General features: G+C 37.1%; 13 protein-coding genes, 1 long non-coding RNA gene, 1 other non-coding gene and 1 pseudogene across 23 annotated transcripts; 10 read left to right on the top strand and 6 right to left on the bottom strand.

Annotated features, from left to right (window-relative positions):
- The first annotated feature begins 5,269 nt into the window (after positions 1-5,269).
- LOC137744083 (non-specific lipid-transfer protein 1) lies at positions 5,270-6,009 on the top strand. The gene is made up of 2 exons (XM_068483945.2): positions 5,270-5,708; positions 5,834-6,009. The coding sequence occupies exons 1-2, from the start codon at positions 5,359-5,361 to the stop codon at positions 5,841-5,843; spliced, it is 360 nt and encodes a 119-aa protein (XP_068340046.2). The 5' UTR covers positions 5,270-5,358; the 3' UTR covers positions 5,844-6,009.
- A 3,999-nt stretch (positions 6,010-10,008) lies between these two features.
- LOC137745729 (non-specific lipid-transfer protein 3-like) lies at positions 10,009-10,930 on the top strand. Its single transcript, XM_068485731.2, has 2 exons — positions 10,009-10,451; positions 10,680-10,930. Exons 1-2 carry the CDS (start codon positions 10,090-10,092, stop codon positions 10,687-10,689), a joined length of 372 nt encoding a protein of 123 aa, XP_068341832.1. The 5' UTR covers positions 10,009-10,089; the 3' UTR covers positions 10,690-10,930.
- Positions 10,931-23,787: 12,857 nt separating this feature from the next.
- LOC137745092 (RING-H2 finger protein ATL74) lies at positions 23,788-26,728 on the top strand. The gene is made up of 2 exons (XM_088680797.1): positions 23,788-23,838; positions 24,465-26,728. The coding sequence occupies exon 2, from the start codon at positions 25,857-25,859 to the stop codon at positions 26,463-26,465; it is 609 nt and encodes a 202-aa protein (XP_088536923.1). The 5' UTR covers positions 23,788-23,838; positions 24,465-25,856; the 3' UTR covers positions 26,466-26,728.
- Positions 26,729-31,046: 4,318 nt separating this feature from the next.
- Positions 31,047-31,906, top strand: LOC148692212 (uncharacterized). Its single transcript, XR_015954523.1, has 2 exons — positions 31,047-31,477; positions 31,671-31,906. It is a non-coding gene; the product is annotated as an uncharacterized LOC148692212 (long non-coding RNA).
- A 4,063-nt stretch (positions 31,907-35,969) lies between these two features.
- LOC137745115 (putative serine/threonine-protein kinase PBL1) lies at positions 35,970-39,908 on the top strand. Its single transcript, XM_068484997.2, has 5 exons — positions 35,970-36,253; positions 37,083-37,777; positions 38,260-38,517; positions 38,768-38,887; positions 39,044-39,908. Exons 2-5 carry the CDS (start codon positions 37,127-37,129, stop codon positions 39,671-39,673), a joined length of 1,659 nt encoding a protein of 552 aa, XP_068341098.2. The 5' UTR covers positions 35,970-36,253; positions 37,083-37,126; the 3' UTR covers positions 39,674-39,908.
- Positions 39,909-40,076: 168 nt separating this feature from the next.
- Positions 40,077-45,582, bottom strand: LOC137745113 (B3 domain-containing transcription repressor VAL2). Of its 3 annotated transcripts, none has more exons than XM_068484994.2 (13): positions 45,227-45,582; positions 44,944-45,071; positions 44,297-44,378; positions 44,084-44,185; positions 43,120-43,772; positions 42,894-42,990; positions 42,590-42,764; positions 42,240-42,316; positions 41,741-42,163; positions 41,551-41,600; positions 41,345-41,458; positions 41,196-41,263; positions 40,077-41,012 (listed from the first exon to the last, which is right to left on the bottom strand). In XM_068484994.2, the coding sequence occupies exons 2-13, from the start codon at positions 45,054-45,056 to the stop codon at positions 40,252-40,254; spliced, it is 2,715 nt and encodes a 904-aa protein (XP_068341095.2). In that variant the 5' UTR covers positions 45,057-45,071; positions 45,227-45,582; the 3' UTR covers positions 40,077-40,251. The 3 variants fall into 3 exon arrangements, with proteins under 3 accessions (XP_068341095.2, XP_088537444.1, XP_068341097.2); XM_088681318.1 differs by having other exon boundaries at positions 41,741-42,139; positions 45,227-45,504; XM_068484996.2 differs by having other exon boundaries at positions 41,741-42,055; positions 45,227-45,504.
- Positions 45,583-48,147: 2,565 nt separating this feature from the next.
- Positions 48,148-51,266, top strand: LOC137745859 (elongation factor P (EF-P) family protein). The gene is made up of 7 exons (XM_068485890.2): positions 48,148-48,362; positions 48,472-48,549; positions 49,203-49,309; positions 49,679-49,756; positions 50,058-50,159; positions 50,451-50,532; positions 50,920-51,266. Exons 1-7 carry the CDS (start codon positions 48,212-48,214, stop codon positions 51,048-51,050), a joined length of 729 nt encoding a protein of 242 aa, XP_068341991.2. The 5' UTR covers positions 48,148-48,211; the 3' UTR covers positions 51,051-51,266.
- LOC137744234 (pentatricopeptide repeat-containing protein At2g18520, mitochondrial-like) lies at positions 51,188-52,817 on the bottom strand (annotated as a pseudogene).
- Positions 52,818-57,391: 4,574 nt separating this feature from the next.
- LOC137745669 (uncharacterized) lies at positions 57,392-61,441 on the top strand. 2 transcript variants are annotated; one of them, XM_088681964.1, is made up of 5 exons: positions 57,554-57,818; positions 57,903-58,451; positions 58,536-58,620; positions 59,745-59,860; positions 60,739-61,376. In XM_088681964.1, exons 1-5 carry the CDS (start codon positions 57,696-57,698, stop codon positions 61,162-61,164), a joined length of 1,299 nt encoding a protein of 432 aa, XP_088538090.1. In that variant the 5' UTR covers positions 57,554-57,695; the 3' UTR covers positions 61,165-61,376. The 2 variants fall into 2 exon arrangements, with proteins under 2 accessions (XP_068341766.2, XP_088538090.1); XM_068485665.2 differs by having other exon boundaries at positions 57,392-57,818; positions 57,903-58,620; positions 60,739-61,441.
- Positions 61,442-64,874: 3,433 nt separating this feature from the next.
- On the bottom strand, positions 64,875-68,933 carry LOC137746173 (leucine-rich repeat receptor-like protein kinase PXC2). The gene is made up of 2 exons (XM_068486253.2): positions 66,876-68,933; positions 64,875-66,549 (listed from the first exon to the last, which is right to left on the bottom strand). Exons 1-2 carry the CDS (start codon positions 68,327-68,329, stop codon positions 65,106-65,108), a joined length of 2,898 nt encoding a protein of 965 aa, XP_068342354.2. The 5' UTR covers positions 68,330-68,933; the 3' UTR covers positions 64,875-65,105.
- Positions 68,934-75,277: 6,344 nt separating this feature from the next.
- LOC137745124 (Transmembrane proteins 14C) lies at positions 75,278-78,646 on the top strand. 2 transcript variants are annotated; one of them, XM_068485009.2, is made up of 7 exons: positions 75,278-75,743; positions 76,513-76,906; positions 77,002-77,163; positions 77,287-77,333; positions 77,448-77,485; positions 78,067-78,167; positions 78,321-78,646. In XM_068485009.2, exons 1-6 carry the CDS (start codon positions 75,507-75,509, stop codon positions 78,149-78,151), a joined length of 963 nt encoding a protein of 320 aa, XP_068341110.1. In that variant the 5' UTR covers positions 75,278-75,506; the 3' UTR covers positions 78,152-78,167; positions 78,321-78,646. The 2 variants fall into 2 exon arrangements, with proteins under 2 accessions (XP_068341110.1, XP_068341113.1); XM_068485012.2 differs by having other exon boundaries at positions 75,279-75,743; positions 78,318-78,646.
- A 1,418-nt stretch (positions 78,647-80,064) lies between these two features.
- LOC137745317 (vacuolar-sorting receptor 1) lies at positions 80,065-85,706 on the bottom strand. Of its 4 annotated transcripts, none has more exons than XM_068485258.2 (12): positions 85,077-85,706; positions 83,897-84,589; positions 83,233-83,321; positions 83,043-83,112; positions 82,872-82,955; positions 82,352-82,428; positions 82,148-82,229; positions 81,752-81,834; positions 81,598-81,664; positions 80,998-81,126; positions 80,603-80,712; positions 80,065-80,484 (listed from the first exon to the last, which is right to left on the bottom strand). In XM_068485258.2, the coding sequence occupies exons 1-12, from the start codon at positions 85,369-85,371 to the stop codon at positions 80,386-80,388; spliced, it is 1,878 nt and encodes a 625-aa protein (XP_068341359.2). In that variant the 5' UTR covers positions 85,372-85,706; the 3' UTR covers positions 80,065-80,385. The 4 variants fall into 4 exon arrangements, with proteins under 4 accessions (XP_068341359.2, XP_088537525.1, XP_088537523.1 ...); XM_088681399.1 differs by having other exon boundaries at positions 80,603-80,715; positions 85,077-85,704; XM_088681397.1 differs by having other exon boundaries at positions 80,603-80,715; positions 80,998-81,204; positions 81,568-81,664; positions 85,077-85,682.
- Positions 85,707-90,041: 4,335 nt separating this feature from the next.
- TRNAH-GUG (transfer RNA histidin (anticodon GUG)) lies at positions 90,042-90,113 on the top strand. The gene has a single exon. It is a non-coding gene; the product is annotated as a tRNA-His (tRNA).
- A 461-nt stretch (positions 90,114-90,574) lies between these two features.
- On the bottom strand, positions 90,575-93,589 carry LOC137745083 (uncharacterized). Its single transcript, XM_068484957.2, has 5 exons — positions 93,217-93,589; positions 91,993-92,926; positions 91,591-91,686; positions 91,325-91,461; positions 90,575-90,997 (listed from the first exon to the last, which is right to left on the bottom strand). The coding sequence occupies exons 1-5, from the start codon at positions 93,468-93,470 to the stop codon at positions 90,847-90,849; spliced, it is 1,572 nt and encodes a 523-aa protein (XP_068341058.2). The 5' UTR covers positions 93,471-93,589; the 3' UTR covers positions 90,575-90,846.
- A 6,659-nt stretch (positions 93,590-100,248) lies between these two features.
- Positions 100,249-103,690, bottom strand: LOC137744182 (putative WRKY transcription factor 70). 2 transcript variants are annotated; one of them, XM_088681823.1, is made up of 3 exons: positions 103,088-103,690; positions 101,062-101,166; positions 100,249-100,973 (listed from the first exon to the last, which is right to left on the bottom strand). In XM_088681823.1, the coding sequence occupies exons 1-3, from the start codon at positions 103,531-103,533 to the stop codon at positions 100,460-100,462; spliced, it is 1,065 nt and encodes a 354-aa protein (XP_088537949.1). In that variant the 5' UTR covers positions 103,534-103,690; the 3' UTR covers positions 100,249-100,459. The 2 variants fall into 2 exon arrangements, with proteins under 2 accessions (XP_088537949.1, XP_068340148.2); XM_068484047.2 differs by having other exon boundaries at positions 100,249-100,928.
- A 33,358-nt stretch (positions 103,691-137,048) lies between these two features.
- LOC148692211 (uncharacterized) lies at positions 137,049-137,882 on the top strand. The gene has a single exon (XM_088681145.1). It carries the CDS (start codon positions 137,049-137,051, stop codon positions 137,880-137,882), a length of 834 nt encoding a protein of 277 aa, XP_088537271.1.
- Positions 137,883-142,786: the final 4,904 nt, after the last annotated feature.

The following is a 142,786-nucleotide window of genomic DNA, read 5'->3' as shown; positions in this document are numbered from 1 at the left end:
AAATTGACACTTACAAATAATTATACTTGTATGACATCCATGGATAAGATAATAAAAGAATGATAAAATGCAAAAAGAGTACAAGTCCAAATTTTAAAAACACATTAAGCATATATGTCATATAACCATAGTGAGGAGTATTGTAGGATGACACATGTACAACAAATTCACAATTTAAAACAACATAAAATGGAAAATAGGAGGAAAATAAGGAAATTTAGTAATGTAAGATACTTATTTTTATTATCCTAGAATTTAAGTTGATACACAACACACCTATTCTATAAAATTAACAAAATTTCAAGGTATAATTAGAACAAATTTCACAAAATATATATATATATATATAATTAAAAAAAAATTAAAAACCACCCAACCGCCTAGCCCGCCAAGCCTGCCTAGAGCCACCCTGATTTTTCTAGCTGTTTTGCCCAAAATCGCCTCGGTTCCAAGGCGCCTAACGCCTAGGCAGCCGCCTAGGGCGTTTTTTAGAACACTGATAGAAAATAGCTCGTCATAATTTTCTTGTATGATTGGTTCATATGGTCAATGGAAATGGTCCTTGTGAACAAGACTAACTAGTCCACATGGTAAATTTGTCAAAAATTAAGAAACACAAATGTGACAGAAGTTGCATACAATTTCTTAGAAAACTTCAGTAACTTGTAAGATGTATACACTACTACAAAAGGGTCTTATAGTGTCAGTAGGTAGTGTCGTTTTAATATAATATAGTGTCGGACTAGACAATTGCGACATTTATTGAACATGACGTCGGATTTACTGTCGCTTATAAGCGTCATAAACATTTAATGTCGCTTTTAAACCGACGTAAACATTTAATGTCGCTTAAAACCGACATACATTTTAATAGTTTTAAAATACTAGTGTCGCTTTAAATAAAACAGTGTCGCTTTAAATAATACAGTGTCACTTTAAATAAAACAGTGTCGCTTTTAACAATATTAAATATAACATGAACTTATAATATTTAGTAATATAAGAATATATTATGTTAAATTAATAATTAGAATTTATTTATACTTTCATTAAGTATAACATAAGATTTTGTGGTATACACTAGTGTAAATATTTTAAATTGAAGATCGAGTTCATTCATTGTATTCATATAAGGTCAAGGAGTGTAGCTGTAAAAAATCATCAAAATCAGAGTTCAAATCACCGTTAAATCGTGATTTTTTGTTTATAACCGTCGAAAAGTTTTGTCCCGTTACTTGATCTCTGAATGTTTGTTTTTTGCCATTTTTGGCGTATACGATCTTGAAGCATGCATAAACAAGTTTGATGGTTGGATCGTTGAAATTAGTTTCGTAGAATACGTATCCCATCAAAACAATAGATTTACTAACACTTAGAATTTATTTATACTTTTTATTAAGTATAATATAAGATTTTGCGGTATACACTAGTGTAAATTATTTTAAATTGAAGATCGAATTCATTCATTGTATTCATATAGGGTCAAGGAGTGTAGCCATAAAAAATCATCTAAATCGAAGTTAAAATAACCGTTAAATTGTGATTTTTCGTTTATAACCGTCGAAACGTTTTGTCTCGTTACTTGATCTCTGAATGTTTGTTTTTTTACCATTTTTGGTGTATCCGATCTCGAAGCATGTATAAACAAGTTTGATGGTTGGATCGTTGAAATTAGTTTCGTAGAATGCGTATCCCATAAAAACGATAGATTCACTAACACTTAGAATTTATTTATACTTTTATTAAATATAACATAAGATTTTGTGGTATCCATTAGTGTAAATATTTTAAATTGAAGATTGAATTCATATAGGGTCAATGAGTGTAGCTGTAAATAATCATCTAAATCGGAGTTAAAATAATCATTAAATTGTGATTTTTCACTTATAACCGTCGAAAGGTTTTGTCTCGTTACTTGATCTCTGAATATTTGTTTTTTGCCATTTTTGGCGTATGCAATTTCAAAGCATGTATAAACAAGTTTGTTAGTTGGATCGTTGAAATTAGTTTCGTTGAATGCGTTTCCCATCAAAACAATAGATTCACTAACACTTAGAATTTATTTATACTTTCATTAAGTATAACATAAGATTTTGTGGTATCCACTAGTGTAAATATTTTAAATTGAAGATCGATTTCATTCATTGTATTCATATAGGGTCAAGGAGTGTAGCTGTAAAAAATCATCAAAATCGGAGTTCAAATCACCGTTAAATCGTGATTTTTTGTTAATAACCATCAAAAAATTTTGTTCCGTTACTTGATATCTAAATGTTTGTTTTTTTTTCCATTTTTGGCGTATGCGATCTCGAAGCATGTATAAACAAATTTGATGGTTGGATCATTGAAATTAGTTTCGTAGAATGCGTATTCCATCAAAACAATAGATTCACTAACACTTAGAATTTATTTATACTTTTATTAAATATAACATAAGATTTGTGGTATCCACTAGTGTAAATATTTTAAATTGAAGATCGAATTCATTCATTGTATTCATATAGGGTCAAGGAGTGTAGCTATAAAAAATAATCAAAATCGGAGTTAAAATCACCGTTAAATCGTGATTTTTTTTGTTTATAACCATTGAAAAGTTGTCCCGTTATTTAATCTTTGAATGTTTTTTTTTTGCGATTTTTTGGAGTATGCGATCTCAAAACATATATAAACAAGTTTGACGGTTGGATCATTGAAATTAGTTTCGAAGGATGCGTATCCCATCAAAACGATAGATTCACTAACACTTAGAGTTTATTTATACTTCCATTAAGTATAACATAAGATTTTGTGGTATCCACTAGTGTAATATATTTTAAATTGAAGATTGAATTCATTCATTGTATTCATATAGGATCAAGGAGTGTGGTTATAAAAAAATAATCAAAATCGGAGTTAAAATAACTGTTAAATCATGATTTTTTGTTTTATAACCGTCGAAAAGTTTTGTCCCGTTACTTGATTATGTATTTTAAATATCAATTAGACTATATTTTTAAATATATTAATTATTTTATGTATTTTAAATATCAATTAGACTATGTTTCAATTCATGTGTGATGATATTTTATCATAAAATTATATTATTATTTTTTATTATGTATTAAATATTATTTATTAAAATATTATATAACATAACTTGAAATATTTAGGCGGGAATCAATGTTTGAAATGTTTTAGGCGGGAATCAATGTTTGAAATATTTTAATGTGTCAGACCTTGCGTCGGTTTTAACCGACACAACCTCTACTTATTTCGACGCAAGCTTTGAAATATTTTAGCGTGTCAGACCTTGCGTCGGTTTTAACCGACATAACCTGTTTTTACTTCGACGCAATCTTTTCTTATTTCGACGCCAGTTGCACTGTCAAGTCTGTCACACTCACGTCGGTTTTAACTGACGCAATATGTTATTATTTCGACGCCACTTGCTTTTCAGTCAATTGTGTCAGAGTGGTGTCGGTTTCAGCCGACGCAAAGTCCAAATATTTCGACCATATTTATACCTCTTTCTTCCCCATTACTTCCATGCTTTCGTTTCCCTCTCTCGGTTACTTCTTTGGTTTTGCCCCGTCTCCTTCTCCCATTTCAGCCTTACTCCTTCTCCTTTCCACTAACTTTTGCTATGGATTAACAAAGTGAAGATAAACGTTCTGAGGAACTTCATTTCGAGGAGGAAAAGTTCGAAGGTGGTTCATTTGTGAATTATTATTATTAATTTTTTTGTTTTGTGTTTAAACTAGTATTAGGCTTAAACTAAAAATTTACTTTTGTTTCTTGGTTGTTAATTGTTTTTTTGTGCTAATAAGGAACATCTCAACGGAGGCGCGGACCCTCAGTTCCTAAATGGACAAAACAACTTTGCTCGTTTGATTCGTCTGGAAAATGCGTTAGTGATAACTCTAGTGCTTTTTCAAGATATGTAGCAGGGGAGGTTAGAGAGTATAGAAATATCCCGTTGACGACTGATTGCGTAAGATTAAGGAAGAAAAAAAATGAAGTTTTCTGGAATAGAATGAAGGAATAAGATTAATCGGCTGTTGAAAGCAATGAACCATGCAACTGGTTCAAAATTTTTTGCAAGAGTGTGGCAAGAATTTGTATGAGTTGTACATATTTAAGATATTTGTATATTTTGTATGAGTTTTTGTATATTATGTGGAATGTTGGATATAAAATATTTGTATATTTTGGCACTATTTTTATTGTTAATAATTTTTATTAAGGTTTGTTTTGGCCTTTACATGAAACTTATTAATTTGGTTATATAATTTTTTTAGTACCAATTAATTGAAAACGATGGAGATTCTCGTAGTTTTTATTATTATTAATAAAGATGATGTCGTACTAGTTTGAATATTTTATTTATTTAATTGTTATCTGACGTCGGTTTAGGTATATTTTATTTATTTAATTTTATCACAATGTCGGTTAAAACCGACAGTAGGGTGGATATATTATAATTAAATTACTAATGAACGTCGCTTTAAACCGACGTAATGTTCAAGTATACGTCACTTTAAATCGACGTTAATGTCAGTGTCGCTTTTAACCGACGCTGTGTAGTGGCGGATTAAGCGAACAAACCAACACTGAAGGCCTTTCGTGACGCTAGCATTAGTGTCGCAATTCTAATCCGACATTACATTGTTTTATGTTGGATTTTTGCCAAATTTCCGACAGAAATTGGGTTTCTTGTCGGTTTTTGCTTCGCCAGTGATAGCCTATATTGTAGTAGTGTATAGCTCCAATGCAATAACTCAAATTTCAATATTTGGGTCTAAATAGGTGTGGGCTTATATATATATATATATATATATATATATATATATATATTTATGCACTTGATTAAAAAGTTAGAGCAGTAATGTCGCTTGTAATAATTAAAAATAAATAAATTTTCGTTGTTGGTGCATTGGAGAAACCATAAACTGTAAATTTAGATCCAAATCTCCTATAAATGGAGATGGCCTAATGAAACTACCGATTCCGAAGCAGTCTCTGTGCCATCCTCCTTGGAAGATTACCGTACTATTAGACACCTGCAACACGAGCCTCAGCTCAAGGCAGATTACAAGTTCAAATTTTCATGGCTTTCTACATGAAGCTTCAAGAGCATTCAAATTAATGACGTCGCATAAAAACAAGTACAAATAAAAAGCTTTGAATACAGAGCTGCCAACTAATACCATGCATCCATATTCGTAGCACAGTACGTACGTGTCTTTGTTCCGCACTCCCACATTTTCTTATATAAACCCACCGAAAGCCTACTTCCCATACCACACAATCAATCAAACCATCACAAATCAACGCAGAAGCATTCATCAAGCTCTTTAGTTTCCTTGAATTCCATTATCAATGGCGAACTCTGTGGCATTCAAGCTTGCCTTCGTTGCCCTCGTGTGCATGGTGGTGGGTGCACCATTCGCCCAAGCTACCATATCATCATGCGGCCAAGTGTCAAACTACGCGGCACCCTGCATTCCGTACCTGAAGACTGGTGGGAAAGTTCCACCAGCATGTTGCCAAGGGATCAGGAAACTGAACGGCGCCGCTCAGACCGCACCTGATCGCCGAACCGCTTGCACCTGCTTGGTCAACACTGCTACAAAAGTCCAAGGAATAAAACCTAACCTCATCTCTGGACTCCCTGGGGCCTGTGGCATCCGCCTTCCTTACCCAATTGGACCGAACACTAAATGCAACAGGTAAGTTTTTTCGCTATAGAAATTTTTTTAGTTTTATTATGCATCAATATAAGTTTGTATTATGTGACGGAGATTTTATGCCTCTAACCTTAATTACTCGTTCGTTGCAATTTATTGTGATGCAGTATTCAGTGAAGCTGATGGAGTAGGAGCCCGTATTAAGTTGAATATTAAAATAAAGTGGGTGCTGAAGAATTATCTATCAGCTCTCTTGTAGTACATGGTCGTTGTTTGTGAAATTCTCTTAACAAGATCTGTATTACCTTTATCTTCATGAATAAAAATGCAATGAGAAGTAATATATGTTCTAGTTTTTTATCCGCAAACTTTTTTCTTTCTTTTACAGTCCTTTGCTTTTATTTGTTATTTGATTGTTTTTAAAGTTCAGTTATTTGATTCTCTTTTAATTTGAAACTGCACCATTTGTGTTTGTTTTTGTCATTTGATTTTATTTTAATTATTTGATTAAAATACTAAATAAATCAAAAGATAAATAAAATAAAATTTCAAGGGAAAAAAATGGGTTGAATTCACTTCCCTAAAAATATCAAAATTTTTAGGTATTTTTCTGTGAAAGAATGAGAATAAAAATATTATTACCAGCATGTACAATGAATTTACATAATGATGTAAGGAAAACAAGTTGGTATCAAACTCGTCACTCATAAGATTCAAACCTAAAATATTTCAGTTAAAAATTTAAACCTAAAACATCTCATTTAAAAATGAAGACGAATATTAGTAATCGTAATACCAAAATGGGATCATCATGATTCCTTTAAGAATACATAATTTATAAAAGAAAAAAAATGAAACTCGTTTCAACTCAAATAATTAATGTACTGTATATCCCATCAGTTCTTCAATCATCATGATTCCTTTAAGACTCAAATTCACAACCAAACTTGAGGCAATAGTGCAACAGTACTATAATAACATCATTACGCGAAGGTCTCATTTATGCATGCATGGATGGATGTACATCTATGTAGCCATTACTTGGACGAAATTCGATTCCTTTTTTTTTTTTTTTTTTTTTTTTTTTTTTGTCTTGACTACAAAAGAAAAGCTTTTGACAAAGAATTCTGACAAAAATAGATAAAGTTGAGCGTTTCTGGAAAATCTTTCCTCTATATAAATAGTGTCCAGTTTAACAAATACTAGAAACATGTTCCAGTCCAAGTTCTAGATCTGACATGGTTTTTACGGTGTGTATAATTTGCTTTGTTTTGTTTCTTTTAGGTTTGCTGGCCCTTTCTGCCGCTTGGTTTTTATGAAGTCATATATATATTAAGAACCAACCGGAAAATATCTTTCAAAACCGAAGAATAATTCTTGGATAAGTAACTCATTCTTGGTCAGTCCTTAATTAACATCAAAAACGAAATAAGATCAGATGAAAGTATCGAATTATACAATATATAGTAAATAATATAGCATGCACCAACAACAACAGCCACCTGTCCAGGTCTGTTTTAGAAAACATGAGTTTTCCCCAGTAACTAAGCGACCACCTAGCTAGGTGTCCATAAGGTCTCATTTACTTGCACCGTTGGATTTCAGCTACCTTGTACAAAAGAAAGCAAACAAAAGACTAGATATTTTTTATTATGCGAGATATTCTACACTAAGCTACATGAAAAAAAATAATAATTAAATTGAATTCAGAACACGGTGTATTTGAAATGAATATCTTAAACACTAAGACTATCCACCACTTACAAACAACTATAAATAGACTGTAAGACAAAGACCACTCAAGACCTGTACTCCCAAATTTTCTTGCACTCCTTTTGAATTAGCCACTTGAGATCATGAGTAGTCTTGACCTTAATTGTAGAGGATGAAAATTTCTTAGACAATTGACGGACTAATTACTCCCAGCAAAGTCCTGTAGAAGTAGGCCCGGTAAATCCATAGGCAAACAATCGTGAAAATGCACTGATGATATATGGTCCGGCATTGATGAGACGGTTTGAACATATACATGAGGGCTTTTGTATTTGGTCTTTGTAATAAAAAAAATCTCTCACTCACTCGATTATTACGGTTGATTTCTTGTTTGTTCAAAACTAGGTCTTTACAAATACTAGTGACTCAACAAAAGAAAATCAAGTCCGGCAAAATACTATAGTGGCGCAACGGTAACATTTTCAAATTTTTTTACCGTCGGATTTCCAATTGTCCTGATTATTTGGCCGTTAGAAATCCAACGAATTTAAAAGCACCATGTGTCCTTGCCATTGCAAAAGCACTGAGTGTTCTGCTGCAGCAGACCCACCGCTGTAGTTTTGTTGGCCAATTGCCTTTTGCTGCACGTGTGTTACACGTGCCTGACAGAAAAAATAATAAATAGTGGCTGATGTCAGCCTTTTGCTGGTTACATGCATGAGCTTGAGAAGCACGGGCTTTTGGCGGGGCAAGTGTTGGCCCACCACTTGCCCTGGTTTAATGGATTGCTTGAGGTGTTTTTTGGGCTATAGGGCAACATTGTTGCCTTCAGCTTTACTTTCTACCAACTGGTGTAACTGCTCTTATAGATTGTGTAACTAAGGATAGCGTTTAATTTGGACTAGCTGCTTATCAGTTTATGGTTTTGTTTTTGAGAAATGCTAAGGAGATTCTCTCAAAAGTGGGACTTTTTATGGATTCTTTGTCACCTCATTTTTTTGTACAATATTTTATAATGTTGTTACGGGAATTGATATTAAACTGTGCGGTATCAAAAAGTCCATCAAAAGTCACTTTAAGAAAGTACCATTAACATTTCTCTTTGTTTTTTGGTATTAGCATTGAAAGATGGCGTTGGCATTGATATAGGAAGTTTGTAATGGCAGGCTGTTTGGACTAGTATTGGCATTGGAATATATACTAACGTGCATTAACATTAGCATTGGGACTGGAATCATTATTGGTATTCGCATTGAATTTTGCATCAATAATTAGCATTAATTTTGCTCTTAGCAAACTCTTATAAGTTACTGTTATAAGTTTGACGGGAGGGGTTGATGAGAAATTTAGCGAGTTAGAAATTTAGTTTTTTAATTATTTTATGTTAGGGTATATTTTGGTATTTTACGTATTAAGGTTTTCCAATAAGTATGATTTCTTTCCAATTTTCTACTAGGGTTCAAGATTGCTTTTATGTTTGTTTATTATTTCATATTTGTTTTAAATTAGTTTTTATAAATACTTTGTAATTCAGTAGAAAAACAAGCTCTTGACAAAGTGTAGTATTTTCGCTTTGTAACCATCTAATTTGTAGTGTATTTTACAATTGGTTATTCTTTTATTATCATCCCGATATGGTACTTAATATCAAGACGAAATAAAATCACAGTGTACATAAATCTCTTCAGAAAATTAAAGATTGAATTATACAATATATATGCTTAGCAAATAGTATGGCATAAACCAACAGATCCTGTTCTAGAAAAGATAATGAGCTTTTCTCCTATACTAGCTAGCTAGGTGACCATAAGGTTTCTTTACTTGCAGCTTTGGATTTCAGCTACCACGTACAAAAGAAGAAGACAAAGACCAAAGATTAAGACATTTCTGTGAAATTACGAAGACTGTAAGACAGATCAGACCATTCCTCCTGCATCCTAAGTTTAAGAACGTAAAACTTCCCTGTTGGCTCACATGTCTTTTTCATTAGAATATAACGGTGAAGTTACACTCGTTAACACATTTTACAATGTGAATATGTTGTCAATATTTTCAATATGCATTGGAACATGAATGTTTAAACAAACATATGATAAATTGTTGGACTAATTCCTCTATGCTAATGGGAGTAGAACCCTAATCTCTTCCTCCGGAAAGCCACTTGAGAATTGTGAACAGTCTTGACCTAGATTGTAGAGGAATGAAACAAACTGTTGGACATTTTTCCCTGCAAAACGTTTTGGAAGTAGGGTAACTCCACGGATCATGTAGTTTGTTTGGTCGGTTAAGCGATTGAAGTGAGTTATGGTTCGTCACTTCATACGTACGTACGTGCTCACAGAGAGCAATTTAATTTATAGACGCATGACGTCTATAATCTTCTTCTGGATATCCAAGTTCTAGCATTTAACCTACTCAACTAAACTCCACTGAAGTTTTCAATACTTCCAACTACCAATTTTATACTATATTAACAACACACCTTCAGCAATTTAATTTATAGACGCATGACGTCTATAATCTTCTTCTGGATCCAAGTTCTAGCATTTAACCTACTCAACTAAACTCCACCGAAGTTTTCAATACTTCCAACTACCAATTTTATACTATATTAACAACACACCCTCAGCCCTTCTAGCACTCACCAGTGTATCCAAACACTTCCTCAACAGTTTCAAGAGATTAGTGTACTTTTATTTACGAAGTTGTTATGGCTAGCTCCGGACAGCTCCTTAAGCTTGCATGTTTGGTGGTGGTGATGTTCTGCATGGTGGCTTGTGTCCCCAAGGCCGATGCAGCTATGACATGCGGTCAGGTAGTGAGTGACCTGACTCCATGCATTTCCTACGTGAGGGCCGGCGGGGCATTGGCCCCCGCTTGTTGCAACGGGGTCAGGACCCTCTTCACCCTGGCTCAAACCACCCCTGACCGCCAAAGTGTCTGCAACTGCTTGAAGCAAGCAATCAATGGCATCCCTTACACCAATACCAACGCTGGCCTTGCTGCTGGCCTTCCTGCCAAGTGTGGTGTCAACATTCCGTACAAGATCAGCCCCTCTACTGACTGCAAAAGGTCTTATAAATTAATTATACTCATTTTAACAAAAATTTTAGTTTTCAGTGTTTAGTAAATCAAACGAAATTTAAAATTTTCACAAAAGTACTTAGCTTTCCTTGGTTTTTAGTTTTCACCTTTCTGAAAAATATTGCCAAAAAAACCGTTATAATTATCAAACAGTTCTTAAATTAACTTTTCTTTTCTTAAATCGTAATTAACTGAACTTCTGTTTTCTTGTTGCAGTGTGAAGTGATCAGAGCTTTGTGAAGAATATGTAGTGACGTAAGAATAAAGTAACCTGGTGCTTTAAGGATTTTCTGTGCTGTGTTGGTTTCAGTAGCCTTTATTTCTAGTTGTTAAGTCATCTGCTTGGTCTTAATAACTTTCTAGATTGTTATTTATTTTAATATGTGTTCTAAATGGTGGTTGATTGGGCCTGTGTTTAGTCAGCTTCCCAGTTGGGTTATGTAATGTTAATGTTTAATTTTGAGAAATTTTTTATTGTGACAGGAACATGGGTGGTACATCACGTGTTTTTATATAAGTGGTGGAAAACTGTGTTTTTTAATTTATTAACTTTTTAGCACACATATTTCACCATTGATATAATGACACGTGGTATATCAATTTGTATCCCAATCACACTGAAAAATTTATCTTTAATTATTTTTTTTTATCAAATCTCTTTAATTATTAATTATGTATCTTACTTCTAGGCATCTATGCCAGTTCAGTATTCTTCTTTTAACTTAAATTATATTTTTTTTTATTTTTTCTGTTACAACTTAAGTTAAATTTCAACGCAAAATCCTAAGACCATTTCCAATCCTTTGAGAATAAAGCTTCAAAATTTAAGCCAGAAAATTTTAAGCCATAACTCAGAAATTACTTTTCTCCTCCAACCCTTATGACTTAAAATTTTAGCCTGAAATTATTGAATAATGATTTTAACCTTTTTTTTTCGGTAACTTTTTTGAAAATAAAATTTATGTAGATTATCTTAATTTATTTTTATGAACATTTTAATCTAAAAATATTTAAATTGCGATAGGTAATTAAAAATCATACAAATACATAGGTATTTATAAAGTTCTAAGTTAAATTTGATTTAAATAATTTTCATAAATTATTTTAGACGTTAGATTTAATTTTTGACCGTCAAATCTTTTTTTTACCATTAGACTTGATCTCATTTGATCACAACCGTTAGACTATAAGTAATAAACAAAAAAAGTTTCAAATTTAGCAGTTTGTTGGATCCAAAATAATTTAAGTCAAACTTAAATCATGACGGAAATCTAGCCCAGAAATATATTTTCTTCCTAGGGCTTATTTTAGCTCAATGATTGGAGATGGTTTGGGAGAGGTTTAAAGCTTATATTTTAAGTTGGAGATTGTCTAAATATAACAATTAAAATGGCTACGTTCCTAGTCCGTAAGGAAAATATGCCACTTCAGTTATATGACACTAACTAACAAACTTTTTTTCTTCTTCTTCTAAGTTCTTTATGTAACAATTAATAATGTGGAAGTAGCTTATAGTATTAGTTCATAACTATAAGTACATAATTCGCTACTCATTAATTTGTAGACAAAGTTTTGAAAACTAAATTTAGTCTCTCTAGCATTATTCTTTGTTAGAAGCATTTGTTGTATTTGAATTCTGACATTAATGTTGGATTTCAGTTCAAACATATATTAATCTTAAAATGATCCTACAAATTTACAAAACAATAGGAATGTCATTAGGGTCTAATACCATGATCGCATGAAATCACATATAATTAGCTTGGTAACAGTTGTGCCTTAAAGGGCAAGTAAATGCATTAACGTCTTGATATTATTCACCAAAACTGATAACATATCGTATGGCTATGATTGAGGGATTTGATTCTCTTTAATGGACAGAAGTCAAAACCCTAACAGATATATAATCCTAGTAGTCCCCGCAAACCCCAGATTAATAACATGTAGACTTCCCATTGAGTGAGTTGATACGGGTGGGTGCTTTGTAGAATACTACAGTAATAACTGAAATGTAACATAATCCAAGTGGCATTTATGGATTGGTTATCTTAGAGATGAGGTGGTTAGGTTGGAATCTGGATCCTTGCCGGATTCTCTTTGTAAAGGTCCCAAGGATCCGTGAATCATATATATTCATTGTACATCGTACGGTTAGAAATTATTTTAAATATTTTTATTTAAAATTAAATACAAATAGTACCTAATAAAAACTGATCATATGATATAAGATGAATATATACGATTTACGGATCCTCAAAATCCTCACCAAAATGATCCGGAGATGATCATGTTGGGTTAGGTTGTAATAAGGAGAGCCGTAGAAGATTGCCACATAAGCAAGTTAACACTATGATTGGGTCAAGGAATTTAAAATTATTAAGGAATTTAAAAATGACGGAAATTGAAATGACGAGATCTTATTTTCTAGAATTTGTAAATTTTCTTGTTTGGTTAACCTAAAAGAACAATGGAATTAAATACGGAATTTGTTATTTTTAAACTATCAATCATAGAAATTGAGAAATGACACCTATTTACATGGAATTTGAACTTGGGATTTGGAGGTCCCAAATTCCAAGTTTTTTTTCCACGCGGAAATTCTAAATTTCTATGTTTATGAATCCAAACAAGAGAATTGGTGCCTATCAATTTATAAATTCTAACTTTTACCAAAATTCTATGTTTATTTCCCTCATCCAAACATAGTGTTAGTGATATATACTGTAGTAATTGTCCAAAACTTATTCATTCAATACTATCAGACTTTTCTTCTTCCGCTGCCAAGTTCAACATTTTCTGAGTGTTCTTGATTCTTCGATCTTCATTTTCTGAGATTTCAATCTTTCATTCCAATTTAGTTAACATATAGGTGTTCTAAGTTGCTTCTCGCAGACTTTGAATTCTTCACATCGACTTCAATGGCTACTGGAAGGTCAGGTCAGTGAATATTCACCAGGTTTTGTGTTTTGGTCAATCAACCATCTGAGGCCATCAACATTCACACCTAGACTCGAGGTTTCCAGTTTGATTTCTCTACTTCCACCATCGCTTGTATCATAAAGTGATCCTAGTAATTCAGATTGCAAAAATTTTACAATTCTAACACTATTCGACTAGTAAATATAGAGAAACTGACAGCTCCTTTATGTTATGTATATATCTAGCTGTGTGTCTGGTCCACCGTTACCATAATGGCTATATAAAGGAGAAAGACAAGAAATTCAATGCTATATGGAATCTTAAAGTAAAGAGTACTAAATGAACCTGCCAGATAAAGAAGAGACTTACCTTATTACCTACTTTCAAAATGTCATTGTGTCAGTATTTTAAAGTATTAACTCACTGCCATGTGTTATGTGTTTTAACGTTGCATTATTAGTTTGGAACAGAAATACCGTAACAATAGCACCCAATGTAACCGTGTAAGTCATTTCCCAGATTAGACACTTTCCCAATCAATTTACTTGTATACTATGCATAAATAGAATCTTGATCGACCAAAGTCAAGAGAAAGTTCATGTAAACCCCATCCTCACCCAGATGCATTGATTAAATTGAATACATCTTTCTTAGTTTATCTGTGCAAAATCTACATCTCAAAACACCAAAACAGAAATGCAGCACAAGATAGCAGTAATTAGTTCAATCTCTAAATTATGTACCCCAACTTAGGATTAATCTTGTCTGATAGAAAGACTAATCCATGCCATTCATGTGAATGTAAATTTTTGTCTTCTTCTCCTTTGACGAAAATGCACATGCAAAATAATAACACCTAAGATTAAAACCAAAAGCCTCACGCGTTCACGATGATTTTGGGGGGGGGGGGGGGGGGGGCTTTGGCTGAAGAATCTCTGATGCCAAAGTTAGAATTTGAGAGAGAAAGTATTTAGGAATTTTTGGGGAGAGAATGGCCTAGCAATTTAGTGGGAAAACACTCTATAGGGGAGTGACCTGCCCTATTTGGAGAATAGGGGTTGGCAACATATGGTCAAATTGTGAGTGTAATTGCAAGATATTATGTGAAATAATATCTTGCAGTTAACTTAGCAATTAATCCCAAATTGAATAGGAAAATTGGAAGTTACCTTTTGAGTGAAGATTTGATGAGGAGTGATGAGAGGGTTTTGAATAAATACCATTTTGATCACCTTTGACTCTTCCTTGATTGAGCCGTTATTGTTCGTTGCATGCACGTGGGAATCCTGGTGTGCTTCAAGGGTAATTTTGTCCTTTTTACCCAAAAGTACACAGGTCGCCTCCATAATTTTCTTGATTATTTTTTTGCTCCATAAATGCCCACACACCTGTTGGGATGCTTGTAGGAAAGGGCAGCAGGTGCAGAGATCTCAAACAGGGCAGCACCTGTTGGGATGCTTGTGTGGTCTTCTCGCACTTAAAAGCAATTAGTTTATCCTCTTGCACTGGAGAGCAGATCCAGATGGGTGTTGAGGAATTAGTTTACCCTCTCGCACTCTAGAGCAATTAGTTTATCATCTCGTACTGGAGAGCAGACTTAGATGGGTGTCAGGGAATTAGTTTACCCTCTCGCACTAGAGAGCAATTAGTTTATCTTCTCACACTGGAAAGCAGATTTAGATGGGTGTCAAGGAATTAGTTTACCCTCTCGCACTAGAGAGCAATTAGTTTATCTTCTCGCACTGAAAATCAAACCCATATGGGTGTCCGGAAATTGGTTTACCCTCTCACACTAGAGAGCAATTAGTTTACCCTCTCGCACTAGAGAGTTTACCCAGATGGGTGTTAGGGAATTAATTTACCCTCTCGCATTGAAGAGCATGGAAATTGTTGTTGTGAGCGCAACTGAAGAAAACTAGACTACTAGAAAACTGAAATAATCCTCAGCCTGTGACGTCTTGTTCGGCGATCTGCTTTAGACTTCGAACTGCTTGTGGAGCTCGCATAAAAGTGTACGTGGGAAACGCAGTGAGCTGGTCCCAGACTTTCTTCAAGTATTGTGTCATCGTTAGATGTTTCGTCATGTGCCCTTTTGAGGCTTGGTTGGTGATCAACTGAGAATCTGAATGGATTGTAAGCTTCTTCACTGCTAAGTCTTTCGCTAGCAGGGGTGCTAATAAAGGCTTGTCTTCTGCTCCGTCATTGGATGCTTTGAAGTTTAGAGTGTCATGGGTTTGGTTGGCATGATTTGGAGCCGTGGTGCAAGATCGGCACAGTTAGGAGCCATGGTGACAGATCAAAAGTTGCCGAGAGCCATGGAGCAAGTAGTCACTATTGTGAGTGTAGAGATGTGGCTGGGTTCCCCAGTTTTTGGTAGTTGGGTTGGTGTGTCTTTCTGGTACTCGTTTTCCCCCGACGTGTCATTAGGCTGAGTTACTGCGTTTGTCAAAACATAAGTAATTTTTTTATTTGACAATCTATATAGAATAGTCCCGTCTGCTCGATCCTATCAATGAAAATTCACCCGCTTATGTTGGTCATGTCTCGTTAGAGTGCCTCGTCAGTAGCTTCATTGCACTAGAAATAACGCAATTGTTCGATCAGAAGCCTCTTAATTTTTTCTTGAATTTTCCTCTAGTAAGGCAGCAAAGCTTCCGACTACCCTCGGTCGTGACCTGTTGGTCTAGGCTTCTCTTTCATATGCTTGGCTCGTCTATGTCGCGGCTACAGTGCATGTGGTACGTTTCTAGCAGACGAGTGAATTACTCACAGGCTGCCAGTTGAACTTAAGCCGGATTAAGTGATTGATTCTCTTCATCCATCGTGTTGCCTACTCTCATGTGAGGTGGATGATGCTCTTTGCGGGCCTAGCCACGAATGAACACTTCGCCTGGAAGGTTATTCATGTTGATTATCGGAGTGTGGCCCCAACCGTGAATGTATGCTCTTCCGTGGACCTAACAGAGAGTGTACACTCTTCTGCGCACTAAGATGAGAGTATACATTATCTCAAGGGCCCAATCGGAGGTGTACACTGCCAGAACGCTCGGTTAGTGACTGGTCTAGTGACTGCTTGCTAGGATGCTGCTAGAGAGGTTTGTAGTCTGCCCTTGTCCTATTTCAGGACACCTCGTCTAGTGCACGCTGCATCTCAGTATGCTACAAGAGCTGATTCACCAAGGTAATCTACTGCGCGATGACACTTGTCAACTCTATGACTTGTCGAGACAAGTGTTCTTCAGCATTTGGGGTGTAAGAGCTTGGACGATATACATCTTCTTGAGTAGTGGAAGTGTAATAGACTCCAGTCGCAACATTTGAGTTGGGATATAATCTACAGAGAAATGGGGTGAAAATACCCTCGGTTCAATAGTCGATCCAGAATCTGAAGACGAGACGGTTGAACCAGTATTAGACCGATTGGGATTGCTTGGTAGGCCATAAGAGTGGGTTCGCGAAAACTGGTCGGGTCGCAGGAGCGGGTCGACCGTTATCGTAGGTTGGGCCACGGAAGCTCGCATGCGCTGGGCTTCATCTCTCCTCAATGCAGCTGGGGCCGGCTGCTGTGTGGCGCGTGCTTGAGCTTGGCACTGCTCTATAACGTGGGCCTGGGCTTGCTCCTAGGCCTGGGTTGCCGAAGTGGCAGCAAATTGGGCTGCCTCCAGGGCTTGGCCCTCTTGGGCCGTGGCCTGATGGTTTCATTGCCATGGAGCTGGCCCATTCCCCACTACCACGGTGGTCCCCATGGCAGCCATGGTGGTGGTGTTCCGTGGTGGCAAAGTTGTTCCTCTTGCCATCGTGTTGAGCCTTGTGGATCATCGTGGTAGGGCTATGTCTCATCCTTCATCATTTGATCCGGATCTTTGAGCGTAGAAAGTTCTGTTGGTCGTGGTTTTCAAATTTTTTGTCATTGTATTTTTCCCTTACCTCTATTCAAAGAATTAAAAAAAAAAAATTCTAAGAGTAAGAAAGTATGAAAAATTTACAAACGAACAAGAAATAAGAAACTTTGAATGCGAAAGTCTTCTTCAAGCGTGTGAATCAAACTCTTAATGAAAGCACCAATTTGTGGATCTAAATTTTCATCATCTTCTCCTTTGAAGAAAATGCACCTGCAAAATAATAACACCTAAGATTAAAGCCAAAAGCCTCACGCGCCCACGATGAACCCGGGGGGGGGGGGGGGGGGGGGTGGGGGTTGAAGAATCTCTAATGCTAAAGTTAGAATTTGAGAGAGAGTGTTTATGAATTTTTTGGGAGAGAATGGCCTAGCATTTTAGTGGGAAAACATGACTATTTATAGGGGAGTGATTGGCCCTATTTGGAGAGTAAGGGTTGGCCACATATGGTCAAATTGTGAGTGTAATTGCAAGATATTATGTGAAATAATATCTTGCAATTAACTTGACAATTAATCCTAATTTGAATAGAAAAATTGGGAGTTACCTTTTGAGTGAGGATTTGATGAGGAGTGATGAGAAGGTTTTGAATAAATACCATTTTGATCACCTTTGAGTCTTCCTTGATTGAGTCGTAATTGTCCATTGCATGCATGTGGGAATCCCGGTGTTCCTCGAGGGTAACTTTGTCCTTTTTACCCAAAAGTACACATGTCGCCTCCATAATTTTCATGATTATTTTTTGTTCCACAATCCAAACATAATATACAAACAGATACTGAAATTTTGACAAGTAGTATACAGTTAATATATTCAACTGTGACCAATATTTGGCATATGATACACATCAATCACAAATGATTATGAATTCCCTCTCATTTTATATAGCTCTTGAAAGAACATGAGAATTTGGTTCCTAAAATGCTCATTTTGCGACCAAACAAAATCATAATTGCGTTTTTTCTTTTACATGACAAAAAAGAAATTTAAACTTGAATGGAATGAAGTGTATATAGTGAAGAAGTCAGGATTCTACTATAAAACCAATTGGCAATATAGAAACTAGTCTGACTTACTTATAAATCCATGCAAGTTTCTTACTCTCATCAATGTCTGATTCATTCTTAATGCGCCCCCATACTTGTGCCGAATTCTCAAGTCTAACGTGTTGACAACACAACGGTGACGTGGAGCACGTGTGGCCGTTTGGCTTCACACATAGGACAACCTGCTTTGATACCATCAAGAAAGTTGGGGTTCCACTTTAAAATCAATTGGCAATAAAGGGAGTAACCCAACTTAATTATAAGCTCATACAAGGTTCCTTTTCCTATCAATATGGAATTCATTTTCAACATACAATGTTCTAGCTAACTGACCTAACATATGTTTGTGGAACATGAGATTAGGGCCCAACTATCATTACCTAAGCCCAAGATCTACAGTGGTGGGCCCAAATCAGTTACAATGTTAGTTAGGCTAAGGTGGAGATGAGTAGGGTTTTTGTCAAATTTGGTTCCTGGTTTGCTGAGTGGTGAGGTTCCCATAACTTGAGCTTTACTGCTTTTCTACTTTAGTTGTTTCAACTGCCAACTACTTCTCATTCCCTTCCCCACCTAACCCTAACAAACAAGATTAAATGATGGATGGTAATGAAGTGGTTCAAATCTTCATTTTACATCAACCCATCAAATGCACTTTCAAATCTCACCACTCATTAACCTAATGAAAGAGAGAGAGACGCGCACAAATTTCCCATAGGGCCCACCATGAGAGACAGAAGCTACACCTGACATAACAAGGCCCATCAAATGTGTCCCTGTTCATCACGGGCTAGGCCCCACCCCCACTCTGCCCTTGCATCCATATTTGTTAGGTGTTAGTCGAGCGAACGATTAGGCCAGGCCCCACCCCCACTCTGCCCCTTCTTCACTAACCTACAATACATCGTATGACACAAGGACCTCACAAAATACAACGATAAATAAATTTTTTTTTTTTTTACATGACGTTATATTAATGATCAAGGTTCTAAAAGATGTTAGGTGTTAGTTGGGTGAGCGATTGGAGTTTAACACCTAGGCAAATAGGTAGGGGACTAGGCCGACTAGACGGATTTAAATAAATTTGTTATATATCATATAAATAAGTGTCTATTTATATTTAAAAATACATAATTTCATTGCAATACATAAATTGCAAATAGAATAATATATAGATTAGAACAGATTAGAACATAATAAAAACATGAGAACAATCATATAATGTGTGGTCATCTAAGTATTTCATAAGTCTCTTTTAATTTATTAAAAAAAATAAAATGTAAAATAAAAATTATCTATTTTATGTATAAGTGAGAGTAGCAACATCGGCGGGTCTAGGTGATCTAGGTGGGCGCCAAGCAGGTCTATGAGCCCTGTCTTAATTGTTAAACACCTAAAGATTAACTGGGGCGGTAACCAACCACCAAATGCCTAGACAGAACCTAAACGGCACTAGGCATAAATTTTTAAAACTATGTTAATGATACATAATGCCTCAATAGTGGTCTACTCATTTTGTATAAATTTTTATCTTTATAATACGTACTCGTAGTCATATAATATAACAGTGCGGTCTGTCACATCTGTGAATTATTTACATGCAGAAAACAAAAAAAGAAAAACTAGTTATATATACAAGGGAGCATGTTACCGACAAACGATTCAAATACAGCACGCAATGGTTGAGTGTAATCTTGTAGTTAAGGTTTGAATATAGAGGTTATGAATTCTTGTGGTTAAGAGACCCTTTTGTTATGTACAATTAACAATTCTAAACTTTTACCATTGTGGACGAAACTTGTTTTAAGTCTTATAAATTGTTGCAGACATGTTGGTGAAGTGTAGGGTATAGAGAAAATGTAGCCAAATCACATGGAGGTGTTGAGTGTTGATTGGGTATCGAACAGTGTTACAATACCAACTTTACGTCTTCGCAATTGCACAGTAAGTAACTTGTTTTTACTAAAGGAATATTACATCAACAACCTCACCAATATTACAGCTGCTACTATATATAGTAACTATCTAGCTTACTCTTTAAGCTTCCCTGTAACAATCTTCTAACCACCTTAACAACTCAATCTGATCTAGTGATTTCATCATCACAACCCTACATCTGTCACACTAAGATGCTGCATTTGGCATTCTAATAGTACTCTAACAATACTCCTCCCTTGAAAACCTATTAATACAAAAGACAAGAACAAGTACAATTGTGGTAATAGCCATCAGAAATTGACAACTTCTGGGAATTTGGTCTTCAAGTCTGCATAAGACTCCCAAGTAGCATCCTTTGGTGAATGGTTTTGCCAATGCACCAGCATTTCAGTGACAGCCCCTTGACCCTTTTTAACCATTCTCATCTCCAAAATTGCAACCGGAACATCCTGCAGAATTCCAGCTTCAGTGATGACAGGTAAGGGCATCGTGGGAAGGACTTGGTTACCCAAACGCTTTTTCAAGCAAGATACATGAAAAACTGGATACAATTTAGAACTGTCAGGTAACTTCAATTTGTATGTTATTGTCCCAATTTTTGCCAAATTCTCAAAGGGTCCATAGAAGCGAGGCTACAACTTATGGAATGAATGAGAAGCTACAGAGTTGTGCAAATAAGGCACTAGTCGCAAATAAACCCAATCACCTACCTCAAAACTCCTTTCTTTTCTCTTTTTATTATATTGGACCTTCATTCGACACTGAGCTGCTTCCAAATTAGATTTGAGTAGGGACAACATCTTGTTTCTCTCCACCAAACATTGCTTTACAGATTCCACCTTTGTAGTACCAGGTTCATAAGAGGGAATAATTGGAGGGGGTTGACCATACACAATCTCATAAGGTGTCAGCTTAGTAGTAGTAAGATAACTAGTATTAAAACTCCATTCAACCCAAGATAGCCACATAACCCATTTCTTTGGTTGCAAACTGCAAAAGTACCTGAGATATGTTTCTAGACATTGATTCATCACTTTGGTTTGGCCATCTGTTTCAGGGTGATACCCTGAACTGTAACATAATGCAGATCCTTGTAATGTGAAGAACTCTTTCCAGAACTTACTCAAGATAATAGGATCTCGATCACTAATTATAGAAGTAGGCATGCCATGTAGCTTGAAAATGTTGTCAACAAAGAGTTAAGCAATCATTGAAGCTAAGAAGGGATAAGCTAAAGCCAACAAATGTGCATATTTCGACAATTGATCCACTACTACCCAAATCACTGTTTTGCCTCTACAAGGAGGGAGACCGACTATGAAATCCATAGAAATATTTGTCCATACTTTCGATGGAATTGGTAATGGTTGTAAAAACCCAGAAGGAGAGAGTGTCTCATATTTGTGTTGTTGACAGATCGTACAAGTAGCAACCATATCTTTCACATCCTTTTTTCATACCTTCCCGAAAAATGTTCTTGAAATCCTTTTGTAAGTTTTGAGAAAACCTTCATGGGCTACAGTAGGGGTGGCGTAAAAGGTGTTGCCGTTAAGAGTGAAAGTTATCAGAGTAAAGGTCGTCGTGGGCGTCAGCTTCCGAAGGGTGGTGTAATGTTATGATTCCACATCGGCTACACAATAAATTGTGTAGTGGTACTTAAGTACAAGGGGTCCTCCCACTTATCAAGCTAATCTTTTGGGTTGGGCTCTTCTCTTGGGCTTAAGTCCTAACATTGGTATCAAAGCTTAGGTTCCCGATGCTGCAGAATGGGTGACCTGGAAAGGGCTACCTTAACAAGGTAGCGCAGAAGGTGTCACCGTTAAGAGTGAAAGCCACTAGAGTAAAGGACGCCATGGGCATCGGCTTCCAAAGGGTGGTGTAATGTTATGATCCCACATCGGCTACACAAGAAATTGTGTAGTGGTACTTTAAGTACAAGGGTCATCCCACCTATCAGGCTAGTCTTTTGGGTTGGGCTCTTCCTTTGGGCTTGAGTCTTAACAAACAGGATTCTCTTCTCTCTTAATTTCTCTCCAGTTCTATACCCTCCTATTTAAACGGTAATGATTAAGTCACATCAACATTTTGTTTTGAATTTTTCTTATAAAGAGAAGAACAAAAAGAAAAGTGTGAGGAAAGAGAAGGAAAGAGGATGGTAATAAAACAGGAGAAAACTCTACTCCGTTGAACTCAAATGCGTATTTGACACAACCATAACAATTCTGAAGTGATATATAGAACAAGAGGAATCGAACTAAGAACTTCAGGTGCATGAAATAAATTCTCTTAACTAATTAGTTACAAAATCTTGCAAAAGAGACATTTTATCAATAATGCGAAAATTGGCTCACTATGATGTCTTTAAAAAAAAAAAAAAAAAAAAATCCAAAAGAATCGAAGATAAGGTGAAACAACGTGAAACGTAATTGCTCAAGTGGATAGATTTTTCATGATTTTCTTAGTATTTTGGTATGCATACTTAAACGTAACCCTATCTACTATAAGTAGGATTTTAGAGGGTTGTGGGAGAAGAGCTAATTAAGTTGAGAGATATTAAGGCATCAAAGGGTTTGATTTAGAGTTATAGGGTGTGAAGGAGATTAATTACCAAGGTTTTTATGGTAGTTTTGTTGTAAACTCAGGTTATTCCTATTTTGCCATTTTCGGGTATGGCAAAATTTTAATGTTATAATTTCTTTTATTGGCTTCGGGTATATCTTTAAAGGACTGCATAATAATTTAATTATTCCGAAGGGTCTTGTCCTTGATCAATATGAATGGCTTCTTGTGTCTCGTGTCACCTGCTGGTTCATTTAGCATTGGCGTAGCAAAAACAATTTTTAGCGTGATTTTGTCTTCCCTAGTGATCCTAAAGTTATTATTCTTTCTTATTGTTGTGAATGGTTGCAAGCTAATATTATTACCTCTTATAGCTACTTAGACGGTTTAGTGATATTTTTCTTTATTTATAAATGAGAGGTCTTAGATTCGATTATTGACAAAGGCGAATTTAAACCACATGATTGTTAACCCATTGTGAGACTAAGCCCATTTCCCTCCCCTTACTGTAGATAATATCGTTTGTTAAAAAAAATATTATTACCTCTCATAAGACATCCATAGCCCTTGCTTTTATTCATAAAGAACTATCTCCAAAATGGTGGTTTAAACTCTTTGTGGATGGTAGAAGAAAGGCCCTCTTAAATTTATTAGAGCATGTGGTGTTATTAAGAACTTATTTTGAGCTTGGCATGTTGGGTTTTGTATTAATATTGGCGTGGAGATTCTCAACGCTGAAATTTGGGGCTGAGCGTCTTTGTTGGAGTCTAATTTCATAATTGATGTCCAACAGATATCACATAGTGCCACTTATAATAATTCTCTTAGTGATTCAAGCTTGTCGTGAGATGTTACATTGTGATTAGGAATTCGACATATTTATTGTGAGACAAATTTTGTACTGATGAGTTGGCCAACCTGAGCCTCTCTCATATTTTGAGCAAACTTCGTCTTCTTATAAGCAATTATGATTATTTGATATTTCTGAAATCTCTTGCCCTTGCAACGTTATTAGGGGTGGTTCGGTATGGGATACCATACCGAAACCAGTATCCCGAATCCCAAACCAAAATTTTTCGGGACGGGAATTTGAAGACCAATCCCAAACCAAATTTTCGGGAATCCCGAAATATTTTCGGGATTTTGGGACAAATCGGGAATCCCAAATTGAAATATGAAATTATGAATTGTTCTTCAAATATATAATTCAAGAACACATTCATGAACTAGGAATTTCATTTCATTCACACTACCATTTAATTGAACACTGGCATGCCTGACTGTTTTTATCATAGTCAAAATTCAAATTAATTAAGCCCTTTTTGCAATATGTTGAGAGACAAAAGAATCAAGCCTTCTAAAATCATCAGCCATGGCAGCATCAATAATAAAATCCACATGAATATCAAACAAAACATGAAAAATATGCAAGGTGTAGGCATTCCAGGTTGCAGAGCATGAATTTGAAACTACTAGCATCAATTATAAAAGAATAATATATATATAATAATTAATATTATATATTTTCGGTTCGGTATGGGATTCCCGAAATATCGAGAAGCCAATCCCGAATCTCATACCGAAATTTTGGGATCGGTTCGGGATTTTCCGGAATTTTTTCCACCCCTAAACGTTATTGGTAGCTTTTTTGTTGTCGAGCTATTAGCCCCCTTGTTTAGCCAAACAAAAAAATTGTTCCTATTTTACTAATTAATGAAATTCTTGTGTATTGGTTACTTTTGGCTGTGGTTATTTTTTTCTTTAAAAAGAAAAACAAGTTAAAAAAAGAGAAGCGGAGAATCTAATACCATGGACCTAAGAGGATATGCTTGTGTCCAAAAGAATTATATATGATAACATTTCAAGCATACATATCTAGGTGATGGTGGAAATTCCACATTAGATATTTGCAGAAACTAGGTGATGCAAGTAATCACCATCTTTTAGGTTAAAGTAACCTTTGAAAAATAGGCTGAAACGAATAGTGGTTCATATATCCTTCCAAAACGATAACAACATCAGTTCAAATGCGTGAGCAGAAGTATCCTTTGCAGGCAGAAAAGGAGGGAAAAGGCAGACAGATTTTTTTTTTTTATGATTTTCTTTTCTTTTTCCTTCCCTTTTTTTCTATAAATATATATCAGTACTTATCCATCTGTACCCTATGATGTCAAAAGTAACGTAAAACCGAATGGGATTTTAGCAACAAAATTTTCCACCATGCCTGAATCTGCATCTAAGAACAAGATCATGCATCCAACAGTTCGTCATTGGCTGAAGCCACATAGGAATTACTTGGCTCTATTTACAGCTGCACAACATGTGACTAAGATCAGATTAGGTAAAGTAATCCAGGGTTTATTAAATCCTTAATCATGATTACGTAGCCAAAGATGTGATAAAGTTCCTCACTTTTCGCCCAACTTTATACCCTTCCATTAGTATTAAACGCGCATCTCCATACACCACTTGACTTGACCCCCTTGAAACCCTACAAACTGCTGGATAGGCATTTTGCACATCCCCATACCCATACCCTCTATTTTCCATACAAAAAGAAGGGAATGCAAACCCAACAGCTTCCCAACAGGTCTTCATACTATTCTCGCTCAAAATCACTTAACTGCATAGTTCTGATGGGATCCGGTGAGTTGGTGTGATTGCTTCCGTTCCTGTACTCTGAGCTGGGTGTGTCACCTTTCTTATGTGCATAATTGGGAGAAGAATTCTGGTCCTTTTTTACTCTTCTCTGGGCTCTGGACAAGTATGAGTTTTAGTGACGAATCCGTAAGTCCGTCAAGCTGTTCTTCGATCCACTCAGCCAGGAGGCCCAGGACCAGCTAAAAAAGGGTTCTCTGATTCGGATAACATCCACTCACATAAACAAAAGAAAAATATGCTCTTTCCATGTCCTTTTCTAGCTGGAATCTTCACAACAGTTCTGTGACTTAAACAACAACAAAAACCCTTTCCTGTTCTTCCCAAAAATCCCTCCACTTCCTCTGGTCTTTTTACTTTCTTCCATTTCTTCAACCATGCATCGACATCTCCTCGGAACAGCGCTGAACACGGCGGTGCGGTCGTCCAATGGGAACAGAACCGCCGATTCTTACATTAACGAGGCCAACTTCGACACCAACATGGTGATCATATTGGCGGCCTTGCTGTGTGCTCTGATATGCGCACTTGGTCTCAACTCGATCGTCCGCTGCGCCCTCCGCTGCAGCCATAGGTTCTCTCTCGAGACGCCGGAGCAGGCGGCAGCGCGGTTGGCCGCCACCGGCTTGAAGAAGAGCCATTTGAGGCAAATCCCAATTGCGGTGTACGGTTCCGGCGTGAATATTCCGGCCACCGAATGCCCAATCTGTCTTACGGAGTTCGAAGACGGAGAAAAAGTTCGAGTCTTGCCGAAATGCAATCACGGATTCCATGTGAGGTGCATAGACACGTGGTTTCTGTCGCACTCCTCGTGTCCGAATTGTCGGCACTCGCTGCTGAGTACGAGTTCCACTGCCGCCACCGCTGCAGCAGCTGCCGTTGCTGCAGATTCAAGTGGAGAAGCTACGGCGGCGGAGGAGTCACCGGCCAATGAGTCCAGCCAGCAAGGTGGCAGAGTAGTGGTAGTGGTCGAGCAGGGTAGTTAATTTTGCCAATTGGCCGAAAGTCACAAAATTTTATTGTTTTATGAAATTCTTGATCTAATTTTGTGGAGGCCAATTAGCAATTAGGGAATGATGGGAGTTTTTACTTTTATTTATTTTGTAGATTATATATTATATGGAGCAGTATGAGATCAGATCACTACGATGAACAATGTCTTCTGGTGTACTTCGCTGGTCAGATGTATATTTCAGTAGATAATTAATCAAAAATCAAATGAAAACCAAGGTCTACTAAGATTTGCAAATTCACAGCCATCTAAAACTTTGAAAAATATGTATTGGCACTGAATTTTTAATCAAAGTTTGTGAAGAGAAACTTCGATAGGTAGGGCAGCTTTCATACACGGGCCACCAGCTCAAGGTCTGGTGAGACCAAATTACAAGGGCATGTGAACCATTGATTATCAAGTCTATGAGATTAAAATATAGGAGGTTCACATTCCTTTGTGATTGATTTACAGATGACGTGATAGGAGCGTCTTTATGCCAACTTTTTCTTGAATTGGAGGAACATTGAACAAATAACGAAATGACATTATATTATATGATTATTATTTAGTGTCATGCAATTCTCTTCTTGATGAAAAATTTGTAACACATACTTTATACGAAGGAAATGATTTTAGTGCGCCATTTTTTTTTTTTTTGGCATACTCTGGTTTATTTATGTTCTTTAATTTTTATTTATTTTGGGCGATCCAAATGCTAAAAAGTACTACTCTGCACTAAAAAAAATATGTAAACATTATTTTCCTTTTTCGAAATTATTTTGAACTAATTGGGTTTAGTTCAAATATTTTTTAATCTTTGTGGACAAATGAAGTTTAAGTTTTAGTTAAATGGTCCAATTTTTTTTTTTTTTTTTCTGAGAGTAAAATGAATTTCATTCAATACAACGATTACATCAACGACATGTAAATGGGAAGGTCTCTAAAAAAATCTTAACCGAGTAAAATCCAATGGGAAAACCCCAATTAAGGAAAAAGGTACTATACATGCACGTTACAATTAAAAGAAAACTAATAAAAAGAGTTTGAAAACTTTAAGTTTTAACGATAAGAACAAAACAAAGGGTCAAGTGAATAGTACAATTATTGATTTTTTTGTGTAAAAATATGATTTTTCATTAAAGTAAACAGTACTAGGAAATTTTCGTTAAAATTCTCTACAATTAAACCTCATCTGCGGACTCAGTCAGAATACACTGCATAAGCCGAGGTGGTCCTGACTCAACCCAAAACGATAAATTCCGACATTGTAAACCATACCCGGCTAATCGGTGAGTCACATAATTTGCATCCCGCGGTGCGTAGGACACCGTTACCTGGTTCTCTTGTATTAGAGACCGTATCCCATCAACGTAAATGGTCCAATTATACAGCTATGGGATGGTGAGTTGGAACGGACTTTATTCCCATCACTGCCTATCTCAAAGCCAATCGATCCTCCATCTTTGTACTTAAACCAAAACTTCTATCCGTACGAACTGGTCCTATATGGACAAGAGGTTCTCCCCCTTTCTTTAGGTCCCTTCTCTCTAATGAAAAATATCAAGACAAGTAGAGAATTCATTCCCTAAAAATTTCTTTCTTTCGATCTAATCTTTTACACCTTGGCAATAATAAGTGATGGATTAAGCATATAAGATTCGCTACCGCTACGTTTCTTCTCGATGTTGGAAGAGATTTCAATTATGAATTAAATTTCTTATTTATCATTGATAAAGAGAGAAGATTTAAGACCTATGAAGAACTTACATGCTGGAATTATGAATTAAATTTTTTGGCTAATTAGGATCTTTATATTATTCTAAGAAGAACTTACATGCTGGAACGCAGGGTGATAATATTTCAAACTAATCGTGTGTTGTCATATGAATATGTTAAAACACATGACGAAGTATTATGAGCATAGAATATCATTCCAATTTGGCATCACTCCCCAAATTAGGGTTTTATGAGCTTTTGTCCTCTACTCTGGATCTTCATCTTCTGTTTGAGAATAACTTACATGCAACTAAATCGCTAAAGTGAAATATCCATGAAATTATCGATATTTATGAAATATCCAAAAAATCAAAGATCGATACGGAAAGGGGAGGTGAAATGCAAACTTAACCCTATATTGACGATAAATAGGAAAATCAATGAACATCGACGATATTTACCGATTAACTACAAAAATTATGCCATAATCCATTTTAGATTTTGAACTTTTACATTTTTTTGAAAAAAAATTCTCTAATTTCGACTAAATCTAAATGAGTTGATATTTCCACCCCATTGCAAATTTCCGTTGAAGATATTTCTCTAAATTTACATATCGATATCTCCACCATATATCGATATTTTAAACACGAGCTATAACATGTGAGTAAAACCAACACAAATAGGAGTGTTATAGACTTCGAATATCTTCTCAACTAGAATGCCAAAGTCACAGTATCACAAATCAATTATCACCCTCATAGAACCTAGGGTTTATTGTGATCTTAATCCTCTAATCGCGGATTTATTTGAGCCGTGAATCAATGGTCCATGCACTTAAGAAAGTTGCATGCATGACTCAGTTACTGCTGTAAAACAGTGGAGCCTAGTCCTCTATGATTGCAAGTTATGCCAAAGACCAAGTGAGAGAAATATCGACATTTTCCAAGGTGTCGTTGTATCAACAATAAGTGAACCCTGGACCACCCACTATTTGTGCCTCTTGGTCGAGTACCACTACTTAGCAGTTGGCAGGTACTTGCATTGAATTGAAGGGAAACCTTTCATCAATTGGACAGGTGCATGGCTATGGATCTGATGTGAAAAGTCGGGGCTAAGGGGGAAGAAATGGACGATTTATTCGTTTCTTCTTGTTTTGGGGTGGATGTAACGTAAAATCATGCGACATATACGGATCATATAATAGAGTGTACTGTGTGAGCAAAAAAAAAAGTTGGTAGATTCATACCGATCACAATAAATATGAGTAAAATATGATCCGCAATAATATAGTTCTTTTATGTTGCGACTCACCGTATTTGCTTAAAAGTGCAGTAAATTTTTTGACCGCATATCTTTAATTGTAAGGTTGAAGTATCACCAATAATAATATCAAATACATATCCACACATTAAAAATAGTGAAATTAATCACATCATAGAAAAATTCATTATATATGTATGACTGAGAATAAAACCACATATTGTAATTTTACGACGAAAAATTCGTCAAATACTGTGACACACCCCGACCTAAATCGAGGCATGCTGGCCGTCACGTGATGGCGACGTAGCTATGTGTGCAGTGCGGAACTGACAGTGATATGAAGATGTGAGAAATCGAAAACCAATTAACCAATGCACACAAGACAAGTAAAGAAGTGTGGGAAGAAGTGTTAGAGTGTAGATACACATAATTAGAGCGTAGGTACCAAGGTGCAGTCCAACAGGCTAAGTACTAATTATACATGGTATAAAAGAAAACCCTACTTTGATGGATGTCTGTCAGAAACGCCGTAGAGTCCTCGTGAGCCACCAACACACACTTCTATCTAGAACCTGGAGGGGCGCAAACAGAAAATGTGAGTGGGCAGAAACAAAGCTTTTCAAAACCATTTCTCTTTCCAAAAGTAATAACCCCTCACCGTAAAACTCGTATAGTTTGCCAAAAAATAAAAATACATACGTGTATAAAAATCACGCTCGAGAGTAGTGAAAATCAAATATATGCCATGTCAAGTGTCCCAATATGGAAATAAGTAAGTCAGGTGATATAAATCAATGTAAAATGATATGCCAACCAGAGTCACCTAACGTGACCTGTACGGCTGAACCTATATCTCATCAGATATGCCTGCACACGAGTCAGAACCACCTATTATGGTCTGTACGACAGGGCTGGGTGCAAATAAGTACGCTCAAGTGCTACGATCACGTGAAGGCTGTGCGAATAATCGCAAGTCACCTACGAGTCGGAACCACCTAATGTGGTCTGGATTTGGCATAGATTAAAGGGATCTTAAGCCCTAATTGGGCTGCATGTTTAGGGCTAACAATTGACCCCAAAACAAACCTAAAATTCCAAGAAAGTAAGAGGTGTGGTGATTGGTCCATTTCCTTAGCCCAATTACACAATCATTTATTCGTAACATTTTCGTTACGAGCCCAACTCGAGGGTATAATCATCATTTCTACACATTCGAGGATAAAATATATATTAATTCAAGACGGGTTGTCACATACTGTCACTCTGATACAATTTGTTTGTTGTTAAACGAGTTTTAGGAGAAACAATGAATTCTTAGGGTTTCCTTAGTGATTTCGGATAAGTAAAAATAGCCTTTTGGAGTTGTGATCGTCATTTCATCATTATCACGAAAATTTTCTCGTCCCAAGTGAATTTCAAATTGTGTTCCAAAACGTAACACTTGTTAACCAATAAAAGAAGTGGACAAGACAAACCCTAGCGCGTTCTCAAGGCCCAGGTTTATGAAACCCACAACACTTGGCCCAAACCAAAATAACTTCTTCCTCTAAAATAGTGGCTTTTTGAAGAATTCAAATGAAGGGACAACGGCTAGTAAAATCCACAAGATGTCGCCGAGCAGATCCACCTCTTCAGCGCCGCTCGTATTTCATCATCATGCAAGCGGAGGAGCAGCAAGAATTCAAAATCAACGTTCAAGTCAAAGCCAAGAACTTCGATTTCAAATTCAAATCGATACAAATCGTGCCCGCTTGGAAGCTCCAACGTCTCTCGATTTCCCTCAAGCTTCGCAATTTTTTCCTGAGAGTGAATTCAGAATCCACAGTTCATCAAAGAACAAAACAGAATTCAGAATCAACAGCGTTAGTATCTAGGCGGCATCCGCAGCAGCGGAAACAACCCCTGAAATCCAGGACCAGATTCCTTAAAATCATCAACAAACTACGCATTTGGCACACTAGGAAACCTCGGTATCCAGAAGCTGAATCCTCTCTAAATCGACTGAAACAGTTTGCTTATGAGGTATATGTGAATCACAGTTTGACACGTACACATTATTTTTTATTTATTATTTTGCATGTTTATGAGTTACTTTTGCACGTATGTAAAATCTCAAACTATTATTGCAGGAAACAGTAAAAACAGTGTTGCTGTGGTATATAAAGATCCAATATTTTTGTCAAGTTTTAAATTTAAAATTTTTTTTTCTAGGCAGGAAATAATTTCTGCGGGTACTTTGTTGACTAGAGCTGTCGCATTTCTACTTGAATCAATTACCAGCAGACCTAGAAAAGGAGTAACTGTGTGTAGTTTGGTCATCGTCTTTCTGCTTCTAGTGGCTTGGAACTATGCCACTTATGGATGGTCGAAGTTCTTAATTTGATTCACTTGTTGTATAACAAGAAGTTATGAGGATTTTGGGGTTTAATTTGAATTAGTTTTGAGTGCTTAGATCTTGGTGTTTATTGGTGAGATGTGATTTGGTATCTTGTATCTCAAGAGCATAATTAACTGACTTAACACACTGTTCTAATACGAAGAGTGTAAGGAGACAAACACTTTGTTCTTATCAACTGACTTAACACATTGTCTTAAAACAAAAGGTAGTCTTGAAACAAAAGTGGGAGCATAATGGCTAAATATCACTCTCCTAACTCTCGACATCTCCCATGATTAAAATACCTCTCGTCTCTAAAAATTAGTCCAATTTCTCTAAAATGAGAAGTTGGGTTTTTAAATTTGTTTGGGCTCCATCTTCTTTCTTATTCTAAATATTTGGTAAACACATAAATACTCTATAATTGAAATCTAACATTTTATTTCAATTTGAATTACGGATTAATAAACACATCATTTGCTTAGGATGACGTTGTTGGAGGCATGCGTACTTTCGGTCAATAAGACTGAACCTTAAGTAAATGAGTTATCTTAATAGGCCCATGTGAGTAATCGTTGGACTCACTTAAATCAGCCCACATTGGATCTTTCTTTTAGTCCAAGCCCACATTGGATTTTGAGTTAAGCTTGTGCCATTTGAAAACAAACCTAGATTCAGCTTCCCAGTCGCAAAAGAACTTTTCAAAAGCTCTCATGAATTTCATCACTACACGTGCAAGAGAAAGTTTTTGGGTTTACTTTTCGCTTTGGTCAATAAAATTCTACTAATCCTCCATTTTAGAGATCAAATTTTCCGCACTCAAAATGGATGTGATCTTTCTATGACCTTAATTTTTGACATGTGTTTATAAATTTAACTTTTTTTAACTTTGTTGTTAGAAAGTTAACATGTGTCAGATATTAATTAGGGCCACAGAAAGGAGATTGTATCGTTTTGGATGCAGAAGATTTAATCTCTCCATATTGTACCTATGTATCTTGTTGCAATGTGTTAATTTCTTTTCGCATATGTATTAATTAGAGAATGAAGCAAATTTAGAAAGAAAGAAAAAACATCAACTAGTAGGGGGTGGGCCCTTAGAACCGAAAATTGAAACCGAAACACGAACCAAATCGAATCGCACCGAACGGTTTGGTTTTGCGATTTTGAAACAGTTTCGGCTTTGAAACCGAACCGCAACATAGAAAACAGTTTGGTTTCGGTTTTGGCTTTTGAAAACCGCACCAAAACCAAACCGCATCGCAAATATTAATAAATATTTAATTAAATGTCCATATTAGATTTCATGTTTTAAATGGTTGTTTATTAGAATCCATACACTTAGTATGGACTTAACCACACTAGAATACCATCATTCATCACTTTCTTTCGTTCGTTAACTTGAAGGACCTTTGTTATTTTATACCATCACATACATATATGTACAAGGGTAGACTAATCTTGTTATCAAGAGTTGAACAATGATCTAATAAAGTCCATTCATTTGAAACATGATATCACATATTCTAGTATGAAAGTGTCACATCTCACCCTGGGACGGATCACTTCCCCGGCCCGCTCCACCACGGTAGCACCATATTGTCCGTTTTGGGCTTACCCATTCCCTCACAGTTTTATTTTTGGGAACTCACGAGGAACTTCCCAGTGGGTCACTCATCATGGGATTGCTCTAGCCCCCTTTTCGCTTAACTTCGGAGTTCCTACGAAACCTGAAGCTAGTGAGCTCTCAAAAGGCCTCGTGCTAGGTAGGGATGAGAATAAACATATAAGGATCACTCCCTTGGGCGATGTGGGATCTTATAGAAAGTTTCACTCACGTTTAATGAATTCAAATTTATTCAACTTGTTTTATGATAAACATTGTAAGGTACACCCTTTTGTTGCACTAACATGTTTTAACATCACAATTGCATGTAACATGCTAATTGTTTACATAACAAATGTCTTTTTCCTATTGTTATTGGGAAATGCTTATTAATATGTTAAATTGCAAATTGTACATTTTTTCTTAAAAACCAAACCGAAACCGTTTGAAACCGCACCAAACCGAACCAAACGGTTTGATTTCATTTCGGTTTTGACTTCAAAACCGCACCGAATCAAACCGCAAAAAATTTCAATTTCGATTTCACTCAAAACCACACCAAACCAAACCGTGCCCACCCCTAACAACGAGCGCTCTTCTTTGATTTCTGCCCCCTTTAATAAAGATTCAAATATCAGGAGCTGATCTGTTACAACTAATCATAAACCGTCCATTCAAAGATTCATTGTATTCAAGTCAATTTAGATACTTTACATTACATTTTATCTAATCATTTCAATTTCAGTTATTGTAACAGAAATCACCAAGACAAGTGTAAAGTGGGAAACGGCCGAACGGGGGTGCACACGGACCACGAATGGGGTTGATGATAGGGAATTAGTCCTCCATGCGTAACACAAAATACTCCCCCTTGCTTATTAAAACGACAAACTACAAGAAAGTGAGTTGATGTCAGTGGGACCCAGGTGCTCTTTTTTGTAGGCCACATGTCGGCCGTCGATCTGCCGGCACGCGCACATCGAACGGGGGAGGTCGGGAGTCAAAGACCTATCCCGATAGGTTTCTTTGACCACACTGGACACATGCCCTTTTAAATACAAATTAAAATTTCAAAAACTTTGACTGGGATGTCACTTCAATCGAGGCGTTCTTCGTTGAAAATCGTGCTCAATCTTCGAATTTACCATTTTGGTCCTCTATCTCTCTCTCTCATATTTTGTGGCTGCAAGACACTTTTTAATTGCTACTTATGTAACTGTTTAGTAGTGTGAGATGTTTTAAGTTTGATTTTCGTTAAAAATGAATTTTAATTAAATTATTATAGCTAATTCATTTTAAATTTATTCTCTCAAATTTTAACAGCTGAATTGAATGAAATGACGAAATTAATCGACAAAAACTAATTAGAAGGTGTGAGAGACAACAACCAACATGTAATATCACTACCCTTATACAATTCAAGCATTTCTAAGCGATGCTTTGAAAATCATGGTCGGTCACTTTCATCGCCATTAGACCAACTAAGGCTTGAAAAACAATAATTTAAGAGATTTTACTATTCATAGAAGTAAGCTCGTTTCAAACTGTTTTTGTTTAAAAACACTTATGGTCGTAAGCGTTTAAATTGAACTAATTTGATTAGACTTATTTTGCAATTTTAATTAAAGTACAAATGCTTTTTAGTATTAGGTGATTTTGCTGAAACTACTTCTATGACCTAAAACCATTTCTGAGTTTCGATGTCAGGATATTATCAGAAGTGATTTTTATTAGCAAAAAGCAACTTCAACCCCTGTATTAATATTCCTACGTAAACATTAAAAATCAGTCAAGAATTTGTAGTAAGTCTTCATTGATATGAGCATGAGTTGAATCTAAAGACAAACTGAGCTTTGATTGTACCACAAATCATTAATTTCTTTGGTGTGATAATTGAAGAGTTCAAAAACCAAGAATAATTTGTTCAAAACCTATAACAATAAGAGAGATGATAAGGGGGCTGTTTATAGATTCTCTGCTGCCTCATGCTTTTAACACCATATTTTATAATATCTACACATAAATTAACGTTAAATAGTGAGATGACAGAAAATTCGTGGAGAATCCCTTTTTGATGATGATGATGATTCATTATTGTTAGCATTTCTTACACCTCCAATACACAACCATGCAATAGAAAACGAGTTTATTGATACAAATAAAACTCATTTTTCCTCAAGGCTTGTATTTACTCAAATATGAGCACAAAAGTTTATGGTCATTTTCCCAACTTCAAAGCACAAGGGCAGCCTAAATGATCCTCTAGGTCCAATCTCTGTATAAAGAAAAACTATACAATGTAAAAGAAATACATTTGATACATCAAGTATCGTGATACAATTTATTGAAATTTTTCTTTGAAAGTTTCAACTTATTATATTATTATACTTGCTGTATCGAGCATGTTCTCGGCACACTGAAAAATCTCGTCTACATAAGATCATTGCTTCAAGGGCAAAATCGTGAAAATGGAGAAAGCAAATTCTGCTGTTTTAGGATAATAATAATAATGATACTTTTTAATGTTAATTAAATAATGGTTTTTGGTAGGTTTGACCATTGCTCATTGGGCTCCCTTCCTCTTTCAGGCTCCTCTCTCTCTCCTCTCTCTCTCTCTCCTCTCTCTCTCCCAATTCCAATATTCCCAAATCATCTTTTGTCTACTTTTCTCTCCCTCTCTAAAATCTTTCTCAGTTCCCTCGCCTTTCCCAATCTGCTTTCTTTGACTTGTTTCAGGCTCTTTCTCCTCCAAAATATAACCCATATATTCCAATTTTTCATTTCTCTCAATCCATTTGAAGCTGCATGAAAGCTGGTAATTTTTTCTTCTTTTTGTCTGTTGAATTGTATTATTTAATTGCTTTATGTATTTTCATTTCACTGTTCTGTTTTGCTCTTTGAAAGCTTGTAAAGGTGAATTTTTGTCGGTTTTTTTCTTCCTGGCTGAGATTTTCTCGAGAAAATTCTGGGCACGCGTGTTGTGGGATTCATTTGTCTGTCACTTTTTTTTGGGTATGCTGCCGATTCGATTATATTGTACAAATGGGTAATTTTGTTTCAGCTCCTTGGTGATTATCCAATTGCGATTTATTGGTTGTTGTCTAATTTTTGGGGTAGAATTTTGGGGTTTTATGGATCTGGGCTGGGAATGTTTATGAAGTTGAATGGATGCTGATTGATGGGTAATTTTTTAATTTTTGAAAGGAGCAAGAATCGATTAATGGGTTCATAGTTTGATTCCTTGAAATTTAGTAGAAAAATTGTTCACTGGTGGAGAATATTATGTAATTTGCAAGTTGGCATTTGGGAGATTTAGGTATTTAAGTGATGTGATTTGGATTTCCACTCATGATCTTCGTTTTCCAGATTTCTGCAGTAGAATGCATCTGTTTCAGAACCTCACTGTTTAATTGGATGCCCAGAATTACTGTTGTTTTTATCATTTTTTGGAGAAGATGCATATTCCATCTATCAGTCAATTAAATCGGGTTCTTTTGTTTTGAATTCGTTATCTGATTATCCAGTTTAACATTATTCCTGGACATAACTTTTTGATGTTCTTTTCGTAGAGTTTCGATTGGTTCGTTGATTTCGTTTTCGCGCACATAAGCTAACATCATGTCCGCTTTGTTTCTCTGTCGCAGAAAGTTAAGGCCGTCTACACGCAGGAAAAAGTTTTGAACATAATATGGGGTGCTTCACAGGTTTGAAGTGCAAAAAGAAGAAGTCTGAGCAGACTATTTATAATAAGCGTGTCCCGAAGGAGCAAAAACCAGCTGCATTGCCTGAACCCCAAATCCAGACCCGATCGCTACAGTCTGCACCCCCGAGTTTTAGGAACAGAGTGAAACCTATTCAACCAGTTAATAGAGTCATCAGCAATAGAGCACGAGCATTATCAGCTCCATCGACCCTTGATGCAGCAGACCAAGACGATCTCTCTGAATACGAAGAACCAGAAGACTCAAAGTACCGGCCTGGAATAGTGAAAGAACAATTGTCACCGGTTCCCCAACCTCTTCCTCTCCCATCGCCCCAGGTTGGCGCTGCACTGAGAACTACGGGAAGTTTTAAGTCAGTGACTAATAGTGGCCCTCTCTATGCTTCTGGACCATTGCCACTCCCTCCTACGGCAGCACTACCTACTGGAACAATACCTACTGGAACACTACGGAACTTTTTATATGAAGAAATAGCATCAGCTTGCCACAACTTTTCTTCAGACCGATGCATGTCGGAAGGCCTTTCTTCTATTATATATAAGGCTTCCTTTGGAGATGATTCATTGAGTTCAAAAAAGTTTGAAGCTACTGTTACTCGCCTTCACCCATCCACTCAGGTAGCTTATAAAATATTCAGTTGATTAGGATGAAGATTGCAGATTTCTCATGTTTTTTGGCCCCTGGTTGAATTTTAGACTAACTTTGAAGGTTGATAATTGAATCTTATAGAATTACTTCTACTTGTGGGTGAATTTTTAGAGTTTTATCTATTTAGGGATTTACAAATAGACCCATTAGTATGTAAGTGTTCCAAGAAATAAATCATGTTTGCCATAATATAGGAGGTAATTGAGAATATAAGTAGCATCTCATGTTTTTTACAGTTTACACGATGCGGTGGACTCACCTGTTTTGGGCCCAAGTTCTGCATTCCTCATCTTAAAACATGTTTTCACATTTATCTTCTTTGATATCCAAGCGCGTATTAAATGCCTTGTGCTATGGAACAATGTTCCAAACATGTGTTTAGGAATTGCTTCTGCTTGTATACTTCAGATTGTTCGCGAAATAATCCCACTTTCTTTTTTCTTCTTTTTAGGGTTTAAGGGAGTTCATAAATGAGATAAACACCCTTGCAACTTTGCAACATCCAAACCTCTGTAAATTGCTTGGCTTCCATGCACGTGAGGGTTCGGAACAGAAAATGCTGGTGTATGAGAGGCTCTATCATGGAAGTTTAGACCGGCTTTTGTATGGAAGATCAGAGAAGCCTCCGATAGACTGGAATACAAGAATGAAAATTGCTTTATGCGCTGCACAAGGTCTTACTTTCTTGCATGAAGAAGGGCCTTTCCAGGTAATTAGAACATTTGCTTGAATCTGTTTTTCAAAGACAGTTGAAATAAACGAAGCATGTATAATGCATTATGTAGCTGATATTGCTAGTTGCTCGTTAATTTAGTAAATGCAACTCTTTTTACACTTTCACCTTAGTGTCAAAATGTTCGTAGTGTTTAGATGTTTTAAGTAACTGTCTTGTAAAAGATAATGTCATGGCATGTATCCCTACATCTCTGTGATGACTGAATTACCTCACATATCTGCAGGCGATGTACAATGAATTTTCAACCGCCAACATACAGATTGATAAAGATTTTAGTGCAAAGCTTTCAGGATATGGTTGTGTCGGCCAAATTCCCGAGGCAGAGATCTCCAATAGTTCCGTTGTAAGTTTGTTGATTCTGTTTACACTTCAGAGTAGTTATTACCTATTAGTCTTCAAACCTTGTCTGTAGGGCACTAATTTCCCACACAAACTTACAATTTCAACATGATCTGATACATCTCTAAAATGAGTAACCTTTCTTCTTATCATTATCCAGGCAGTGGCAAATCTATCAGTGGAGACACTCGAGAGAGGAATGCTTACTCCAAAAAGCAATGTCTGGAGTTTCGGAATTGTTCTTCTGGAACTACTCACTGGCCGGAGGAATCTAGACAGCCGTCACCCCAAGGAAGAGAGGAATTTAGTTAAGTGGAGCCGGCCTTTCTTAGCCGATGACTGCCGACTTTCACTAATCATGGATCCTCAGCTGAAAGGTCGCTTCCCATCCCAAGCAGCCAGAAGGGTGTCAGACATTGCACAGAAATGCCTTCAGAAGGACCCATCAGAAAGGCCTACCATGAGAACCGTAGTTCAGCATCTCAAGATCATACAAGACATGAAGCACTCGTGCAGGTTTCCATTGCAAGAGCCAGCATTTGCCGGAAAGCACATGTCAAGATCACCCAGCCTTAATGGAATTCTTACCCCTGCGCCTCGGTTAAGTTTCTCTCCTTCACCACCATCAGCCGCCCGTCCATCCATTTCACCTACAAGACGACCTGCCCTACTTACGGCTCTACCTCCACGTGCTTGCTCCTCCACTCTCACCTTTGAGGGGCTAGACCGGCAGGAAAGCCAAAAATCATCATCATCGACTGTTCCTAGGGCTAGTGTTGAGGGATTTTGATTGTTTATAATGTGCCTTTTTTTCATTTTATTTTTTCATTTGTTGTTCGTCGTGATTCGACACAATATATAGAAGATAAAAATGTGATTCCACCTTACTGTTGCCTCGTCTTGCAGACGACGAAACAGTGAGGAAGTCCTCTTGTAGATATAATGCATCACTGGTTGGTACTGGTAAACATCTAGTTTCCCTCTCGTCTACTCGAAATCCAATCAATTCAGTTTCTGTTTTTCAAGCCGTCTCATCGATTTATGTTTAAGTACGCGTTTTTTGTTTAATACAAGCGATATTGTTACTTTAATTTAAACTAGGTGAAAGATCGAAAGGGAAGGATTTGAATTCAGGATGCATTTATGTACGTTGAATATGTATAGATATAAAATATGAAATATTGAGACGAGAATTTGAATTTGAGACTTATTTTTGGCACATTAATTTACAAGTTAATTTTAATGTAACGTACATTCACACTCAGCTAAAATCATTTAGCAAACAAAAGAAAACAAGCACAAAATGTCTGTAATTATACAAGAAACAAGTCGACAAAAATTTCGAAAAGAAAAACACCTGGAACTTCATCATAGAGGGTCATCTTGGCTTTTATCCGGCCTTTCTTCACCCCCGCTTTCCTGCTCTGGACAGCGATTCTCATCGAGTTGTTCCTCAGTCTCATTAGCGGCTTGTGGGGGAACATGTGATGTCGAACTTTCCTGTTGCTCAGATATCAAGCTGGTAATACCATTGTGTTTCATATACGTCTCAAGAGGAAGAGTTGCTACTTGTACAAGAGATATCATACTCACATGGTCTGGCCCTGCTTGTACGTCTCCTTCTCGGCCTGGATGGGAATTCAGGTCTAGTATTCCCTTCCCAGTTTCAGCCAGTTTGCTTTGGCTCTTGGTTTCTGATTCATTTGCAGACTTGGCCTTGTTGTCTGAAGGATCAACGTGTGATGATACAAGCCTAGAAGTGCTGTCTACTTCTGCTTCATCCCTAGGGTTCCATGTGTGCTGGCTTCTGTACGCAATCTCTGCTTCCCGCTCTGATTGGCGTTTCTTCTTGTTGATCATCATGGTTTTAAAACGGCGTTTGACGGTCATGCACACGTTGCATGTGCATGTAGGCTTATGTTTGCCCTTTCCACTTGGGGGCTGGATGCACACAATGCATGAGCAGCCAGGACGATGCCTGGGATGTTTTGTTGTTGTAGCAACTGATGCAGCTTCTGGATTGGCCACACTGTCTCCGAGTATTGCAGCATTGGCCAAAGCATCAAGGCCAGAAGCTTCGTGCTCTGGGGTTGGCCTAGGGTCTGCCACTATTCTCCTTTTCTTGGATTCTGTAAAACAATACATTAATTCAAACATTTTCTAGATATATTTTGATGAGAAATTTGAACTTTTAATTTTCGCATGAAGAGTGTAATTCTACAAGAGTTGGGAGACTCGGGACCATAAATGTAGAAGTAAACGGATGATATCTGATCCTTAAAAATTAAGAGAGAATTAAGATGGCATCATACCCTTACACATTCTGAGAAAATTTTCCAGTTCCCTTGGGCTCAATTCATCTGGTATAGAGCACAAAGACCTGACGAGACAAAGTTAGAGACATGTTAAGCACTTCTGTTACTGCAAGAAATCTTGTAGAATAAAAGAAAAAATTGCTAACCTGCTTCGATCCCAAGCATTGTCTGCGCATATCCACTTAGATGAAAGTAATGCATCAGCTGGCAATCTTCGCCATTTAGAGCAACTATCACACTGCACCCATTGCTCTTGTTCCCTAAAGAATCAGAAATTTTCAATTGAATTGGTACAGAACAAATTGTGTAACGAGTCTAATGACAGGAGAATTTTCTCTTTGTACGTTCTTACCCAGTTGACCGGACCGTGAAAATACTCCTCTTTCCAAACACTGGAGGTTCCTAAATAACACAAATTTATAGTTATTAATAGCCGCGCGATCTATGACCATCAAAGTAGCATCTATCATTAGAAATAACTGCTTACATATATCAACAGTATGTTCTCTAGTGACCTGGAAAATCTCAATGACAGCACTTACTTCATATTCTTCGAACTCCAGATCCTCAATCACAACAGTGCTTGGCTTGGAAGCTGGAGGTGGACGAAGCAAATCCTGAGCCTCTTCCCAAGTAAGCTTCAGCTCTAGAGCATCTTGGCTATCAATGAGCAACCTCTTACTCTTGGACCCTATATTTCTAGTTCTTTTCCTCTCAGGAACTAATGATGGCATCAGCAATCCTTCCCTTGTCCTCCCTTCCTGCTTCTCGGTTTTATTCCAGCTAATATCACCACTAGCAGTAGTCAAGTGTTTCGACAGTGCATTTAGATGGGGATCCATGCTTCCCTTAAGTGACTGAAGAAGGCCAGGGTAACCACTTATTACAGGAAGGTTCTCAAAAACACCCGAAAACAAGGTTTCACTTGAGTGAGGGCCATTCTGAATGGCAGTAAGATGGGTATCCTGTTTATTTAAATAACTTGCATATCAATAATATATTATCCATTTTGTTAATGTGACAATTGAAAGAGGCTTTTACCTGCATTGAAACAGTATTTGATGCTTTTCGAAACCCCATAATTAGTTTTCCTTCAGGATCCATACGACTGAAAGTCACTGTACAAAAATTAATAAAAAAATTATCGCATAAGTAGTGTAAAACATTTCTCCACCGCAAGTGGTTTTCGCTAATTACCCTGGAAAATCATTTAGAAAGACAATAGGGCCCAACAAACGAACTTTTTTTTCTTTTTTCATAATGCACCATAATCAAAGGTCCAAGGTCCCAAAAGGCCTTCCAGTGGAGTGAAAGAAAATCCCAAATCTACAAACACACACACGCACTTGCAAAAACATATAAACTAAACAAATGCAGTCACCAAGAATTACCAGTATCTCCAGCCTGCAACTGCATGGACTGTATGCAGGGAGTCACACCCTCCAAAACATACATCCTACTGTTGTTATTCGGCCAGAATCTGAACTGAAACACCCATTCTTTTCCCTTCACATCTTGAATCCTTAAAGGAAGGCCCTCCGGTTGAGAGATGGGAGGAAAATATGCCTGCACAGTGGTTTATACTTGACTGTAACAAGAGCTTGTAGAGAAAAATATGGTAATGAAACAATAAAGATGACGGGTATGACCACAAATATCAGAGAAACGTTGGGGATTATAAACTAGAAAACTTACTTCAGCACAAGCTTTAGGGAGCACCAAACGACCAATTCGACCAGCATCACTGGCACTTAGCATTTTTTCAAACAAAGGAACAATTGTGGAATTTGAACTTGATCGAAGTTAAGGAAGTCACAGGCTGAGTTAGAGGGATAATCATGAAAATTTTCCTTATTTTACTTATAGTTTTGATGAGGTAGTAATTAACTTATGAATAAAGCAAGAAATGAAATATGGATACTCTCCAGATATTTGCTGTAATTCCTGGTCAGTAATCCTGGGCCAATAGCGGGGAAGTAGCTGATTCCGTCCCCGTCCTTCGGCAGGTGGCCTTGCCACACGTGCATGTGAAACCATTGTAGAATTTTCCTCCAAACCTGTGGAAAGGGCCAATTTGGGAGGCTTTGGAAAAAGATGTCGAGACCTAGCTCCTGGTGGGCGTGGAGAGGATGTCATGCTGTGTTCCCTTTCATCAACAATGGCACTAGGAAAAGGATTTTCTTTTCCCAAAGGTGAACCGAGGGTCATACTCAAATTTGTACGTGGAAGTGATTCATATAAATTATTTATCCCCAAGTTTGCCTTGAAAGCTTCTACTGTGGAAGCTTCAGCTGATCCATTGGATGCCTGATTGAAATTTGAAAAACATGTGCCTCCAATTTCACCCCCAGGAGGTGGAACCTCATCATGTTTCCATTTGAGCATTAACCCTTTTGTGTCGTTGTTCCGAAGTTGAAGCAAGTTCATAAGTCCATTACAATCTTTATTATTTCCCAACTGCACAAGCTTCAACTTTTCAACACTATGTCCATCCAATTGATTGTTTGTAATATTTGACTGCAGCTCACTCATTTTGGGCGTGCCAAGACCATCAGGCTTTTCATCACTTGAAATCTGTGTGAATGCATTTCAAAAATCATCACAGAGTACTAAGCTATATGAGTACACTTAAGCATGCAGCACGATACCGCTATAGTCCTAAATGCAGGAAATAACCGAAGTTTTGTGACGGTGGAGAACATCACAAGACTTTGGTGTTGTTCACCGAAATCAGACCATGGACACTTTGTCTTCCATACCAAGAAAGACATATGAATCCTTTTTGAGGCTAGGACTGTCACACCCCAAGGATCACTATAAATATCACAAAATTTACCACCATAACTGTATGTTAAGGTTGACATGGTTATAGAAATTGATCTTACAGGGTGAGGTCCCGAATCTTTTGCACATTTTATGCACTTCACACCACCACCGTCAAGAAGATCAAGAAGTAACGTGGAAGCAATGCATCCGCAATGTAGACGCTGCAGCAAACAAATTTATTGAGTGCAAATGGTTGAATGGAAGAGCCAAAGTAAGGGGAAGAAGTCAAGAAACCAAACACGAAGTTATTTCTTTGTTGGATACACGCTCACCATGCCACATACTCCGCACTCCCTCCAACCGGATTCATTTGAGTGGAAAACATCACAATAAATTGATTGCTCATATGCAGACCTAGTGTCGACGCCAATTTCATATCACAATACCAGTCATAAATCTCTCATGTCATATTGCTATTTCAAATTTATATATAGAATGATAGCAGCAAGTAAGTTAGAAACAAACAACCATAAATGATCCACGCGAAAGCATTTAGAATACATGTTATCATAGCTTCTAAAATGCAATAGTATTCTACATTCTCTCCGTCGGAATAGGTGTTACCATAGCTTTACATAATTCAGTGGTACTGAAGAATTAAATGTATCTTAGATTTTAATTATCAACGTTTATTATTACATCAAATCGAATATTACGGGTTAAATTGTATTATTCATGTAGTTTGAATAAATACGGATGTAAGAGGTACAACAAATAACAAATAAAATGCCAAAATAAACCAGCAAAATCGTGGAAAAATAAAAATAAAAATCCAAACAACAGCTACAATTTATCATGTAGCCGTAAAAAATAAAAATCCAATAAGTACATGAATTAAAAAATAAATAAAAAATCCAAATCCAGAGGTGTAAAATTCATAAAGTTGAATAATTTAAGCAAAATCTAATGAACTAATTACCAGCACTTGAGACAGAGATTGGCGAATCCGCCAGATCGCAAAGCCCAACCTCTCTTCCACTCGATCGACGTCGAGGTCCCGCAGGCAGCGTTCATGCAAGTCCGCCGCTCCATTTCCGCACTTAAATTCTGTAAATTTTCAACAAATTTCAATCCACTCAGAAATTAATCCAAAAAAATCCCCAAATCTAATCCTCACGATTTCGGAGAAAGCAAAAAACCGAAAATTGACCAATCAAACAGCAAAGCTACGAACAGAGAAGCACAACGGAGAAGAAATCAACCTCAAGCTTGCAGCTTTCAGCTGAACAGAATCAGAACTGCTTCAGTTGAGCAGATAGGAGTGGAAGGCGGCGGGGGCGAGTCTGCTACCACTCTGGTTTTTCGGCGGCGGGGGGATTGGTGTTGGATCGGCGATTTTGCCGTGAAGGAAGCGGCGGAATGGTCGAAGACTTGGAGTTGAAATTGGATTCCGGCGAGCTGAGAGATGGATCGGCGGTTGTTGGGTAGGGAGAAGGGGAGCGTGTGCATGCAGAGTTGAAAATTGAAATGAAAAATGTACAAAATGCATGCACGATGATGATTATGCTTCAAGACTCGGCCAACTCGCCCACCTTCTCTCCTTTTTCACTTTCACTGTGTTTGGACGTGGAAAATAAGTTTAGAATTTCAACAAAAGTTGAAATTCATAAATCTACATGCATCAATCTTCTTATTTAGATTTGTAAATATGGAAATTTATTCATCCAAACCACCCATCACCGTCACCACCGCAATCATAATCATCGCCACCACATAATTATCATGTTGGAATTTCTTAATAATATTAAATTATTCATCTAAATGTAGTATTACTAATCATTTTTGCATGAAATTTAAACCAACAAGAAAAGAGAAAATATTGACTTAAATAGATTTATTATCTAAGATTGATATGTCGAAGCAAGAGAAACTTACATGCAACTAGAAAATAGACTTACATGTAGTTGATATGACACCGCACTTTGACAAAACCATGAATTAAATAGATTTGTTTTGTGAGATAAATTAGCTGAAGAAGCGAGAGAAACTTACCTTTAACTAGTAGATCTATTTTGTGAGACTGGAAAAGCGATAAAAATTTACCTATCGAGCTTCCACCTTGATTTGCAACATTTTGAATTAAATACATTAGCCTTGTGAGATATAGTTGAAGAATCAAGAGAAATTTAGGTAGATCTGCTCTATGAAACTTAGTTCACGATGTGAGAAAACCTTACCTATCACATGAATTCCCTCATGAGCTGAAGAAAGTCTTCAAATTTTGAACTATACAGATTCACTTTGTGAGAGTTAGTCGATGAAGCGAAAAAATTTTATTTACACTTGACATATCCACTTTTTGAGAAATTGAGTTCTCAAAGCTCTAAGTGACAAAATATTACGTGCCACATGACTGACAATGTGATTCGAAGAGAACATTAAATTTGATTTATTTTACAAAAGTGAGTTGATGAAGCGAGAGAAACGTGTTGCAGCAGTAACGTAAATTCCAACTAATTAAAATATTGTCAAAATAGACGAAGATGTAGCCAAAGTTAGTTAAAGTAATATTTTCCTCTCCGCATGTAAGTTCGAATCATCTTTCGAATAGTCTAGGTTAGCTTCAAATGAAGATGTATAAATAAAGCACGATTATATGTTTTCATTTTCAAATATGACATTATGTGATGTACGAAGAATATCACGTTGGTGATATAAGTAAAAAAAGTTAGCATGAAATGTTACACTTGAGTCAAAACATAACAAAGAAAAGTCAATTAAATAAAATAAAAAAAAAAAGTAAATTATCAATTGAGAAATGCTAATGAGGCTTTCTCAAAGTGGTACTTTCTATGAACTCTCTGTCACTTCACAGTTTAACGTTAATTCCGTTCCAATATTATAAAACATCATATCAAAAGTATGAGATGACAAAAATCCATAAAGAGTATTACTTTTAAAAGAATCTCCTTAGCATTTCTCTTATCCATTATACAAACGACAGCAAAAGTAGTACCAGAAAATGCGCCTCAAGGAGCTTTCCTATCCAATCGTGCATGCAAAAAAAAAACCAACTACGATCATTTTTACTATAATTTAGCGGTATTTCTGTAAATTTGTCGGAAGGCCAGATTGTGTGTTGCCTCAAGTTTGCGTGCTTTAGTATTTAGAGAGTCTCCGCACTGTCAAACTCCGTGGAGTTTCGCGATGGAATGATTAAGCGAATCGCAGCCGTTGACTTGATTTTATATTTATGACGCCATAATAGTAGGTGGTGACGGTATGTGAACCGGATCTGTGGGCACCTACCAAAGTGCTGATGGGGAAAGGGGCAACGCATGCGCTATGGACCGAGGAGTCACGCCGCAACCGAACATGCAGCACGTGTTACGGATGTCGTTTTTAGACTAAGAAAAACGAGTGGGATGGCGTTGACTAATTGTATTGGCTAATGATTGAAACCATGAATGATTAACATGTTAATCAGGAGACTAATCAAAAACAAAAACGACAATTAATATGAATTAGTTGAGGACCTTGAGGTTATCATTGAATATTTTACAGATGGAGGATGTAACAACTCAAATAAGATATGGTTTTCTCCATCTCAAACGCTGTTTATGGGTTATAATAGGATTGTGGTACATGCAAATTACAATTAGTTGAGGAAATGTTCATAACCAACTAAGCTAATAAAATAGACTAACTTGAATTGAGCTGAGCTAGAAAATTCAGTTTAGTCGGGCTAGCCTTGTACGTATTTCTTATGTTGAATGCCAAGAAGGAATGCGTATTGGGAGTTAGGGATGGGTTGGAGAGAAACTTTGGGATGTTATATGTTCGATTACAACTGCAAACAAGATTATAGTCTCGTGATATTTTTTTTCTTCAATTCTTTTTATAAAAGCGGTAACGGAGAGGGAAGAACAAACTTATGACCTTGAGTGTAAAGGTATGTTCTGTAAAATATCTGAGCTACAAGTCTTTGGCCTCTTCCTCACAGTATAAGACTATCTAAGTTTGAATCTCTCTTAATGATTTGAAATCACTCATGCCAAAATCCAAAAATATTTGAGGCCCAATGGGCCTTATATGGACCACCGAAAGTGAGAGAAGTGGAGGAATCCAGGCCCAAGCCCAACCCAAGGCCCGAAGCAAATGACTCCGATACCGTAGGCCTTATCTAAATTTCCGGCGCAATTTACAGAGAAAATCACACACCTTTGCTTCTCAAACAATCCGCAGCCATGGCGGGAATGGCTACCTCCTTCAACGTCTCCTCCGCCTCCTCCATCCTCAGCCGTCCGTCGCAGCTTTCGTCGCTTTCGTTCTCGTCCAAGCCGTTCTTTCTTGCCATGCGGAGTTCTTCCCGAACCCCCCTGCGTCTCGGATTTCCCAGTAAACTCCTTTTACTCTCTTACTCTTCGATTTTACTTGTTGCTGAGTTAAATTCATGTAATATTGGTTCTGGGTCAGTGAAATGATGCTTGAATTGTGAAAATTTCAGGGATAATGGCGTTTTCCAGCAACGATATAAAAGTGGGTTCCAACATTGAAGTTGATGGAGCTCCGTGGCGAGTTATAGGTAATTATATTATCTTCCTCTTCTAATACTCTTTTTTTTTTTTTTTTTGAATTTTTTTGATTTTTTTTTTTTTAGTTTAAAGACTTAAAGTCGAAAATTTTGGACTTTGTTCTTATTGGGTATGTGAACATATTGAGTTTTAAGGCTGTAATTCAATTTTATTATGTTTCTTTTTGTTTGATACTTACCAATTTTAGTACTAATCTCATGGCATTTGTGTTTGTTTTCGGGTAAATTTTACGGTAGACATACTTTAGGGAGCTTGTGTCTTTTATTTGGTTTATGAGGATCACAATGTACATGTTGGTTTCTCATGGTTTTATGATGGGTATGCGAAATAGGAAAAAATCGAAAGCCTTTTGAATACCATGATGGTAAGCTGATATGAAAACCTTTTTCTTTCTCTGCGTCATGCTTTCGAATCATGTCTTTTGCTTCGGGTAGGGGGATATTGGTACGTCGAGAGTTGCTTGTGAAGTTCGGGTTGAATATAGGTGTACTCAATTGCCATTTGCCTCTATAACTGCGGTGTCTGTTTTTGTCTGACTAATATTCCCAATGAGGAGGTTTTTCTTTTCTTCAGGGAAATGACTATTTCCATGATTCATTACGCAGTTGAAGCTTACTGGTTTGCTGTCTGTTGCCTTATGTAGAGTTTCTTCACGTGAAACCTGGGAAAGGGGCGGCATTTGTAAGGACCAAAATGCGCAATTATGTATCGGGAAACACTGTTGAGAAAACATTTCGAGCTGGAAGCACGGTAATGTTTATTGATCAATCATTATTTCTGTGTTCAAATGTATTTGAAGTTTAATATAGTATTTTTTTGCTAACACGTATAACAAAGTCAGCTAAATATGTAGCGTATGACATGGTCTATTTTTGTATTTTTTGCAAGCAGTTTAATCTCAGAACCAAGTTTATATATTCATCTTAACTGATTGTGTGGCATACTTAAGTTTAGTTGTCTTCAAACATATGACATTGTTTAACTTTCAGGTTATATTTGATATCACTTTGTTGTTAAGGAAAGAAAGTTTTCATTTCAAGCATGGAGCGCGTAAAAGTGAATATGGTAGATGTCTATACAATGACATATATACCTTCCCATGTTTGATTGTTTTTGCAGATTAATGAGGCAAATATATACAAGGAAACAAAGCAATTCGTATACAAAGATGGTCCCCAGTTTGTCTTCATGGACCTGGTATTCTTCGTCAGAGTTTCTAATTTACAAAATTAAAGAGCTGTTATTGGCACTCCAAAACAGTCGTCATGCACTCTAACCAAATGATAGAAAAAGGGAAGGAAGAGTGCATGATGACTATTGTGGAGTACTTACAAACTGAGGATTCGGGACAAAATAATGCTCCTCACTTCAGTGTTTAAGACGCGTAGCATCTATTCCTGTTATCAAGGAAGCTAGCTGATTCTATTATCTTTACAAGATATTCATAAATATCTTTATTTTTCTATCTTAAACATTTTTTTTCGTTCACTTGTCTCAGACTACCTATGAAGAAACTCGTGTAAATGAATCGAGTATTGGGGACAAAACAAAGTGGCTGAAAGAGGGCATGGACTGCAATTTGCTTCTTTGGAATGATAAAGTACTTTCCTTATTCTCTTTTAGCTATCCATTGCCTTTCAAGCTATTAAATTTCCAGTTTTTTCTGCGAAGTCATTATGCACTAGATAGATTGTGCCAAGACGGTTATTTTTTTCCGAGATGCAGCTCTTGGGCACTACCTAATGAACTTAGAGCAGTCTCAAGCAGTGTATTTAAAGTCATTGACGTATTGTGATTTACAACTTAGATTCATGCTGAGACGAATCGTGATTATTTGTATCATAATTGTGGTCTTTGAAAAGCAGTCCGCACTTTTTTTGTGTGCTCGCAGCTTATCGATGTTGATATCCCCATCACAGTGCAGCTGAAGGTGGTTGATGTTGATCCCGGACTGAAAGGTGACACAGCTCAAGGTAATGCAATTTGTGTCCTCTTGCACATTCCAAAGGACCAAATTTAGTATGCGACTGGTGTAAATATCCATCAGTCCATGTCTTGTTTAGGGACATGAAGGCTGGTAAAATGCCACCAGACAAAAATGCCATTACAGGGTTAGGCCGAGTAGATTATTTGCCTAATTGATTTCTCGGGTTTTAGAAATACTTAGAACTCGCTATTGCACCTTCTCTCAGACGAAAAGTTTGGAGAGAGGAATATCTCCTCTTTGTGGAATATCCATATTGTGTTTGCGTTTTTCATTACCAGCAATCAAAGAAGGGTCCACTCATTTACGTTTTTGACGGTCCATTTCCGTTTTCTGCTTCATAAATTCACATATCTTCTACCTTAACTTTGCGCAGGAGGTGGAACAAAGCCTGCAACTCTTGAGACCGGTGCTGTTGTCTTTGTCCCGCTGTTCGTAAATGTAGGTGATGAAATACTGGTGGATACCAGAACTGGGCAATACATGACCCGAGCTGAGAAAAATTAGTAAATTTATGCCTCAGAGATTTCATAGCGTTGGCCGGAAATTTTTTGTATTGTATTTTTGTTTACCATGCAGAGACTTCACTGCATTTGATGATAGAGCCTAGAAATGTTATATCTGTACATCAAGTTAGTGGCATGTTTTGTTAACCCTTCAAACTCCCCCTGTCATTGATTGGCTTATTTGAAGAAAGAAATGAGCATGAGCAAAGTTTTCTCATTGTTGAGGTATTTTATTAGGAATTACACATCTCTTCAATGCCGAGCCATAAACGCTACAAGCGCCGAGGAAAGTCCCTCGTCGATTCAACTCATGAATTACAGGATTGTGCGATACTCTACTGGTTGCTCTACCACCTTCATCCATGATGCTCAAAACTAACAATGCGTCGAATACCTTTCCCTCAACACACAGGCCTTGAATCACATTGTTAAAGGTGATGATCCACGGCGAAAACCCTGTTCGAACCATCCCCTGCAAGCTGACCTGAGCTTCATCCATCTTCTTTCCCATACAAGCACTCTGGATCATGAAGCCATAGGTGCTAGCATCGATACCCGAATGCCTGCTCCGCATTCTCTCAAACACTTGGTGTGCATCTTCCAAGAGTTCTTTTTCCTCCCATGATCTCCTACACAACTCTCTAACGAGATTGTTCATCAATCTCTCCTCCACTTCAAAACCATTTTCCACCATCTCCTCATAACCCTAATCCAATTCCGAATTTTCCGCCATTTCAACAATCTATGCAGCAAACTGCCGTAAGTGATACAAACTGGAATGCAGTTCATCTCCTTCATCTTCTTCAACACATTGAGCCCCTCCATTGGCCTCCCTTCCTTGCAGTACCCATGAAACAGAGCATTGAAGCTCACCACATCCAGAATCAATCCGATCTCCATCGCCTCATCCGATCGACCCACTTAGCAAAATCCATCGACAACAGCACTGAGTGTAAATATTAGGTTTTACTTCATCTTTTTTATTCTCGTCAGCATATCTTATGCATCCTCAACTCTCCCCACATAGCATAACCCCTTCAGCAAGCAATTGTAAATCTGAACTGTCGGCTTCAATCCAACCCTACCCATCACCTCCAAAACCTCCATAGCCCTCGCAATTTACCCCTCTTGCACAACGAATTCACCAGGACAGTAAAAGTTGCAGGATCTGGGTACCGTAAAACCATTTTCCACCATGTGGATTGAACCCCCTCTAGCCCCATCCAGATCGTTTTTACCGCAGCAACACCTTATCAGGAAGGAAAACGTCACAGAATCTGGCACCAACCAATGAGCTGGTGAAATTTCATCAAACAAGCTCAATGCAATATCAGGCTCTTCTGCTATGACTAAAGCCATCAGCAGAGAGTTGAATTCAGATACGGTTTGAAAACAACCATCTTTTTCTCAAACACCGAGAATTTCACTCCTTTTTTTTTTTTGAAGGGCAGAGCTTTGATTCCGTCAATGAAATTCTGCACCTGCAATCTGCTGGCTGTATCGTCAAACCCCAGATTTGGGTTTTCGAATTCGGACTGCAAGATGTAATCTTTTGAGGGTTTTCGGTGGGTTGTAGTGGGATTTGTAGCTGAGGATGAAAGTGCTGCAAGGAAAAGCAGCTTACCGCTGTATTGGGTTCTGGAGAATGGAGATGGAGATGGAGGTGGAGGTGGAGAGGGAGAGTGGAAAACTGTGCAGGGGTTGGGTATGAAGAAGGCATCATAGAGAGGTCCATGGATAATTCTCTGGAGTTCTGTCTGAGCTAACGTTGGAACAACGTAAAAAATATCTAATTTGGGGGGAAATTGCTAATTTTGATTAGAATTGGGAAAAAACGATATCAAATACCATGTCGTTTTTGGAGAAAATTGTCCCTATTTGGATTACCATGTCATTCGTATGGAGTTGGTGAAAGTGGGTCTTTCGTGATAATTTCTTCAAACAATGTAGTTGTGTGAGTGGATGCACGAATGACGTGATTCTCTGCGGACACAAGAATTTTACCGTTTATTAATGTAAAACATGATACGAAAGAAACTTACTTATATCGAAAAACTTACCATCTTACATTAGTATTCAAGTTACTTATGAATTGTCATGTGTTTTGGTTTTTTTCTAGAGTTCGTGAATAACTTGAGAATTGAGATATTGCTATAACCACATTCCATTGTGACTAGCGTTTGAATCCCCACCAATCACTAGAAGTTTGCAACATTTCATGTATGAGTAGCATGTAAAAATGTGCATAGAACAGGCACTTACAAAAGGAATTAAAAACATGGAATGAAACCCCAAAAGTTATACAGATGTTGGAAGTTCAGACAATACATAGAGTTACTAATTCTCAAATGTTGCAACTTTCAAAGGCGTACAGATCTACTAAATGTCTTCCAAAGCCTGGGGTCTTTGGCCTCTGGGATTGGGAAGTCCTTCTTTTTGCCACTCATTCTTCTCAGAATGGGTTTGATCATCTTCTTCAGAACCTTGTTAAACCCCGAGCCACGTCTCTTCTTCGTAACCAAATGTGGCGGTGATGGTGGTGGTGGTGGTGGTGGTGGTCGTGATGGTTCTGGTGGACCCTGAGTGAGTAAAAGAGGAAACTCAGACCGAATATACATCGGCTCGGAGAGACTCCGACGCAGCATTGCCTGGTTGAGTTGCAAGTCTACGGAGAGCCTCTCGAATTGGTCGAGCAGAGAGCTCTTGTCGTCCCCAAACTTCCACATTTGCACTTGATTTTTTGCTTCAACTACTTCTTTTATTGCCTTCTTTGCCTCCACCATTTTTGCACATTGATAGGGGCAATGGCAGTGAGAGAGTACTAAATAATATGGTTTACTTTCTTTTTGATGTGTAAAAAATTAAAGTTTTTTTAACTAAAATGGTCTCTAAAATTGTCATAATTCATCATTTTGATATTTGAGATTTAAAATCAATATAAGTTGTCCCTATTATTGTCCACCGTCAATCATTTTGGTCACTATATGAGAAATCTCCGTTAAATTAAAAGTATTTTTGTCAAATCAACCATTCCACTTAAACTAGTGGTTTATTCAGTTTAACAGAAATTTTCCAAAGAATGATCAAAATTATTGACTGTGGACAATCTCATGGACCACTCCTATCAAATTTAAAGCTCAAAGACGAAAGTTAGAAATTGTAATACTATCATTGATCATTTTTAATAAAAAGCCAAAAAATAAGGACTCGGATTCATTTGAAGTCTGCAAGGAAGCAAGGAATATCACCAACATGGAATCTGAAAAGGCTCAGATTTTATGCAGTTGGTTGCAGTTGTCCAAATATAATTGCTCCAAACAAAAGAGAGGTAAATGTAGAGAACATTAATATGGGAACGGGATCCTCTCTGGATCCCGTTCCATCAAATTCAGCTAGTTTGGGATTTGAATTGTTGAAATTTGATCTAACGGTTACAAACAGAGAACATTTTTAAAAGTTATAATAATTGTAACCGTTAGATCAAAATCCAATGTCTCAGATCCCGAATTAAGTGGATTTGGTGGAAAGAGATCCGGAAAGGATCCCCTTCCATTAATATGTACCACATTAATCTAGGGAACTTGTACGGTAAGTATTGCACTAGACAAAAGTTCTAAAGTGCACCAGTGCATTAAACTGCTGAATTTTTTATAAAAAGAGGATAACAAAATAAAAAGTGTGAGATGAAGGAATGAAAAGATATAAAAAGAGGAAGAGAGAAAATCCTAACCCCGATAGTCATAATCTAGCCGTTCAAACACTAATTTGTCCTATACACTTGTCTATTGCAGAAAAATCATGTACCATGAACAATTACAATTTAAGATGTTGTGTTTTTATTCCATACATATCAAAGCAAAACTCTTTTCACTGTCGAAGGCTTATGCAGCACAAAAGTAATCAAGATTCACTTGCAATTGCTTTTTCTGGTTTATGGTTTTTTTCTTTGTGTCTTTTCTGTTTTTTTATTGGTCTTTCTAGTCAATATAGGTACTTATATACACTTCTTTTCTTCTTTGAACACTCGTACTTATTTATGTCTTTTAATATTTTATTTATTTATTTAGTTCGACGGGTAAAATAAACAAGAATGCATAGAAAATTTGTGTGCAACATTCACTTCTTATTTTAATATGGTCCGACGATGAAGCAGATGTTCGTACTTTAATAAAGAGCAAATGTCGATTTATTTATTTAGTTCGAAGGGTAAAATAAACAAGGATGCATAGAAAAGTACTGTGCAACAATCACTTCTTATTTCAATATGGTCCAACGATGAAGAGCAAATGTCGATAGTTTTCGGTAATGTGCTTATGATCACCAACAAAATGTACAAACATGCTATTCTTGCATTTCAAAAAAATTGTTGTGCGTTCTTTCTTTGTTAAAAAACAAACATCCTACACGAAAAATTATGTATTTCAATAATTCAATTATGGAGCAGACATCCCTTAGTTATAACCAACGATGTATTTATAACAGATAAGTTATAATTTAGTATCAAGCTCACTATTTATATTTGTTAAATCCAAAACCTATGCCCAAGTTTTTCAAACAATTTTGCAAATTTAGCATGGACCTCCTTTGGGATGCCAAGTTTTTCCACAGTCCAACCAATGCCCTAAGCCCTAGGCCCGTACGATTCCATACAAAAAGCCCCATAATCATTCATAACATAGTTTTCGTTTTTTTTTTTATTGTTACAACATCTCTTTTCTTTTCAAAACGATAAATTTTATTAATTAATTCGAATAACGATGTTAACATTCTCGATAAGAATATTGAATAAAAGTTTAAAAAACAGTAATCTTCATCTATGACATCACACGCGCGGTTAATAGAAGCCGCCGAGCGAGCTGCCCTATTACAAGCTCGGGGCGCAAAGGCAAACTCAATGGAAACTATTCGGAGTTCTAACTCTCAAATATAAAGGTTTGTTTAAACTTTGAGCATGGATATTAGAGCACATAAAGCATCTCGGACAGCTTCAACTTCCATGCCGAGGCTCGGCTTCCATCAATCACGTCCTCCTTCCATTTGAAACCATCCAGCACTGTTCCTCGCTGCCCACCCCGTACCTCCTATCATCGTCACCCCACACCTCCTATCATCGTCACCGCACTTCCACTAGCAAGATTGAAGCACTTTAATTCCCGAAAACCTAGACCCACACCCCTCTTCTTTTTCTTTTTTCTTTTTTTCATTTTTTCCACGAGACCCAACTCAAACTGCCACCTCCCTCCCTTCATTTCAAACCAAAATTTAGCCATTAAGCTCTCCAACTCATTGCGATAGGAGTTCTAACAAAAAATTTGTAGTACTGTTCACTTTAACGAAATATTACATTTTTACTCTAAAAAGTTAATCCTGGTACTATTCTCCTTACCCTTTATTTTGTTCTTATCGTTCAAACTCAAAATTTTCAAACATTTTTCATTAGTTTTCCTTATATTAATAGGTAATTTAAAGCAAGACATGACATAGTTCGGAAGAGCCATTGCCATGACTTTTAGTAATACTTCTTTGCCCCCATCCAATAAAAATTGTTCTTCCCATCCATGAATTCGGTGAAGAAGAGTGTGATGTACATTCTCGCCGAAATATTTTATGAAGCCCACAAGACCACTATTTGGCCAAAAGGACATCACGCTGGCTATATATGGTACCCCTCTTGGCCCATTTTTTGAGACCTTGCTCCGCAGTTGAAATAATTGATTCAAATTCAACTGCTAGTTTGAAAATATCCAACATTAATATAACTAAATTAACCAATAAATTTAAAGTATAAACTTAAAATTAATAAATTATTGAGATGACTATATTTAGTCTCTTCAATTGGAGATGGTATTTGAGTATACATGACACTCAAGATTATAATTCTGAACATAATTACATTTAGGTCTTGGCCTAAGACAAACAAAAAGTGCAAAAGTGGATCTCCCTGGCTCAACCCTCGCTTTTGATGCAACCGTAGAGTGCATTTTTGCTCACCACCATTTAGTATGATGTATGCTTACTATCCTATTTATTACCGTTAAATGAGTTTAAATTTTGAGATTTGTACTTATTCACTACACGAATCTCGAAATTCAAAATCATATAACGGTGATAAATAAGATGGTGAACAATGAACATACATCACACTAAATATTGATAAACAAAAAAGCTCCCTACAACCACATGGTTCCCCGTTTATTACAACGTTGTATGTTAGCAACGCATTCCTGGCAGTTTGCCACGTGTCAGAAAGTGTCCAATTTGCAGGAATCCCAAAGCTCTCATGACTGTCCGCAAAGGAATCAGAATTATATGTTACCACATCCACATCGTATCACAGGTGCAACACTTGGCAGTTTGCCACGTGTCAGAAAGTGTCCAATTGGAGCTCTCTCTACGTCTGCGAAGAAGCTGACTTCTCCGCCAACCCTAGCGTTAAGTCTCTGCAAATCACAGTTTCCCCAATCTAAAACCCTAAATTTCAATCCAAATCTCTAAACCCCAAATTGAAATCCTAACACAAATTCATAAATCCTGCAACTTTATCCCCAAAATGCGATTGTCCGGATCGGGGTTCGGATTAATTTCTACGGTTTTGGCGCGGAGGACGTGAATCCGATCAGAAAACGAGCTCCAAATTCCGAATTCAATGTATAGAATCGGTTTTCTGGCGGTGTTATTCATCGTTTTTGTCGTCGCCGATGCTTCTTCTTCGCTCTCCAAGCACAGAATTTTGATTGGTGAGCCTCAAAACGACAATACGACAGTACCAGTAACTCTCTTTCCCTCTCCAGATTCTGAATTTCTTGTTTTTTAGTTCAAACTTCGAAAATTTACTTGTTTTCGAAAACTTTAGGGCAAGGGCAAGGAGGGTTCTCCGGTGCCTAGTCCGCTGCTGCCTCCTACGGTGTCAAGTTCTGGTGAAAATGGGTCGGATACTAAGCCGGTTGATGACCCGAGTAAGGAGAAAGTGGAGTCTTCGCAACCCGCGAAGACTCCGAAACCGAAAGTGGATGAGGGCCCCAAGGTAGGTTTGAATAATAATACTAAAAGGGGTGAAGGGAAGGATGTGGAAACAGAAATGAAGGATCCAGAGCCTGCCAAGATATCGAATGATGATCCGAAGCCGGATACCGACAAGGTGAAAGATAATCCAAAGGAGGACACTGACAAGGTGTTGAAAGATAATCCTAAGGAGAAGGGGAAGGAGAAGGATAATCCAAAGGAGAAGGAGAAGGATAATCCGAAGGAGAAGGAGAAGGAGAAGGATAATCCAAAGGAGAAGGAGAAGGATAATCCGAAGGAGAAGGAGAAGGATAATCCGAAGGAGAAGGAGAAGGATAATCCAAAGGAGAAGGAGAAGGAGAAGGATAATCCGAAGGAGAAGGAGAAGGAGAAGGAGAAGGATAATCCAAAGGAGAAGGAGAAGGAGAAGGATAATCCGAAGGAGAAGGAGAAGGATAATCCAAAGGAGAAGGAGAAGGAGAAGCAGGAGAGCTGCGCTGGGGTAACCAAAATCAAAACATGTGTGGTCAAGGATGTGGCGGTTGCTTGCATTAAGAGCTTCAGTAGTGGTAATGCACATAACTGTTGATACTATTTCACTGACATTCTACACTATTTGATTTACAAGAAAATGTGCAATATAGTTTAAGGGATATCTATAATGGTTTTACAATTTAGGATGTTAAGATGGAATTCAAAGATGAAAACATTTTGGTGACATTGTTTTGCTTGCTTGAGTATACTACATTGGAATACTTCTCGAGTACATTTGTGCTGTTGTTAGAACTTAGAACTAGTTATTGGTTGGTTTGTAGTGTCTACTGAGTCAAAATCAATGCTTCTTATTTATGCAGCTGCCAATGGTCGAAAGTCATTTCTCGTGAGCACTATATGTAACACATTTTTTTGTGTGGAAAGGCATTGCCATTCAGTACATGTTCTATAACCCAATTATATAGAAACTTGGCTTGCTCTATGACAATAGGCTTGGTAGTAAGGCTCTTCTTAATTAAGAAGTTTATAAACATGATATCTGAACCATCAATCTGTAAATTGTTAACACATTTCAGTTTTGATTTATCGATCAATGCCGCTGGGCTCTAGGTCACTATGTCTGTAAGATTAGTTTGAAATTATCTGGGGATTCTGTTGGATATTAAAAAGCTTAAAGGCGCCCCCCTGTGTCAGTTGCATATCAGACTTGGTTTGATGTAGTAGTCACATCTACCACAATCTTGCAGACTGTTTCTGTGACATTTCTAAATATTTAATGCTTTTTCCAAAATTCTGGCTTACATTGTTGCTTTTCTTTGGTTTTTGCTTGGTCGGCCATGATTTGGGCAGTTTATTGAAATCTTTTGGACTTTAAAGGAAAAAATTATGGCTAACGGAGTTTGATGAATATAAAGAGCAGAATTAGACCCGATTTCAGTGTCTAAGATGTATCATAAGCTATGTACATCTTACAAAGCTATTCTCTGATGGAGAGGTATTCTTTGAAGTCTTCATGATAAAGTGAGATGTTAAATTTCATTTATGCCATGTGAAATTGCATCTACTCTTCATCACTCCATTTTGTATGTTATTTATTAAAGCTGTGGATCAGAGGGTGGAGATCAATCAATACCATCTGAACTCATAATTATTAGTGAGATGAAAAACAATAAATTTATTTTATCTTCCCATGTTGCAGGGTCCAAAGAAGTGGCCATTCTGGTTCAAAACGTAGGAAACAGCACTTTGAAGGCAACCCTTTCTGCCATTGGTACCAGCAAGCACCTAGAGATTCACAAACACCAAAACGGAAAGGTAAAGATCGTTGGATTCTGCCACAGTGTTCTTAGGATAATCATCAAAGCTTGAATATTGGATGACAAATGCTGTTGTATCCAACAGTGAAAGGTCAATGCACATAAGAGAATTCCTCGTTTTAATTCTGCTACTTTGTTATTGTTTTGCCTGGTTGAGTGTTTTCTGTGGTGATTATATAGCTTTTCTTTCTCTTTTCTTAAAAAAAAAAGTAAAAATCTGAAATTACCAGTCTTGCACCTTTTCTTCTTTGCGTGGGGTTTCCGAACACAAGAATGGCAATCTTTTTGTAATTCTGTGGGATCAGCATATATTTTTGGATTGGCCTGAATGTGTAAAAAGGGGAAAGAAATATGATCAGTGAGAGCCCATATGGTAATGTGTTTTTCTTATCGACAAAAGAAATTTAAAGAGGAAAGGAGCGTGGACCGGAGAGACGAAAACAAAAACATAGGCTGATAATTGAAAAATAAAAACATTAAAACATAAAAAGTTAAATTTTTTTTAGATGGAAAGTTGGGAATACAGTATAAATTATGGCTGTATGTCGAAGGGAGGTGGAAAAGTTTGGGAGATGGACATACATTCTGCACTATCAGTGTTCTCCTTAGAAACTTAATGTTGAAAGAACCCTGTTTGTGTTTAGATGACCAGCTGAATTGATAATACCATGCAAAAGACTTTCCAGGATGCATGACCTTACTACAATGTCTTACCTGCTTTTGACGGGTTCATGATCTGGTGTCATGCATGAACCATGGAAATTATACTTGTGTTTTTCTGTCACTGTTACGTTGGGAGCTTACATTCGCTTTTTTTTTTTTTTTTTTTTTTTTTCTGAAAACAAAGTTGTGCCGTTTGGTAATTTGTTTTTGCAGGTCAATATATCAATTGACACGGGTAAAAGCACCAATATAACATTAAATGCTGGAACCGGAGAATGTAAGCTTCACATAGATCCTCCCCCTCGGGCGTTTCCTTCTCTCAAGACCATCGCGACCCCAATAAATGGTGCCTACTTCTTGATTGTTGCAGTGCTAACTTTTGGAGGAATGTGGGCTTGCTGCTTGATCAGGAAGAGGAAAGAGCGTACTGGAGGTGGAGTTCCATATCAGGAACTTGAAATGGGATTGCCAGAATCTGTTCCAGCAACTGCCGTGGAAACGGCTGAAGGTTGGGATGAAGGTTGGGATGATGATTGGGACGGAGAAAATGCGGTGAAAACACCTGGGGCGCATCTGGGAAGCATCTCTGTGAATGGCCTCACATCGAGGGCTGCAAACAAAGATGGGTGGAATGATTAGTTAGTTTAGAACAGCCAAAAGGGTGTCCTGAGTAGAGTTTGCCCAAAAGAAGGTAAGACCGATGAGCACAGAACAAAATAGGATCGAGATACAGAATGTAAAACCTTTATTGATAAACTGCGTCGTTGAAACAAGCGGTTTCGTGTAATAGTGAGTTCCCAGAAATTAGGTCTGTATAAATGGTCTGTATAAATGATTCATTTTCACTGTAACTGCAACCTTGAAATGTTTACGGGACTCGTTCTATAAGCAAATACAACTATACCAGTTCAAGAAATAAGTTTGGGTAGAAAAACATGCAGAGGTTGATTGTTTGGATAATTTCTTTCGCGTCGACATAATCTAGTAGTTGGATTTCTTCGTACTTTTAATATAGCGAGTTATCTAATTTAGACACTAAACGTGGCCGATATTCTTCCCGGGCTTCCCCAACTACAGCTCGGGCAATTTCTTGCAAGCTAAGCCTCTAAACCTACAAAGCTCCAGGAACCTATTGCTAGAAGCAAAAATATAAACACTAACAGAGAAGCAAAAGCAAGTTGTATGGAAAGCGCTTTGTGGTCGAACTCCACGCTCTCCAGAGCTACGCGAAGTTGCAAATTCAGATCATCCGCTGAAATAAACAAAAGAGGCCGAAAAAATAGTTTTCAATCGAGAAGTCACCATTTCTCAGGTGGATATGGAGAATTATAGCCGCATAAACGACTAAAAAGTGAAACCTTTGTCTTTGCATTTGGTTTCCATGTCCAAGTAGATAGCTGGGACCCAACTGGAGAAACAAAAGGCATATTGGTTTTGCGGCGGTCACTCAATCGCAATAATTGAAAATATACCAAAGAAGAGAATACAGATTTTAGATATGGTACCATGTACTTTCCCTTTATTGTTAGCAGGTCCCCATGAAGTTGATATCACTTCACTCACGTCCCTATCTGATCTCTAAACTTACCAGTACCCGGAGTATCCGATACTTCGGAACATACAAGGATTGTCTGTCCTCCCACTTCCGATGCCCTCCTGTGCCCTCCTATTTTGTGTAGTCACGGTTAAGCTACGTCAAAATTTTATATTGTTTTTTTATAGAGATAATAAGACAAAAATTAATAGTAATATAAAATATTAACGTGGCTTAACCGTGATCACACAAACAGGAGGGCACAGAAGGATACCGGAAGTGGGAGGGCAGACAATCCTTGTCCCTCCGGAACACCTAAGAATTTTTTATTTTTCTACTTGTAGGTTACATACTTTCCTTTCACTGTAGCTTGTCATCCATGCACAGGTGCACTACCACAATGCATTTTCGAATGTAGTTAAATTTCTCTCATAAATGAAAGTGATTTTTACACATTATTTTTAACCTCATACGTATAAAAGAAGGTGTGCATAAAGTGAAAAGTGATATCTAGAAAGCACTCGCTATTTGAACGGAAAAGTTTGAAAGTAGAACAATTATACTTAAGTCACTCAAGCTCTCGATACTTGAGGGGGATTTGAGATTGAGTAGTGCTCAAGGGGTCTCAAGATGGCTCGAGAGCTGTTGGTGATGGCATCGAGTGACTATATTTCTATATCTTTAAAAAAGAAGATCATGAGTCGTAAAGTGTTGATTTTTCAAAATTTCCCTAAAAAAACCTAACAGGGATTAAACTACTTGGAGTTGGGACATGAACAAAATACACTACCTTTTGGTATGATGATTTTGCATAGTGACTTAGTATTGTGCCCTGTTTGCCCCGACAGGTGTGTCGAACTTGGAACATAGTCTCACTCTCACTCACGCATTTTTTTTTCTTTAAAAGAGAGATAATTGGTGGCAAGTCACGGTTATCCACCTTTTTCGGAGGCCGAAAAGACTTACAGAGGCATTTCAACCTTCTCCTAACCACAAGTCTGGCTTCCACACTAGCAGCGGGTTTCGAACCCGAAACCTCCAAATTTTAGCTTTAAGAAAATCTCATAATCTATCATTTACCACTGGACCACCAGCTCGTGATTCACTCACGCATTTAGGTTGTTAGTGGAAGCGTGGTGATTTCGTTTGGTTTCTCGTTTATTAAAACACCAGACAAAAGTAAAGCAGCAAATGCGACAACTTTCTCCTCCAAAAATGCATCCATTTCCAAGGTGGGGTTTTCTTTTTCTTAGTCTTGGCCTTAATCAATTTACGAATATTCTATTATGTTTGTGTATTTTATACGAATTTTTCGTCATTAAATTTTAGTCATTAGATCCTCAATCAAGAATTTGATGACGAAAAACTCTAGTGTTTATAAGCTAGAGTCAGCAAATTGACTGACATCATGGGTCTTCCAGACACGTGGCATCCGAGGAGGCTACCCGTTGTGCCATGTGATCATGGTATGTTTCTTCTCTCACATGTTGAAAGAGAAAAAAAGAAAGATATATAATCGATTGTAACCGACAAAAACAAATGAAAACAAAAAAAATATACAACTAGTTGCACTTAAATTTCTCTCCTACTACAAAGTTGGTCTTTTAGTTTTGGTGGTTGCGTGACTACACATCAAAAAGCTCTTATTGTAATTTAGATGGCATGGCATGATTGCCAATTTGCCATGCGCTACAAAATACAAATAATCACTTTTGGAAAAGCGCTTCTAAGTGGGTTTGAGGATGAGAGAGAGAGAGACCCATGTGAGGTTGCTTTGATGATGTCCAAAGGCCGTTAGGTTCCCCTCTCGGGTCCAACACCATTTGATTAAACAAAAGCTTCACATCTAAGTGTTACTCTAATTATTATTCATCAAATTTGCAGGAAGACACAAAGCTTTTTAAAGTATGAGAAAGATTAAAGAACACACTAATCTTGATTAGGGTCAGTGGAGTACGCATAAATATGCACATGATGACATTAATTTGGCATTTTAGCTAAAAGAGTTTATGAGACCAGCATAACTCCTCACTTTGGTCTCTACAATTTAAAATCGATAGAAATCGACCCTGAATTTTTATACCGTCAATCATTTTAGTTATTTCATGAAAATCTTTGTTAATAAGGACTAAAATGATAAAAATCTCAATTTAATAAACAATGGACCAAAATAATTTAACAAAAGGGTATTTTTGTTAGTTTGGAATTCATTTAATGAAGATTTTTACAAAATAACTAAAATGATTGACGGTAGGTAAACTCCGAGACTACTTCAATAGATTTTAAATCTCAAAGACCAAAGTGATGAGTTACGTCAATCTCAAGGACTATTTTAGCTAAAAAAAACCTATTAATTTTGAATGATAAAGTTTTTTTTTTTTTTTTTATTACCAGTTTCGCTTTCACCTAAAGATGCAACAAATCCTTTAACTTGAGCAAAAAGATACTGTAATTAAAGCTTAGTTTTAGTACAAACAAAGCAACATGGCCAACAAAAAAAAGAGTAGAAATAAAGCAATCTGGCCATGTTTCCCCTCAAGTTGCACATGATGATGCTGCTTTTAATCTTAATCCTTATGCCCATAAGTAGTGTTTTATTGGGAAATTTTTAAGCATTATTCTACTTTGTCTTCTGGTTACCTACATGGCATCGTGCTATTTGTATGTAACACGTTATTTGTGGCGTATAAAAAGTGTATGTAATACGCTATTTGTGGCGTATAAAAGGTGTATGTAACACGCTATTTGTGGCGTATTAGAAATGTATGCAAGTCTAGAGACAGAGACAGTTAATTGTTGTTTATACTGAGAGATCTTTAACCCAAACCCGAATCAAGTTGTTCCAATTTCAAACCGGTGAGAAGCAATCTGGCACCATACAAGTGCTATACAATTAAATAGGGAATAAAATTACAGACACAAATGGAAGACATGGAGATGGAACTCCAACACTATATTCTTTTTGCTTTTGCTTGCAACAAAACTGGATTGATCTTCACCGGAACACGGCGATTATCTGTTCACTTTCTCAATCTTTAAACTAAAATTATTCTAATTCCTCCTGGCCTTCTGAAGGGCATTGGATGAGTTCTAAAATGTTGATCACTTCATTCATGTCCGGGCGATTTGATGGCACTTGAGACGCGCATATCAAACCCAGCTTGATCACCGGAATTGCCTCCTCTGCTGGAAAGTTGCCAAGGAGGTTTTTGTCCAGACATTCCTCCACCCGGCCTTCCTCCAGCGCTCCCCTCACCATATCACAGAGTACTATCACATCATCCTCCATATATTCGACAGGCCTCTTTCCAGTCACCACCTCCAAAACCAAGATCCCGAATCCGTAGACATCACATTTCTCAGTAATCTTAACCGTTTGACATGCAAACTCGGGCGCCATGTATCCAAGTGCGCTTTGGATTTTGCTGCTTAAGATGCACCGGTCTAGTGTTGGCAACAGCCTTGCCAGGCCAATGTCTCCCACCTTAGCCTCACCATTGTTGTCTATCAAAACATTAGTTGATTTCAAATTGTAGTGGATTATGTTCATTTGGTGCAGATGAGCCAAACCCTTTGCCATCCCGAGAATTATGTGGAACCTCTGCCGCCAAGTGAGACAGGTTTTGCCAGGTCCGTCATGCAGATTCTTAAATAGACTCCCGCATGGTATGTACTCATAAATGATGAGCTGCAAGGACAGAGTCCAGTAATACCCTTCAAGTGCCACAAGATTACGGTGCCTGATCTTTCCAAGTCCCTTAACTTCCCTCTCGAAAACTTCTTGGGACTTGATCAAACTTGAGACTGATAGCTTTTTTATCGCAACAGAACGCCCATCACGAAGGGCTGTTTTGTAAACTACTCCAAACCCACCACGACCAAGTTCGCAGTCCTTGTTAAGCAAGGCTTGTGTCCCAGCAGCAAAGTCAGCATCACCAGAAAACATGACAAGCTTGCCGTAGTTTGGATCATTAGTCGGGGAACAACTATAATCTTCCCCGCCTGATAACTCAAGAGGAGCAGCAGACAGTGATAATGAAGACCGCGCATGCATGTTGAGGATGGTTACAGCTATGACACCAATGGCAATAAATACAGCTGCGCCTATAGCAATGAGGGCTGATATGCTGAATATGATCTTGTGACCATGAGTTGGAGCGGAAGAACCACCGACGGGATTGGAAGAATTAGGGTTGAGGACAATGGGTTTGGGGTGGACGGAAGGGCAGGCATGGTTAACAGCAGATCCACAAAGAGATGGATTGCCCAAGACAGATGAAGGTGGGATAGTGTTGAAGAATCCCCCTACTGGTAGTTCACCCTCTAGGTGGTTGTGGGAGACATTGAAGTAGAGGAGATGGGAAAGATTTGTCAGCTCTTTCGGTATGCCTCCTGAGAATTTGTTCAAAGACAAGTCGACATATTCAAGATTGGTAAGGTTAGCAATGGCAGTAGGAATAGGGCCAGTCAGATTGTTCTGAGATAAAATCCTGTATAATTCGAAGACGCAAAAGAAAAAAAATTCAGACCAATTTAAGCTCCATCTGTACTCGTAAGTAGAGTAAGATAAAACAGCAATGCTACTATATATATATAAACATTGGAAAAACGAAATGCATTTTACGCTAAACGAAAAGCATTCTGAAAACAGCTTCAGGTTAAGCACTTTCTGATGTAATTAAGCAGCATTCGGAAAACAGCTTCAGGTTAAGCACTTTCTGATGTAATTAAGTACGTATTGCTTTCCGTTCGTTATAAATCATGTATGAAGAAACATAACTAAAGAAGCAGAGATAAGCAGAACAAGAGAGCTTACAGATTTGTCAGAGATGAGCACTTCACAATTTCGGCTGGAACCTTCCCGGTTAGAAAGTTCTTCTGCAGCCTTAGTTCCTTGAGTGAGATTGCCCCTCCGATTTCATCAGGAATGCTTCCACTTAGCCAATTGTCACTCAAGTCGAGAACATAAGCCGCCTTTAATTTACCTATACTTGCTGGAATCCAACCCAACAGATGGTTCCCAGACATATTCAAGAACTGCAAGTTACTAAGAACACCAATGTCGGATGGAAGCACATCAGAAAATGCGTTCGAAGACAAATCCAAGACCTGCAGGCCTCCATTCGATGCTGCCATTGACGCCAATGAACTGTACTCCTCACTTCCACCTAATCGGTTGCCAGAAAGCAAAACACTGCGCAGACCAAGCTTAAAAATCCACGAAGGAAGCTTACCTGCCAACAGATTATGGCTAACATCTATAGCTAACAGATTGATGCAGTTTGCCAATGCATCAGGCAAGCTTCCAGTAAATCCATTCCTAGACAAATTCAACTTTTCGAGCACCTCTAGATGTCCTAACGAACTTGGAATTTCACCAGATAAATTATTTCCAGACACATCTAACATCACAAGGTTTTTCAAATCGCCAAGCCAATTCGGAACTTGCCCCGCAAGAAAATTCCCCTGTAAACTCAGAGATGTACATGAATTGAGACTCTGAATTGAATCCGGGATTCCCCCAGAAAACAAATTATCACTAAAATCAAGCAACTTCAACTGCAAACAGCTTCCAATGTTCCCTGGAAGCTGTCCTGAAAACCGGTTTTCCCCCAAGTTGATCACTCTCAAATCATACAAATTCTCCATATCTTCAGGAACTTGTCCCTCCAGCAAGTTATCCGACAAGTCGATTGATTGAAGCATTCTCAAGTACCAAATCCCAGGAGGCAATTTCCCAGACAGCCAATTCGATGAAAAGTTCACCTCCACCAAGGTCTGGCACAAGCTCAGGGACTCCGGAATCCGCCCCGTGAGGTTGTTTCCGGCGAAAGAAACCACCCTGAGGGATCCACATTGCTTGAAGAACTCCTCCGGGATCGACCCAGATAGGCTGTTCCGGCTCAAATCGATAACCCGCAAGCTGCCGAGGTGTGGGAGATCAGGGTTTATGAACCCAGTGAAGTTGTTGTCGGAAAGCGAGAGTTTTTGAAGGTTCTGCAGCCGCAGAAGGCCGCGGCCGATGTGCCCGGACAGCGAAAAGCCATCAAGAACAACCTCGGCGACTCTGCCGGTTGTCGGGTCACATGTGACGCCGGCCCAGTTGCAGGGACTGCCGTCGTCCTCGCTCCACGAAGCAAGCTTCGCTTCCGGGTCAGAAAGCCCGGCCTTGAAGACGATCAGCCCCAAAACGTCGTCATTAAAAGCGGGGTCTAGGGCGAGTACCAGAAGAGGAGCAAGAAGAAGGAGAAAACAGAGCTCGAACGCCATTTTTTTCAAGTCTGATAAAATCCCATGAAAATTTCAGAAGTCTGAGAGCTTCAAAGTTGTGAAGAAAAACAGAGGAGGAGGAGGACTTTTGGTGGAAGTGTTTGAATTGAACAGAGAAATGCAACTAAGCCATGTGTAATAATGGGCAAAGAAATAGGGCAAAAGGTAAAGTGATCAACCCACCAACATCAATCACAACACTCCTCCACTTTTTCTCTTGCTTTTTTCCTCTTTCTTTTGTTGGGTTTTTTGAGAAAACCAGTGGACAAAAAAAACGCAGAAAAGTGGTTAAAGGTGGAGGCTTTGAGGTGAGAGAAGGGAGGGGATATGGGTTTTGGGGAGGAGGTAGGTGGAGGCGGAGGGTGGCAGGGTACGGGGTGGGAGAGGAGTTGAATCCGAAGTTCGAACCCTAGAGAGGGAGAGGGAAGGAGGGGATTAAAGAAGGGGTGTCACTTGTCAGGGAGTGTGGGGGTTGGTGTGGAGGAAGAAGAAGAAGAAGAAGTGTGGAGGGAAAATAATGGTGGTGGGGGAGTAGAGTGGCTGGCTCTGCTGGTTCTGGCGAGAGAGTAAAAGGCAATCATTTAAAGCTTGTACCGGCGATGGCATTTAATGCTTGGACCGGCGATGGCATTTAAGGCTTGTGCGTAAACGTAGATACATCACGTGTTTTTATGTAAATAGTAAAAAATTTTATTTTAAAATTATTAATTTTTTAACACACAGATTTCATTTGTACAGTGACACGTAACGTGTACTATTTCCTGTGCGGGTGACACTAAAAAATCTCTCCCATATTGAGGTTGAGCATTTGGTCAAACTAGAATCCGAGGTGTGATCCACTTGGCTTTTGACTCTGTTTTTTAAACCAGCGTGGCAACTGCAAGAAGACATTTGGTAGTTTTGCTTAATTAATTGAGAAATTTGAGTACAGCATTCTAATGAGTTGGGGTAATTCTCCCGAGATCATCTTATCAAAACATTGTTTGTGAACTAAAGGGGTAGTCAAATTAGGATTTAACATAATTTTAATGGGCTTTAAAATCAGAGAATAGTCGATTAAGATTTTAAAAAATAATTTTAAAAAATTTTGAAATCATGGTTTAGTCAAATTAGGATTTAAGAAGATTTTAAAAATACATTTAAATCCAGAGGTAATCAAATGAGATTTTAAAAGACATTTTTAGAATCATTTTAAATGTATGGGTATTCAAAAAATAAAGATTTGGTAGTATTTCATGAAGAAGTGGTTTTCGTTGGACACCAATTACAATCCCACCTCAACCCCTAGGATTTCTTTCAAGCTTATGTTCCATTCTCTCTCTTCGGCCCTCAGTTCTCAGCTATAAGCAGCGGGAGAACTACTTCACTGGTGAATCAATACTCACTCGCACTCCCTTGACCCTTTCCACTATTGTTCTTTATATTTTTATGCCTAAACTCATTGAATTTGACATGGAAGTGGTAAGTTTGTCGACAAAGTTGCAGATTGACTTGAGCTACGGAAATATACCATTTCAAATCAAACCCAGAAGTTTGATTACCAATCCAATCTGCAAAGTAAGACCAAAATTCAAAACCCACCATCTATAATGTAAGAACATATCGACCCACGGGTAAAAAAATAAAAACCAAAGAAGAAGAATTTGATTTGCACCTGAAAATCCAATTGAATCACTCGTCCATGCTCCGAATTGAATTTGAATAAAAAACAATCATTCTTCAGGTAGACAGAAAATGGATAAGACAATTAGAAAGTGTGAATTGGGTTGACAGGCCGGCTTGAAAAGGAACCAGCCGCACAATCATGTTTTAGGGCATGGAGGGAGAAAATGGTTTTTCTTTTGTTATTTGAAAAAAAAAAAAAAAACAATCTAATAAAGATAAATGAAAAGTAAAGAGTATGCAAATTCATCAAAATCTACAAATAAAATTCATACAAATTCACAAAAAATTTATAATATAAATTCATATAAATCTGTTAAAATCCATATAGAATTGTAAGTATATTAAAATCCTTTGAAATCTGTCACTTAAAAAAATATATTGAAATCCTTTGAAATCCAAATTGATTACACCCCCTAAATAATTTGGCGGTTGATGATTGGACTCACTCTTTAAATTATTAAAGAAAGAGTTCAACCATCAACCGTCACGTCATTTAGTTAACACAAAATGATCTCCAAAAAAAGTTTATCTCCCTAGCATTTTCCTAACCTGGGTGTTCATATATTTTCCAAGTTCTACTATATTCGATTACAAGACTCTACGCAAATATAACTCCCAAACATATAGAAACGGTCGCCACTTAGTACTACAGTTTAATGAGAGGTTTTAAGTTCAATTCTCGCCAAAGAAGAATTTGAACCACGTTATTACTAGCCCATTGTAAGACTTAACCCACTTTCCCACCCTCTTAGTGTAGATAATGTCGTGTGTACGAAAAATACATATAGAAATAGTCATATTTTTTTGGACCCTACACAAGTTTTTGTCTTTAACTAGAACAACTCTTGTATTAGGTTAGACCACGTAAGATTATATAAAATCAAATATACGAGGTCATATGTTTTTGTGAGAGATGCCTAATGTGGTGCCATAGTGTTTCACATTATATTAACAAATAGCGTTTCCAATTTTTAATCAACAACATTTAGATCTATAGGACATACACAAGCGCATATTAGTCCCTGAATCTAAGAAATAGTGAGAATTTTGAATCTCTCTCAATATTGCTTATGAAATCCTCGATAAGAGAAGATTTTCAAATTGTGTTAGTATTACGTTTAAAGTAATTTATGAGGTTCTCTTAAGTAGAAAACTAAAACCTAATCGACCTAAGACATTCCCTATATTCTAAAGTATTCATCAAACGTAAAGGACAAGAAATTCATCATACGAAGAAAATAATATCCTAAAATCTTCTTACTCCAAATTTGAAAAAAACAAAATTCAAAACTTGTATCGAGCCTAAATAATTTTTGCTTGAAGCACACTTACCCTTAACTAGCTTGATGTCCATTCTTGCAGTAATATGTTACTCAAGCCCATGTTTTTCCATCCTTACATTCTTCCCTTTTTTCCTTTTGTCCAGCACCATAAAGGATAGTCAAAATTCCGTGCGGATATAAGTCCTAATCATACATTTAGTCGACCAATTATTGTGGAAATAGATCATCTTCGAATTTCTTTCATTAAATCTACCTAATTATTTAATTTGGGAATTTGAAATTTGATCCAAGAGTTAAAGTTATTATAACTTTTAAAGGGGACCACTGTTTTTAGCAGTTTAATCAAATTCCAAAAGTCCAGATTGAGTGATTGAGTAAAATTGGTAGAAGAGATTCGGAGAGAATCCCTTTCCTTAAGCACCAAACTTTGGCTTTGTTCCTCCACTTGTCACTCACTCACATCAACTGACAGGCTTAACAGAATCTGAATCCTGGTCGGATCCTCTTTGTGAGGATCTCGGGGATTCGTGAATCGTGTCCGTTCATCGTATATCATACGATTATAAATTATTTTAAATATTTTTATTTAAAATTAAATACAAAACAGTAATGCTTGACAAAAATTGACATCACAATATATGATGAACGGACACGATTCACGAATTCTCACAATCCTCACCAAAAGAATCCAAAGAGGATTCTGTTGAGACTTGACAAGCCATCTTTGTTCAAAATCCTGACAAACTAGTTTCAAGTTTTCACACCTATATAGCTATATATTTTGTATCTTGTGTTCCTCTATCTACAACCGATGTTTTGTGTGATTAAAATAAAACCCGTCTTAAATGTACTTCTTGGGAGGATTAGGAAGTGTCAGAGATGGTCCAATTCTATAATAATTAATCAAAAAACTTAGTCAAACTTCTTTGCTTTAAAAAATGGCAGCCATTGAGGATCTAGAAAGCAAAAGACTAAGTTGGGAGATTGTGGCCTAAGTGGGCTCTTCTATTGTGCTATCTCCAAGTCATGTCATAAAATTTGAGGCCTAAAACTAATTAGGCCGTTAGTTAAAGTTGGGCTTTAACAAGTCTCACAGTGTACTTGATTGACAAGTTCTATTTGTCACGGTAAGATCAAAACTTGAAATTTTCTCAAGAGTACGCTATAAGTTATTTTCTTTAATTTTCTTTAGTTTTGTCAAGGCCGTTAGTTAAAGGAGTGACCGATTTGGTCTTAAGAGTTGTTAAGGCTGGGTTGACCAAATTTTAGTTGAACGAGTGAGGTGTGCTAATTTTTACTAAAACGTTGAACTTCAAAAGAATTCGACATAAAATTTCGGTTTACCTAGATTTTTAATTGGGCTGGAGCCCACCCTAGCCTAAAGGTGGCTTCGCCGTTGTGTTACATTGTTCCCTTTATTGGGAAACCCTTATTACGATGTTACTAATTGGCAAGTCCATCGTGTAATGCCTTGACTCCTTTAGAGCAGCTCCAGCGGGAACTTGTGCTCGAGGGACAGGCTGCGGAACAGGGCCAAAGAGCCCGAGTGGGGAGGTCCAGCGTGTGCTGGTGATGGAGCCCAAGCGGCCCCGAGGAAGAGGCCCCGCAGGAGTTGTTAGCCCAAGAGCCTGAGGTGGAGGTGATGCACGTTGATGTCAGGGTGAAGATGCATGGATTTTCTCATAGATTTCCGGTCTGGGAGGAGCCTAGAGTCTTGGTTCTGGTCGTCGGACATCATCTCGTAGAGGGTTTGGGACTAGGTCGATCGAGTCAGAGACTGATTTGACCCGGCGAGTTACGGTGACAGCGGCGGTTGGGGAGAAGGAGGGTGAGGAGATGCGGGAATAGAGCTTGGAGAGGGATCTTGACGGCGAGAATGAGGGAGGTGAGGGAGTTGGGTATGCGTTGGAATTTAGAGAGAGGCTGCATCGTTGGGTCAGAGTTTTGAGGACGACTGATAAGGAATGTGCTTCTTCTGCAAATAGGGGAGGGGATTACATAGAGAGAGAGAGAGAGAGAGAGAGAGAGAGAGAGAAAGCTCTGAGAGAAACTCGGGTTAAAAGATATGGATTTTTTTTTACGGGAAAAAGAGGAATGAGAGCTCTAAGAACTCGGGGGAATTAAGTGAATGGGAAAGAAAACCCAAAAGTGGGATTTTTGTGGGGATGCAAGGATTGAAAGAAAGTAAAATATTTTCTAGGAAAATGAAAAAAGTAAAATATTTTGAATTATTTTATAAATAAATAAAATAATAATATTTTATTACCTATTGCTAGTGTTATTGAAGTGCAACGGTGGAGATGTAAAAGACGATTACTGTTCATTAAGGGCAATTACTGTTCACTAGGTGGATAGCATATTGTATTGCTTGGGGGGGGGGTCTTTCCCACTTTGGAACTGCTCTTAGAGCAACTCCATCCCTATTTTATAGGCTGGCCCAAAACCTAAAAATATAGGTTGGCACCCAAAAAAAGCCCTCCATCCCTAAAAATAGGACAACCCAAAGTCCAAGCAGTTTGTAGGCCGGTCCAAAATGGGCTGAGGTAGGAATCGGCCTATTTGGCGTCATGCTGATGCCAACAAACAACACAATTTTTTTGTTTTTTGCGTCAGGCACGTGGGCGCACGTCCCTAACAAGGCTACAGGCCCCGGCCCCGTGCTGTAGGCGCACTAAAGGGGCGTAGGACATGGGCCACATGGCTAAGCCTCGGCTGTTGAATTTTCAATGGTAAAAAAAATTTGAAATTCAAACCCAACGGCCAGTGACGTGGCACAATCTGCACCGTTCGATTTTCAGATCAACGGTCCATATTTTTTGGGCAAAAAAACTTAAAAATAAATGAATAAATAAAATGTTAGAAATTAATAATATTTTTTTATATATATAAAGAAAATGTTAGAAATTAAACATAAAATTATCATTATTTTATTATTTTACAATAAAAAAAATAATATTTTAATAAAATGGATTAGGCTATTTAGTTTTAGAATGAAGATGCACTTTGACCAATTATTATTCTACAGTCAATCACTATTCATTTGAGTGGATTAAATTAATTTTGAACCAACTCATTTTTCAGAAGTAGAGTTGCTCTTATCAGGCTACTCGGCAAGCCTTGAAGCCAAAATCTTCAATCCCATGGTCTTAAAGAAGAGACTGACAAGCACTAGCAACATGATTTATGCACTAATAAATGCATGTGGTTTCCCATGGTTTAAGCTTTCTGCTTTTGGTTAGTTGTAAGAGAGAAAGCCTGCTGGCTGGAGGTGCCTTGCTTGCCTTTTGATTCCAAGTATTGCAAATATGGTTGTCCTCTAGCTTGCATCTATTCCTTTCTTTGCTCATATGTCTTTCCCAATGTTTTGTTCATGTTTTGCAATAAATTAAATAATTTCCCAAGAATTCAAACATACACTCGCTACACCTCTGTATCATGGTCTAACATTTTCATCGATTCAGGTTCGTAGTTCAAGTGATTAAGAAAATTGAACTTTTCTTCGAGTAGAATCAGTTACATGTAAAAATGATGTCACAATAACAGTATCTCAAATCAATCACGCATTGACACGTAAAACAATTAAACGCATAACAATAAGTGACTGAAATATAATATCACTGCATAAATTCTTGGCATTACAATAAAAATGATGGAAACTTATTAAAGCAAGTAATTCACATAGGGGGCAAATCATTATGCTGGGTTCGTACGACACCTATATTAGTGTCGTCTACCAAATCATGAGCACTGCCATGAGAGATTTTTCAATGTGACCGTCACACGAGATGGTACACCACGTATCGTTATATAAATGATAAGATATATGTATTAAAAAGTTAATAACTTAAAAAATAAAATTTCCCACAACTTACATAAACACATGATTCCATCACAATTAAAAATTTCTCAAGATTGGGTGGGCGTGCGGTACAACTAACCACCCGCTGATTACGTGTCACCAAGGCATTAACCAGATTCTTTTCTCCCTATTTTCCTGGCAACCAAACACGCAGTTACTGGCGCGTACCTCACCCCCGGCGCATTTTAGCCTAGGACCCCCCGTAAAGCCCGTAAACTCTCCTAATTCGCAACGATTCTTCGAATTTCACCAAAATTTCCAGCTTGGAGTACAAAAATTGCACCCCTCGGCGCATTTTACCTACCTTTCCTCGTCAGCTTCGCCTCAGTTTCAAACTCTCTTTCTCTCTCTCTCTCTCGATTCAATCACAATGAGTGTGACATTGCAGTCCTTCTCGCTCTTAAACCCTAACCCTAGCAGCTGTGGATTGAAGAAGTCACCTTCTTCGTCTTCTTCTCTGCGGTTCGGACAATTGATTGCAGCTCGCGGTCATGGAGCCTCGCCTATTGCCCTCCCGAAAGGGCTTTCCGGCGCTTCTCTCTCCCTGCACCGGCGGAGCTTGTGGACTCGGCCGATTGTCGCCGCCGCTGCTTCTCAGGAGGAATCTGTAAGCTGAAATTTTGAGTTTTCTTTTTGTTGATGATAGAATTAAGAGTGTTTGGTTAGTGGTAACGGTGTTTTGATTTGGTTTTTTTTTTTGAGAAATGGGATTTTGAGGTTCATGTATTACTAGTGTTTGATTGAAGAATGCGGAGGCTTGTGTGGGATTATATCAAGTATTCATTTTTGGCATTTGGGAATTGGGAAAAAAGTATGGTTATGATGAATGCTTTCAGAAATTCGGGTTTTGCGATTTTTGTTTACATTTGTCCAGTTCTTTTGACTGGATGTTTGATTATGCTATTCCGACATCATGATCATTTACGCAATACTAAGAAATTTGAGACTAAGCGTTACAAAATGTTGGTTTTATGGTTTATTTGAGGTTAATGTAGTGTTTGATTGAAGAATGCGGATGCTTGTGTGGAACTATATCAAGTTTTGATTTTTGGCATTTGGGAATTGGGAAAAAAGTATGATTAGTATGATTATTTTCTGAAATTCGGGTTTTGCGATTTTAGTTTACATTCGTCCAGTTCTTTTGACTGGATGTTTGGTTATGCTATCCCGACATCATGATCATTTACGTGATATTAAGAAATTTGAGACAAGGCGTTTTAAAATGTTGGTTTCGGGTTTATTTGAAGTGTGCCCCTTAATACCCACTTAGATTTTATGGGAAGATAGATATATGGATGAGCCGGGTTTGATTAATTGTTCATTGGGGACGCAACTTGTTCACATGTCATGACATTAAATTGAATTTTTGTTCATAGCAACATTCAGACATTGAGGTGGAGAATGAAAAGAACAATGCTAAATCGGAATCTGAAGAATCAGAAGAAGCTTGGAAACACACTCTGGCTTCTTTCAAAGAACAAGCCTTGAAGATGCAAAGCATCTCGCAGGAAGCATATGAGCAATACTCAAAGAAAGCATTGGTTATTATGAAAGAAACTTCGGAGCTGTTAAAAATACAGGCTGATAAGGCAAGGGATGACTTGAGTGAGATAGCAAAAGAAATCAGTGAAGAAGGTAAAGAATATATCTCCAAAGCTGCAAAGAATTCCCCTGAGCCAGTGAAGGAAATTGTTGAAACATATAATTCATCAGCTGATGATCTCCGTGATGTTTCACAAGTCCGCGACTTTCATGTTGGGATACCTTATGGTATGTGTTATGGAAAAAATCCTTTTGTTTGTTCTTTTCTTTCTAAAGCTTTTAGTAAACTTATATGCCTGATTGCATATGCCTATGCCTTGTAGGTCTTTTGCTTTCTGTTGGTGGATTCCTGTCCTTCATGGTAACGGGAAGCACTTCTGCTATTAGGTTTGGGGTTATACTTGGTGGCACTCTTTTGTTTCTAAGCGTTTCAAGTTTAAGATCAGGAGGAGAATCATCTCCCTTGGTCTTGAAAGGGCAGACGGGTAAAGAATGGTTTATTTCTATAATTATACGTATTGGAGCTTATCCAATCTAGTTTTAATTACATGATTTAGTTGATCTTTTATATAATTTCAATGATTCTTAATGTACTGTCGGACCTGCAGCCGTATCCAGTGTAATTTTTCTGAGGGAGCTACGCTTTCTGGCTCAGGTTGGAAATTCATTCTTTTCTTATAGTACAATTAAGTTTCTTTACTAGTCTAATTGACATGTCTTCCAAATTTCTAATATTTCTTGTTTCTGTTTTTGTTTCTCCTATTTGCAGAGATCATCGTTTCCGAATTTTTTAACAACCCTTGTCAGGTTATTATGATTCATGTTTCTTCTCATTTTTATGCTGCTGTTTGCTTTCTTGCGTTTCTTTAATCAGAGAAAATTATATTTAGTCTTTGAAGGATATGGAGACAATGATATAATCGTTAAGAGGGTCTATTTTGCTCTCAAAATCCTTGTTCTGGGAAGGTAAAAAATAACTTGTAGTTTTGGGAAGGAAATGATGGCATCTAGTTATAAATAACAATGTGAGAGGGAAAATAGTGGAAGAGACTTGTATGGCTGATCTGAGTGGATCTTGATGTGGTATTTTGCAATCTTTGGACCTTGCATGGTTCTTTTGTTGTTTTTGTCTAGATGGTCTAGATTGCCGACTACCTCCTAACATCTTTGAATACACATACCTGAGCAACAATGCACATTTTCCAGCACAAAAATGTACAAGTATACTTTGTTTATTTGAAGTGAAGATAAAACCATCTTTTTAAGTAGCTAATCCAAAACCGTATAGTTTGCTTGTTCATGATAATATGAGTTTTGTAATATTTATAATTCAGATCTCAAAAGAGTTTATTATCTTATGGTTCGCTTTTTTTTTTTTTTCTGTGCAGTGGCGCAGTTGTAGCTTTCTACTTCTATAGGATTGTACAGAATCGCAAACATCAAAAGGGTTCCAACTTTGAGAAGGAGACGTAGAGTTAAAGAGTGCAAGGTGAGTTTCCAGGTTGTTTCTTGGATGAGCTACGGTAAACATACCAAGACGGTGATGCATTGCAATATCACTAAATAGCGGAATCCAATCCTTTTGTCTGATTGAACATCTGATTGAAACTGATATGTATAATTTGGTTTCATGTTTCAGCAGAGCCAAGTAAGCGTCTCCACGCGTGCCAGGCTAGTGGTGTTTGTGGGAAAGCAGTCGCGATGAGAGAACATTTGTGCGTTTGATGCCGTTGGGAATGAGGCAACAGAACTTAGGTGTTTCTTTTTTAACTCTATATTTTCATCATCTAGTGGGCAATCAAATAGATTTTTACTGTGTAATAATATATGGTGTTCTTGCTCCTCTTTTCGGCATTCATACTTTTCGATAAGCAAATTCGGTAATGCTTAACGTAATGGCTGTAGCCGTCCGTACAATGTACTCTTGATTCCGCACTATTATTCGATAATGCTTGCGCTTGAACCAAATTGTACTTGTTTTGTAATTGAGTCGGTCTCTCCAAGTAGTACATTCAACCTGAGAGTAAGTTCATGGACTGAAGAAGTTCATTTTTTCTGTGTATCCGGAATTCAATTTATTACATCATATGTCGCAATACAAGTGAAGGGACATTGAAATATATCTTAGGCCATCTGTAGTGGGGAGGGTTAAAGGTTCAAAAGCAAAAAAATAACTTAATTTGTCCAGAAACTCATCTCCAATCGATTACTGTGATATAATTCTATGGTGTATGGAGCTCACTGGACCATTATTTGGGCAAAGGGGCATCAGGCTTGCCAAATGTAGCCCTCCTCTTAGCCTTTTATTTGGGCTTAGTTCTTCAATTTTAATAATCGATACAAATTCAATAGCTATATTTGAAAACATTCAACCATAATTTAATTAAATTAACCAATAAATTTAATGTATAAACTTAAAACTAATAAATTATTGTGGGACTATGTTTAACTCATTCGGTTGGAGATGGTATATGAGCATGGCCTGATACTGTTCATTTTAAAATAATTTTTTACAGGGATGTAATTCACCGAACTATGTTTAGCTCTTTCTGTTGGAGATGACTTTATCTTCACTTATTAGTTATTTTATGAAATGTGGTGCGGTGAGCTTGCGTTTTGAATTTTTTTATTATTTATTTATTTATTATTTTATGATACATTGTGAATTTGTGTTTTGGATCTCTTATTTTATGATGAACAATACTTGGCCATTCAAATGAAGAGTAGGAATTCCTATTTAAAATTGTTCGTTGTCAATTTATAGAACTTCGTGTTTATAATCAAAACCGTTTATATTATAAATCACCCTATAAAAATCCTCTATGCAAAAAATCAATTAAAAATAAGGTTATTTAGTCATTATAAAAGCAAATGAACGGAATTGGTAAAAGTATTACGAACCGTCTATGTATTTTCTAGAATATATTGACTAAACGACCTTCGTTTTAATTCATTTTTTGCAAAGATGATCTTTACAGTGTGATTGATAATATTAATGGTTTTGATCATAAGCGCAAAACTCTGTAATTCAAATACTAAGAGTTTTGAGTAGGAGTTTCTACTCATCTTTAAGTAGCCAAGAAATGTTCTTTTATAAAACCACTTAATGAACCCAGCGCCAGTGGGGGAGCTTAAAGAGTGAAGGCTCACATTTCACTTTCTGATTTCAAGCCCTCCCATCCCAAAACCTGTCTCTGATTTCCGGAGACTTTTGCCAGGCCTTGCTCCTCGTCATCCTTCCCATCTGGACATCTGGTGCTTAAAACTTCCCCTTCCCTCCGTTTAACTAGATCCACCCTTCATTCCGCCACCATCGACGCCACCACCGAAAAAGAGGGGCGCCGTTGGAAATTTGGGTAAGATTTCGAAGAAAAGAAAGCTTGGCATTGGAAGACTGGTGTAAGATTATGAACGAGTAAAGCCCGGCTTGCCTCGAAGCCGGATTAGTACTTGTATCTAGTTTTCTGTGGTATGTTTTACATTGATGAGAACATCGACGGACAATTGTTTCCTACTAGAAAATATAATGCGAAACATGTGGAGCAACGCTGATGCTAGACACATTTAAAACGTTACACTCTCGCGAGTGAACCGATTGTTAATGCCGCGCCTAGAGGTTAGAGGAGGGCATAGGATTTCAGGACGTCGTTTGTCTTCCCTTTCTCTCGGACAGCATCTTACATCTTATGAATATGTCTCCGCCAGTTTCAGATCTCCCCGCGGGAGACATGGCCGGGAACTTCTCCTTCATTACCCAACGGCATGTACTGCGCCATGATTGCCCGGATCTCTGAATCCATGTATCTCTGCACGGGAGTAATTCAACAAACCACGTTTAGCTTTAAGGGCTGGCACATTGTAGAAAGCGGACTCGTAAGTAATACATTAGTTTTTGAACAAGAATTTCAGGGTAAGAAAACATACCCGGATTCGATACTTGTAAACTGCATATCCCCCAACTCCGACAGCACCCAAGCAGAGAATGATAATCCAAATTAATCCCCAGCTAGACCCAGAACCACTGGCGTTTCTACCTGCTTAAAAAAAGTACGACAGAATAATTAACGTAGAAAACCATATAAACATGATGCAAAAGCACAGAAGGTAGTAATCATGCGTCAAAATTAATGGTGGGAAACAAACAGCAGGAATTCCATCATCTATATTAATCTCTGTCTGAAAAGGAAGTTCCAATGACACGACTCACGACTCACAATCTAACGCATTGTGAAGTTGAATGGACGACTAGTTTAGCAAAGAAAACCATACCAGCATGTCATTCAAATGACAAAAAACAAAAAAGAATCGAGAATACTCACTTATGCATGCATCATATCCTTGCATGTACAGTAAGCCACCGCCGCAACTGCAATCGTAACTGCCCCAAGTATTCTTGCATTTGCATTGTGCACATCGGCAAGCCGTTTTCTCCTTGCACTCATCCACATCTGGAACATGAACAAAAGCAGAAAACCGGGTGGGGTGACTTGGCACCAATACAAGAGAATAGGGATCATAAATGTCATCTAGTTGTTACAATATGAAATAAAGCACATATAAGTTTTCGAGGAAACCAAACCATTCACCTCTGCAATGAAGGCTGGTAATCAACAAGAATTATTAAAACCACAAGTATTTAAATATAATACCAGTGGTGGCCTTCAAACTCAGGACCCTAGATTATGTGCTCATTTGGTAGCCTTACAAATTTATAAGCGCAGGAAGTGGGTAATGTTCTCTCGATGGTAAAACGGTGTGTATAAATGTGGCATAGAACAGTTTGCGGTAGAAATCCCTTGGAAATGGACTCGGGAGCTTAAGCTAAATATGCTCAACGAGCCATCCAAGTCATCAACTGATTTATAAATGAGAATTGCACTATAAATCATTAATTAGAGACATCTGGACATGGTGGGTACCTTCACATGTTTTCTCTCCATCACCCTTGAATCCTGGTGGACAACTGCAACCGTTTGTATGGTCATCCTGAACATCCATTAATCAGAAACCATGATCATTTTTTTACTTTAGGGTGGAGATAGACTCTTTAAGAAGATTCAAATCCAAACTTACACGACAAGCAGAGTAAGTCCTGCCGAGTTGGGTTTCCTTCCAACAACCTCCATTGTTAATTCCACAACGTAATGCTCCTGTAGCTGTTCGATCAAAGCAAGCAGCATAATGACTAGGGTAAAACAAAACAAGAATATAAAATGGCAAGTCATTTCCATATAACCAAAACAACATATTCAAGCACCCCGTTCTAAAATTTCCTAGCATAATGATGGCAACTTTTCTTAAAACAAAAGAAAAAAAACGAAGGAGGAAACAAGGAAATACAAACGAAGTAATGTCAGGTAAGTTAGAGACTACAACCTAGACTAAGACCAGATAATCTCCACCGGCAGTAAATGTGAAAATTTGGAATGCATGCCACAATTAACCATAAATGACAATCAAATAATGTACCTTCACAGTGAGTATACCCATCGCCAACAAACTTTACGCCTTGCACAATAGGGCATTCACACACTCGTCCACGGAACGTATCCTAAAACAAAAGAACAATCAGTACACACAAGAAAAACTGAAATCCCAAACAAACTAAATATCAATAACCCTGAGCAGCCCCCATAAAAGAATACACCGACAAAAGTTTACGACAATAGATACCCTGCAAGCGGTAAGGTTAGCAGCTTTGTCATGCCAGCAACCTCCATTGTTTTCCAAACACTGATTTGTTTGTACATCTGAAAATAAACAGGCAATTGACACCATCTCAGAGATAATAGAGTGTGAGCCAAATAATGAAATGATGTTTCCATTGGATAATCTTGGTAAAAATATGCTATCCAGATATGGCTGGAAACTAAAACTACTACCATTTCCAAAACTTATTGCAAGCCCTACTCACATGCACACATTCAAGTAGGAAGGTTTTTACCGGAAGGGGCATCATCATTTTACCATACGAACTATATTACAGTCATTTTTTATTGCGAACAAAAGTATTGTTGTTTTGGTTGGTGGAAATCACCCTCTTTATAATAATGGCAAGTACAGTAAAGACAGGTAAGCGGTAGCTTCAAAACATTCACATGTACCATCATACAAACTCACATGTGGAATAACAAGAATCAATCTACACAACTATATCAATGAAGAACATAGAAAAATAAGGCTAAATGAGGACCTTCACTTAAACAAACAGCGGGCTCAGTGGTCTCTTGGAAACCAGAACAGATGGCTTTGAGAACAGCTCCTTTGTCCAGTTTCCCTTAAAAAAACAAAAGAAACAAACGTGAGACAAGAAAAGTGATGTGAATAAATGCCTAACGGGATATAGAAAAGATTTGTATCATACCTCTGTACTGTCTGCGGTTTATTACAAGAGTTGGCAATATTGTAACATCTCCACGGTAGCCCTTGCCAATCTGCAAAACATTTGAGAAGTGAAACATAAGAACAAAGTAGCACACTGCACACTACATGCAAAACATGAAAAGATGAGGAGATAAAGCTAAAACATGTCAAACAGTTCCCATGGGCCCAACCTGGGCATCCTGTTCGGCCTTCAGAACTGCATTCTCCTCATCTGCTTCAGGGTCGCCAATACATTTCTGTATCTTCTTCAGATCAGCACCTTTAATGTTACGGAAAATACGTGGAAATAGTTACTTTATGGTGCTCAGATTTTAGCAGAGTAAATAACAATCCACAAAAACCAGCCAAGGAGAGATAAAGATATTTAGACAACTCACATCAGAGTTTCTGATATTTCATGAATTTCTATACACCAACCAAGCTTAAAACTTTCGGGCAAATTATAGCAGGATAAAAAACAAAAATTGATCATATGAACAATACTCACATACTCTTGTTAAATATTGAAGAATACGAATTAACACCAACCAAGAAACTTCAATTATTGCAAAACATAGACAGGCAAATCATAGAATTGCAAATAAATAAGTCATCAAAGAGATGGCAGTTCAAACCGACAAGGTAGCTCAAACTAGCAAATTGATAAAGTTTCCAAAATAATATAGAATTTATACTCGAAAAGCAAGCAGAAACAACTAGCAACAAAATTAAAACACAAATCAGCAAAAATATTAAATTGTACTTAAGCTAAACAACACATCTACAATGCAGCTAACAATAGTGCATTGGTTAATCAAATTTTAACCTTCTACATATGAGAAGTTGCTACCATACCAAGGGATTCAATAACTTGATTTGCACATTCTTGGTTGTACTTATTCTCTTTCATTGGGCAACGTATTGCAAAGTCCGTGACATAGTCCCACCAAAGCCATGGCTTTCCACTTTCATTGGCCACTTTATAGAAGCAAGCTTGACGGAGATTTTGGACCACAACATCTTTCCCATCATAACCTTTACTGAAATCTTGCTCTGGATCAGGAGCACAGTACCTCCCATGATTGATACACTGAGACTTGCACTGTTTGCTCGAAACAAAAGCTTCTGGACAGTACCATGTTATATAGTGTGGAGTAAACTGGGTGTACCCCTTCCGCTCAAGTACCTGAGCTGCTCCTTTAAAGTTCTTCACAAACTCAATCTGGCTGTCGCACTTTGGCCCACACTCATCATTGCTATTCGTCCAAAACTCATACTCAACACGTTCATCAGGATGTGGAAGAGCCTCCGTCCAGTCTAGTTTTATGTTGACCATCTCATCACCCGATAGAGATTTTTTTATACTATCACCCAACTCTTTGCTAATGAGAGCCGAAGGAATTGTGATATTCTGCAGATAATCAGCATCCGCATTTTCTTGTTCAGGAGTGTCCATGGTAATCAACTGCTCATTCTTGTTATCTATAACAAGAATGGCGGCCGCTCCCCCTTTCTGTGCATTCCATGCCTTCAATGTGAAGTAACAATCTGCCAGGACATCACAGTCAATTAGTCATATAAAGAAAACACACCAGTGAAGGGACACAGAAGCCTTACATGCACGTTCTTAGAAACGTCCCGATCAAAACCATCCGCTTATGTACTCACAGAAATGAGTCATAAAAAACTTCCATGTACATTGGATAAATGATTAACATAACTGTCAAGGAGGGTAAGGGCTTGAATTATGAATACACAAGAACCATAACCATAACCAGCCAACACAACCCAACTTTTTATCAGTTAATAAACATCTGCTAAACTTTTCAAATATACTTTCGAGTTTCGCCAACGGGACTAGATGCAAACCACAAGTATATAACACAAAAACACACCAAACTACTTGCCATTTACATCAACCGCAAATTCCATAACACCCCATAATTATTTCTACGCAAATTTGCACACTGATACCAAACTATTACCATAAAAGTTCATAAATTTAGTGAAAATATCAAAAATCGAAGATTCTAACCTCCTCGATCGACAAGAACAAACGTCGGCAGACCACCGGGCTTCGGTTTGAAGGATTCGTCGGTATCTTCAAACCCTTTGCATGCCATCTGATTGGTCTTCGGATGGTACACAGTTCCCACCAAAGTTCCTCCGTATTGAGGAACCCCAAAGTTCCCAATCGCACATTCGTACACACCCTCCATCGAGCTCGGAGAAGTCACTTTCAAGATGCTCTTCTCCACCACGAACCTCGCCACACAAACCCCACATAGCAGAAACCACACACAAACTAAAAATCCAAGCTTTTCCTTCATTTTTTTACACACTGAAACACTCAGTCTCCAATTTATGAAGCCGAAGCAGAGGGACCCGGATCAAAAGATTCACAACCCAACAATATAAAACTCAGATAACGAAAGTTTTTCGAACCCAATTTTACAAATGCACAAAGAAGAAAAGGAAAACTTTTACGGATTTTCCTGAGAAAATATGGTTTTTTTCTCCAAACCCAGATCGCAGAATCTGATGATTAAGAAGAGGAACTAGTTCTTGTGCACTGCAACAATTTCTCTCGGTCAAATAAACTCCAATCTCCACAGTTCGATTTTGTGTCCCCTTCGTTTTCTTTTTCCAATTGCTTGTAAACTGTATATTTGTGATCACATTTTTGGCTTTAAGCTATCGGATAAAAGAGCTGGGCCCACATTGGCGCAGATAACTATGTTCAATTATGTTTTACATGCAATTCACGTGTCTCTTTGTACAAAGCTTTTGTCGTAATTTTTGGGAGAAGTTCCTAGTTATTATCGAGGAAAGTTTATGTAACGTTGTCTCGTTACGGCAGTTTTTATACGGTTAGAAATTATCGTGAAGTCGCATGTGAACAAAATAAAGAAAATTTTACGTTTTTACGAGAGTTGTCATACTTTTAAAGGAATTTAAGGTGTTTCTACATAAGTTTTTTCTATATTAATTATGTGTCTTTTTATGTTAGTATGTTACTAATCATGTGTTAATGTTAATAGACACATCATTAAATGCACCATAAAATAAAAAATTTCTTATTTTGGGCTTTACACTAAATCTCCTACCCAACTGTGTACAAGAGAAATGTTAAGGGAGCTCTCTAAAAAATGAGAGTCCTTACGGATTTTTTATCACCTGACTCATCTCGTACTTTAACGTCAATTTATATGTCAACGTTATAAAATATTATATAAAAAATATAAGGTGACAAAAAATTCATAGTACCATTTTTTAGAAAATATCCTTAACATTTATTTGGTGTACAATGCAGAAAATATTCTTCTCTACGAGGATGTTGAAAAAGATGAATTTTATGTTTTGAGCACTTTGGCATAACACAAATGTAAAACTTGATCTATTAATTAATAATTTATAAGAACAATAAATAATTGATTAAACATGTTACGTAACTAGCTAATATGATGAAAAGAATATGGTCTTGTAGGGAGAAAGTATAAACCTAGAGAATATTAATTTGGTTGTAACTTTTTTGTTTTGGAGCATTTTCAAGAGTCGACAGAATTAAATTCAAAGTGACACATAGAATTTTTTTCTTACTTTCATAAATTTAGAGATGAGAAATGTTGAAGATTCTCTTTCAAAGTGAGACTTTTCATGGACTATCTTTTAGCTCACAATTTTACGGTAATTCTCGTGCTAACATTATAAAATAAAGTGATAAAATCATGAGGTGACAGATGGTCCATGAAGAGTTCCACTTTTGGGAGAGTCTTCTTAGTATTTTTCAATTAAAACTCTTTATCCCCACTTAGAACTCTCAAAAGTAGAACTTTCCATAGACTCTCTGTTATTTCACAGTTTAGCGTTAATTTTCTTACCAATATTATAAGATAATATGATAAAAGCATGAGATGTTAAAAAGTTTGTGGAAAGTTTTATTTTAAAAAGTCGCATTATCATTTTTTTTTCTTTATTATAATAATGTGTCTTTGTCACCTTTTTCACCAAAAAACAAAGAAAATAGAAATATTAAAAGAGGTCGCATGAGGAAAAATAATAAAAGATACTCTTAGTATATTAAAAGTGGTCACATTAAATATTAATGTGTCTTTGTCACATTTACATGATATTATCGATGTAGATTTTGGTTTAATTCTAAATATATAATTTGCAAATGTATTGAACTTTGTAAGATTTTTTAAGTGTGAATTTTGTAAATTTTTTGAAATTATTAAATATTTTTGTTGGTAATTTTAAAGATTTTTTAGAGTTAAATTAAGTGAACTTTAATGAAAAGCTTTTGGTATTGTTTACTTTAACGAAAAACCACATTTTTACACTAAAAAGTCAATTCTGGTACTATTTGTTTTACCATTTATTTTATTTTTATTGTTAAAACTTAAAATTTTCAAACTCTTTTCATTAGTTTTTCTTTAAATTAATCTCAAACATTAAATTGGGCAATCTTTTGAAACCAGAGGCTCACAAAGCGTCACGTGATGGCGCTGCAAAAGAATGGGCTTTCACGTGGGGCGCCCCCGAGTCTGCTAGGCTTCGAGCAGTCGCAAGTCCTTGCTGTTGTTGCAAGAACTACTGCCTTTTGCCCAACCGCCTCTTGGTTTTTCCACCAGTGGAGCATCACTGCTGGGTCCAAAGACAATTGAATCCAATTGCTCTTGCAATTGAGAGTCCGCTGAAGATGGTCTAAATCGTCATGTGATTTGTGTTTAAAAGTCATGTTTACAGAAATTGTTGGAAATTCTCTTAGTGCTGCTACTTTTGCAAATTTGCATGGTGTTGGAAACACGCGGTGGGACACTCGATCTGTCGCCATCCCTATACAAGATCACACCTGGAGACTTTCAATGGCGGCGGTCCCGTGCCCAAATTTGAAGCAATTCATGGGCTTCAGACAAAGAAAGTAATGATATGGTTGCCAACATAGCAACATAAATTTTTACTTTATTTGGCCAAACAAAACATAATTTATAAATGATCAAGGACATTTAAAATTGTTTTTAAAATAAATGAAAATGTTTTAATGAAAATATTTTTAAAACTAATTTTTAGTAAAAATTTAAAGGATTTTGAAACCAAACAACGTTTTAAGTGCTTCTTGAAAGAAGTAGATGTGTGGTGTTTCTTCCAAAAACTACTTAAAATGTTTTTAGAATTCAAAATCAATTTCACAAAAAAAAATTTTTTTTTAGTAATTTTAAAAACGCTTTTAAATGAGCCATAAATATGTATTTTTATTCAACAAAAATGGAAGGATGGATATTTAATATGCAACAGTATTGTTTTGATAAGAAAAAAAACATTGATCATTTGCTCGTTGATTGTGTATATTTTAATAATAATTATAACACTCTAATTGTGATTAGGTGAATAACAAATAATCGATGCAGAGAGTAAAAAAGCATACACAATACTGGGAATGCAAGAAGTGTTACATGGGACAGTAGGGATTTTAGTTGATTTGTTTGTGGTTTCAAAGTTCTTATAAGGCACTCTATTGGGGGTTAGGTCTCTTGTTTTTTGCTTTACGTGAAAAGAGGGCATGCAATTGTAGTTTTCTGACTACAGATCTTGATGTGTATTTTTGCTCGTCTAATCCTTCACAACCTTCACTATTGTTGAGAAGAATAAAGTTGCATGAAGGAGCATAACATAACGAAGTTCTTAAGATCTCACAAATTGGTGCAACCACGATAAGGCGCAGCGATAACCTATTCTAGCTAGGAGGTAGTGTTTTTCCTGTGGGCGCATGAGCTTTGTCGGTCGGGTGGGCTATACCATCTGTGTGAGAGTTACTCTTATATAATCAGTGACGTTACATGACAAATATTTATTGAATAGTTTAGAGTAATTTTAAACATATGACAAACATGTAATGGACCGATGACGTCACTAGGATTATGCATTGTTTCAAGAGAAAACCTCTCCATTTGCACTCGTAGACACAAATTCATTGAACATGTTCTGTTACATAGAATAATTGGCTGAATATATCACAAGCTATTCAGAACGGGATACGACTTTTAGAAGGTTAGTGAGAATGTGTTTTTGGTGATGGTGGTGGTGTCTGCAGTTATCCAATCCAAAACGCTGCAGAACAGGGAAACTAGCCATGCATCTCCCGATTCTTCCGAAAAACGAAGAGACTAAATAACAAGGACACCAACAACCCCCACAACAAGAGATCATAATAAGGGCTGTCTCCGCCGCGGCCGCCCGTGATGGTGATGATGTTGACCCATGTTCTTCGTCTTCCCCCAACTATTAGACAATATCAGAAAGAACCCAACAATAAAAAACCAGTGGAAGCAGCTTTCACTGAAATATTACCTGAATGAAAGATAACTTTGTTGTTGTAGAATGGGATGATTAATTTCATTCATAGAGTAAATCCCTTTATATATGCATCACAATTCTTGGGCTATAAGGAATGGGATTCCTACAAGTATTGGGCTACAAGGAATAGGATTCCTAAGTAGGAAATCTGATATACAAATAAATATATATACAATATACTTGACAACAAGGAATCCTAATTAGGGTTTTAGTCCACCATACCCCTTCAAACTTGGAGACACCGGAAAGACAGGTTGGGACAACCCACAATGCCGACTGGTTGATCAACAGATGGCAAATAGCGAACACAATAAGTACCCCATTGGACACACTCGTCAACAAAATGTTAGCACACCTCAATATGTTTGGTTCAACTCAATATGTTTTGGTGCGACCGTGCAAGCATAAAAGACCAGATTAAGTGGAGGAGTCCTAATTAGGGTTTTAGTCTATCACTCTCTCTGTCTGCACGAAGAAAAAGAACTATGAGCGTTGATGAAAACCAGGACCATTCTATGATCTATCAACTGGCTCGGCAATACCTCGAACACTATCAAACCAGTTGTTTCTTTCTAGGCGTATAAGGGAAGCCCTAAGAACTCACATACTATAATTTATTTCATTGACCAGTTAATAACATCTCGTGGCTGTAGTTTAGTGGTAAGAATTCCACGTTGTGGCCGTGGAGACCTGGGCTCGAATCCCAGCAGCCACAAAAGTCATATCTTTTTTTAATTTCGAATTTCACTAACCCAAGGTTAAATTTGTCATAAAAACAGGATACATTAAATTGAATGTTTCGAAAAACTAGAGGGGGATATAGTTGAGTTTGTTAAATTTGGATTGTTTGCTAAACTTATTCTAAGTCAACGAGCATTGTAGAACTCGCAACCATACCAAAAAAACTGTGATTGTAAGAGAGAATCGTCTTTAACAAAAAATCTCATTTTTAAATCTAACGAATCATTTTATCCAAATAGACCCTCTCTAACGCCGGTGAAGAGTCATTTAAATTTCCTTTGCTTTCTTCATTTACTTCTTACGCATGAGTTTGATGGAAAAATTGTCACCAACTACTAATGAAATGATTGTCTACCCCTCTACAACGGGTCTATATAAGAATTTTACACATCATAAAAATTTGCTAGAAAATGAGAACCATATCGAAAGCAGAGATTCAGAGAATGGAAATAGCTCGTCAAGAATTAGATTATCCTCGTTCCGCTGCCGGAGCTCAAAAGCGGTCAGAAAAATATGGTACAGCACCAGAGTTTACTTGTATTTCTTTCTTCACATATTTTCTACCATAACTACTTTTGCACCTATTCTCTCTGCATAATACATAATACATGGATTCTGTATCAACGATTCACAGAACTCCGGAATTGTAAGATCAAGAAAATGAAGCTTCGTCGTGGAAATCACTTTCATACAGGGAAGGGAAGCATCTACTCTCGCTTATCCTCCTCCATATCATCTGCATGCGCATTCTCGTATTCTCGCTTGATTGCCACATCTCCACTGACCTTCAACGCTCCACTGGTTAACGAGATGCCCTCCTCATCAAAATCATCTCCTGCTTCCTCCATGTATGCATATCTACATGTACAGCACCAATGTGATTGGTTTTTGCAAACACAAGATAACACAACTCCATAATTGCCTTTGCCATTTGCATTTTGGATTCAACCAACCAAAAAGGAGAATAAAAAGGGGAAACAAACCCCCACAAAGAAAGTCCCAGTTTCCTTGTTTCTATAGCACATCCGACACACAATTTCCACAAAATTTCGACAACAATAGCAAGCATATCATTAACAAACAAAACAGTCTTTAAGGACAAATGTATAGATTTTTATAATAAGTACGCAAAAATGATGTAAGACAGCAGGAAACTTTATAGATGCAATGTCAAAAACAAAATACCTAGTTGGGTTACGTGAAGGGGCCCAAAGGATGCATATTATTGCCAAGAGAGCATAGGCAAGAATACTCCAGAATGCTGGAATAATCCAAGCAATTTGCCAAAACTCACTCAGGGGATCCGTTGCATTGAAGTATAGCTGAGTCAACAATACGCAAAGGAGTTCAATTATTAGTTCCTACTGGAGAAAACAATATGAATAAAGACACTCCACCTGCACCCACGGGAATTGTTAATTTGCAAAATACAACTTTGCAATGAATAATACCTCAAACCCAATCCAAGCAACCGAAAGAAGCACAAATATTGCAAGTGAGTTGGTAAATTTTCGGTATAGCTCCAATTTAGCCAAGTTTCTCCTGATCTGCATCCAAAAGAAACAAAGGAAGATGGTGCAAAATTGGTCATTAGTATACCAACATCATATTCCACGGGCATAACATTATCCTAAGCTGTACATATACAATAACATCATTAAGCATTCTTCCAGCAAAATCACAGATTACATTGTCACTCAGCACAAGAAAAGCTTCAAATTGCATGGTATTCGTGCATATTTAGGTGGAAGCCACATCCAATGCTGCATGCTTGTTGCGTGAATAAAGAAGATACTAAATTTAAGCATGCAAATGCTGAAGCTGCAGAGAGAAATTCAAAACAGAAAGATTACCTGAAGTTTCTCTAAAGTTTTTGATAACGATGAGAAAATCCATAGAATAAACCACGAATCTAAGAAGGCAACAGGTAGAACCAAAAATAACTTTGTTTTTCCTGAAAAATCATTGATGTTCCCCAAATGTTCAACAAGCTCAAGTGCTTCGGATGCCACGAAATATACCAGACCAAGAAGAAATACTTTCGGAGTTATACCACCAAGTGTAGGCTTCACTACACCAAAACCCATGGAAACGACCAAAAGAAGAAGGCGGGAAAGAGTCTTCTTGACAGCACTAAAAGTTACAGCCCACAATGTAATGCCCATAGGTCTGATCCCAGTTGAATTAAAATTGGCATACTCAAAGTACCACACAGCCATTTCGCACATTCCAAGAGCAATCACCGCTGTGATATGGTAGTGCAATTGTATAATATCCTTCCAAAACTGAACAAACCTCAGAAACCAGGCAAGTCCAAGCACAAGGTAAGCTAAAGACATAAAGCCATAGAATGTCATCAAAGGAGTCATCTTCCCAGGCAAATAACCATCTGGGTTTCTCCAGATGGTCGTTCCTTTAATCAGCGTACCCTTGAGTTGCGGATCACAGTACATGAAATAAAGGTAGTACATTCCGGAACTGTTGATATCAACCGTCTTAATTTCCATCTTCGCCTCTTCATCTTTTCCATTAAAGAATGTTTTGATGCGCACAGGCCACTCCGGGTTGTCCTGATTTTTGTGGATAACAACCTCTCCCACCGTGCAGTATCCAGAATTCGAAAGATTCCTGGTGCAGCATATTTGATCCGATTGGGCGAAAGAAGCTCCAATCCTTGCCCTGTCCTTCACTTCAAGAATGATAGCTTCCACCAATCCAGTGTCCTGCTGCATTTCACTCATCTTATTCGCAGACTCTTTCGTCCTCACAAAAGTGACACTCTCAAACCTGAAATTCCATCAGTAAGTCCGCCACTACCAACCGACTCAAATCCAAATCATGAACTTATAAAATCACAAATTTTGAACCGATTTCGAAACCATGATCATAACCCAGTTGAGAAACAATCTCAAGATCTCAACTTACCAATTAATATTCACATTAACAAACTAATTAGCCATAACCCGCTATCTTAAATCAATTGGTATCGGTAATTTAAAATTTACCAGGTAAACTAAATTAGTAAAGTAACAAAACTTGCTATGCATAGAAGATAAAAGGACAGGTTTTTCACTGACTTGATGAAGGACTTGCCCTTGAGGTGGCGATTGTCTGCTGAAGAACTATCGGTAGAATCGTGGACCTTGGAAGCGTAGAGGCCTTCACTGCCGCCATGGAAGAAGAAGGCGTTTGACTGAGGATTGAAAGCTTCATTTCTGTACTCATGGATTGAAGCATCAGACCTTATGATGCACTCGTTGCATGTGAGAAAAACCCCCAAAATTAACACTACGAGCGAGCCCTTTTCACACCAGAACCTTCTCTGTTCCATTTTTCTCTCACCTTCTTCCCCCTCGAGAATCTCAGCGCGGTTTGAGATGGTGAAGTAGGGAAGAAACAAGACAAACCAAACGAAAACGACGCCGCCCCTGTCTTTTCGCTGTCCAAAGGCGTCTTGGGCCTCATTTTTCCCTTGATGGGCTATATTTGGGCTTCCTACCACATTGTCAACTTTTAAAATAATGGGCTTTTGTTGTCAAATTATTGAAGCCCAAAAATTAGGAAGTATAAAGAGGAGAGGTGGCGTTTATTAGTTATCAGTCAAGTCTCCCTCAAGTCTCCCAATAGAAGCATCAATGCATTTAGGAATCACACATGATGAGATATTCAAGTAAGAATCAACTGAAGGATTGACCAAATTGTGAAGAATGAGAATATGAATAACTTTAATTTTTTCTATTTGATCAAAGAATATTATTTCTACTGTAAAAACTGTTTAAGGTAATACTCTATAAAGGAATAACCTTCTTAAAGTCGTAAATTATAGTCGCAACTTGAGATCAGTTATATATAGAAATAAACTCCACATTATAATAAATTTTTTGATCCCATCTTAAGGAAACATGCCTTCGCATAAGAATAATTGTCAACTAATCAAAAAATTGCTCCCAATGTCTCGTTGTCTCAACTATATATGTTGTGCTTAATGTAGACTAATCATCAAATTGCCTCCAGTGTCTCATTGTCCTTTTTATCACGAATGTGCGCATATTACATTTCAAATGACTCTGTGATTTGGGCTATACAAATAGTTTTGATTTAATTAGAATATCACACAAAAAAAAAAAAAAGGACAAATAATGACTTAGGGGAGCGTTTGTTGTACTGGACTATCTTGGACTATACTAACTTGAGGGATTATGCTGGATTGGCTTAGAATAGACTAAATTAGACTAGCTTAGTGAAGCACTTGGTGCACTGTTAGACTAAAAAGCAGGATAAATAATATTATATTATTTAATTAATAAATATAAATATTTTATTATTATCCTATATTTTTGTCCCTCTTTTCCTTCCTTCACCGTCACTCTCTCCCTCTTTCTCTCCCTCCTTTTCTCCCTTCTCCGCCCCACCTTTCCTTCTCCCATATTAGACATCTCAATTCCAGTCTCTCTCTCCTCTCTCCCTCGCTCTAGCTCCGTGTTATTCAACGAAACCTCACATCTCCATTTTTTCCGACAAGTTGCAGGTTTTCCATCGTGTTTTTCGGCCAAAACTCGTCGAATTGGATGAGGTTAGCACCACCAACAAACTGCTCTCCATCCCTGGACACAGATCAAAGCTTTGCATGCTCGAATCTATCATGGATTCGAAGAAACCCAAACATGCCGAGACTTTCGGGCTAATTTCCGGCCACCTTCGACCACCTTCGACCACCTTTTGGCCTCAATTGAGGTAGAAACAGAATCTCCTCACTCCCAGCTTCAGTTTGGTATATTTTTTATGTGAAAATTGGTTGTGAAATGTATTTGAAAGAGATAGTCGAATCGGAAAGTTAACAGCAGTGTGTGGTTGGAGGTCACAAGGAGTGGCCGTGAGTAGTGGTTGAGCAAGACAAGGATGAGAGAGATGTTGGTCTTAGCTAGTCCCATGGTTCTTGGGGGTACTTTCTAAGACCGGATAGTCCTGCCTTTAGTCGAGGTGAGTGAGAGCTAGTCTCACTAAAGCTAATCCTTGCTGGGAACAAACATGGGACTAGACTAACCCTTAATTTTGTCTTGTCCAATCCAGTGAACTTTAACGAGTGCAAACAAACGCCCCCTAGATGTGCTGTTTTTGGGATTTGAATCCCATCTGGATCCAAATTGTGGGGATCCTAGGGATCCTCACATCTTAGCCATTCATCGTGCATCGAGTGATAAAAATTATTTAATTTTTTTTATTTAAAATTAAACACAAATAGTACCTGATGAAAACTAGCTGTACGATGTACAATGAACGGCTAGGATGTGGAGATTCTTAAGATCCCCACAAAGTGAATCCGGAGAGGATCCTCTTCCCTGTTTTTGGACTTGGAGTTGTTAACAATTGAACAACAATTCTATACAGATGTAGGTTAGGTGCAACTGCGTCCAGAATAGTTTAGTTTACGCCACCCTGCTAACTTGTTTTTCCTAATTACTTACTTCCTCTCAACCCCATTAGAAGGCTTGAGAGAAAGGGGTGTGTGAGAGCGTACCACTCCTAGCTGTCGACAAGTGGGACACTGGTTCCAGGGTGCGCACCAATCAGGCCAAACTGACCGATACAAGACCGTAGCGACCGATTTGTTTTAATTTAGATCAAAGAAAAATTTAAATGATTTACAAAAATCGAACCCAGTTGTAATGTGCATGTCCTCTTACGTGTAGTGAAATTTCAAGTTAAATATGTGGACAATATAAATTGGATGACGTGAAACACGTGTGACCGTTGAGCTTCATATGTAGGCCAACCTGTTCTGATATCATGAAGAAAGTTGGAGTTCCACCATAAAACTAATTGGCTATATGAGAAGTAACCGAACCTCTTATAAGTCTTGCAAGGTTTCTTCTTTCACTAACGTAGGAATCTTTTACTTTCACATTCTCACAGTTCTCTCTCAGGTGTCGTCAATCATCATCGACCCTCTACAAATTTATTTAAAAAAAAAATTTCCTGCTAGTTTCATGGAAATTCATTCATATAAAGCTCAAATTGCGAGAGGGGCACCTCCCCTTCCTTCATCATCTGTTTCTCTTCTCTGCTGCAATACATCAAGCATGATTAACATATATGAAGCAATATAGAAGCAAAATTCAAAAACCCTAATTAGAAATAGCCTAAGAGATTCAAAAACCCTAAATTAGAAGTAGCTTGAATTATCAAAAAGGAAAAAAAAAAAAAGCTTGAATAACATGCTCCGTTTGTCAACAATTCCTGCTTCCGTGCCCGTCAACAAGTTCTCTATTATCAACAATTTATATATATGTTGTTACAAATTGCTCCAAATCTTCCTGCCTCCGTCCCTCTCAACCACTTCTCACTTCCTCATTTTAATTCTTTTATTTTAAATATATATGTTGTTGAAGAAAATTGAGGTTTTACCATAAAACTAAGTGGCATTATGAAAGTAGCCCAACTTACTTATCGAGAGGGCAATCAGGTTGCTGATTTCTTAGCTAATTATAGGGTTGATCATGTTGAACCCTAATAATTAGCTAAGAGAGCCAGACAATTTGATCAACGAACACTAAGACGTCATAGCACCAATGAACTTGAAGAAGAAAGGAAGGGAATAAGTTGCAGTTTGGTGGTGTAATTTCCTTTGCTCAATCACATCCAGAATTAGATTAGATATTGATTAGAATAAGTTGCAATTTGATGGTGTAATCTTCCGCAGCAGGTATCAAGTTTGGTCATTGCTGCATTTTGCATTACAAGAAAAGTTGACAATAATCACTAACATTCGTTGTACACAATGAGGTGGCTAAACTCTTAACAAAGTATTTTTCTATGGGGTAATTAATTAGTATAATTTGTTCTTGCTAATTGTGGGGAATGAGAGTGCAAAACTCTTTCCAATTTTTACTAAGATAGCTCTTTACCGGGTTTTTAGCCCTCTTTTATCTTTCTGGAAAAATCCAACATGGTTAATCATCAAAATTATTGCAAGACTACTAATGGTTAGAACAATTACTGGTTCACACTTTTAAAAATATGATAAGCCAGTACAGTTTTTCATTTTTGTTATTTTTGATAAAAGTGATTTTGGAATGAAGAAATCGGAAAACATTAGGATTAGGATAAAACTTCTCAAACATTATAATCTTTTCTCTTTTTCTTGGAAAAATAATATTTATTGACATGAACATTGTTCTAATCAATTGGCTAAACTCACTAAAGCCTTTGCATAAAGTTATATGTATCTTGTTAGTTGGTGACCTAAAAACTTTTCATTTTCTTTATATTGGAGAGTCCATAAAGCATTAGAAAAAGAAAAAAGTTGAACAAACTTGTTCAACAAGCTTGACTCATCCGGCAGGAGCAAATCAATGAATAAAACCAATTCCCATCAGTTTCACAGAAGCTTAATTAATCAAATTTTCTAATCCCAAAACTGGGAAAATACATGACCTTTGTAATTAAGTAGAAAATGAACTTGGACTATATCTCCCATCATTTTGTCTGTAGCATGATAAATAAAGGAGTCCGCCTAAACTTCCCATCTTGATTACTTGATCATCTAGTCCCTGTCAGTGTTCTATTCAAACAATCACATGGAACTTTCCAGGCACATTCTTACAATATGATTGCTGAAGATTGGTGGGCTTCTCTTTCCTCTTTCTTCTCCTTTTTTTTTTTTTTTTTCTTCTTTTTGAAAATGGAACAAGTTGGTGGCTTGACAGTCTACCTTTTCGGGATTGAGAAGACTCACAGAGGTATTTTAGTCTCTTCTTAGCTACCATTGCGCGATTCAATGGGTCGGAAACACAGCTTGGTACACCAAGTATGTTTCCGATTTCTTCTCTTTCCTCTTATACATGGTTGCAAATTAAAAAAAAAAAAAAATTCAATAAATTATATTATGACACTTGGTGTACTGTTCTATGTTTCTAGTACTCTAAAAAATTTCTTCAACTTGAGCCACAAGACAATAGCTAAGCAAACAAAGCAGATAAAAATAGATTTGAACTAAGCGAATAAAAAAGAATAGGGTTCCTTCACTCCTTGATGTGTGATTCATATTGTTAACAAAGCCTTCTTGAGACTCGAGTCCTAATGTCTAATGGACACATTATCAATGTGAAAGCAATTTTATTTCCCTGGGACTAGAATTTCTGAGAATTATTTGTTTAAGGATTTGATTCCAAGGATAAACCATTCTTATAAATAAACCTGGGTTTGATTTCAATGATACATGTTTTAACCATTAGATTTGATTTTAGAAATTGTTAAATCTTTTATTTTTAATCACAATCTTTCCTTCCCAAGCACTTCGTACCTGTCTTTTTGGATCGCGCAACGATATGAAATTTCAAATTGCTCATGTGCAGTCCCAGCTACTATCTGCCTAGTGTCCCATGTCCCTTTACACAGACAATCTTTTCATATTTATGTCTAAATTCTAAGAGAACTGTTATTAACACTCTAAAAATCTCATTCTACATTCCTTGTAAGTATATTTTTCTTTCTAATTATAGAAAATTTGGAACACTAAATGAGATTTTTGGAATACTAATAACAATTCCCAATTCTAATACCAAAAGAGATCTCTGCCAGAAGTACTATTGCATACATATTTGTTTAGGCCAAAATTAAATAAAAATAAGGCCTCTTAAGTTGCTAGAAGTACTCACCTCCTTTAATGTAGATGTGCGCATTATCCTACATGCCCACGCCACCTCTAGATCGTGCGAACAATGTTAAGATACATCTGAAGGCCACCTAGCAGAAATTACAGTCACTAACAACACTAGATAAGATCTGATTGAGGTTGCTCTTTCTCCACTACCTATAAATAGAGCCAGAAGACTTCAAGTTCAGAACCTTCGTCAAATTCATTTTCTACAATTAAACAAAACCTAAAGTGACTCTTCAATCAAACCAACTGATTTTCATCACAAACCCATTTGCTCTTAAGTAAAACCCCTTAACTCTTCATCTACAAGCTCAAAGTCGTCATTTGAAGCAAATACTACCTACGATCCTGAGATCTAAAACTTTTACAATTCTACCACCTCGTGGTATGATTCAGTTAACGTGCAATTCCAACCACTCTGATTTCCTATCAAAGGCATCTGTTTTGTACTAAGTCCAATCCTATACGAGTGATATCAGTGGACTCCTTTAGTATTATATCGGCGTCCATGGCCTGAATTTGGCTAGACTTTTACCACTTTTCTTTACCTTTCCAGTTAATTATATTTCAAGTCATGTAGCTCAGCCTGTCGGCCTAGATTTTACTTTTATAAATGTTTATAGTCATGACTTCATCGTGAAAATGATTACATTATGTTTTTTGGTTTAGTTTTCATTTCTCATTTATTTACGTCCTTGTTCACTTGAGGCACATATAAGAAGTTAATTGAATCAGCATTCCACTAGGTGCATAATCATTTGGTTAACAAGTTAGATCTACGCACAACTTTCACATGCATTCGAACACAAACATTGCACGTTGGCAGTCTCTAACAGTGACATGCCTATTCTCTCTTTCTCTCGAGTCATCTCGTGGCGCTGAGACCGAAAACAACACTTTGAACACGTGTTGAACCCAACATGCAGACCTTCCAATTTTGACACCAACAGCACTGGATATTTAGAAATTTTCATGAACTAATTACTTGCATTGTTTTTGTTTAAAGTTCGGCTTAAATTTAAAGTGAGCAATTGGTTTCAAATTTCCTTCAATTTTTTAATGAGAACAACATGATATAATTCTTATATCCACCATAGTCATTTGTTTCTATCCAACCAATTAAACAAATTCTATCCGATTGCCATATTTTAAATTCTATCCAACATATTCAATAAATTCTAATTAAAACAACTAAAATAGGCAGGAATTTCCTTGTATGTAGTAAGATCTTCATAACTCTTTCGTTTCTTTTAATAGATAGTAAATCGAATTTTATCAGATCTCCGCATATTGGAGAAAAGAATTGATTTTATTAATTAAGAATTGTCATGCATTTTATATGAAAAGGGTGTTAAGCATAATTAAGCTTCCATTAATCACTTAACGAGGAGAAATAGAAAACATTGCTTCTTGAATATTTTGTTTTGGGATAATTAACTGTGTTTACATATTTTATAAACCAAGAAAGCAACAATTTTTTTCAAAGTACTCGGCAGTCATCCTCGAAAACACATCGTCACCATCATACCGATTGGTTCAAATATTTCATACGATTTTCCTAAAGTTCAATTTACCACAAGGATCGTACGCTAGCAGCTACTAAGTATGTAGTACTCATCAAAACTCAAAATTCAAATATCCGTATTTCAAAACTTCATTCATCAAAGTAAAGACTCCACAGTCTTCCAAAACACATCGTCATCTTCATACTGATCGATGCTTGATGAAAACCCACCCATGGGCCCAGAGGACTCGAACGCTGTCAGATCATGCGACACAAGATGATCATGCCGTACTGAATGGTTGTGGTCGCTTGTCACTATGTGATCAATTGTTGCAATATCTTCTTTAGCGAACACTTCTTCTTTAACTGATGATGAAGCGAAGGATGCGAAAAATGGGTGCTCTTGTTTGTTTGTCAACCAGTTGGCGTTTTCAAAACTAATGAACTTTGAAGAATCCCTAGGACTTGTGCAATCCAAGACTTGTTCAGAAGTTTTGAGGTAGTCTCTGCACGTGTGGGTGCCATAATATGTGGTTCGGAACACTGGTGGATGATGTTGAACTTGTTGAACGCGCTTGGTTGCTTTGCACACTTGATCGTGTTTGTGAGTGCATCTAAAGTAGTTCCTGCATATATATATGTACATATACATATATACATACACAACATAACTATGGGAATCTTCATTTCTTGAATTGTTACCCGTTTAATTATTGAAATTTGTTACAATTTTTCAAGGTAAATCGTATATGTATGTACCTTGGATGCTTGGCATTGTGGATATTTTTTTGTCCATACTTTCTCCATGCATGGCCGTCATCAATCAAAGCAGGAGTGTCTCTAGTCCAAGAGTGTGAAGTCTTCCTGCATGGAATCAACAAGTTGCAACTCTTTGTTAGAACTTTTAAATTAATATATAAATCCAACAATTTAGGCTAAGTGATAATGCTACCACTCTAAGAAGAATATGAGTGAGAAAGAAAAAGAGAAGGGTAAATTACGCAGAATTATCTTAACTATTGGGTCATTAATAGTTTCATACCTCGTCTTTAAAAAGTTTTAATGTCATACCTCATCTACGAATTTGTTACAATTTCATACCTTCCGTCAGTTGTCTGTCAATTCCTCCGTTAAATGTTGATGTGGCTTGAGGTGGGACCCAATTTTTATTAAAAAAATAATTAAATATTAAAATAAATAAAAGAAAAAACCAAAAAACCAAAACAATCCAAACCCACACCCAGATCCCCTTCCCTACCCCGCTCCCCGCCCGCGAAAATCCTCATCCCCATCCCTTTCCTTCCAAACCCATAACCCCACCCCCACCCCCACCTCCCCCAGCCCACAACCTCTCTCTCTCTCTCTCCTCACACATATTCTCACACATTTTCTTCCCCAAAAACAAATCTCAAATTGTGTGGCAAAGGGAGAAAGGGAAAGCGCGGTGAAAGCGAGCTAGAGGCGGCGAGCGTCGAAACCCGACGGCGCAGTCTAAAGGAACTGGATCCGGAGGTTGAGGTCGGCTACCCCAGGCTGCTCATGATGGCCTGGATGAGCTCGGCGATCTGGGTGTGCGAGTGGAAGAAGGGGGATTGCGAGTGCGTGAGGGTGAAGACTGGGTGGGTTACGGCGGTGGCGGCGGAGGGACTGGATTTCTTCTTCCGGGAGAAGAGGGATTTGAATTTGAAAATTGGGAGAATTTGGGATTTGTTTTTGGTTTTGGGGATCTGGTGGGGTGGGGGGGGGGGGGGGTTCTGGTTTTGGGTTGGTAGATGGGAGCGGGGAAGAAGAAGGTTGAGTTTTTTTTTAATATTCAATTAATTTTTTAATAAAAAATGGGTCCCGCCTCAAGCCACGTCAGCATTTAACGGAGGAATTGACAAACAACTGACAGAAGCTATGAAATTGTAACAAATTCGTAGATGAGGTATGACATTGAAACTTTTTAAAGACGAGGTATGAAACTGTTAATGACCCAATAGTACTATTAAGGTAGTTCTGTGTAATTTATCCAAAAAAGAAGCATCCAAATTTTGTAAATATATGGCATGACATGAACATATGAGAGCAAGGGGCAGTCCTTACTCTTTTGTCTTATTAGAAATTCTATGCATTATTAAATATAATAATATTTTTCATTCATTGAATCTAACAACTGTTGAGTAAATTAATTATAGTTACAATTGTTCACACATCAATATAAATCTAACAACTACGATGATCAAATTAATTACACCTTTTCTTATCACCCACATGTGGATGATATGAAATTTTGACAAAAGCCAAATTTTATAAATCGACATACATCAATTCTCTCATTTTGATTCATAAGCATAGAAATTTAGGATTTTCAAGTGAAGAAAAACTTGAAATTTGGGACCTCCAGTTCCCCGAGTTTAAATTTTATGTAAAGAGGTTATTTCCAAATTTTTATGAGTGAGAGTTTAAAACTAAAAAATTATGTGTTAAAATTCCGTTGTATTTTTAGTTGAACCAAATAAAAAAATTTACAAATTCCAGAAAATAAAATTCCGTCATTTGTATCTCTGTCATCTTGAAATTTTTTAGTAATCTTAAATTTTTTCATCTATACACAGTGTAATTGTTGAAGTAAAAGACTCTTTAGTATTTGTTTCATACACAAATGTTTGAGATTGAACAATCAATTAATCACACATGGAAAGAGTTTTTAACTGGAAGAAAAATCATTGTGAACAGTATGTTAATGCAGATGTTAATGAATATTACCTACGTATTAATTAATTAGAGAAATATAACTAATTACCTTCTCGTGTAAGAACCTCTTCGATCCTTGAAGGTTGAACTGCTTCTACAACTGTTCTCCTCCTCAGTATAGTCTTCAGGCTTAATAGCAGCTGCATGACCATGATTAGCACCCCAAGATGACGAATATGCACCACCACCACCACTACTACCACCGTCACTAACACCACTACCACCACCACCAACACCTCTACTATTTCCTTGAATCTGATCGGAAACAAACTCTTGATCAGACTCCTTCCCATTTAAAATCAAAAGGGTATTCGCAAATGACCCCAAAAGCTTGTTAACAATACCTTCAGCCGATCTCCCATCATGACCATTAACGACAAGTGACCTATTATCAAAACCCCTGTTAAGTTGACTTGCCAGCTCACGCCCTTGGATCAACTCCTCCATCACCCTCCCCCTATTTGAAAGCAGACCCTCCGGCCACGACCACTCCATTAATCCAAATCTCCTGATTAACAACTAACTATTATAACAATTAAAAATTAATTGATCTCTCTGTGTTTCTGTGAGGGTTTGTGGTTTGCATAGCTGTAGCCAAAGTGATGGATGGGAAGCACTTTATAGCCGTCAAAAAAGCTCCTCAGGTTGGAGATATTTTTCATGGGCTCCGAATATGTTGTATAGTACACTCCGTATTAATTACTATATACGTAGTCAGATACTTAGTTAAAAAAAATTAACAACTTAAAAACTAAAACCTTCCTCTTCTTATATAATGAGAAATGGTGTATCATTTGTATTTCGAACAAAATGAGAAAGGGTAATACTAGAGACACTAAATTTAGAGACAAAATTTACACACTAAATATGTCATCAATTACACGTTTATTAACGCTTAAATAATAAACCAATCATCAACATTTATATATTTTAATTTTTAAAATTTTATCTACTCATTTAATATTCCTACCATAATTATCCAATTAGAAATTTCTCCTCAGGTTGAAGGAAGGAGACGCGAAAGTCCAGGATTCACAATACGATGCCATCACGCGATGCAGGTCTATTTTTTTCCAGCCATGGGCTGGATGAGCCTCCACATAATGCTATATTTGGTTGATTGCTCCACACGCGCTTGTCCTACGCTTGTTGTTATCGTACGACGTCATTGCTTGAGGGTAACCCTAGTGTACAGAGGGAGGTAAGACTTAGATCTGGTTTGGTATTGAGGTGATTCTGAAAAAAGCTGGTATAAAAAAAAGCTGGGAGCTGTTTTTGTGTTTGGTAAACATTCAGCTTCAGCTTTTTTTCACAGTTTTGGGTGAAAAAAAGCCAAAAATAAGAAGCTGCAAAACCCAGCTTTGAAAAATCGGTTTTTTTTCACATCTGTTTTACATAAAAGTTTACCAAACACTATAATATTGTTTTTTTTTTAAAAGCACTTTTACAAAAATGGTTACCAAACACTTTGCTGCTTTATTTCACAGCCGCTTATTCTCACAGCACAGCAGAATCAGTTTTTTTTCAAAGCACAACAATACCAAACCAGCCATTAGGGCGGGCAAATTCCGCTTCTCACCTTTTTTTTTTTTTTTTTTTCATTAAAAATTATTCTATTAATAATATTAAAATAGTGAAAAATCCTCTTTTATTTTTTAAAATGCCCTTCTTTTTTAATTTTATTTTTAATTTTTTTTATCCTCACGCACTAATGTCTAAATCTTGTCGAGTTGCATGTATTTGAGTAATTAGTACGAATAAGTATTAGATTGTCAATACAACAATCAAAGACAAAATTAGACAAGAGAGTAATAAAATTAGGCATTTTGTAACTAATTTTTTTAGCATTTGTGAAAATCCTAGCTTTATTTGTCCAAAAAATGAGCTTAAATTTTTTAAGGTGCCACCTCTTAGTTAAATTTATGGCTTTGTCCCTGCTAGTGTCGTCAGCCATTGGTTCCTACTTGGCTTTGTTGACATTTATTTATTTACTTTTTTAATTTTTAATTTTTATAATATTAGCAACCCAACAATAAAAAAATCACTTGTTGTTGGGCCATCTATATTATGGTATAATCTTAGGAGGAGGATTATCTTCCCTTCTAATCTCTCTCTCTTTCTCTCTCATTCTATTTAAATGGTCACGGTTAAACCACATCAACATTTTATATTGATTTTTTTTATAGAAACAATAAAATAAAAATCAACGTGTGAGAAGAGGGGAGGGAAGAAGATGAGAATAGAAGAGGACACAATCTTACTCCATTATCTTATCCTAATTCTGAATATTACTCTCTTCCCAGTTGGGCAAATTACGATTGCATCCTTTAGAATTGTGCTCGTGGAGCCCTTGAGTGGAGATTTTAGTTATAAATGGCAAAGAGAGTGGCATTGTCGTTGTTAATAAGACGACACTAAGGTGGTAGTTTACGGAATTGTATCCTCTCCCGAGTAGGAGATCAGGATCTTCCTGACCCATTAACACGGGCCTTTGGATTTTGACCCAACGGTTACAAACATAGAATCCCTCTAAAAGTTATAATAATTGTAACCATTGGATTAAAATCCAATGGTCTGTGTTAGTGGATCAGGAGGATCCTGATCTCCTGCTCAGGAGAGGATCCAATTCCGTAGTTTACAACTCCAACGTCCTTGTTCCAGGGTATCGAGTCCGTCCATTCAAATCTCAACGCGTGGAGATACATCATTGGACCAAAACTTCTTCTAAACTACTGTCATGATACATATACCTCAAATTCATCATTTCACATCTAAATGTCTCATGTGATAGTTATATAACCCTTTATTCGTGATAATATTATTTCTTTTAACACTTGATGATATTCCTAGTTGTAAATTAGGCAAACCCGATCTACATCAAACTCGAGTGCTTATTGTATTATATATCCCCAGGTTTGGGGGAGGTAAGGCATCGATCTAAACAAGTCCAAAAAGAAGTATATCTTGTGTCCCATTTGTTTCACTGGAGTAACAAAAAACTTAAGGGTGCGTTTATTGCATTAGATTATCTCAAACTGGACTAATTTAAAGGACTACACTAGATTGACTTGACACAAACTAATTAGTATAAATATACTAAAGCGTTTGGTGCAGTGTAAGACTAAATTACAAACTAAATTATTTTTGGAATTCAAATATTTTTTTTGTCATTTTCTAATTCATTTCATTAATTTTTTTTATTATTAATCTTTTTATTATTTATTTTATATATATATTTGACTCACTCTCTCGACCTTTCATTTCTTCTCTTCTTTTCATTTGATGTCTCTTTTTCGCACCGTCCACAATTGCTCATAGTAAAAATCAAACCCAAAAAAAAAAAGGGATCAATAATTTCTCTTATTTTCATTTGCTTTCTCTTCAAATAAAACCCAAAAAATCCCAAATTGTTTTTCTTTTTTCAATTTGTAGAGGCTTCATCGCGCCTCTTTTCAAATTGTGCAGAGACATTGTCGGTTGTTGCCCGCTCTAGTTGGGAGTTGTTGTAGACGACGCTACGCAGGCTTGAAAATGACTCAAGTTTGGAGACAAAGACCATCAACGGGGATTTGGGTTTTGACGGTGACCATTGACTACAAGGACGACGTGAAGCAGCCTGAATGAGTCTAAGGCAAAGCAAAGCAGGGATTGGAGACGGGATTAGCAATCCACTCCATTCCGCGTCGGGGGGGGGGGGGGGTGGGTTCTCATTAAGACCGCCTAGCGAAGGATTTTGTTTTGTGAATACAAGTCCAACTTAGTCCCATTAAAGTCAGTCTCTCTTCGCATCAAATACAGACTAGTAAGCCAGTTTAGTCCAATAAAATTTAACAAGGCCAAAACAAACGCGCCCTAGTATTTTTTTATAAAAAGAATAATAATAATTATTATTATTATAATATTTTTTATTTTTAATTATTTTTAATATCCACATGGCGCCTAGTCATTGTCCACGTGGGTGCCACGTCATCAGGTAATGGTTGATTTAACAACAACCTTAACAGATGTATGAAAGTGTCCCAATTATGACTTTAGGTACCACTTTGGAATGAAAAAAAACTTCATGTACTAAATATAGAAAACCATGAAACTTTAGGGTAGTAAATTGAGATTAACCCTTAGAGTTCAATTGATGGTTGCAGGAGAGACAATTTCTGACAATGACATTATAATTGCTGGGTTGGCTAGTTTGCCTAAGGAATATGCTGTTATTTGAACTGTTATTTTGGCAAAGGAGTCTTCAATTACTTTAAGAAAATTTCGTGCACAATTACTTGGTACTGAAAAGGAGATTGAAGGAGAAATGAATCTGTTATCTCAAAATATGGCTACTCTCTTTGTTCAAGGTTCTTATTCTGGAAAAAATACTAGTTCGGGTTCTATCATGTATGGTCATGGATCTTCAAATGGTGCATCTTCATCTAATTCTAATCAAAACTTTGTTGAGTCTCAGATATTTAGCTCAAATACAACACTGTCATTTCCTCTAGGACATCAAGTCTCAGAATTTCAATATGGGTTAAAAGTTTAACAATGGCAGTCACTACAAGAATAATGGTAGCAACTATAGAAATAGTAACAGCTTCAGAGGAAGAGGGTACAATAATGAAAACAATCATTATTCTGCAAGATCAAGACAAGCATAGAATGGAGCTGGACCATGGTTAGGCAATACATAAGCAAGAACAAATGTTGCAATTGAATGCCAGATTTGCAATAAAAGGGGACATACTACAATAAACTATTTTCACAGAAACACAAACAATGCTTCAGCTGGTTTTGTTGTAGAATGCCAAATATGTGGAAAAAAGGGGCACTCTGCACTGGATTGCTTCCATAGAGGAAATTATGCATTTCGCGGTCTGCCACCACCATCATCCTAATTTGCCATGAATGCACAACAAACATCTCAAATTCTTCCTCAGGATTCATTGATTGTGGATTCGGGTGTTTCTCATCATATGACTGCAAATATAACTGCATTGAATCAAGTGGCTCCTTATCAAGGTTCTGATAACATAACCATTGGTAATGGTTTAAGTTTACCAATTCAACATATTGGTTCCACTGCAATTCAAACTGATAATCACTTTCTTGTTCTCAGTAAGGTTCTTCATGTCCTAAATATTGCCAGAAGCCTTTTTAAGTTAAACAACTATGTGCAGATAATAACAACTAGTTTATATGTGATGAATGTACATTTTTTGTGCAGGACAAGAAGACAAGGGAGGCGATGTATCACGGAAAGAGTAAACCAGAAGAGCTATTTCATATTCCAGTGTGATTAAAGCTTCAAGAGGGTTAAAGGCTGTTACAAAAGATCCAGTAGCTTACTTAGGAAAAATGGTGAAATCTAATGTTTGGCACCAAAGGTTGGGGCACCCTGCTCATGATACTATGATTGCTATGTTGAAACAATCTAAGGTTGTACACAAGTTAAATGATACATGTACTACTTGTATTTCTTATATTAGAGGGAAAATGTCTAGGATACCATTTCCTGTTAGAAATGACAGATGTTTGGTTCCTTTTGAGAAAGTTCATACTAATATTTAGGGTCCAACTCCTATAAAATCCGTGGAATGATATAGATACTATGTAATTTTTGTTGATGAATATACAAGGTTTACTTGGATATTTCCCATGTGCAATAAATCTGATGTGTATGCAATTTTTGTTAAATTATATACTTTCATTGACACTCAGTTTGGGATTGTAGACATAAATTTCGTTGCATGCAAATGATGCAAATGACATGCAATTTCGTTGCATGCAAATAATGCAAATGATGCAAATGATGCAAATGACATGTGGCACAAATCAAGTAAATGAAGTACAAAACTTTCCCAAAATTTGGCAAAAGGGAGAAAATATCCCTTAAAATCGGCAAGGGGCCCAAATTACTCCTAAAACCGGAAAGAAGGCTAAAACATCTTCATAAAACAAGTAAGAATTGAAATTGCTCACAAAATAAGCAAGAAAGCCTAATAGATTTCAGCCAAGCAAGGGAAAGTGGTTGAAAACAAGACACAAAACATGCCTAAATTCTCCTATGGACGAATCAAGACACAAATCAAAGCCAAATCCATCCAAAGGCAAGCTTTGAGAAGCTTATAAATACAAGGTCGAAAAAATCTCACATTCAGAAGAACCTCTACATAAATCTTTGAAGACTAATACGCTGCTGCTAAAGCTCTCTTTGAAGAACGTACAACCAAAGCCGAAGCATTCCCTTGAAGAATCAACAAGCACTTGTGCTGATTCCTTCAAGACTTTGTTGCAAGCTTGAAACTTGTAACGACGTTCGATTTAAGATTTAAGTCATCAAGACCCTTGAATCAATGAAGTCCTACATCAACTATACCTTTGTCGCAGGTCATACATAAACCTGAGGTGAAGACTATCCACACATCGTTTCAAGCTCAAAACTTAAAGCAATCGTTCAATCGTTTATCTGAGATCAAGTCATTGCGACCCTTGGATCAACAACCTACGCATCTACATCAAATTTGAAGACTGAATCAAAAGAAAGTTGTAAACAGAGATTGTAACCCTACAAATTCATCAATACAAATCTACTTTGTACACATGTTCTCGTTTCATTCGTTATAGAATTTTAGTGTTTACAAATTTGGCACCCCTAATGGGACTTCTCTGCCTCTCATCTATATCTTCAAATCCACAAGAAACATACATGACATCAAGGAAGCATCAAGCTGTTCCTGTAACCAATGCGAAGAATAAGAATATCCTTGCCGTAAGTGGTGGCACTTTGGGCGTTATAACTTGAAACAAGGCAAAAACTCTCTCAGTCGTGCCTTTCACCCCTATATCAACTCTGCCGAAGGAGAATGAGCCCGTAGGGGTGGAAAAAATTCCCGAAAATCCCAAACCGAACCGAAAAAATCCCGATCCCAAACCAAAAATTTCCCAAACCAAAATTCCCGAAATTTTCGAGATGCTATCCCAAACCGATCCCGAAATTTTGGTACGGGATTTGGGATTGACTTCTCAATATTTTGGGAATCCCATACCAAACCGAAATTATATATTATTAATTAGTATATATATTTATACATATATATTATATATTATTCTTTTATAATTGATGCTAGTAGTTTCTAATTCATGCTCTGCAACCTGGAATGCCTTGCACCTTGCATATTTTTCATGTTCTGTTTGATATTCATTTGGATTTTATTATTGCTGCTGTCATGGCTGATGATTTCAGAAGGTTTGATTCTTTTGTCTCTCAACAGATTGCCAAAAGGGTTTAATTAATTTGAATTTTGACTCTGATAAAAACAATCAAGCATGCCAATATTTGATTAAATGGTAGTGTGAATGAAATAACATTCCTAGTTCATGAATGTATTCTTAAATTATATATTTGAAGAATAATTCATAATTTCATATTTTAATTTGGGATTCCCGATTTGTCCCAAAATCCCGAAAATTTGGTTTGGGATTGGTCTTCAAGTTCCCGTCCCAAAAGATTTCGGTTTGGAATTTGGGATACTACTTTCGGTTCGGTATCCCATACCGAACTACCCCTATGAGCCCGTGATCACCCTGGCCTCGCTAAGAGCTCTAAGGGAAGAAAGCCCGAGGAGGTACTCCGAATCGTTGACTTCCGATGCCGACTCAAGCAACAGCTCGTATCCCGTAGCCATGCAAGTCATAACTACTGGTGCAACTTCAATCGAGAAGCAGCATACATAAATAAGATAATCAATTGCAAGGCTGACAATGACTGTGTAAGAGAATGACTTGCAAATTGCTAAACTCGTAAACAATATGGAGGCGCAGCACGGTAATAATGCTGACCCAAATATTGATCCGCTAAAGGAGGAGACTAACGAGAACGAGGAGCCTTTGGTGGAGAAAGCTAAGGAGAAACTGGAGGTAGACCGAGATGCGACGTTCATGAGATCTCTCTCTATCCAACAGCTGTAAGAGATGATCGCAAGCAGCATCAAGACGCAATATAAAGGGAACTTACATAACTATGTACTGTACTCAAAGCCATACTCCAAAAAGATTGACACCTTGAGGATGCCAAGGGTTATCAACCGCTAAAATTTATGCAATTTGATGGAAATGGTAATCTTAAACAACATATTACCCATTTCATCGAAACTTGCAACAATGTTGGGACGGAGGGAGACTACCTTGTCAAGCAGTTCATGCGCTTACTAAAAGGTAACGCCTTTGACTAGTACACTAACCTCGAGATTGAATCTATCAACAGCTAGGACCAGCTTGAAAGGGAATTCCTCAACCACTTTTACAGCACCTACCGCATTATAAGCATGCTGGAGCTAACAAGTATAAAGCAGTGGAATGATGAGCCTGTCATCGACTATATCAATAGATGGCTTTCATTAAGTTTAGATTGCAAAAATCGACTTTCAGAAACCTTTGCCATTGATATGTGTGTTTAAGGTATGCACTCGGGGCTACATTACATCCTCCAAGGCATAAAGTCGAGAACATTTGAGGAGTTGACAACTCGATCCCACAACATGGAGCTGAGTTTGCCAATCATGGTAAGAATGAGTCGATCACCGACTTCAAGAGGGATAAGGTGTTTGCTCCGAAGGTAGACAAGATTAGGAAGAAGCTCGCCAATGAAGCTTTTACCGTCAATACTACCCCAATTAGGACCTCCTTCGCGCCCGTCAAGATCTCTTCCAAAAACATAACAAATGAGATGAAGAAAGGTGAGTCTTCTCGTACCCAAGATAGGTACAAAAACACCTTGAGGGAACTGGAGCAGAAGACATACCCTTTTTTTCAGACTTTGACATGGCCGCAATGTTAGACGACCAGTTAGAGAAGAAGGTAATCGAGCTACTTGAATACAAGTGCCTCGAATAGATGAATCGCGTTAACAATCCTAGTTATTGCAAATACCATTGTATCATGAGTCATCTAGTTGACATGTGCTTCGTCCTCAAAGAACTTATCATGAAGCTGGCACATCAAGGGCAAATCAAACTTGACCTTGAAGACATGGCCGCAACACACACTACTACAATTACGTTTGGATCATTCAATCCCATGCTTCTCTAATTGACACATGACCACTCTTGACCATGCTCAAGCCACACGGCACCTACCGACGATGAAGAAGGGTGGACATTGGTGACCTACAAAAAGACGAGGAAGCCAAGACCACAAGGCACACGGTCAAAGGTGGAGCAAAGGAGAAAGCACCGGCGCTGCAATAATAGGAATCTCAAAAGTAGCGTAAGAGCTGCTTAGCCAACGTATGCTGGGGAACTTATGGAGCAAAAGCCACACATTCCTGTTTTCTTGCATGAGTATTTCCCGAAGGACTTCTTCCAACAGTGCACTATCGCTACTTATCACATGGTTGAAATAAAGATAGAAGAGCCCTCAAAAGGCAAAGCTATTATTATCGAGGAAGAGGAGACCCTCACGCCCAAAGATGGTCTGCCAACATACTTTAGCATCGAGGAAGACCTACGATTGCCCAAGAAGATGCAAAAAGCACTAGTAGTGGTCTTGGCGAACCCTAACGACCATGAAGTGCAAGAAAGCAATGACGAAGGCTTGAAGCTTTGACCACACGAATATGCCACATGTTATGTCGCCTATGACACAATCAACTTCACTGATGAAGACTTGCTGCTGGGATTAAAACCTCATAACTATCATTTCTTCGTCTCTGGGTATGTGAGAGAGAACAAAATCAACCACATGCTTATAAATAGTGGGTCAGCCATAAACATCATGCCAAAGTCAACAATGACCATAATCGGCATCAAGGTAGATGAATTATCTTGAAGCTGCCTCATAATCCGAGGTTTTAACCAAGGAGGACAAAGAGATATGAGCATGATCCGAGTGGAGATGACCATTGGCAAACTTAAATTAAGCACACTATTCCACCTGATTGATGCAAAAACTTCCAATAGCTTGCTCTTAGGAAGGCCTTGGATCCACGAAAGTGGAGTAGTGCCATTTACCCTTCACCAATGCTTAAAATTCTATTAAGAAAAGGTGAAAATTATACAAGGCGACACCAAGCCATTCATCGAAGTCGAATCACACTTCGCAGACGCCAAGTTCTACATGGATGAAGACATGGTGCCCAAAGCTCTTCCAAAAGAGATTAAATCCATAGACAAAGCTGCACCTAAAAAGCAGGAGTGGCAAGTCATGCCCAAGAAGTAAGAAGGGGAAGCCGTGCTATCTTCAAGAAAAGACGATGCTGAACCTACTAAGCCCTCAACAACCAAAGAGAGTGTGACGTCCTCAAAAGGACCGAACACACCTGTCTTTCGATACATCCTAATTTCCAGAAGAAAGAATGGGCAATCCTCGTTCAAAACTGGAACATGTAAAGCCAACACACAGCTACACAAGGACGATGTAAAGCTACTAAACACAAATGCAGTTTTACCTTTGACATAGCTAGATGACGCTAAAGTTTCAAAACCACCACAAGGTTTCCTAAAACCGCTACCAAAGGGGGCAGAACCAATATCTCTTCCAACCAAGATGACCAAGGAAGGTTTCAAACATCATTAACAACAAAGAACATGACTTCGCTGAGACTCAAAAGAAGTTAAATAAGCATGGTTATAAAGTCGACAACAACAAAGCTGGACTTGGCTTCACACCAAATACGTTCGTGAAGATTTCAAGAAAAGTAAAAAATGCTAGCACTTAACACATTAGCGTGAGTGTTGAACAAAGTCAAGAGAAGCCTAAACCTACCCTTCGAACATCAGTCTTCGATAGGCTGACCCGTTCAAAACCTAGAATTTCGGCACTTGATCATATTGGTGGTCAAGACCGAACCTCCATCTTCAAAAGGCTTAACATGCCAACACCCTAAAACTCTGTTTTCGAAAGGTTGTCAAAACCCAAGAAACAAAGTAACACGGCTAGCTCTCCTTTGCGACGATAAACCTTGGAAAGACTTGAAGCCTTCTAGAAAGAGAAAGACAACGCCTAAGGAAGAAAAACTCGTCGGTCTAGCAAAAAAAGATGACGTTCAAAGCTCGATTCCTTCAAGAATGAAGCGTCAAACAAAATTATAAGCTAACCCAAAAGGACAACTGAAGGTAAAGAGGCGTACCATTATCCACATTGGCCAATCTTCATGCCAACAAGCCCAAAGGGACGGGACTGAAGAGGAGGTCCAAGATATTTTCCATGTCATGATCCAAGAAGACAAAGAAGATGAAATCCCATAGGAGGACATCACCACTGTGCCACCACTGCTCAAGGATGATCTAAAAGAGCTCAACTTAGGCACAAGCGAGGAACCGAAGCCTATCTTCATAAGTGCACTACTAAGTGCCGACACGATCGAGGAGTACTACTAACTGCTCTTGGAGTACAAAGACGACTTTTCTTGGACCTACAAAGAAATGCCCGACCTTTACCCTACCATTGTTGTGCATCATCTTGTAGTCAAGCCCGGAACATGACCAATCAAGCAAACTCAAAGACGCTATCGATCTAAGCTCATCCCACAAATTGAGGACGAGATTGACAAGCTAATTGAAGAAGGCTTTATTCGAGAGGTGTAATACCTTAAATGGATCTCCAACATCGTCATTGTCCTTAAGAAATATAGACAAACAAGTGTTTACGTAGACTTCCAAGACCTCAACGATGCTTGCCCGAATGATGACTTTCCTTAACCAATCATCGAAATCATGGTGGATGCAACCATTGGCCATGAGGCTTTATCATTCATGGATAGCTCATCTGGGTACAATCAAATCTGCATGGCTCATGAAGATGAGGAATTAATAACCTTCCGCACTCCAAAAAGTATCTACTACTACAAGGTAATGCCCTTTGGCTTCAAGAGCGCTGAAGCTATGTATCAACATGCAATGCAGAAAATCTTCAATGACATGCTACACAAAAAATTAGAATGTTACGTAGACGACATAGTTGTCAAGACCAAGAAGTGATATGATCACTTGAAGGATTTACGAATGGTGTTCAACAAAGTACGACACTACAACCTCAAGATGAACTTGTTGAAGCATGCATTTGACGTCACTTCTGGGAAGTTCCTCAGCTTCATTGTCAAGCACCGTGGCATTGAAGTAGACCAATCAAAGATCAAGGCCATTTAAAGCAAGCCTGAGCCAAGAAACCTACACGAGTTGAAAAGTCTACAAGGACGGCTAGCCTTCATCAGACGTTTCATCTCCAACTTTGCTGGACTCTGTCAACCCTTCAATCAACTCATGAAGAAGGACGTTTCATTCATATGGGATGATGCCTATTGCAATGCTTTCGAGAGCATAAAACAGTACCTGGCAAGCCCACCTGTCTTAGGGGCTCCCATGCTTGGAAAGCTACTTATCCTATACATTGCTACATAAAAGGGTTCCATTGAGCACTCTTGGCACAAGAAAATGAAGACCAAAAGGAAATAGCACTCTACTACCTAAGTAGAGCTTTCACCGGTGCCAAGCTTAACTACTTACCAATTGACAAGATGTGCCTTGCCATAGTCTTTGCCCTCCAAAAGCTAAGACAATGCATGCATGCTTACACTATCCACTTGGTTGCTAAAGCTGACCTGGTCAAATACGTCATGTCGAAACCAGTTTTGATAAGGCGACTAGCTAAATGGACGCTGTTTCTCAATCAATATAAGGTCATCTATGTCTAAGCTAAAGTAGTTAAGGGATAAACGCTAGCAGATTTCTTTGCCGATCATCTAATCCCAGTCGATTGGAAAATCTCAGACGACTTGCTTGACGAGGAGGTGTTCCATGTCAACATCTTCCCGACATGGACGATGTTTTTCGACGGATTCGCACGAGTAGACGGAGCAGGGGCAGGAGTAGTGTTCATGTCACCACAAAAACAAGTACTACCCTATTCCTATTCCTTCCGACTAAGCGAGCTATGCTCCAACAAAGTTGCTGAGTACCAGGCATTGATTATTAGACTCCAAATGGCGATTAACATAGAAATCAGAACACTAGAAGTGTATGGTGACTCCAAACTCATAATCAATCAATTCTTGATTGAATATAAAGTGAGGAAATATGATCTTGTCCCATAATTTCGGCTGGCAACTCAACTGCTACAAAAATTCAAGGCCGTGACGCTAGAACATGTGCTAAGAAAGGAAAATCAAATGGCAGATGCTCTCGCTAACCTAGCCTCAAGTAGGGCGCTAGGAGAAGACGAAGTTGTATACGTGCCAGTTTGCCAAAGATAGGTGATCCCATTCATCACTAAAATACTACTAGATAACACAAACGTCATTTCAGTACTTCTAGTCGACACTGAAGAGTGGAGATAGCCGCTGATTGACTACCTAGAGCATGAAAAGCTTCCAGATGATTTTAGACATTGCTCTTAAATACGTCGATGAACACCTCGTTTCCTCTACTACAAACAAACACTCTACCAATATTCTTTTGAATGAGTACTTCTAAGATGCCTAGATGAGGAAGAAACCAATCAAGCCATGGAAGAAACACACTCAGGCGTATACGAAGCAAATCAGTCTGCATTGAAGCTACAATTCTAGCTTAAAAGAACAGGTTACTATTGGCCAAACATGGTAAATGATTACCTGGAATACGCTAAAAGGTGCCAAGCCTGCCTATTCCACACCAACTTCATACATCAATCGCCTGAGCCATTACACCTTACAGTTGCTTCATGGCAATTTGATGCATGGGGATTGGACGTCGTAGGACCAATCACACCAAAGTCATATGTAGGAGAAACTTACATCCTAGTTGCAACAGATTACTTCTCTAATTGGGCTGAAGCCATACCCGTAAGGGAAGTCAAGAAGGAAACTATCGTTCGTTTCATCAAAGAGCATATTATCTATCGATATGGTGTGCATCACTACATCATCATTAACAATGGAAACAGTTCTCCAACTAACTTATTAACGAGCTTTGTGAGAAATACAAGTTCAAGCAGCACAAGTTTTCCATGAATCATGGTCAACTGTCTCGCGGAAGCATTGAACAAAACACTATGCAACCTCCTGAAGAAGGTAATAGGCTGAACAAAGAGAGACTGGCATGAAAGAATAAGTGAAGCATTTTTGGCATATAGGACGACACATATAACTCCTACTCAAGCTACGCCTTATTCTTTCGTATATGACGTGGAAGCTGTTCTGCCACTCAAAAGTCAAATCCCCTCACTAAGGATGACTATACAAGAAGGCTTGACTGAAGAGGAAAATGCAAAGCTATGACTTCAAGAGTTGGAAACACTCGATGAAAGAAGGCTCAAAGCTCAACAACACTTGGAATGCTACCAAGCACGGCTATCCAAGGTGTTTAACAAGAATGTCTGCCCAAGGTCTTTCCCAACTGGAGATCTTGTCTTGGCATTATGAAGGCCCATCATCACAACTCATAAGATAAAAAGCAAATTCACATCAAAATGGGATGGACCTTACGTAATACAAAAGGTCTACACCAACGACGTCTACTTATTCATGGCGAAAGACGACTTAAAGATCAGCCCCATCAATGGCAGATTCTTGAAGCGTTACTACCCCTAAACCAAGCAAGCAATGCTTCTTGCCTGTATGAGCCTAAACTGCACATGGCATAAAGCTTTTCGTCTGCACAAGCATAAACTGCACAAGGCACGATGCTCATTGTTCGCATGAGCTCAAAAGGCAACACTCAATGCTCATTGTTTGCATAAGCTTAAAAAGTGACACTCAAAGCAGTCATAAAAATTGGCTAAAATTGGAATAGCAAGGCTAAAAGATTCACCTGCAGCCATCTTGCTAGCCACTTTGAAGACTACAGGACGAATAAAATTGACATCGTCTTTAGGGAAAACAAACTTACAAAGCCAACTAGCTAAGAAAGTGGCTAGGTAAAATTCTTCCACATGCTCTGATGTTACGCCAAGTTCATCAAACACCTTCAACTCAGTGGGGGTATAACACCCAGCTAAATCAATGACACTTGATCGATCCGAGTCTCCCATTGGCTTGGGTGTCTTGTTGCTGCCACTTTTCTTCGAAGACTTATTGTACTTCATGGAACCCCAATACCAAAATCGGATCCATGAAGATGTCTTCACACTTGACTTGCCCTGAGGCTCATGGGAAAACTTATGATATGGCTAAAACAAATAGCTGCAATTTGCAGGCAATTATAGAGTATTGTGATGAGAAAATTCCTCCACGCTAAGAACAACCTCGTTGTAAAACTTACCCTAAATTGGCAAGCCTCCTATCTTATTGAGATCCCAAAGTGAAATCGACATCTCCCCTTGTGTTGTGTAGAGTGTGTTGGTCACTGGACACCAATACTTAAAGAACACACAAAGGACGAAAGGATGATGATCATAACTTAACAAAGATGCGTACACAGCGTGATGAAGGCCCACGTTAGTAAGCACATCTTTGGATTAGCTCAAGACATCTTCATGTCACCCCCAATAAAACTTAATAAAGACGGCTTCTCTAGTAGTCAGCAAAGTGCTATTCCAAGACACAGCTTTGCTACGGATGCGATCACCAAGAAGCTTAAATGAAGCTGATGAATTGTCACAAACATGGTGCGAAGGGTTCAAGATAAGAATTCTCAACGTACACGCCTTCTTCTTCGTATTCGAACAACCAAAATCCATCACCTCCTAAGATACTTCAGAAGACCACGACTTGATATGCATCGAGTTATCTTTTGTAGGAAGAACATGCTCCTTAGGGCTAGTTAACAACTCACAAAGTTTCAACGTCGTTCCCTTATCTTGCGAATCGCCTTCCTTCGCAAGAATAATGATGGTGTTGCATTTAAAGCACTTGAAAAATACCATGGCTGCAATAGAAAAAAAAATAAACATAAACATAAGGTGGGATGACAAGAAGAAAAAAAACCTTGTGAGCGTTGAAGGATGACGATGACAAAATCACAACGACGAAAAGAAATCAGCCACAAAGCTTGAGCAGCGCAACATAGAGGGCAGCTACAGGAAAATCACACTACACAACCTCGCATCGATTATGCAAGCAATTTCTTGCACTGCACGACAACGTCACCACCGAGGGAAACTGCACCAAAATGCACTACACAGCATAACACCATTGCAATCTTTTGCACATCACCATGCTGTAAAAAGTGACGCATTGCAACAAGCAGCAAAAGGCACTACTCCAAGCAGCTACAAACCATGACACTAAGCAGCAAGCAAAATCCATAGCAGCTCCAAGCAGCTACAAGGCATGGCAAGCACAAAGGCAGTGTATGGCAAGGATATGTTGTGGCAAAAAACACACACCCAATTGTCCTATATAAATAAGGGTCAATTGCTTCCTAATGCTATAAGGGAAATACATACCAAATAGCAAAAGGAAAATCAAAAGAAGTAAGTACATTCCAACCAAAAGAAGGAAACAAATTCTAAGCAAAAATGGCAAGGTGATTTCAGCCACAAAGGAAAAAAAGCATGCTGTTTTTTCACCAAAAATCAGCAAAGAAAAGAAAAGGAAAAAAAAAAAAAAAAAGGGTAAGGGCTTCAAAATTTCCAAAGTATCAAAGGAAAGTACTTTTCCTTGCCAAAATGAAAAAGGGAATCCCTCCAAGGCAAGGACAAGTCTTCAAGTTTCCCAAACCAAAGGGAAAACATCCCCTTGGCCCAAAAAAAGGAAGAAAGGGAAAGGAAAAATGCAAATCCTACTTACCTAAGGACAAACATTAAATCTTTCCAAAAAACCTTGAAGGAAATCACCAAAGCTTTCCAACATTACGAAGGAAATCACCCTCATTACCAAAATTGATGAGATTCCTACCTAAGGAAGGAAAAGCATTTTTATCACAACCACAAGGAAAAAAAAATCCAAGTCTCAAAATACCCCAAATGTATTTTGCCAAAAAAATTATGGAAAATCAATATGCACAATAAGTATGTGCTGATTTATCCATTTTCAAAATTTTCATTTCTTCTAAGATAAAGCCTCTACGGTCCTTGAAGAAAAATTTCATTTTGTTTCAAGATCAAGTCTCTATGGCCTTTGAAGAAAAATTTCATTTTCACTCAAGATCAAGCCTCTACGGCCTTTGAAGAAAGCTTTCATTTCATTCAAGATCAAGCCTCTGTGGCCCTTGAAGAAAAGTTTCGTCCAAAAAAAATGCCTCAACGGTCCTTGACGAAATTCCTCATTTCAATTCAAGAAATATGCCTCTACGGCTCTTAAAGAAGCAAACTAATTCAAGATCAAGTCTCGACGACCCTTGAGTTAGAACATTCACATTGCATGACTTCAAAACACGTTTCCTACATGCGACAAGCACATGCCTACAACATGCCTTGAAGTGGGGGGTATTTGTAGACATGTAAATTTCCTTGCATGTATATGATGCATCACAAAGCTCCACATGGTATATGACTCATCATAAATGGACAAGTCATCAATGACATGTGGCACAAATCAAGCAAAGGAAGTACAAAACCTTCCCAAAATTTGGTAAAAGGGAGAAAATATCCCTTAAAATTGGCAAGAGGCCCAAATTGCTCCCAAAATGGAAAGAAGGCTAAAGCATCTTCATAAAACAAGTAAGAATTGAAGATTGCTTACAAAATAAGCAAGAAAGCTCTATAGATTTCGGCCAAACAAGGGAAAGAGGCTGAAAACAAGACACAAAACATGCCTAAATTCTCCCATGGACGAATCAAGACACAAATCAAAGCCAAATCCATCCAAAGGCAAGCTTTGAAAAGCCTATAAATACAAGGTCCCAAGACATACATAAGGGTCGAAAAAATCTCATATCCAGAAGAACTTCTGCACAAATCTTTGAAGACTAATACACTGCTACCAAGGCTCTCTTTGAAGAATGTACAACCAAAGCCAAAGCTTTCTTTTGACCAAAGTTGAAGCATTCCCTTGAAGAATCAACAAGCACTTGTGTTGATTCCTTCAAGACTTTATTGCAAGCTTGAAACTTGTAATGACGTTCTATCAAATCATCAAGACCCTTGAATCAACAAAGTCCTACATCAACTCTACCTTTGTCGCAGGTTATACATAAACCAAAGGTGAAGACTATCCACATATCGTTTCAAGCTCAAAACTTGAAGCAATCGTTTAATTGTTCATCTGAGATCAAGTCATCACGACCCTTGGATTAACAACCTACGCATTTGCATTAAATTTGAAGACTGAATCAGAGGAAAGTTGTAAATAGAGATTGTAACCCTACAAATTCATCAATACATATCTACTTTGTACACATGTCCTCGTTTCATTCGTTACAGAATTTTCGTGTTTACATGGATATCAATTAAAAGGTTGCAAACATATGGTGGAGGTGAATACAATAGCAAGAGATTTACATCTTTTTTGGTTGCAAAAGGTATTATGCAGTTTATTTCATGTCCTTACACTCCTCAATAGAATGGAATATCTAAGAGGAAACATAGACATGTTGTTGACACTGCTCTCACCCTATTGAATGCTTCTGGTTTAAGTAGTGAGTTCTGGTAATTCACCTGTGCTTATGCAGTTTTCATGATCAATAAGATACCTTGTAAGACTTTGTCTTTTAGTTTTCCTTATTTGTTTTTATACAACAAAGTGCCTGAGTTGCAGTCTTTGAGAATATTTGGATCAGCTGTGTTTCCATGGATAAGACCTTATAACAATCATAAATTGCAGTTTAGGTCACTAATGTGTATCTTCTTGAGCTATGCAATGGGGGTATAAGTGGATTATATGTTATGATCCATAGTCTAAGAAGTGTATTATATCAAGGCGTGTTATCTTTGAAGAATACATATTTCCTACAAAACTGGGGTTATCTCAAAGAGGTGCTTCATCTGTGAAGACACCAGATTAATCTACTTCTGTGATTATACCATTTCCAATTCCCATGAGTTATACAAGTTCTCAATCTGAGAATGGTCAGTCACCTGCAACACATCATGTCATGTCTGATACATCAGTGATTAGGACATCAGTTTCTAGTTCTGGTACTCATGTTAATAATACACCATAGAATCAGAATTTTGAGGCTTCATCAACTGCAACAAATGATCTTACTTACTCTACAGCCAGTGATACACCAAATCCACCTCATTTGCTTCATTTCCTCGATTTTACTCAACTGCAGGTAATACTATCCTTTGCTGAAAAATCTTCTTTGTACTGGTTCACTTACATCACCTATTCAACAACATAGACATCATGGAATTCGAACTAGATTACAAATAGGTGCAATTTCAAGAATGAACTGTGCAACATATCTTGTTGATTTACCTAAGTTAAGTTCTTTACAACTTCTAGGTTCTTGCTCTGATGAATCTGGTTCTGGTACAACTTCTGGTGCATTTTTTGGTGGATTTTCCTTTTTAGCTGATATAACAGAAATCGAAGAACCTAAGAATTTTAAGGTAGCATATTCTAAACTTGAATGGTAATTAGCTATGCAAGAAAAGTATAATGCATTAAAGGCTCAAGGTACATGGGTTTTTGTTCCACCTCCATCTCACAGAACTATTGTAGGTAGCAAATGGGTCTATAAAATCAAGAGAAATCATGATGGCTCAGTATCAAGATACAAGGCTAGGCTGGTGGCTCAAGGTTACACTCAAGAACAAGGCTTGGATTACTTAGAGACTTTCAATCATGTGGTAAGACACACTTTTGTAAGGCTCATCTAGCTTTAGTTGCACAATATGGCTAGAATTTGAGACAACTGGACATTAAAATTTCTTTTTTGCATGGTGATCTTGAGGAGGAAGTCTATATGAAGCAGCCTCAAGGTTTTGTGGATCCTTCTTGTCTAAGTTATGTGTGTAAACTCATTAAATCTCTCTACGGTTTGAAACAAGCTCCAAGAACATGGAACTCAAAATTCACAAATTATCTTCCTTCTCTTGGATTCACAACCTCCCTATCTGATACAAGTTTATTTGTTAAAGTGGATGAAGGGGATATTATTATACTTTTGCTCTATGTAGATGATATCATACTCACAGGTTCCAATCCCACAAAGATTCAAGCAGTGATAAGTGCTCTTGTAGAAGTATTTGATCTTAAAGATATGGGAAAGTTATTCTTTTTTTTTTCTTCTGGGATTACACATACAATATAAAGATGATGGGTCATTGTTTATAACTCAATCAAAATATGCAAAAGAACTACTAAAGAAGGCAGCAATGGAGACATGTAAGCCAACATCCACACCATCAAAGCCACATGCGCAGTTGCTTGAACAAGAAGGTATTGTTCTCTTTGATCCAAGTCATTATCGAAGCTTAGTAGGGGCTCTCCAATATTTGACCTTTACTCGGTCAGATATTGCCCATGCTGTTAACATGGTTTGTCAGTTTATGACTTCTCCAACTGATCTCCACATGCAACTTGTCAAAAGAATTTTAAGATACTTGAAGGGAACAATTGATTATGGTCTGCATTACAAAAAAAGCTTGGACTTCAATTTCATTGCTTATTCAGATTTAGATTAGGCAGCAGACATAAACACTCGAAGGTCAATAACTGGATTTGTGATTTACTAGGGAGATAATCCAATTTCATGGAAATCTAAGAAGAATCTACAGTATCCAGAAGTTCCACAAAGGCTGAGTACAAGGCTCTAGCACATTATGTAGCAAACTTGTTTTGGATTCGATCTCTACTTAAAGACATGCATTAGAGGCTATTGGTTCCTCCATTACTCCACTGTGACAACTTAAGTGCATTAGCTTTAAGCTCAAACCCTGTCTTTCACTCAAAGATCAAATACCTTGATACAGACTATCATTTTGTCCGAGAAAAGATGCGAAGGGAAGATTTAACTGTTTAATCAGATTGCAGATGAGTTTACAAAAGGGTTGCATAGTCGAATGTTTGTAAAGCATTGCAGACATCTTGCTCTTACCATTTCAGATCAATCTCAAATGCTTGAATGATTCAAACTTCACTTGGAAACTCCAAGTTTAGTTTGAGGGGGAGTAGTAACTGATAATACAGAAATACCACATGGCATGATCTAGTAAATGAGTTTGGTAATATAGTTAGAAGGGTATTGTTGTAATTAGCACATGTGGCTACATAAGAGTTGATAGGGCTTTCATTCAGTCATGTATCTTGTAATATCTTCTAAAAGCAACCAATACAATTCCTTCTCTCTCTTCTTCTTCGACTCTGCAATTCTTTGTTCTTCTTAGTTTTCTGAGAGTTAATACAAAAGTCATAAAAGTTAACAGGAGATCGATAAAATATCACACGAAAATGGAATCAAGTTATAATAACTTAATCATGTGAATGCGAAGAGACGAGTGATTGAATGCCACTTGACCTATTAATATTGGAAGAAATGGTGTGTGTTATATAATTCTAGAAGTTGAGCAATGCAAGAGATCATTCCAATACCGTGTCTGCTAATTTGTTTAGAAAATTTATACAAACTCACATTTTGGCTTTATTTGTTACTAGCAAGGAATGCCCCGCGATCGAAAATCGTACAATTTTTATTTTTATTTATATTTATTTTTCGTTGAATATAGTACTATTTACAGATAAGGGATATATAATACTTGATGTGTACGTACATACTATTTACATACAAATTTTTTTGAAGATAGTCCTATTGAAAACCTTACGAAATCTGCAAATAATCAACCTATTTCGCCCTGCCAGAACCAAATTGTGTAATTGAAATCTGCAAATAATCAACCTATTTCGCCCTGCCAGAACCAAATTGTGTAATTGAAACTGACTTTAAGTCGTCAATCGGTCTCTCAAAAGAACCAGAGTCTCTATTAATTAGGTCTAGAAGTTCCCTGAATGGCTTTCGCCCACCACCTGGTTTCGTGGATTGACGACTTAAGCAGTCATGGTTCTAGAAGTTCACTGATAGACCTTAAGTAGTCATGGTTCCAGATCTACAAATATGTAAAAAAGAGTAGTTAGTTAATATAATGATATCGGTACCTAACTAAACATTATATGCTTGAAACAAATTAATAGTCAAAGACAGATTAGGTATATGTAATCAGAATTTACCTTAACATTAAGTAGTCGTAAATTTACCAATATCAAACATAAGCTTAATTTCAACACAAATGTATAATTTCAGATTCAGATACACTTCCCCACGCATCCTAGAATATTATGGACTCAAACAATTCAAAATCGTGATAAAGAGTAGCTAAATGAAATGAACAACATATTTTCAGTTAATTTTATTGGTAATTTAGTCAAAAATCAATAAAAACTTTACTATTTAGTCATATACCAATGGCATGTTTTTGTTTTGAACTTAATCAATGACATATTTTAATTAATTAGACATAGGTCAATGATGAGTGCCACATGTGTTTTTAATTCATTATATGTAGTTAACATTTGACTATTTTATCCTTCTCTCCTTCTCTTTTATCCCACCACCTTAGTCCCTTGACTCATCCCCTCGCTCCCGTAACACCAACTCATGGGACGATCCCATCCCCCCACCAATAGGCTCCACCTCATGTGCATCTACGGCGGCCACATCGTCCCCCGCCTCCACGACAAGTCGTTGTGCTACGTTGGCGAGTTTGGTATGCTCAATCGGGGTTCTCCAACTCCGCCTTCGTCAATTGCTTCCTGGGTCTCGACGACAATTTGATTTCAGGTGGGGCTGCCAATAATTTGGACTCCGGTTCAAGAGACGTTGAGGCTTCAGTTACTGTGAATTGCAAGAATGAAAACAGGGCGGATGTAACGGCGGTGGGAACGGGCAGGACGTTCACTCCGTCCTCGATTCGCCGATGCTTGAGAACTCCTCTTCGTTTGGGTCCATATCATCAACTCAAATTAATTTTTCCTAGTTTTCAACGAAGGACCCGCGAGGTTATAGGTATTTTTCGGCCAACTTTGCCACGACTCAGCCCCAATTAGGTATATTTCTATTCCTTACCTCTTGAGCTTTATTTTGACTTTTGAATCTTTGAATTTGGTTGAGAAATGAACCCGTTATGGCCATTTGAAGTTTTCCAACCACCTCCCTTGCGATTCTGGTCTTCTTCTCTGTTGATTTTCAATATGTTTTAATTGAAGCCCAAATCAGATACTGCATAAAAACAGAACCAGAAAACGGACACTACATTGCAGTGTTTGAATCAAAATGTCAAAAAAAAAAAAAAAAAAGAGTCAGGAAATGAACACTGCATTGCAGTGTTTGAATCCAAATGTAAAAATAATATAAAAACAGAACCAGGGAAACGGACGCTACATTGCAGTGTCTAAATCAAAATGTCAAAAAAAAAAAAAAACCAGAGTTAGGAAACGAACATTGCATTGCAGTTTCTGAATCCAAATGTAAAAATAATATAAAAACAGAACCAAGGAAACGAACACTACATTGCAATGTCTGAATCAAAATGTCAAAAAGAGAAAAAGAAAAATAGAGTCAGAAAATGAACACTCCATTGTAGTGTTTGAATCTAAATGTAACAATAATATAAAAACAGAACCAGGGAAACAGACACTACATTGCAGTGTCTGAATCAAAATGTAAAAATCAAGAGTTGCACGATGAGTGATGGAAAAAACAGAACTAGAAAATGGACACTGCAACGCAGTGTCTGGATCCAAATGTGAAAAACAAAATTAGGAAATAAACACAGCATTACAGTGTCTGAATTCGTTTTGACCTATTCCAAAATATAAAAATATGAGAAAGAGTGTGTCAGTTCAAGTGGGTGATAGCTGTAGTGGCATATTTTGTAATTATTGTTTATTTAAAGGCATTTAAGTATTATAATACATGATTGGCCTACTTATAATTAACTTAAATATTGTTGATCTATTGTCAACATTGTAATTTTATATTGATTTTAGACAAAATTACCCTAATTTTATCAACCACATAAGCAAGCAAATTACAACATATATCGTTGCAATCTTGTGGCAAAAATGGACAAATCCTTTTCACATAAGCATTTAAAATTTGAACGAAATATATAGCATCCGAATAAATACAATATTCCCTAGCTATATGATCTACATGATTGACCTATCTAACTATGAAACCCTAATCCCTTCTAGCGAGGTCTAATTTCGATAAATTCGTGCAAAATTATGCTAGATTAAGCTTTACCCATTTTCTATTTCCGAGTTTAACTGATTTCCATAATATTTGAGTTAAGCATTCGAATTTTGTACAAACAGTTAAGGCATACATGTTTGGATTTTTGTGGGAATTTGTAGCTAGAAATGGTAGCAAATTTTGATGTGGAAAGAATAGTGGGTTGAATCTGATACGCAGATAATATCATGAATCATGAAATGCGGTGCTTTCCGAATTTTAAGCGTCGAATGTAGTATGCCATGTGCTTGAATGGTTAAGGGATTGTATAAGTTTTTGGCTTTTGTTGGAACTAAATTGCAACCCATGGGTTTCATTATAAAACATTGGTAGATTAATGGAGATGGTTATTGTGAGACCATATTTTGCACATCTCCGGAATAGTGAACTGCGCAAGGGTCGGAATCCCACTGCCCCTAGGATCCTGTTCATTTTGTCGACCTGTTTCGGAATGAAAGAGGCACTCCGGATAATACTGTAGCAAACTGACAACACGGGGTGGTTACAGAGGGGAATCGTGAGTCAACTCTGCAGGCAGAGTTGTATGGGATTAGGGATGGGAAATGGTTACGGTGGGCAAGTAACCGCGGTTATTTACCTATAACCATTTATAATCATACCCGCATAACCGTTTACATATCGGGTAATTGCCTAAACGGTTATACACATACCCATAACCGTTTATAAATGGTTAACCATACCTATAACCGCGTACTCATTTAACCGTAACCGTATATCCATTTAATCATGCCCGTTTATCCATTTTTTAATCCATTTACCCCTTTTTGCGTCTATTTACATTTTTTTAACCGTACCCGCATACAACTCCAATAATTGAAATAATAAAGATGAACGATAGTTTTAATCAATCAAGGTAATATAATATATTTGCTAATAATTGATTTTTTACTAACAAAATACCTCTCATTACTTGAGCAAGCATATTGGAAAGAAAATTCATGTATTTTCAACATATTTTTCTTCTATACCCAAGCAAGTATTCAAATATAACATTCATATGATTACAAAGTATTCAATTATAACATCCATAATGGGATTATGTGGTCCGCCACCTCATAGACTCCCCGACCGGAGTGCATGTGCTTAGGACCCCCGTGCAATGTCCAACAACTCCTCTACTCAAATTCCATCATTCCCCAATCAAATCGCAACTACCAAATTTCAACAGTTGATTTGACTGGACAGGTTGATGCTACCTGACCCATGATGCGCCTGCAACACTTGCAACAAGCTGACACAACCTATATTGTTGATGCAGCAGACCACACTGAACCGTATCTCTGATTCAATTGCTCTGATGACCTAGACAATCGACAGAGCACTCAGAAGTTGACTTCAAAAGGCCTATGGATAAGCCTTCTGACTCCTCATATTTCTGACTTGATCGTCGAAACACCTATGTTGGAAACCACATTTCCGGACGCTTGGTTTCACAACTTTCTCTTGTTTTTGTACTTGCAAATCCCCTTCGGCGACCTGCATAGAATTTGTTTTAACAATTATAATATTTGTTAATTTAGTAGTAATTGTTTAAGTAAATGGTGTGGTGCTTTGTAATTGGGCTAAAAGCCAAACCAAGGCCAAATACCCAACCCAAGCCAAATCTTTGGGCTAAAAGCCAAATGCCAAACCAAGGCCAAATACCCCCTAAACAAATAGCCCAGAAATATGTGGACTCGCCCAAAGGGAGCCCAATCTCAGCCCGATCACGCGCCCAACTCGTCCCATGCGGGTTGAGGCCTTCAGCACCCGACAGGGTGGGACCCACTGTCAAGGCCGCTATCGGCTGCCATTATGAGCCCAATGACTCTTTTTATCGCCAGACAACTGGGCTTTTTGGACCGTTGGTTGATCCAACGGTCTAGATCCAAATTTTATTTTATTTTTTAAAATTTAATTTTAAAATACATTGAATCCAAAAGCTGAGATCGAATATAATCAAATCTAACGATAGAAAAAGATCTAACGGCCCAAATTTAAATCCAACGGTTAAAATAATTTAAAATAAATTATTTAACTCAAACTTCACCAAAAAAAAAAACTCTATAAATACCTATGTATTTGTTCAAACATCCACACAAAACTCAATTGTGTATGTCATTTACATGTGTTCTGTGTGTCTTGTGTGTTTTATGTATTTTGTGTTTATACATCTTTATCGTGATTTTCATATTCTTCCATAGTGTTTCATGAGTTTCATGTATTGATTTAGTGATTTTTCAATATTTATCGGAATTTAAATATTTTTAGATTAAAATGTTCATAAAATTAATTTACGATAGTCCACATATTTTTTTTTTAAAGTAAATTTAAGGAAAAAAAATAGCCTAAGTTCATTCTTTAACAATCTCGGGCTAAAATTTTAGGCTAGAATGTTTGAAGTATAAAAGTTGCTTCTGGGCTAAAAGCTAAATTTTCCAGGCTAAAAAATTTGGCTTTTAGCCCAAGGGTTGAAGATGGTCTAATGGGTTGGATAAGCCTTTACCCACCTCTTTAGAGCAGCTCCAGCGTGCCTTTTGGCCATGTGGACAGGCTGCTTTAGCAACCTAATTGCCTGCCAAATGGTTTCAGCCCATTTGGGCTATTGGGCTGAGGGGGAGCCCGAGGGAGAGCTCAAGCGCAAACCCAAGTGTGACATCCCACATCGCCCAGGGGAGTGATCCTTAAATGTATATTCTCATCTCTACCTAGCACGAGGCCTTTTGGGAGCTCACTGGCTTCGGGTTCCGTAGGAACTCCGAAGTTAAGCGAGAAGGGGGCTAGAGCAATCCCATGATGGGTGACCCACTAGGAAGTTGCTCGTGAGTTCCCAAAAACAAAACCGTGAGGGAATGGTAAGCCCAAAGCGGACAATATCGTGCTACGGTGGTGGAGCGGGCCTGGGAAGTGGTCCGCCTCGGGCCGGGATGTGACAATTTGGTATCAGAGCCTATCCCTGGTAGCGAGTGTGCCGACGAGGACGTCGGGCCCCTAAGGGGGGTGGATTGTGACATCCCACATCGCGCAGGGAAGTGATCCTTAAATGTATATTCCAATCCCTACCTTGCACGAGACCTTTTAGGAGCTCACTGGTTTCGGGTTTCATGGGAACTCCGAAGTTAAGCGAGTAGCGCGTGAGAGCATTCCCAGGATGGGTGACCCATCGGGAAGTTCTCGTGTGAGTTCTCAAAAACAAAACCGTAAGGGCGTGGTCAGGGCCCAAAACGGACAATATCGTGCTACGGTGGTGGATCGGGCCCTGGAAGTGGTCCCCCGGGCTGGGATGTGACATTTGGTATCAGAGCCTAACCTTGGTCGTAAGTGTGCCGACGAGGACGTCAGGCCCCTAAAGGGGCTGGATTGTGACATCCCACATCGCCTAGGGGAGTGATCCTTAAATGTATATTCCCATCTCTACCTAGCACGAGGCCTTTTGGGAACTCACTGGCTTCGGGTTCCGTAGGAACTACGAAGTTAAGCGATAAGGGGGCTAGAGCAATCCCATGATGGGTGACCCACTGGGAAGTTGCTCGTGAGTTCCCAAAAATAAAACCGTGAGGGAATGGTAAGCCCAAAGCGGACAATATCGTGCTATGGTGGTGGAGCGGGCCCGAGAAGTGGTCCGCTCTGGGCCGGGATGTGACACCAAGGCCTAAGTGCTTGAGGAAAGAGTGACGCAAGGCTAACCTCAGCACGATGTAAAATAATTTGTGTCAGGTGTGTGGCTAACAAGCTCGCATGGGGGCGTGTCTCCAACACATGTTCAGACGCTGGGACACGTGTCATATTCTGGACTGTTGGATTTCAATTTATTTATTTATTTATTTATTTTGTAATCCGATGGTCCAAATTAATTAAGTTAATAATTTTTTTTAAAAAAAATTAAAGATCTGAATAAATTAAAAAGAAAAATGATAATATTTTTTTTCTATAAATACCTTATTATTTTCTCCCACTTTACACCACATTTCAATATTTCCAGCAATTCTAAACAATTAAGGACATGTCGCGCGATGAAATTAGTTAAAAATCTTATCGTAATCTATTTATAAAAATTGTACTTTCGAATAATGACACGTGGTGTGACGAGATTGGTTAAAAATTATATTCGAAATTTACAAAAAAAAATATTTTTTTTTTATAAAATAAAAATACTAATATTTTTTTACCCATTTTCATGGCTATTCAGTTTAGGGGTGGAGATACAAAAGGCAATTACTGTTCATTAAAGACAATTACTATTCACTTGAGGGAATTCAATTGCTCATTACCATGGGAAACCTTTACACACTGAAATTGCTCTTAGTCACTGTTAAGGGTTTAACCACCTCATTTTGTATAAACCATTGTAGTGGCTATTGTTAACTTTTCTTGTAATGTCGTGAGGTGGTACATTTCATATGCTATGTCTTGCTTATTCAATTCAAGAGACCTTAAATCATGATAACCCGATCAAAAATCATTATCACCATCGTTAATAGTAAGGACCTGTTATTATCAAGATTTATTATATGATTCAGAGAAATACTAAGGAGACTTTTTTAAAAGTGAAATTTTCTACCACCTCATGTTTTGGTATAATGTTTTATAGTATCGGCACATAAATTTATTTAAAATGTAAAGTGTCGAAAAGTCAAATCTATAGAGAATCATACTTTCAAAAAGTCTCTTTAACATTTTTCATCACGCTATCTTATTTTCTGTTTACTTTTAGTTTTGGTTGATCATAATTTATTTCACGTCACCGCCTGAGGTCTTTGTTTCGTCATCGACTGGTTGGATTCCTAGTTGCTATATGCTGGCGTACTAACCTTCTGGATATTTATTTTAAATTTCTTTTTCATTACAACAAGCATAATATTAATTTTAAAATCCCGAGTTGTTGGGAAAATGGGACATCAAATACTATATGTTATCCCAACTTTAAGTAACATTGTCTTTCTTGTCTTTTGTCTTGTCCAAATATAATTTCATTTGAGACACAGCTTTCATACGAGGTTTTACTCGGGCAACGATTTCTCAGAGCCGCCCCATGCATACCGACAAACCTATTTGTACTTTATGAGCATTTTGCTTGAGTAATGAAATCTTCTATTAGATTCCCCTTTAGAGAAAGTTATTTGTATCTTTTTATTTGTAGACCTAAAGACTTTTCATTTTCTTACAGGTGGAGAGTCCAAAAGCATTAGAAAAAGAAAAAAGAAAAACAAACTTGTTGAACAAGCTTGACTAATCTGGCAGGAGCAAATCAATTAATCAGACCCATTCCCATCAGTTTCACACAAGCTTTAATTAATCAAATTAAGTTTCAAGGAAATGACATAACCTAAGTAGAGAATGAAGTTGGATTGTATTTCCCATCATTTCTGTCTGTAGCATAATAAGGAAGGAGGCAGATTGTTTGCCCTTCTATTTGGATGCCCTTCTCATCCCCTTTTATTTTGTACGATCATGGTTAAATCACGTCAATATTTTATATTGATTTTTTTATAGAGATAATAAGACAAAAAGTAATAGAAATATAAAATGTTGACGTGACTTAACCGTGACAGCACAAATAGAAGAGAATGGGAAAAACATCCAAACAGGAGGGCAGACAATCTACCTCATAATAAGTAAAGGCATCCGAACTTGAATATTTGAGCATCAAGTCCCTGTTCAGTGTTCCATTCAGACAATCACATGGAACTTTCCAAGCATTCTTTTCCAACATGATTGACGAAGATCGGTGGCCTTCTCTTTCCTTTTTTTTTCCTTTTCTTGTCAAAGGCGGCCTCCTCGTATTTCTGCTTGAGGACAAGACATGGTACTATCCGAGTACTCTTCCAATATGATTGCTGAAGATCGGTAGCTTTCTCTTTCTTTTCTTTATTTATTCCTTTTCTTGTCAAGGGCGGCCTCCTCGTATTTCTGCTTGAGGCACAAGACAAGACAATAGCTCCGCAAACAAAGCAGATAAAAAGCGATTTGGACTAAGCCAATAAAAAGGGAAGTGTAAATTATATGTTGTGTTCAATTGCAACCATATATATCATCTTTAAAACATTTAAATGTCATACATTTACTTAGTATTTTATTTTAATATCATATATCCGTTAAAAATCCTCTTAAATCGACTCCTAACAGATGACTAATGCATTGCATAAATTGGCTCCTAATTCTATTTATTTTCAATTATAACCATTTATTTTACATATCATTGGATGATACGTAACATTGAAGCAAAATTTAACAAACTTGGAAAACAGTCTTTCCTTCCCAAGGCAAGCACTACCTGTCTTTCTGGATCTATACGTCCAGCGATACAAAATTTCAAATTCCTCATGTGCCGCCCCAGCTACCATATGCCTAGCGTCCCATGTCCCTTGACAGTCTTTTCATATATATGTCTAAGTTCTAATACGGAAAAGGATTCCTGCCAAAATACTCTTTGGGTATCCCTCATGCCTTTTAAATTTATATGTCCACTTCTTTATTACATAAGCATATATATAATCACATGACAAACTCATAATTAATTCTTACATAAAAATAGATAAAACACAAATGAGAATTGTTACATAGATTACTATAAACCTCATTCATTTGTATAATGTTCTTGCCGCTAAATGCTTTCTATCACTCTCAGCTGTTAATCAACAAGTTATGCCTCAATTCTTCATAATTAACTAATCATGCATATATAATTAAATGACTAATGAGGAAAGCAAAATTGTAGACAAATCTTCTGTGCTGTTAATGTTGCTATCTCTCATAATTAGTTTTTAAGCATAATATGCCATTCAATTCTCTTGAGAAAATTGGTTCAAACCAAAAGCTACAATTTTATCATAAGCCAAGCTCACGGCAATATAAGCAAAAACCACCTTAACATGCTTGAACCAAAATAGCCATACCAGTAGTACCATACGTGTCATTTGTTTAATATATCTTTCATATATAGGAAATATATTAAATGCATTGGCAGGCATGTATATTGATGGTATATAACTAGTATATGATGTATCCTTCCAACACAATTTTAATGCGTGTTATCATCATGCCGGTCCTGGGAGTAGCCCGAGTAGGCGGGCGCCTAGGGCCCCCATGATATATATATATATATATATATATATATATATATATATATATATATATATATATATATATATATAAGTGTTATTTACATTTTAAAAATCTCATCCTACATTTTTTACAAGTATATATTTTTTTTCAAATATAGAAAGTTTGGAACGTACTCCACTAGAATTTTGGAATGCTAATAATAATTATATATATATATATATATATATAATTTTGTAGTTTGAGTAAAATATCTCAATATGAAATTATAAATAAAAAAAATTTGGAACTTGCTGTGCAGCTTTTGGCCTTGGGAAGGGCCGGAAGGCCCAAAATATTTCTTAAGTATGTGTATATATATAATATATATAAATATATTTTTAGAGTTTGAATTTAATAAAATATTTAAGTATAAAATCATATAATAGTCTTGAAAGTTGAAACTTGGTGTACAAAGTGTCTTGGGTGGGGTGCAGGGCTTCAGCGACAATTTAACCCTTTTCTTTGGGTTTTAACAGCAACTACGAAGGCAATTTGTAACTCTGCTCCTGCCGGTCCTGCCCTGCGAATGCAGTGAATCAGTTCTTTCCCACCTGCAGAGGATAGGTAACCTCATTGATCAATGCTTCTATTCTCTTATGCCTTTTTTTTTTTTTCCTATAATTTAATTTGTAAGTGTTTGTAAATATAATTAGGATTTTCGATTTTTCTAGGGTTTAAGATTGGTTTATTTTAATGGTTATTGTTTATTTTAATGCAGAGTATTCACTTGTCAAATGTCTATATTGTAGTTATAAAATTCGACCTTGTGGATGCACTTAACAAAGTGGTTAAATCCCTTCAAGAAGATAATTGGATTATGGATGCACTTAACAAGGTTGGTTACTTTTGCTTCCTAACTAGTTTTGGTTCAAGATAATTCAAAGTTTCAATATTGAATTTTACCGTATTTTTTATGCACCTCGTTTTGTGTTGTGTCATTTGTATCAAATTTTTGTGTTGGGTAGTGGGTGAATTTTGAATTTTAGTTTGTTTCTCTGTCAATTTGTTGTTTATAGAATATTGAGTTGATTGTTGATTGTGGGGTTGTGATTTCCTGATTGAAAAAGAGTTGATTATCATGCCTCCTATTAGAAATAGTAAGCCCACTAACAGAAACAGAAAGTATCTCTCTGGGTCTCAAAAAAGAAGGAATAAGGAAAAGGAAGAAGCATTAATAAAGTCTGAGGCTGGATCTCTTAGTAAGTTTTTCAAGAAACAAGATGACTGTTTAGTGAATGAGGAACAAGGGAATCATGACAATAATGGGGAAAAAGATGAATTCATGACTGAGACTAATAACGAAGAGCAAGATGAGCGATGTGAGCCTATATCTGATGATGGTAGTAAAGAGCAAGAAGATAAACCTTTGATTGAGACTGACATTGAAGAACATGATCAAGCTAATGAGAATGGTAAAGATAATGAAATTGTCTTTCCTTTGAATATTGATGATCTAGGGAATTGGGATAAGATTGATCAAAATCTTAGGGACATGTTAGTGGAAAGAGGTCCTAAAAGAGTTGATGATGTCGCATTTCTAAAAGATAATTCAGATAGGCATTTTTCTCCTGTACATTACATTAGAAAATTGCCTAATGGGGAGACGCAAGATAGGAAGTGGCTAGTGTACTCATGTTCTTTGGATACAGTATTTTGTTCTTGTTGCAAGTTATTCAAGCAAATTGGAATCAAGATTTATCTGGATAATGAGGGTTTTAAAGATTGGAAGAATATTGGTCACAGGCTTACAACTCATAAAACTAGCAAGGAACACATTCACTACATGAGTGAATGGATTGAATTGGAAAGAAGATCGCAAAAATGTAAAACAATTGATGAAAATGTGCAACAACAAATCAGCAAAGAGAAAGAACATTGGAGACAAGTGTTATGGAGGATAATTGCTGTTGTGAAAAGACTTGCAAAAGTTACTTTGGCATTTCGTGGAGACAATGAGAAGCTGTATGAAAAGAATAATGGATTTTTTTTAAATGTAATTGAAATGATTGCTGAATTTGATCCTACAATGCAAGAGCACATTAGGCGTATTGATACACATGAGACTCATTACCATGATCTTGGTCACAAGATTCAAAATGAATTGATACTACTGTTGGCAAGTGAGGTTAAAAGTGAAATCATAGCAAGAATCAGAGAAGCAAAGTATTTTTCAGTGATACTTGATCACTTGATTGCACTCCAGATGCTAGTCACGAAGATCAAATGTCTCTTATAATAAGGTGTGTGGATGTTACAAAAACTCCAATAAAGGTTGAAGAATTCTTTTTGGAATTTCTAAATGTACATGACTCAACATGACGTGCACTATTTGATGTGCTTTTAGGTGCATTGAGCACTCTTGAACTTGGTGTTGATGACATAAGGGGACAAAGTTATGACAAAAGTTCAAATATGAAAGGCAAAAATAAAAGCGTGCAAAGCAGAGTACTTGAAATAAATCCTAGAGCATTCTACACTCCATGTGGCTGTCATAGCCTTAATCTTGCTCTTCGTGATATGGTCAACTGTTGTCCTAAAGCTATGTCTTTTTTTGGAGTGGTACAACGTATATATACATTGTTCTCATCCTCAACAAAGCAATGGAAAGTTTTTACAAATCATGTGCAAGGAAGTCACACCCTCAAACTGTTGTCACAAACTCATTGGGAAAGTCATATTGAAAATGTTAAACCCATAAGAGAAAGTGCTCAACGGATAAGAGATGCTTTGATTCACTTGGCAAATAATAGTGAAGATCCTAAGTCAAAAAGTTAAGCCGAATCCCTAGCAATCCATGAGCCGGAGAATTTTGAGTTCTTGTTAGGTATGGTTATTTGGCATGAATTGTTGTTTGCTATTAATATTGTTAACAAAACTCTTCCAAAAGAAGACATGCATATTGATGTTGCTATTGATCAATTGAAAGGGCTTATATCCGTTCTTGATCGATATAGAGAAACTGGATTTGAAGTGGCAATGATTGAAGCTAAGAATATAACAAGTGAGATGGAGATTGAGCCTGTTTTTCGTGAGAAATGCATCATTCGAAGAAAGAAACAGTTTGATGAGAGTGCTAGTGAAGTGGCAACACAATCAGTAATTGAAGTTTTTAGAGTTGATTACTTCATTTATATAGTTAATCAAGCTCGGACTTCACTTCATATCAGGTTTGAGCAATTTCAGAAATACGAAGAAACTTTTGGGCTTTTGTTTAATTTGAAGAAGTTAAAAGATGTAGACAATGATAGCTTGAAGAGTTTTTGTATCAATTTTGAAGGATTTTTGAAACATGGTGAGCATTCTGATATTGATGGAAAAGACTTATTTATAGAGCTAAGAATCTTGAGAGAAACTTTCCCGAAGGAAATAAATCGGGCAATGGAAGTGCTGAAATATATAAGACAAATGGATGGTTGTTTCCCGAATGCATGGGTTGCGTATCGTATTTTGTTAACCATACCAGCTATAGTTGTCTCTGCAGAAAGAAGTTTCTCAAAATTAAAGTTGATCAAATCGTATCTTCGATCAACTATGTTACAAGAAAGATTAAATGGGTTAGCTATTTTGTCAATTGAAAAAGAATTGGTTGAAAAGTTAGATTATGTAAACTTAATTAGTACATTTGCGTCTAAAAACGCGAGACATGTAATATTTAAGTAATGTTTGCATATCTTTTTTCTTTGGATATGAATTCTAATGATTTTTGATGTAGAAATGAACTTTTTCATGTATTTAGCGAAACATTTCTTATACATATAAATGTACAACGAATCGGGTGTCAAAAAACTTTAAGGCCCCTATTCGAAGGCTCGCCTAGGGTCCCCAATTTCTTAGGGCCGGCCCATATATTTACACAATATCAACAGTAATTTTGAGAAATTCCATAAGAGAGCCAATTTCATCTCCTGTAGTCAGAAGTACATCAAACTGTATTCGAATTCTTATGCCCATTTCTTAATTGCATTAATTAGGTTGCAGTCAAAATTCGGTTCTGAATATTCAATCTTATATCAGTATGAAAACTTTTCAATGCCACCACAATAAAGAACTGAGGAACAAATAATCAAAAATTGGTTTCTGAATATTAGTTACCTTTGCTTTATAATTTTCTTTCCCTCAATTAGTATATGGTACTCATATGTATATGAATTTATCATGTTTAAACCATATACCTTCTCTTCTAATAACCAAGTTCAAACCATATATATCAACACCGATTGCTTTGATAAATGACTTCATCGAGCTTGTTGAGTTGACGCGCTTCATCAGTCTTCCAGTGTAAGATCAGAACAAAATATCAGATATACATATACATATACATACATATATATATATATATATATATATATATATGCATGCTTATAAAATTAACAACGACATTAGAAGAAAGTGGTTGTATTTATCACTATATCAATTAACCAAAACTATGAGCATGAAAACAAACAAAAAAGAAAGAAAAGAAAGAATGAAAAAACCCCTAAAACATGCCATGGTTTTCTAGTCATATAGCTAGTTCGATAAAGTAATGAACCAACTATTCATATCCTTCGTTATATCAAAATTGAATAAAGAAGCATTTGAAGTACAGGGTATTTACTTCGAAACTCAAATAATTTGGATAACACGATCAATAATTATAATAGAAGGTATAATCCTTAATTATTAATATGCCAAAATCCATGTATTATCGTATATGCAATCACATGATATATGACTATATAACGACATCAAGAATTACCACTCCAATCAAGAATTATTGACATATTGATCAGCTTTCTTGCTTATTAGCCTAAACTTTTATTTTTTTTAATCATATAATCAAGGGCTCTGATACCACTTGTCAGGTTTATATGGCAATATAGTTAAAACACAAATAAAGGAGTGGCTAACTTGATCGAAGGGGCAACCATGGAAGACGGACATGAGAAGATGAGTAGCAATACCGAAATCTTCTACAAACACCTAGCTAGATACAAGTACTTTATGGGAAGTGTTTTGTTGTGTGTCTAGGATTTGCATGGACCTTAGTATTTATACTGCTAAGGCATTAGGTTTTCTGTCCACAAAGGAATCCCAAATCCCACTTTCTTAGCCTACCAGTTAGGTATCATAAATACATATTTATCAAGGATTCAATTAGCTTTATTTGGATTCCAAGGCTCACATTCATAAGGCTGATACAAAGAGATCAAATCACAATCTTAGCATTACTCTCTATTACTTCATTCCTATTACAGTGCATACCATTTAAAGGTTTATTTATATTGGATTAAATCCAACATGTATTTGTTTCTGTTAATAAATCGTATTGAATGTTATCAGATCTCTACGTATTAGAGAATTGATTTGATTAAGAATTGTCATTGCATTGTATATGAAAAGGGTATACGAAAAGCATAATTAAGCTTCCATTAAACACTTAACAAGAAGAATAGAAAAGATTGTTTCTGGTTTTCTTTATTCTTTCAATAATTAACTGTGTTTACACGATTTTATAGACTGAGAAACCAACAAGTTTCTTCACAGAAACTGAAGATACATACGATTTTCCTAAATTCAATTTATTACAAGGAGTACGCTAGCTACTAAGTACGTTCTAATCATCAAAGCTCAAAATCCTTATTGCAAAACTTTATTATCAAATTAACTTGGTTATCCTCCTCTAAAATACATCGTCATCACCATCATACTGATCATGATAACCCGATCCAAAATCATGATCACCATCGTTAATAGTAAGTGACCTGTTATTACCAAGATTTATAATATGATCCAGAGAAATACTAAGGAGACTCTAAAAAATGAGACTCTTTACTACCTCATGTTTTGGTATAATATTTTATAATGTTAACACAAAAATTTATTTAAAATGTAAAATGTCAAAAAGTCAAGTCAAATCATATTTTGAAAGAATCTCTTTAATATTTTTCATCACGCTATCTTATTTTTTGTTTACTTTTAGTTTTGGTTGATCATAATTTATTTCCGTCACCGCCTGAGGCCTTTGTTTCGTCATCGACTGGTTAGATTCCTAGTTACTGTATGCTGGCGTACTAACCTTCTGGATATTTATTTTAAATTTCTTTTTCATTACAACTAGCATAATATTAATTTTAAAATCCCAAGTTGTTGGGAAAATGGGACATCAAATACTATATGTTATCCCAACTTTAAGTAACATTGTCTTTCGTCTTGTCCCAATATAATTTCATTTGAGACACAGCTTTCATACAAGGTTTTACTCGGGCAACGTTTTCTCAGATCCGCCCCATACCGACATGCCTATTTGTACTTTATAAGCATTTTGCCTTAGTAATGAAATCTTCTATTATATTCCCCTTTAGAGAAAGTTCTTTGTTTCTTTTATTTGTAGATCTAAAGACTTATCATTTTCTTACAAGCTTGACTAATCCGGCAGGAGCAATTCAATTAATCAGACCCATTCCCATCAGTTTCACACAAGCTTTAATTAATCAAATTAAGTTTCTAGGAAATGACATAACCTAAGTAGAGAATGAAGTTGGACTATACTTTCCCATCATTTCTGTCTGTAGCATAATAAGTAAAGGCATCCGAACTTGAATATTTGAGCATCAAGTCCGTGTTCAGTGTTCCATTCAGACAATTACATGGAACTTGCCAAGCATTTTCTTCCAATATGATTGCTGAAGATCGGTGGCCTTCTCTTTCCTGTTTTTTTCCTTTTCTTGTCAAAGGCGGCCTCCTCGTATTTCTGCTTGAGGACAAGACATGGAACTATCCGAGCATACTCTTCCAATATGATTGCTGAAGATCGGTAGCTTTCTCTTTCTTTTCTGTATTTATTCCTTTTCTTGTCAAGGGCGGCCTCCTCGTATTTCTGCTTGGGGCACAAGACAAGACACAAACAAAGCAGATAAAAAGCGAATTAAGCCAATGAAAAGGGAAGTGTAAATTATATGTTACTCTTTCAGAATTGTGTTCAATTGCAACCTCATATAGCATATTTGAAACATTTAAATCTCATATATTTACTTAGTATTTTATTTTAGGGGTGTGATATACACACATCCCTTTTTACTTCTCACACACCTTTTTTATTTTCGGCCGTCGGATCGGATGAAATAAAGAAAATCTAATGGATAGAAATTAACAAGGGTGTGTGAGAAGTAAAAAGGGATGTGTGGATAGCACACCCCTTTATTTTAATATCATATATATGTTAAAAATCCTCTTCAATTGACTCCTAACAGATGACTAATGCATTTGCATAAATTGGCTACTAATTCTATTTATTTTCAATAATAACCATTCATTTTATGTATTATTGGATGATACGTAACATTGAACCAAAATCTAACAGACTTGGAAAACAGTCTTTCCTTCCCAAGGCAAGCACTACCTGTCTTTCTGGATCTATACGTCCAGCAATACAAAATCTCAAATTCCTCATGTGCCGCCCCAGCTACTATATGCCTAGTGTCCCATGTCCCTTGACAGTCTTTTCATATATATGTCTAAGTTCTAATATGGAAAAGGATTCCTGCCAAAAATACTCTTTGGGTATCCCTCATGCCTTATAAATTTATATGTCCATAACTTCTTTATTTACATAAACATATATATAATCACATAATAAACTCATAATTCTCACATAAAAATAGATAAAACACAAATGAGAATTGTTACATAGATTACTATAAACCTCATTCATTTGTATAATGTTCTTTTCGCTAAATGCTTTCTATCACTCTCAGTTGTTAATCAACAAGTTATGCGTCAGTTCTTCATAGTTAACTAATCATGCATATCTAGTTAAATGACTAATGAGGAAAGCAAAATTGTAGACAAAAATTAATTGATTAGTCATGCAAATCTCCTATGCTGTTAATATTGCTATAAACAAGTTTAACCTCTCATAATTAGTTTTTAAGCATAATATGCTATTCACATCTCTTGAGAAAATTGGTTCAAACCAAAAGCTACAATTTTATCATAAGCCAAGCTCACAGCAATATAAGAAAAAACCACCTTAACATGCTTGAACGAAAATACCCATACCAGTAGTACTATACATGTCATTTGTTTAATATATGTTCCAAAATTTATATTGACTAACTTACATATATAGGAAATATATTGAATGCATTGGCAGGCACGTATATTGATGGTATATAACTAGCATATGATGTATCCTTCCAACACAATTTTAATGCGTGTTATCATAGTCATATATTTACATAATATCAACAGTAATTTTGAGAAATTCCATAAGAGAGCCAATTTCATCTACTGTAGTCAGAAGTACATCAAACTGTATTCGAATTCTTATGCCCATTTCTTAATTGCATTAATCAGGTTGCAGTCAAAATTCGGTTCTAAATATTCAATCTCTTATGTCAGTACGAAAACTTTTCAATGGAACCACAATAAAGAACTGAGGAACAAATAATCAAAACTTGTTTTCTGAATATTAGTTACCTTTGCTTTATAATTTTCTTTCCCTCAATTAGTATAACTCGATTAGTATATGTTGCTCATATGTATATATGAATTTATCATGTTTAAACCATATACCTTCTCTT

The sequence above is a fragment of the Pyrus communis genome, chromosome 12, assembly GCF_041283825.1.
Source record: "Pyrus communis isolate YQ-2024b chromosome 12, ASM4128382v1, whole genome shotgun sequence".
Lineage (NCBI taxonomy): Eukaryota > Viridiplantae > Streptophyta > Magnoliopsida > Rosales > Rosaceae > Pyrus > Pyrus communis.
The sequence above is the reverse complement of the archived record's forward strand: the minus strand, read 5'-3'. Positions and strand labels throughout refer to the sequence as shown.

Coding starts and splice junctions, on each gene's coding strand:
- LOC137745113 (XM_068484994.2), bottom strand. CDS start 45,056: ATGGAGCGGCGGACTTGCATGAACGCTGCCTGCGGGACCTCGACGTCG. Junction 41,264..41,344: donor AATGCTTGGGATCGAAGCAG/GTTAGCAATTTT, acceptor TTGTCTCGTCAG/GTCTTTGTGCTCTATACCAG. Junction 41,013..41,195: donor TTTTCTCAGAATGTGTAAGG/GTATGATGCCAT, acceptor ATTGTTTTACAG/AATCCAAGAAAAGGAGAATA.
- LOC137744182 (XM_088681823.1), bottom strand. CDS start 103,533: ATGGAGTGGTCGTGGCCGGAGGGTCTGCTTTCAAATAGGGGGAGGGTG. Junction 101,167..103,087: donor AGAGGTTCTTACACGAGAAG/GTAATTAGTTAT, acceptor GATTCCATGCAG/GAAGACTTCACACTCTTGGA. Junction 100,974..101,061: donor CACAATGCCAAGCATCCAAG/GTACATACATAT, acceptor AGATTCCCATAG/TTATGTTGTGTATGTATATA.
- LOC137745669 (XM_068485665.2), top strand. CDS start 57,696: ATGTATAGAATCGGTTTTCTGGCGGTGTTATTCATCGTTTTTGTCGTC. Junction 58,621..59,744: donor CATTAAGAGCTTCAGTAGTG/GTAATGCACATA, acceptor CCCATGTTGCAG/GGTCCAAAGAAGTGGCCATT. Junction 59,861..60,738: donor ACAAACACCAAAACGGAAAG/GTAAAGATCGTT, acceptor TTGTTTTTGCAG/GTCAATATATCAATTGACAC.
- LOC137745115 (XM_068484997.2), top strand. CDS start 37,127: ATGGGGTGCTTCACAGGTTTGAAGTGCAAAAAGAAGAAGTCTGAGCAG. Junction 38,518..38,767: donor ATGAAGAAGGGCCTTTCCAG/GTAATTAGAACA, acceptor ACATATCTGCAG/GCGATGTACAATGAATTTTC. Junction 38,888..39,043: donor AGATCTCCAATAGTTCCGTT/GTAAGTTTGTTG, acceptor ATCATTATCCAG/GCAGTGGCAAATCTATCAGT.
- LOC137745859 (XM_068485890.2), top strand. CDS start 48,212: ATGGCGGGAATGGCTACCTCCTTCAACGTCTCCTCCGCCTCCTCCATC. Junction 49,757..50,057: donor AGTTTGTCTTCATGGACCTG/GTATTCTTCGTC, acceptor CACTTGTCTCAG/ACTACCTATGAAGAAACTCG. Junction 50,160..50,450: donor TGCTTCTTTGGAATGATAAA/GTACTTTCCTTA, acceptor GTGTGCTCGCAG/CTTATCGATGTTGATATCCC.
- LOC137746173 (XM_068486253.2), bottom strand. CDS start 68,329: ATGGCGTTCGAGCTCTGTTTTCTCCTTCTTCTTGCTCCTCTTCTGGTA. Junction 66,550..66,875: donor TGCTCATCTCTGACAAATCT/GTAAGCTCTCTT, acceptor CGAATTATACAG/GATTTTATCTCAGAACAATC.
- LOC137745729 (XM_068485731.2), top strand. CDS start 10,090: ATGGCTAGCTCCGGACAGCTCCTTAAGCTTGCATGTTTGGTGGTGGTG.
- LOC137745092 (XM_088680797.1), top strand. CDS start 25,857: ATGCATCGACATCTCCTCGGAACAGCGCTGAACACGGCGGTGCGGTCG.
- LOC137745083 (XM_068484957.2), bottom strand. CDS start 93,470: ATGGAACAGAGAAGGTTCTGGTGTGAAAAGGGCTCGCTCGTAGTGTTA. Junction 91,687..91,992: donor AAACTTTAGAGAAACTTCAG/GTAATCTTTCTG, acceptor TTTTGGATGCAG/ATCAGGAGAAACTTGGCTAA. Junction 91,462..91,590: donor TTGCTTGGATTGGGTTTGAG/GTATTATTCATT, acceptor TTGTTGACTCAG/CTATACTTCAATGCAACGGA.
- LOC137745317 (XM_088681397.1), bottom strand. CDS start 85,371: ATGAAGGAAAAGCTTGGATTTTTAGTTTGTGTGTGGTTTCTGCTATGT. Junction 82,230..82,351: donor CTAACCTTACCGCTTGCAGG/GTATCTATTGTC, acceptor CTTTTGTTTTAG/GATACGTTCCGTGGACGAGT. Junction 80,485..80,602: donor TTTACAAGTATCGAATCCGG/GTATGTTTTCTT, acceptor ACTCCCGTGCAG/AGATACATGGATTCAGAGAT.
- LOC137744083 (XM_068483945.2), top strand. CDS start 5,359: ATGGCGAACTCTGTGGCATTCAAGCTTGCCTTCGTTGCCCTCGTGTGC.
- LOC148692211 (XM_088681145.1), top strand. CDS start 137,049: ATGGTTATTTGGCATGAATTGTTGTTTGCTATTAATATTGTTAACAAA.
- LOC137745124 (XM_068485009.2), top strand. CDS start 75,507: ATGAGTGTGACATTGCAGTCCTTCTCGCTCTTAAACCCTAACCCTAGC. Junction 75,744..76,512: donor CTGCTTCTCAGGAGGAATCT/GTAAGCTGAAAT, acceptor TTTTGTTCATAG/CAACATTCAGACATTGAGGT. Junction 77,334..77,447: donor AGCTACGCTTTCTGGCTCAG/GTTGGAAATTCA, acceptor TCCTATTTGCAG/AGATCATCGTTTCCGAATTT.